The following is a 144,179-nucleotide window of genomic DNA, read 5'->3' as shown; positions in this document are numbered from 1 at the left end:
ACATAATTTACAGAGGTAGATTGGTAATAATACATTCAACGTACCTACTGATACGTACCAACAGTGCAAGACCAAGTCAAATCCTTGCAGAAAATTGTTTTAGGGATCAAACCCCAACTCCAGGGTAGCATAATACATATACATAATAATAGTAAATATTGCTTGTTTACCTAGTAGTGTGTACTTGTGACACTTTTACAAGGCAGACGCACTACCAACTAAGCTAACTAGGCTGGCACACCAAAATGAAAAATATTAATTTTCAATTGAAAAAAATAACAGAATCGGTTCTCCGTTGTTGCAGTTTTTACCGGTGATTGGCCAGTGTATTATTGTGGTGTATAACACTTCTAGATTTTGACCTCAAATCACTAAATCACTAGATTTGCCAAGAATTCACTAAATTTAGTGAAAAATCACTAAGAGTGGATACACTGAACACTAGCAAAACAAAAGTACCAAGCACACAGCTCAAGAAATAGATGTACACAGTACACACACAGGAAATGGAAAATGTATTGTAACTACATACATATGTAAAATTTGTACACAATAACCAGTATTTCCTATTTCCTGTAATCTATTAAAGAGACTAATGATTCCCTCTGAGGGAAAAGCTTTGACTGCTACAGGATAAAATAAAGTAGGTACAATATTTACACGGATGGACAACATAATTATCATGCAATACAGAGTTACAGAGCTTTGATGATTCCCTACCTCTTCAGAATGGATAGAAGTTCGTCCGATGACCTTAGGGCATGTCCTTGACAGTTGCTAGGAAGAACTCTACTCAATTATTGGAAAGAGGTAATTATCTAACCACCACCCATTCTGATCATTTTTCTGTCCTTGACAGTTGCTAGGAAGAACTCTACTCAATTATTGGAAAGAGGTAATTATCTAACCACCACCCATTCTGATCATTTTTCACTTCTGATAAAAAAAACTGAAATTTTCAAAAATTCCCGCCAATGTAAATTTGAATATTATCAAAGGGCTCGTTCACACGAAGCGATTTTCGTTGACTTGTAGTCCAGTCAAATAAGGATCAAAAATTTCTTGTGGTAGTGCAGTCAAACAGGGATCAAAAATTTATTTCATGTTTAGGCCTTCCTCTCTATTTTTTCCTAATACCTACCTACTTCTATCATGATTTTCTTGATAACTGTAGGATTTTTATACTAATGAGATTTTTATCCAACCTAAGAAAAAAAAAAAAAAAAAAAAAAAACCCGAAAATTTTTCTTTTTGTACCCTGGCAAATACCAACAGGAAGGTTTTAAAAAAAAAAAAAAAAAAAAAAAAAAAAAAAAAACAAAACAAACAATATAGGACACAAAGAGGTACCTACCTATTGCATCTAAATGAAATAGAGGTAATCTAAATGAAATTAAACAAAGCATATTTTATTGAAAAAATAATAATATAAAAAATATATAAGAATAGGTAGGTATCAAAAATTCATAACATCTATCTAGCTATATTAGAAATCTCGAACCTGTCTAAGTGGGAAACCTGGATAACTGGGAAAAAAATCGTGGCCCCTTCATGGCAACCTCTCTAAGTAGGACACTTTTTTACCTGGGAAACCTGGATAGGTGGGAAAAAATTGTTGGTCCCTTGGATTCCCACTTAGACAAAATAATAATAATGATAATAATAATAAATAATAAAAAAAATACATCTATTTTGGGGGAAATATTGTATATGTTGTTTTAAATGCTCAAGTCTTAGCTTATAAATGTCTGTCTAATTTTATTTTTAATAGCTATTTTTTATTATTATTATTATTATTATTTTGTCAAGTTTGTACATAAAGTATTTTTGAAGCATTTTATGACAATACCACCTGGTATGACGTGTTATTTATTGTTTTAATTTGTACAACAGATTTTTCTTCTCTTTTTCTTTCCCTGTACTTATAAAACAGATTTTCAAGTCAGGGTTGTGTTAAATCAACTCGAATAGAATAGGTAATTGTAAATATTTAAAATAATAGGTATTTTATTATGTCCCAATTAATATTTTTTATATTTTACTTCGCTTTTTCTATTTTTCTTCAGATCTCACATTACCGAAAAAAAATTCCAGTATTTCTAGTCAATTTTTGCAGTGATGCTAACATGTAAACATTGTTTCTACTTTTCATTATATTTTACTTTCTATTATTCCCATTTTATTTCATTTTATGTGTTACTTACTATTGTTTATTAATCAGGATTTGATGTATGTACAGTACCTACATAAATAATTATAAATGTTTGTATAAATTCAAATGTTTTTCTTTTCTTTCTTAACCCAAATCTGAAATTTAAAAACTACCTATTGTATGACAGCTAGAAGCTTGCTTTTAGGAATAGTAAAAATGCTGTGCCAGCCTAGTTAGCTTGGTTGGTAGGGCGTCTGCCTTGATAGCGCTAGGCCGCGATTCCCGCCCCGGGGAGGACTTTATCCTGAACGGACAAAGTTCGTTCTCGAAACGGCTGGCTTTCTCCTATCCTGTCTTCCTTCTCTCTTTGATTTCGGGACGATAAGACCTTAGCAGTGATAGTTTCCTCTATCAAAGCTCTAAAAAAAGTAAAAAAAAAAATGTTGTAAGAGAGAAAGATAGAAAGAGAGTATCAAAGAATGTGAGCAGGTCTTGACTTCTTGATGAATATGGCGGCATGGCGCCTCGCAAAATCAGAGCCTGGCAATTAAAATAATAAAACACCGGTATTTAAGCCGCACATAGGAACCGCCTGGGTAATTAAAAGCTTAACGCATTGCTGTGACGCCATACTGGGGCAATAGTGTGTAATTAGCGCAAATAGCGCTTATTGGGCTATAGTGACTATACCGTATGAGCGCTTACTGGTTGATAATTGACCATGTCTCGCATAAGTGGGGACTTGGGTTATTTTAGTTACTGGTAGGTATATCATTTGGATCACATCCCAAGTATTGAGGCTTCCGAAAATGAGTCGTAATCGTAGCACTACTGTGATCGGACAATTAATCAGTGGGGCTACCTATACGGAATAATTTATGCTAAAAGTTCCTACTGAAAAATAAATAAAGCAATGCTTATACCAATACGAGAAGAAGGGGGAGTTTTGAAGGTCAAGGAAAACAGGGAAAATCTTATCGTTCCGAAATCGAGGAGAAAACAGGACAGAAGAAAGCCAGTTGTTTAGAGAACGAACCTTAGGTATTGTTTGGGATGAAGTTCGTCCGGGCCGAGAATCGAACCCGTGGCCTAGCGGTTAGAAAGCAGGCGGGCTACACTCCAAGCTAACTTTTCAGTTTTTTTTTTTTACATTCTTATTCTTATAAGACTCGTGTGTGAAAACCTTTCAACGTCCTGTGTTCCATCATCCATCGTATTTCAAACACCTTGACACCTCCAGACAGTTTGTCTCATGTTCGCAGTGGGGAAAAAATGTCGTGTTTTTTTCGCCCCTCCAAATAATGTAGGTAAGGCATTTTGAAGTTCAGCATGACTATCCTCAGGACCCCAAGTATGTCGGATTTCCTCCCGTTACAAAGTAGCTCGTACAAAGTAGCAAGTCAAGTCTCCTTTTTCCCCAAATAGGTATTCAGAGATTCCAGAACAGGCGACACAATTATTTTTCACTCTAACTTCATGGAGACATCGAAAAACCACATCAAGTGACAATGTTCCAAGCGATGCAAGAAGTGTGAAATCAGAAAAATTCGGAATATATTCCAAACCATACCTCATACCTTACCTCTTATCCCACCTAAACTTTATACCTACATGTTATTATTCCAGGGGGTTCCCTTGGGGCCCTTTCTCTCTCAATATGCCTTTTGCTATCCATGACGGCATTTGTGAAGATCTTTTTCGAGAGAGAGAGATAGAGAGAGAGAGAGAGAGAGAGAGAGAGAGAGGGAGGGAGGGGGAGGGAGAGAAAAACTTTTTTTCCACCGTCACAAAAAAGTCGTCGAGCCGTGTAATTGGATAGCTTGGAAATTATATCGACAGTTCAGCGCTCTCTCTCTCTTCCTTCCTGCTCTCTCTCCTTCTCTCTCCTCTTTCTCTCTCTCCTTCAATTTCTCTATTTTTTAGCTCTTTTTATGTAGATTAGATGTGTTTTTATTTAAATTTGATCCTTTTGGTGTCTTCCTCTCACTCTGTGAAGTGACTGGCAGGAATTGTGTGACAAAATTGTTCCTGTCAAATCCTTACCTCTTTTCCTGGTAGGTATTTCTCTCCGCTTTCTCTATCATAACAACAAATATCTTCACAAATACCTGGATTATCTTATACCGTGATATTCATGCGGTCTTCCATACCTTTCAATCTTTCTAAATCACTTTATTTTCAGAGTATTTTGGATCTCCATTCCTTACATCAGCATACCTTACGAGCGTTTTAGATCTCTTACATCAGCAAATAATTACCCATTGGATTGCCATGTTTTAATTAAAATGATTGTCTTCAATAAGAAGGTATTGTACAATAAAAATTCTTTGAAAAATATATTGTACACAATAATCATTCTTTAAGAAATCCATCTGCAATATCTAGCTAGATCTGCTAGATTCAAGGAGATCTCGTGAACAATCAGCCACAATGGAGAAACAATCAATGGTGAAATCAGGTAATTTAATTTTAATTTTCACCTTTTTTTCAGTGTGAGGTTCTTGTTGGTTTTAAAATAGTTATTTCACCAATAAGCGTTTAAGAAAAATAAGAAGGAGAAAGAAGAAGTTTTAAATCTGGACATAGGTAATATCCGGAGAAAACCAGACAAATGGCAAACCTCCATACATACCTACCTATGTACAACCAAATTTCCATGGGTAAAGGCTGCAACTTTTACCTCCTGACAAAAATGAAAATTGAATCTAGCCGAAAAAGGAACCTCCTTTATATCCTTTTCCATTCTCGAATAAAGTAGGTACCTTCCAGTCCAGATCCTGTTTGAAGCCCATCATCAACCATGTACTTCTGTACCCTTTAAGATAAGGTATTTTAGACATCAAGCTATGCTGGGAATCTGTTGAAATAAATAGATTTGTGTCGGCACAGACCCGAAACTTCCAAAGAAGAAAAAACAAAAAACGAGAATTAAATTATTTGTGTAATAATTGATCAGTGAAGGATGGTAACCAACTTGTGAAGAAACGTTTGATGTAGGTCTACTGGTCTAGAAACTTATTTTGATTACTTATGTAGATTTAGAACCATAAAAACTTCATTTCAGGAATCAAACATGTTCAAGCTCCGGTCCACTGTTAGTTTTTCTTCAGTGGAAACCAGCCTAGTTCGCTTCGAAACTAGCTCGTCTCCTCGTCTGCCTCGTAAGAACCAGGTCGCGGGTTTAATTTCCGCCCGGGGTGAGCTTTCTCCTTATAACAGATAAGGTTTGTTCTCACAACATCTGGCTTTCTCTTATCCTGTCCACATCTCTTCAATTTGGAGACGATAAGACCTCCATTGTTACAGTTCCCTTTATCAAACCTTTTTCCTATCCCTTCCTCCTTCTCTCTTCGATGTCGGGACGATAAGACCACCGTTGTCACAGTTCGCAATTCCCTCTATTTAAGAAAGCGATGTTTTTTTTTTATAAGCTTTTCCTTTGTAAAATAACGTCAAAACTTTGCCCCGGTTTTCGAAGTGCGAAACAAACAGATCAAAATTTATGGGGCAAAACTTTCGATGGTCAGTTTTTAGTACCAGAACACGTTTTTTTCTTCTTTTTTTTTCAATGGACAATGGGCTTTTTTTTTTTTTTTTTTTTTTTCAGTTTTTACGGTGCCTTGGATAATTGTGCAGGAATAATGATCTTGGATTGTGACCTTAAGTGAATATCAGTGAAATTCTACTTAGGTATCTCCAGTAGAAGGTAGAAGACAATAGCTTGAGCAGTTCTTGAAATAAAATACCGAGATAACCGAGATTAACTATTCACTCAAACAAGTGTAATATCTGCGCAAATCTTTTAAGTTCATTACAATATTACTACCCACCCATAGGTAAACACCGCTATACCGGTAGTTATATTCTCCTCTGACATTTCCGTAACGTCCACTTCAGATTGAACGAACTAATAAACGACTTTTTTGTTTATGACCTATCTATCTCATCTAATATTCAACATCCCAATGTCACACCACTTGCATAATAAAGCACTAATAAAGACATAAATATTATTAACTCATTCAAAAACTGTTCACTACACACGGTCATAAATTTCCTTATTTCTGACACTCTTATTTTAATCGAGAGGGTTCTCCTTAGAGCCTTGGGGGATGTTAATGTTAAAATAATACATAAGGCACGAGATAGTTTAACAGGAGGAGGCAAGCGATGTTTTTCCATGTCGAGAATGAGTTTGACAAATGCACATAAAACTGGACATTTGTTTGTGTTTGGAGAACATCTGGTCAGTTGAGAATGGCAAACGCTCTTTCGTGGTCGATGCAGTTCATTACATTTTATCAAAGGATTTGCTACTTGCCTCATGGTATCCAGTAGTTCAATGTGGATCTTGTTTTTGTGTGGCTGTTCTCTTGTGGTGACTGCTAGCTGCGACCATTTTTATGTCATTTTAAAAACGTGAATATTCAAACGACTTGATATTCTGGTTTTTTGAATGCATAATTTTTGTGCAACGCTCTGTTAAGTTTATTGGCTGATGCGATAAGTAGATGCATTTTCGTGTACAATTCCATTCTTCATTATGGATTACCACCCATATTGTAAACCTATTCCTTGTTATAGTCCGATTTGATATGATTTGATTTGAAGAACTCAGAAATTCCTTTGATAAAAATAAAAGGAAGAATGCGAAAAATTGTCTAAATTTGTAGGTAAGTAGAAATCTCTTCGGGAATACATACTACCTATATGCGCTGACTTAATAGGTAAATATGTACAATGTATAGGTAGGATGCAAAAAATTTCAAAAGCTACGATATCAGTCCAGGCTCCAGTGTGACAATTATTCCCTGCAGGGTCTAAAACTAAAAACTTGGATTTCAATATGCCCGACATCGCGCCGGACTGCATTATGTTATAAGATGCTATCATAAATTACCATTACCTACCATAAAATTACTGATGTGATAGGCTGGTGTAATCCTAACATATCATTACGGACAACATGGCCATTTAAATTGACGTTCACTCGTGTTTCCTTGCAAGACAGGTGTCAAAAGCACTTTGTTTCTCCAAAAAGGTCCACCAGGCTGTGCCTTCTTGTCCGGGACACCTCCTCTACGCCATTTGAAAAATAATCATGTGCGACGGGTACCGTGTAATTTGAAGGGTTCCGAAAATGATCCACTTTTTCCACCGTCAACTATCAATTTGTTACACAAGTAATCACATGCTTTGCGCGTCCGTGTGATTAGGTAATGCCCAAATAATACAGGTACTGCTCAAATAATAGGGGGCACACACAGCGGTCTCCTAGGATGTTTTTCAATGGACAATGGGCTTGAGCACATAAAAAACCAACCTACGCCACTAGACGCTCACCTCTAATAGATTCATAGCGCGGGGTCCACACGAAAGATCTCTATGTTTAATATCCCCGAAAACAACATTAGTGGAAGTGGGGCGTGCGGCAATTAGGAGAAGCGGTAATTGAAACACACAGCGGCGGCTTGCGCCCTGTAATCAAGATTGGGCCGCCGGCAATATCCTTCTTGCAGATAAGGTGGCAAGGCTTTACAGAGTGCCCGCGTTTGTATCGTTTTTAGAGGAGGCAGTGCTTCTGAATGAAGGTACAGGCAAGTTTTTTCTTTCTTAATCTGCTCTGGGACACGATTTTTGGAAACTACCTACTAGGTCTCATAATCTACTATAATCTTGCCGCTCATCATAATCCATAATCTTGATGAAGTCTCTAGATATGTATATGTAGGTATTTTGTAAAGTTTTAAAGTTTAAACCATATTTGCGATGAAAGTTTTTTCGATTTGAGAGTTGCGTGAAATCTGTAATGGGGTGTAAAATTTGAAACAGATCAGTAGATTGGTTACTCACCTGTTTGTGATATGGAGAGATTTATTAATGTTCTTTGGCTAAACTTTTTCTTCTTTGGCTAACAGGTTCTAATTGTCGGGTTTCGGGATGTAAAAAAATTTTCCTAACTTCCTTGAATGCTCTGTCCGTAGTGTTAATTTGTTAGAGCGCCCTATTAAAGGAGAAAAAAAAAGCTTTTTGCATTAACTCTGTACTAAATGGAAGTTTTGGCACATTCGCCAGTTTATATGTACCTACATATGTACAACGATTAAGAATTTTGTCATGTTTACTAACTTTTAAATACAACAAAATAAATGGGATATTGTCACATCCACCAATTTTCAAATTGAACTAATACGAGTTATGACACATCCACCAATTTTGAAATACCTTCAACGAATGGGAGTTTTGACACATCCACCAATTTTCTCCACACATGAACCCTTGTGCTGAATATTTCCCAAATTCCAACATTTCTAACGTAAACGCATTTCGGCATAGCATGTGTGTTGTGGTCGCTTTGGAAGGTCAGCCTCCGTCTATTGCTTTGCGGTCAATTATTTAGGTACCTCGATTATTTCTTGAGTACTTCTGTTTTCTATGTTTATTTCTTGATATACCGGTAGTTATATTCTCCTCTGACATTTCCGTAACGTCCACTTCAGATTGAACGAACTAATAAACGACTTTTTTGTTTATGACCGATCTATCTCATCTAATATTCAACATCCATACACAAGTAATCACATGCTTTGCGCGTCCGTGTGATTAGGTAATGCCCAAATAATACAGGTACTGCTCAAATAATAGGGGGCACACAGCGGTCCACTAGGATAGTTAGATAGTTAGACGTCAAAGATCACACGGTATCATTATCCAAAGTACGACTGGTATTTTATTTGACCAATCCAATCGCTTGTGGAACGTGCTCAATTCCTTTGGCGGCAAATCTAAGCCAATCAAAATGCTATTATAGTTTTCTTTTCGGTTTCTTAAACTGGTAATTATTTTTGAGTATCTACCGGGATCAAAATGAACTCCGCGTGTTTTTTGATACTTCACGACAGGTGAATACAGGCGTATTTCTCCAATTGGATGTGGTTCCATGGCTTGTTGAAATCAATTAGTTTCAACTCGACATTCTCTGCTCGATAGATTAAATCCGTATCTTACCTACCTACAATCGCGGTAACTATACAACACACATCTACCATACTTACCAGGCCAAAAGTTCAATTGGTTCCTCGGTTTGTGGAATGGGCAAGATTTCTATTGTTCCTCAACTGTCCTTACATGGAATCCCATTAAAATACTTAGGTACTTGTTTTCCCTCAGGCCATAGCCCATCAAAAGCGACAAAAGGAGGCTGACTGCCGAAGTATTAGCAGTATCAGTTCACCAACAAGTTACAATTCAAATGTATCTAACTACTCATGATTTTAATAATTATGTTGCACTTAACTGCCAACTGCACAACCAAAAATTTCATCTCCCATAATTATAAAACTGAAGATTCTGAAGACATCTCGTGTGTTTTTGACAAACCTACCTACTTACATTGATAGAAGAACACCAGTTTCCAAGTTTATATTCTGTAGCTGTACAACAATGTAAGGTTAAGAAAAACGCAGACCCCCTCATGTAGATACACACTACATTATATCTATTTTAAAAACAGATCTAAAGTGTATCGCAGGATATTGCGTGGCCACACAGGATAACAATAGGAGTGTTATGACAGTCAGATTTGATGGATTGTGAAACGTTGCGAGCAATTCATTTAAGTTCGGGCCTGTCAGTTGTTTTGTCATCTCGTCTGACAATGAGACTATCATTGAGCTCAGTGACAACCGCAACGGATATACTGTCACTGATAATTCGTTTAGTGAGCTGATCAATTATCCCACATCCATGTGCTTTGAATTTTCGACTCTTTCTGACATTTGTGGTGGTTTTTGACGATGTAATGTGTTGTGGCAATGGGTCATGTTGGTTATGTAGTCAAACAATGGTAGGGTCATCTTAGTTATGTATTAAGGAAATAAAATGGGGTCATGGTACTTATAGTTATGAATTTTTAAATTTTATCAATTTTTTTCATCAATGGTAGGGTTGGTAAGGTCATTTTTAGGACGGTATCTCTCCACTCTGCTCCCGTTTACTGTCTGTGTTTTCTTCTTCCCTGTTCTAGATCCGTTGGCAAATTCTGGCAGTATAAAATTCGGAGCATTCTATTCTATTCTAAAAGAGGTGAATAGGCAGATTTATGTTGGTATCCATATCCAACCTATTTTGTAATTTTTCAGGCTTTGCTACAAAATTGAGTGTGAAATTTCTAAATTAAAGAAGGTTTTGCCATAAATTTCCATTTTGGAACCTCCTACTCTAATTTAAAAAAAAATATCAAAGATAGGTAATTCTGTTTTGGGTTTATTGTTGTTGAAAATTTGACAGTCATGTCAAGCATCAAATTGGAAATATTTTGACAACAATTCTTGTTTTGAGCTCTTGTCCTTATGATGTATAATTTTTCGTCCCAAATTTGATTTGTTTGTTCCTGCGTGTTGTAAAATGTCATTCATTTGTGTTTGACTAAATTTGTAAATTTCATCATTGAAATGACCGCCCTTAGATTTTTTCTTTAAATTTCAAAAGCAAGACGAGAGTAAAATATTTTTCAGCTTTGAAATACTTACCACATTTTCTTAAAAACCCCTTCAAAGATTTCATCAGGACGAGACGGTTCTAATTTTCATGGTGAAAACATTATGTTCACGAAATTGCTCTCAGATTACCTCTAATTACCCATTGATTGCTCTTTTATTTTCATAGTACCAATTTTAATTATATTTATAATATTTTCCTGTTCTTTTCACGTGAAAATAAAATCACCCAAAAAATCATAAAATGCAAAATCAAAAGCCAATTTTGAAAAAGATTGACATTGGAAAATTGGTAAAAAGAAGCTTAATCTAAAAAAAGTTCTTTCTTCATTCGGGAAATACAAAAGTTTCCAAGTTTTCTAATTTTATGCAAAAGGATTCGAAAATTTTCAAGAAGGACTACCTAAGTAAGTTAAAAGGATACTTTTCAAGCTGACCGAAATGTCACTAATTTGTATTGAAAAATAGTTAGAAGTTTTGTCATCTCCACTAAGCATGCCTCAAGATAAAACTTGGCCTGACGCACCACCCATGTTCGAAGGTATGCGAAGCTATTTTCTGGCGTGACCAGACAGACGGGCGAAAAAAATTGCATGTTGAAAATTTAAACGTTTTTCACTTCACTGCTGAAATTTTTTGAACTTTGGACAAATTCTTTAATGGGACGCCATTTATCAGAATATCGAGTCTCACCTTACCACCGCACCGCCACGACCACCGAAGTCTGCCGAGTATAATAATTTGCAGACGATTAAATTTTGATTAGGACGAAAATTACCATTATGCAGAGTTTTAATGATGGGTCAGATTACAGACGGATAAACATTATTCCTTGGTAGGTAGGTCCCGAGCCTTAGGTACCTACCTAAATTGTAATTTTATTATCAAGGATTAAGGATGTATTAGCTACATACATACATAGGTATTAGAGTAGGTAGCTGTCTGGAAGGAAAACAACGCAATAATAGCTCTAGTTTCCGACCGATCACTGAAAGACTGAAACCCTGTCACCGTTATCTGGGACATTACATTCTGCTCGATATTTTGGGGTGCTCTCACCCTCGTGAGGGCAATTGAAAAGCTGGTTTAAGGTTCAGCGAAAAAGCCGAGGTTGCTGATAGGGCCTACTGTTGCTGTTGAAGAGAATGCCAATAACATAAAACCCATCTACCTACGAATATTTACCTACTGAATGCTTTTTGCTCAGCCGAGATGCGGTTGTAAAAATACTATGCAAAATATAATTTGTAATCTACCCACATAACATTGATTGGTATCCCATTCCAATGTATGAACTTATGAATGAAGATTCTTTGCTGCTCTCTGTCCACCTATCTTGTTTAATCTTCTTTCTACCAAGAATTACGAATGAGAATTGACTCGAAATCATTCAAATTCAAAACGAATAATTTGTTACGGATTTCAAAATAAAAGTTAAATTCGAAAACTGTTATGACAAGACATCAAGAATTTGAATGGGAAGGAAATCTTACACTTCTCTACTTTTGTTCGGACTCCCTAATCCCATTCATAGTCCTTTGAGAATTGAATACCGGGAACTTGTTTGTGATTCTGGTTCGTGTCAGTTTTTACAGTGGTGTAGCACTTGATGCTGTTCTTCTTACAGTTACATTTGCATCAAATTTTGGTCCTCCGTCACTAAAAACTGAGCAGTAATACAATGAAGTTGAACCGCCATCAACAATCAATTTTTGGTCAGCTGACAGCGTTTGTTGGCTTTAGCACTTCCAAGTATGCTATAGCCGCTTGCTGCTGAGAAATTTAGAACCAACTTCTCAACTGCTCCCACGAGGATTGATTTAGACAGCACCCTCACAGCCTCACACATATCCAGAATCCAGACAATGCCAGACCATACACCAAAGTCTAAACACACCACGCGTCTATGGAGAAAATATTCATAAACTAATGTAAAAGTTATCGAGAGGTGTAATGGAGAGATGAGAAAGGTGGAAGAAGAAGCAAAACTATTCAGATTGAGAACATAACAAATATTCTGGAAACATACATTACCTTACCACCTTACCGAATGGCACTACAGCCCGGGGTGGGCATTGGCCCCCTCAACTATCCTCCTCCACTCAACTCTGGTGTTCACCGCATCTCTCCATCCTCTCGCTCTCATTCTGGAAACATAGAATATTATTCTAATTTTCCTATTTGAAAATCGAAATGCATCTACCTAGTTAAATGTTAGGTATCTGCCAACTCCTAAAGGAGAAGAAGAGACAGCAGTTAAAATTGTCTTAATGCATGTTCATCTTGTAAGGTCCATAAGGGCCTGTCAGCATGATGACAGTCTCAATATACTCTGAAATCGGCTACCCATCGGTAAAAAAGCATAAAATGAAGTGTAACCGTAACTTTGGTGGCACCAAAAGGATTAGGCAGTCTCAGAGATGGTGATTATTTTAATTATTATACCTATTGTTATGGGTATGCGTATGAGCCAATATGGGATTTCAAACAAATTCCAAGCCAGGATACCTATAATTTTATTGGTAATTGAAGATACCTGCGTAGGTACATGTGTTTAAGGTATATATGAAACCGTTAAATTACCATTAAACTTTGCCAGAAAAAAGATTTGACCTCTGTATTTGGCACTTATGTCTGAAAAATTACATGAGAGTTCATCTCCTCTAATTTGCACAGAAAATTACTTGGGAGTTTTGTCATCTCCTCTAATTTGTAAAGGAAAATACTTGGGAGTTTTGTCATCTCCACTAATTTGTACAGAAAAATACTTGGAAGGGTGAGTTAGATTCATAATTCTTATGGATTTCTCGTTTTTTTTTTTTTTTTTTTTTAGAAAATACCTCAGACTACGGGGTTGTGATTTTTAAATTTTTTTTGGTTTTTTTTTTTTTTTTTTTTTTTTTTTTTAGAAAAAAAAAACGTATAGCCTTATACCTCAGACTACAGGACGTTTTCTCCTTTCTGTCCTACTACATTGTACCTATGCAGTATATCAATTTGAAATAGGATTCCACGTTTCCCATGCCTTGTTTTCCCAGCAGAAACCATTCTGTTTATAACGAGAACGAAGAACAATCACCTCAACAATTCCAGTGCGAATAATTTCAATCTTGCTGTTGAAGAAAGAAAATTCCTTTTTCATCAATTACGTTGAGGTTATGACGTTAGCTGGCATTGTTCTCATTAGGTTCCTGACATGTGTTGATTGGACTTCCTGTCCTGAGGGCGTGACTTCTCAGATCCTCTTGGCTGAACTTCATAATGGAAATCAAATCAGCGAGTGTTGTTTTTGTCAGAATTGTAGCCCAAGATGCTTATCGGAATCCCAAGATGCTCATGTTTTACATAAAGCATAAAAGTACGAAGTTTCAACCTCTGTGTTTAACCATCAGAAGAAGAAGAAAGAGAAGGAGAAGAAGAAGAAGAAACTGAAGGAGAACAGGGTAATTTCTGAATTTAATTTCTCACATTAGTGTTAGATACTGACGTTTAGTTGCTCTTTGTTTATTTTTCTAAATTGACGAGAAAGAACAAATTTAATGGAAAGAAATGGGTTGAGAAATTCAGATTGGCAAGAACTATAATTTATAGCAATAGATTTTATACAACTGATAAATCAGACAGCTAGATTCAGTAGATTGGATGAGTTATGAGCTTATTGGCTCATCCTACTAGTGCTCATTTTGAAACAGGCTCATCTTCAAAGTTGGCTAATAAAAGTACAGTTCAGTTTCGTAATCCATGAAATTTCAAGTTTCTTTCTTCGCTTCCTATTCTTCATTCCCTATTCTTCAAATCAACAGTTTGTAAATAGAATTTCAAGCTATCGTTTCCCCCATTATTGATGGGATATTTTTAAATATATGTATTTGATAAAATAGTTTCCCCTTGGCTTCAAAGTAAGTCCAACTCTACAATAATGAAAACTTGCAAGCACATTCGTTCGTCAAAGTACGGCAAAACATTCTTCTGTAAGGAATGCAATTTAACCCTTTGCAAGAACTGTGTCCACGAGTATTTGTCACTGAAGCAGTGTGTTACGTGTGGCCTAACCTTTAACAAGGATGACCTGAATGCCACCAATTGTACGAGATGCAAGAGATGTCCTCTGTGTAAATTAGTGGTCACCATGCCAAACGAAGAAGGAGGTGATTCTGCCGAAGTTAAACCTAAAGTGCTCAGAAGATGCCACGGCTGTAAAGCGAAATTCGGAGGATATTGTAAGTATAATGTGACATACATAAAAATCCCAATCCGAGGCTTAGGTGTAGGGGCAAACAGCCCTAAAGGATAGGTTAAGCTTCTACGAAGTACGATGTGAGGTGTGGGGTGGGGTGCATTATCCTAAAATGCGAGCCATATAAATGCTCTTAGTCAATTCATTGCCACCTGAATACCTTGCCTTATGAGCTTTTGACTGTCGCACCCTGGAGATCTATTCTCTATTCCTAATGTGCTGAGATCATTGTGTTCTCTCTACCAACTTATTTTTGGTCTCAAATTTACTGTGATTTTTCCCCCAAACTATTTTAAACTTTGGCTACATAGGATATTTTACAACCAGTTCGTACAGTCACCAATACAAAGCCCCCCCATTTACAGTATTGTCCGAGACCGTCCATCGCAACATCCTCAAAGTTCGCAATCTCATTGAGCACTATAGCTCACACGAATTCCGCGGTTCTGGCGACCACAATCTGGTCAACTACTGGAGCTGCCAAGTGCCCTCACACCTGGCCGTTTCAGAAGCGCAGGAAGTAACTTCCCTGGACAACTGCGTCGAGTTTATCTGTCGCTCCGAGTTTGATATAAATTGTTCAGCGCCGCCGAAGCAACGAATGCAAATGCCTTGTCAGCAATATCAGCTGACGTGTCAGTTGGCTCCGGTGCCACTGTTGCTGCAACCTCGGTACACCTACTATTGCAAGCGGTGTCACAATATGGTACTCACGACTAGCTCGTGAATGGTTTTTGAAGAATTATGTACTGTTTTTGTTGGATGAGAATTTCATTTTTGTCTGTTGAATAAAGTTCTGACTGGTCTTCGGGTCTGTATTAGATTTGTACTAATATTACCTAATATAGTAGAGGGTCCAGGTGTCATGAAAAAGTTCTTTGGATGTTCTAGATAGGTAGCCTTAAACCTCAATAAATGTTTTAGCAGTCCGTGAATGTGTTGTTCTTGTATATTGGAAGAATTTTTCTTTAGGTAAGTACAAAAAAAGAATCTATCAAATTAAAAAGTCAATCGGACCATAAATAACAATTTGAAAGAACAAGAAAGTAGAAGAGTGATTTATCAAAAGAAGCTAAAGCGAAAAGAAAATAGAAAGATGAAAAATTTAGATCGGAGGAGAAAAGAATCCAATGGTGTAAATAATGGCAAATTAAGAAGCTAACGCCATTGCAACCAGAGGGAAAAGGGAAAAGATAACACATAGAAAGCAATACGTCAAACAGTTGAGTTCTAAATGAAATGTGAAGTATAGCCCGTGGCTCTGAGCTATCTGAAGAAGATAAACTGCCCAACAAGAACAACTTACACATGGACGTAATCAAATAAACAACGTTCAGGGTACTGCTTGAGGATTTTGGTACCGAAAAACTTTCAGTTTAGGTGCTCTTTCCTTTACATCCTCTATTAATGAAATCAATGAAATGTATGCTGGTGTTAATGCAGAAAATGAATGTACATATTTTTCCGAAGATACTTCTTTTGTGGTACTGTTGTTGCATTAATAAACTTTGAAACCCTAAAAGAAATACATGGTGTTTCGTTGTTGTGTGTTCGTCATAATGATTTCGTTGACTGATCAGTGGTTAGGTTACCTTTATCTCCTGGAGAAATGAAATAGATGAACTTTAGTCCCTATGTAGGTGTAACACAGGAGTATCAGAAGGTAACGTAGCAGTAGTATAATGTCGAACGACCAATTTCCTTTGAGAATTCCTCTGAACAACTTGGATCCCGAAAGTTCAGATTTCAAAGCAATTAGACTCTGATAATAATTTAATTATTCCAAACATCTGACTTTGGAAGACTATTTCGTGCATAACTTGTTCTGAAAATGATTCAGGGATGCAAAGCCACCTCAGCTGCACCCTAAACACAAAACAAACATGTAAATAAACAACTAAGGGGTAAGTAGGTACGGAAAACAAAACAGAGTATCAGCTAGTAATCTCCGAGATTGTCTGAAAAAGAAAAATTGGCGTGGTTTCAGAGGGCTGAAAATCAAGTTCAGGGGAGATTGCAGGAGATAAAACCAGGGAATACTGTTGGAACACACTCCATGTAGATCCAAATTATTCAATGTACAACAATAAATAGGTAAAACTTATTTTATTGTTCAACAGAAGTTTTGCCACATCCACCAATTTGTACAGACGAACAGGGAGTTCTGTCATCTCCGCTAATTTGTACAGAAGAATAGGAGTTTTGTCATCTCCACTAATATATGAAGAAAAACAGGAGTTTCATCATCTCCACTAATTTGTACAGAAGACAGTGGACTGGAGTTTTGACACATCCACTAAGTAGGTACCTACTAGTATACGAGTACAATGGAAGTTTCTGAAATAGGTATTTTTCTTCTTCTGCTTCAGGAATTTCACCTGCAGCCACACCAATTTATTTTTCACAACATTTTTCCCCGGCCCTGATGTCGAGGGGTAGTTATTTGTGGGTGGCCGATAGTCGACACTGATGGATGTATGTTTCTATCCAGATGGTTTACATTATTATAAATCAATTTGAGAGGCCCCCACAACCTAGTTGACCGCAATTTAATTATTGCATATTCATTTTTTATTTGCTCACTTCTTTTTGAAACCCCCTCTAGTTTTCTTTTTGTACATGGTGCTCTACCGTTTTTATCTCTGTTAAATCGATCATCTGTGGTTAAACATTTAACATCTTTTTCGATCTCGTTCGTCAGATTTTCAAACAATTCGAATCAGGATATCTCATTTTAATCCTCATGGAGATTTTTTAGTTGGAATTTTTTAACCTTATGTGGAGATCTACATTATTTAAGCCTGAACTTCAGGAATTCTATTTTTGCCACGCTCAATATCTTTACTATGGTTCTATCTATTCTATCTACAGTATATTTTTTAAGTTTAACCACTCCACTACAGTATTTTTTTCTCATCATTCCTTACATTGGGAGCGTATAAAAACTGTTTTGGTTTATTCATCAAAACAATTTGTGCTCTTCATGTTAAAGTTGAATCTTATTTCTATTATAAAGTCAATATTGCTTGCACTTGCAACTGTTACAGCAATTTGTGCTCTTCATGTTAAAGTTGAATCTTATTTCTATTATAAAGTCAATATTGCTTGCACTTGCAACTGTTACAGCTTTTTTTTTTAATGAGTCAATTTGAAACGAGATGGTTAGGGAGATTTTCACCCTTTCGTTACCCGAAATGTGTGACCCGAAATGTTCAATTTTCTTTCCAACTTCGTTTGTTTTCATGTTTTCCTCTTATTTATGTTTGCTGTTTTCAGGATTTTACTTGCATTATAGAGACTTTTTAAAACAATTTTTCTCCAATTTTTTGAAACGGCTGCGCTGGAAAGTGTTTAGGTTAGCTAGTAGAAAAAACGAATAAGAAACCTATTAGCCCTCTAAGTAAGCTTGAAACTTCTCAATTAGCCGACGTACCCATGTGCAGTGAAAGGCTCCCTACTTATACACACAAAAAAGTTAGGGTAGTGTTAGAGATTAACTTTTTATTAAGAGGGCGGCAGCTTCTATTTTCTCGCTTTCTCCCCCTGCTTCCCTTGTAATCCCTGTTTAATAGTCTAGCACCCCCATCTTTGTACTTCAACCCTATGTCTTCATTTGGAGAAGATGAATTATCTTGAACATTGGAGCATGTTTTCTTCCTCTGTGATTGCTCCAGCGTTGTTTTCCGAGGCTTTTCCTTTTGTGACTGAAACAACACCAAATTTAACACTACACTTGCGTTTTATTACCTCATCAATTTCGTTCGCCGTTCGCTAATCTGTTTGGAGAGTTTGATTAGAACAGAGCATTTCAAGACGTAATCACTTTCTGGTCTGGAATGAGCGGATTTCACACCCGTAAATGGTTTGTTAGCTTTCATTAAAAAATTTAACACTACACTTGCGTTTTATTACCTCATCAATTTCGTTCGCCGTTCGCTAATCTGTTTGGAGAGTTTGATTAGAACAGAGCGTTTCAAGACGTAATCACTTTCAGCACTCGTTGATCTGGAATGAGCGGATTTCACACCCGTCAATGGGTTGTTAGCTTTCATTAACGCAATCTTGACGTTCTTTGAAAATAATTCAACTTTTGATTTTATTTATTTGTATTGTTCATTGGCAAAGTATGGAATGCAGAGGCGTACATATGTATTGCAGACTTTTAATTTTTAAATGCTGTCGAATTCCTCGATTTAGGTATTTTGTACAAGTTTTCTTCTCTTTTGATAACTCAAGCTCTGTATTGTCCTGAAGGTCTTGACTGTTTAGAGCTGCCGACTTGAGTGTTCTACCAACAAACTATCACTGTAAGCAAATATTCCATGCACATTAGTCCTTAACCAAGAAAATGTCCTCTTCGGAGACAATAACAACTTCCCCGAAAAAAAACCAACAAACTATCACTGTAAGCAAATATTCCATGCACATTAGTCCTTAACCAAGAAAATGTCCTCTTCGGAGACAATAACAACTTCCTCGAAACAAACAAATCCTTGAAACTTGAAAGAAACAATCGGACTTCACGCACCATTGAAACCATCTCCAGGAAACCTTTAAGTTTCCCAAAACCAAATCAAACCAAAAACTGACCACGTGTCATTGTTTTCCTACGATGACATGAGGCGTTCAAATTGCCTCGCATCTCCACAGCGGGGAGCACCCTGGATCAATGGACCACCCTCATTTGACTAAAGGTTTCTTTTATTGTTTGAGCTATTATTGACCAGGTATTTTTACGAGAGTCAAGAGCTCTGACAGATGTGGAGATGTTTCTATAGAGTCTTCTCCTATCTGAGGGCATCATCTTAAGTGCGTACCTATTTAAAAGTGCATTCATCAGAGGAATTTCATTGTTTAGCCAAAACACACACTGTGAGGAAACAAAAGATTGAGGAGCCCACTTAAAACAGCATCCAGGACCTTATCCTATTTTATAACTGTATTTACCTAATACATATTTTGACATAACCATTTTCATCCCTATATCCTGACTCTTCATTTTGTCTATAATTTTCGAAGATGGATCATTGCCATGGTGAACATTGAGAGTAAAGTTGTTGTTGTTTATTTGTTGTTCAAGAAGGAAAAGAAGAAGAAAAAGAAAAACTAATGATAGGTACCCACCTACTATTGAAGGATCTCAAAAAATGTAAAGTAGCTTTCAATTTATTTTTAAAGGAAGTTGAAAATCTCACATAAGTCAACATACTAATTTACTAATCTGTGTTTTCACAGAGATAGCCGAGTGTTCCCAGGCGGAAACAGTCTGAAATTTGAGGTGTTTTCTTATCTCTAGAGAATTGCCTCCTATAGGTTCACATCTCATAATTCACAACTAGATTAGATATACTACATTGAAGATAGAAGAAAGTTAGAATTAGACAAATTCAAGAAATAAATACAACACTAACAATAATAAATTGTAGGTTCTATTAAATTCAGGATTAATTTAATTTCTGTACCATTATCTTTCGTCGTACATTTCAATTCCAGTTCGTCCGAACAATAGCGCACCTGAGATTCTTATTATTCATTACAATCATTACACAAAGTAAACACAACTTGTGTAAGAAATAATTTCTGTGGTAACAATAGGCAGGTAGCAAATTATATCTTGATTAAATAGTGCATGATTCCGACTAGCTTGTGTTCTACTGCTGGGAGGTTTGGGTGTTTGAATTAAGACTTTGATGCTTTGAATAAAGTATCCATATTTCACTCCTTTTTCAGTCAATAAGTTATACACTGCTTACTATCTAGTTCTAGTTCTAGTATATACCTGCACAGAAATTAAGAAAGGAGTTATCCATCCACTGTCACCAACAATAATAAATTGTAGGTTCTATTAAATTCAGGATTAATTTAATTTCTGTACCATTATCTTTCGTCGTACATTTCAATTCCATTTCGTCCGAACAATAGCGCACCTGAGATTCTTATTATTCATTACACAAAGTAAACACAACTTGTGTAAGAAACAATTTCAGTGGTAACAATAGGCAGGTAGCAAATTATATCTTGATTAAATAGTGCATGATTCCGACTAGCTTGTGTTCTACGGCTGGGAGAGGTTTGGGTGTTTGAATTAAGACTTTGATGCCTTGAATAAAGTATCCATATTTCACTCCTTTTTCAGTCAATAAGTTATACACTGCTTACTATCTAGTACCTACTAATATCTACCTGCACAGAAATTAAGAAAGGAGTTATGTCACATCCACTAATTTGCATCTACAGTTGAAGATTCGAACAGCTTTTTTTTTTCTTTTTTTTTAATCACTGACCATATATGTAAATGGAACCTTCCTACAAAATAAAACACCAATATTACAAGCAAAACTTCATTTTAAAAAAATCAAGAGGTTGTTCTTGATGGTTATAATATCTTTGATAGAAAAAGAAAAATTTCAATAAAATCTAAAGCTCAGACAAGTGCAAACCTCCTTACGGGGCTGAGGCAATTACCAGTTACATCTCTAATGTTATCCCCAGATAAGACTGTATCATATCTACAAGTAATTCACCTTTATCTAAATAACGTCGGCGTTTTAGTTCAAAGACTATTTCTGATCTCAAGTACCGTGGAATCGATTTCAAAGTGCTTTCTTCAATGTTCCGACGTAAAGTGTCCATATGCCCTTCTGTTTTCTTTATCTGCAACTTCTGGGTTCTGGTTACCGATAAAGGCGCCAATATAATTTGTTGAATTGATAGTTTGTTATCTTTCTTCTCTTCTCTAACTTGTAAGCCCATGTGTTTTTTTAAGTATGCGTGTAGAATGGTGTGTAATTTGTGTGTGTGTTGTGTTATAATGGGGCTTTCGTGTGATGTTCTTTTAAAACAATTAGTAGACTGAATGAACCCTTTTCCATAATGTTAATGCCTAATTTTTTAGTGTTTTGTGGCTCCAGTTGTACTTTTCTCTTGTGATTATCCTTTATCTGCACTATATTCAAAAAATCGTTTAGTCGGAACACATCTAATCATCAAATTTATGGGAACAAAAGGACCAAATTGTGTAGAAGTATACTCGGTATATCAATACCTATTTTGGATGGTTCATAGGGGTTTAAGTTCTGGGTTTATATATTTTTTTTAAGCATTTATAGTTATAGCTTCCGAATTTTTTAATCTCTAGGTGCCCATGATTTTATGAATTAAAAAAAAACTGAATGCTAAAACACATGGAAAAATTCTTCAGTCCAATGTAAAAGACCTTAAATTTCATTATGTAGATACCTACCTCTATAAAATTAAACCACTACATATCTATAAGTATTAAGAACTTACCTAAGGAGTGCAGAAGGAAATACGCTACAGCTACACTCCAGCGAATTCTGGATAAAACTAATCTGAATTACCTATATGTAATAGGTAGAAACTTGATAGTTATAATGTGTAACGTACCTATCTAATTTCTTTCACGAAGAAGCTATTTTCTGTAATAACCTAATAACTACATACAAGCGTGATTATAATATTAGGTTTATGTTTAATTTCATATTTTTCAAGCTGAGGAAAACTAGGATTTAAAGGAAGGGGAAAATTAGATATTATTAAATTTATCCTATTGTCTTAATTTTTAATAATTTACAATGAAATTAAAATAATTGAACACTCTTGAACCTCCACCAATCGGTACAGAAGAGTGAGAGTTTAACTATTTTATCTCTGTGTGTTAACATTAAATGTGGAAGCAAGATTTTTTTAAAAAAATAAACTGTTTTTTTTTTACGATTTCACATGTGAATAAATTTTGTGATTTTTTTATGATTTCTTTGAAATTGTTTTTTTAGCGTCACTGTCATATAGAAAATAAATAGTTCAAATAAACAGTGCTTATTTCTGTGTTAGATATTGTTTTCAAATTCCAATAATTATTTTTATTTTTCTCTAAAACTCTGTTGACTTTGTGATTTTCATACAGCTGATAAGGAACTTCTTATCAGTTCAACAGATTATTTTCAGTGATATTAATATAATTTATTATTTATTTATTTTTTAATTTCGTGTTCCTTTTTTAAAAAAGTATTTCCTTCATTTTGTGAAACATAATATACTTGAATAGATTTTAATGTAATTAAAAACCGGATATCTCATGCTCACCTAAGACAAAAAGGGGGAAGTAGACCACCCTGCTGTACCCAAAGTTTTACACCGAGTTCTCCTAATGCTATTTGAACTGATGATTGATTATGATGAAACTAAAACGGAACTAAACCCGAATATTTCAATTTGAAAAATGACATTTTTGTCTGAAATAATTTGTCACTAAGTTACTCGGAAAAAATTGATCACATGCTTTTTCTAGAACACGAAAGATAATTAGACAACTTCGCGCCCAAATTTTATATAAACAATTGATCAGTATTGTTTCGCTGCAAGCAATACTAACATTTGTAGCCTCAATGGTTGTGATGGAAGAAAATTGTAATCATTTGCAGCGACAATGCAGTGCAACTGATTTCTCGATAGCCGCTATAATGGCCAGACATGATAGAAAGCACCGGAGGAGCTCCATTTCCAACTGCAGCAGCAAAAAAGATGACACAGAGCTTTCCATAGCAACAGGTACGTTTCATGCATGTTTTAACCCCCTTCTATTAAAAACGTATTTGGAAAGCATCCCTCTCAATCTTTGATGTTATATTGGATCCCACAATTGTCCTCATGAGGCTAATCGCAACCCAAGAATACCATCACATGCTTCCCCTGTAAGTCACCCATCCAGATGTACAGAAGAATAGGAGTTTTATCATCTCCACTAATTTGTACAGAAGAATAGGAGTTTTGTCATCTCCACTAATTTGTACAGAAGAATAGGGGTTTTGTCATCTCCACCAATTTTCTTAACACGAATACTTTTTCCCCCTCAACATTTCAGCCTCGATTTGAAGATTTTTTCTTTGATATTCCCTTATTCTGTTGGTACGTAGGTTGGTATAATTATGACTACTTTTTTTATTCCAACCTGTGCTATCATCTCTGATGTTGGTCCATGTGGATTTTTATTCTCATTTAGGAATCCACGCGTTACTAATCTACGCTTTTTTTCATAATTAAATTGCTCGTAAACATTGTTTATTTCTTTCCATTTCCTTTCCCCTCTGATGTTTGCTTCTTTGTTTTTCTTTATTTCATTAGAGATTGTTATTTTATTACCCTTGTTATTGCTTTTATTTTCTCTCATTTAGTTATGATTTTTTTACATAGCATTTTGTTGACGTTGATGGTTGTTAGATGGTTTTTTTTATATAGATGTACTATAACAATTTTTATGGTACAATCTTCGCGTTATGAATGTACTTTTCATCTAGTGGTCCAAAGTGAAATTGAAATATTTTACTGTAAGTAGCTCCCACATCCAATGCCTACACAGAGTTGGAGAGATAAAATACACTCAAAATAGTCTCCAACAAACTAAGGAAACCTGCAAAACCAATATTGAAATCATCACCTGATGTGCAACATTATATTTACAGAGATGTCCAACACCCAACAAATTTTTAAATTCTAATGAAGTAATAATCAAACGCTTACAAAGAATACACAACATTAGTACCTGATTTAATTATATATTCTCGCCCCCGTTACATATTTTATCCATGAATCAATTTTCTAGTGCTGATTAATTCAATAAATCTAATTTTCGGAAGAAACTAATACTTAGATATTAAAAAGACTTAAGAGAGTCAAGATTAATTTGAATAGCGCCAAGATTAGATATCCATAGTCAATAAAATAATTATGTAAAATAGCAGTCAAGTTATTTACCTACATGGGCTGCCGATGTGGATTACTACTAAGGTCCGGAATTTACATTCGAACCTCGTCGTGGCCTGTGGCGGCGTAAATTTTACAGGCTGATAATTTTTTATGTTCCCAACTGAACGAAGCGATATATTTTGACAAATTATATAGCTGTGAGGAGAGAGATAATTAATTCATAATGAAGTTAGTGAAATACCAAGCCACTCGATGCAATTATCAACTGTCCAAACTATGCGGCGAGGGAAGGGGCGAACATGGGGACTGTACCTTTGGCGGCAAATCTAAGCCAATCAAAATGCTATTATAGTTTTCTTTTCGGTTTCTTAAACTGGTAATTATTTTTGAGTATCTACCAGGATCAAAATGAACTCCGCGTGCAAAAAGGGGGAAGTAGACCACCCTGCTGTACCCAAAGTTTTACACCGAGTTCTCCTAATGCTATTTGAACTGATGATTGATTATGATAAAACTAAAACGGAACTAAACCCGAATATTTCAATTTGACAAATGACATTTTTGTCTGAAATAATTTGTCACTAAGTTACTCGGAAAAAAGTGATCACATGCTTTTTCTAGAACACGAAAGATAATTAGACAACTTCGCGCCCAAATTTTATAAACAATTGGTCAGTATTGTTTCGCTGCAAGCAATACTAACATTTGTAGCCTCAATGGTTGTGATGGAAGAAAATTGTAATCATTTGCAGCGACAATGCAGTGCAACTGATTTCTCGATAGCCGCTATAATGGCCAGACATGATAGAAAGCACCGGAGGAGCTCCATTTCCAACTGCAGCAGCAAAAAAGATGACACAGAGCTTTCCATAGCAACAGGTACGTTTCATGCATGTTTTAACCCCCTTCTATTAAAAACGTATTTGGAAAGCATCCCTCTCAATCTTTGATGTTATATTGGATCCCACAATTGTCCTCATGAGGCTAATCGCAACCCAAGAATACCATCACATGCTTCCCCTGTAAGTCACCCATCCAGATACTCACCATGCTTATTATTGCTTAATTTCAATGTCTCGTGATTAGCAGATCTATGGGAAAGCCGCTTTCTTCAACTATAAAATTCTCATTATTGTAATAATTATAATTCCCAACTCTCATCAGATTATCTTTTGTTTTGAAATCCTTCTCTAAAGTTAAATAAAGCAAATAAAACGAAAAAAGAAAATATTTTGACCTCAATGTGGAAATTGTTTACTTTTTTATAACAAACAATCAAAACCAAACAATATAAATGGATAACAAAAGATATCTTCTCTTTATATTTATTTATATTATTGTATTATCCTTTCTTATTCAATTGTGCTTCCTCTGTATTTTCTTCAAGAGCACACTGCACCACTGTTACTAGTCATTACCTAGATATAAACCTGGTATGGTAAATAAGAATTATACTGTTACCTACTTTGTTTTAATACAATTAAGTCAATTCAGAGTAAATCAGCAAAAAAAAAAAACATACCTACGTACATGACCATTGTAGTTATTTGTAGACCATTTGTTGGATAGATGACGTTTGTCATAAAAGTCAGAACAGATAACTTTAACTGTGATCGATCCTAAATTTCACCTTTACAAGGCGGTGCCCATTTCCTATCTGCTATGGTCTCGTGGAGCTATGAATTTTCCACAAGATTTCTGGAGACCATTTGTTGGATAGATGACGTTTGTCATAAAAGTCAGAACAGATAACTTTAACTGTGATCGATCCTAAATTTCACCTTTACAAGGTGGTGCCCATTTCCTATCTCCTATGGTCTCGTGGAGCTATGAATTTTCCGCACAAGATTTCTGGAAATGTTGTGCTGTACCAACAGACGACACTCCAGTACCATTTGTCTCATGGTATATTTTTCTTGCTTTTTTATTATCATTTAAAATCACAACAATAGTTCTTCCATTGAAAACATCTCTATTTTTATCATGCGGTACCACCAACTCCGTGATAATCAAAAATCCATGGGACATCTTCGTCTGGTCTCGAATTGGGTGGCTGTCTATTGTTTCTTATAGTTTTTTTGATATCTCAACTTGGGTCTGTGGTGTGTCTATAAAAAAACAGAACCACTTTATCTGCCTCCTACTAATACGAAAATCACCTACTTAGATCGTTATAGCTTATTCCATACCAAGTTTATTTTATTAGCCATAGCTGGTATAGTTTGGTCATTCGAATTTTTTTAGTGTGATGATGTTATTTGAGTTTTGTCAGTTTTATGAACCTCAGGACCGTCTTCAGTTTTATCTTGTTCTTGCGTTTCGTGATTTATGAGATTGAAAATTTAGTTTGTACTGGAAAGAAGAATCTCTGTCCCCATGTGGATTAGACCTTTTAACACTATTTTTAAGTTTTGGACTAACTGTAGAAGAAGTTGATGGATAATATTATTAACGTTGATAAAACAATGTGGAAAGAAGAATCTCTGTCCCCATGTGGATTAGACCTTTTAACACTATTTTTAAGTTTTGGACTAACTGTAGAAGAAGTTGATGGATGATATTATTAACGTTGATAAAACAATTTCATGATTATGTACATAAGTAGATTATTATCCTTAATTTATGTCTACAAGAATCTACATACTATAATGTGTTAGATCCCCAAACATGTTCTCAATTAACTCTGCCAAAGTACCCTGTCTAAAACCTGGCCTGATTCCACCTATCTCTTTTAATATTGTTTATTACAAGCTTGAATCATTTATGATATCAAGATCCTGACTATCATTTGGTATCAGGTGATACTTTTATTGCATCTAATAATCTTCCTAGCTTAACCCTTACTAGTCTGAGTTCGGAGTTGTAAAATAAAAATCCTCATCAACATTAAAAAAAGCATTGGAAAGACACCCAGAAGTTATCTAGGTGGGTGTTTGAAGAAAGAATTTCAGGCACATATATGTTCGTCAGATAAAAGAGACTATAGATAATGCACCTTTAATTATTGTAGTACCTAATAAGAATTTTATAAAATCCATTAATTTGTACAGGAGATTAGGAGTTTTGTCATCTCCACTAATTTGTACAGAATACTAGGAGTTTTGTCATATCCACTAATTTGTACAGGAGAATAGGAGTTTTGTCATCTCCACCAATTTGTACAGAAGAATATGATTTTTGTCATCTCCACTAATTTGAACAAAAGAATAGGAATTTTGTCACATCGACCACTTTGTACAGAGGGGCTTTCTGGGTAAAAGTCAATTGTGTCAAAACCACTTGCTATACATATTTTCCTATACCTACGCCATTCATTTCTCCAAGCTCATTTGAAACAAACGAATGAAAATGGGAGTTTTTTTTTTCAATACCGGGGATAGAACTAAAAAGTTTCATACATTTTACAAGAACCAAATTAAGTTGGAGAATTACATTGCTTATCTAACTTTTTTCCACTTTCACAATTTAACTTATTTGAAACACGAAGAAAAATGTAAAAAAAAAAGTTTGGAATAAAAAATTTAGGAACCAAGGGGCAAGTTGTATTAGTGAAATACCAAGCCACTCGATGCAATTATCAACTGTCCAAACTATGCGGCGAGGGAAGGGGCGAACATGGGGACTGTAAAAAAAGTCCCGCCTTGAATCCCGCCTTCAAATAAAAATATTCTCTTGTGAGTCATTGAAAAAGAAGGGGACTTGTGGGCACTCTCCCCCCCACCATAGGTCCCCAGCACTGATCATTCATGATTATATTATTCGATTGAGAAAAAATAATATTTTGTTTTGTTATCTATTACCTACCTATTTCTTTTTGTGATAAGAATATTTTCGCGAATATTTGTACATTGTTCAACTAATTTTTGTTTCTTTTGCTGCTGTTGAATTTTTTCATTTTCTTTCACTTTTCATTGAAATTGTTTTTGAAAAAATCTTGCTTACACTCGCAAAGGACTTTTATTATTATTTATTTTAAAGTCATAGCTAGCTCTAGCTAGCTACTAATAGAAAGCATAAACCGAATATTGTTTACATTTTAATAATAATTTTTAAAGCTATCCAAAGGGCAATCCGCTTTCGTACAAAATAGGTACCTACCCAATATATGTATACCTACAATATACATGTCAGAGTAAAATAAGTAGATAGATATAGATACTAAAGAAAATTGAAAAGAAAGGAAGAGAAGAAATATTGGTTTTTCACGTCGGTTACGTTTTCTATTCTTGGGGGAAGTTTTTTTTAATATCGGAAAAATTTCCCCTTATTGTTTGGATTTTTTTTTGTCACCTCCTACTTTGTCATTTCTCCTTACCGTTCTGTTTAATATAAATCTAATACAAAGTACATTGTAATAAAAAAAAGTAAAAATATAATAAAGGAGAGAAAGAGGGAGAGGACCCTATGAATGCCCCTTTTAGGTACTTCCTCTTTACCCCTCTGTTGTCATCAAGATATAACACAAGCAGAACTGTGTGTATACAATTTGATATAGCACACCAAGTGTATACCCCTCCTACTTTTTGTAGATATATATTTTTTATTATTTTTTTCTACCTTTTTTTTTTTTTTTTTTTTTTTTTTTTTTTTTTTTTTTTTCTGACAAAAAAAATCAAAACAGAAGTATTTTTATGACATTAATTGGTGAATGAATCACATCATATGTATTTAACAATTCAACGTAGTTTAATTGCTTTTTTAGTTCAAAAATAAAATTCATAATCTCACCGTTAAATTGAAAATTCGATTGCATATCAAATCAATTCTCTGAAAAACACTGAAAATTTGGCATTACTGAGCACGGGCGTGCTCCACCCTGCCAAATCAAAATATGATTTTTTATACCTAGACATCTAATATTACTTCTGCATTAGTTGTAAAATATCTGCACTAGAAAACTGTGATTAGGTTGGTAGGTAAGATAAGTAGATACCTATGTCTGACGAATAGAGTACCTAACAGAAAATCTCACCTTAGCTTGGCCCCTTTTTCACCTTCTCAAAAGCTTCCAGTTTTCACTCAACAGACCCAATGTTATTAACAAGTAGCTACCTATATCTAAAGTAGGCAGTTAGGTAGTACTTGCCTATTTGGAAGCATTGTATAGTTAGGTGCTATTTGGAAAGTAATTTAATAAGCAGGTTTGGTAAACGGAAAAAAATGTGAATAATACATTTCAAATTATTAGTGTCCATTTTGTGACTACCTTTTTTACACTATAATCTGACATACTTGGCGTTTTGAGCTCAATAAAATAATGACTGGGTAGGCCCTGACCAAATCATAAAGAATATGAAAGTTTTTCTATGAGGAAAATTTGTGGGCTTAAAAAAAAAGTAGGCTCAATTCTCTCTCTTTTAAGTTCAATTCCTTTGACAATTCTATGCTTGGAAAAGCATGGCTAAGTGGTGAGCAACAAACTTTTTTTCAACTTAAATTACTTATTAGATACTTTTTTATTGAATCAAGCATGCAACAACTTACTTCAAGTTGTAAAAGGAGAAGAAACTCCTTACTAAAATGAGATAATGAAGGAGGCAGGATTTTCCCCATTTGATGATTATCCCTTCATAATTGTAAGGACTAAGTAGGTAGATATCTACTCAACTTGAATATTTTTCAAACTTTAAATGACCGCTTTTGTAATCATGTCCTATAACTTTGTAATTTTATTATCATGTCGTCATCACAAGAAGGTATAAAATTTTACAAATTTTCTTCAAAAGACTTGGGCCTTGGACAGCGCCATTTTGTTCAAAATGGAAACAATACCTATAATTTATAGGTATTATTTCGTCTCAAGTAGACAACTCAAAATTAGAAACAACAATCAATAGACTTAACAAGAGCAAGGATTCGTTCAAAATTGAATTTCTAACGTCCCGCCTCATCGCCTGCAATTGAACGCGTTAACTGAGCTGGAAACATCCAAAAATATACTCACAACTAAAGATTAACAACATTCCCATACCCTTCCTCATCTCTTCCCTGAACACCATGTATCACTAGTCACCATCTTGAAAAAAGCCAGTTAAAAAAAAAAAAAAAAGAAAAAAAACAGAAGAAACAGTTGACATACCTATCTTGGCTGCTGTTAATTATTATGAGTGCATGCAATGTGAGATGACAGACGAAAAAATCTTGGTGAAACACCGAAGTCAACATGGCTGTGTGGTGAAACTCGACAGAGTTGGTGAAATGTTTATGTTGAATGATTGCGATTGCTTTGGACTGGAATTTTGTACATTCATTAAATGTAGACTTATAGGTATGCACCTTGCAAGAGAGAGAGAGAGAAACTAACAGTAGGTACATTAAATTTAATAAAAGAATATGTAATTTTTCTACAATCTCCTCTGTCATGAAAAGATAACAAAATTAATATTTACCTACCTAAGTACATGTTTGTACTTATATATCTGGGCGTCAACTTTAGCTAAATAACTAGGTACCTAAACGAACCAATACTAAAGCATGAGGTACGTTCAACGAATTGGTAAGTCTCATCTGGTTTTAAAAGATTTACGAGAGAGAGAGAGAAACTAACAGTAGGTACATTAAATTTAATAAAAGAATATGTAATTTTTCTACAATCTCCTCTGTCATGAAAAGATCACAAAATTAATATTTACCTACCCACATGTTTGTACTTATATTTCTGGGCGTCAATTTTAGCTAAATACCTAGGTACCTAAGTCCTAAATGAACCAATACTAAAGCATGAGGTACGTACAACGAATTGGTAAGTCTCATCTGGTTTTAAAAGATTTACGGTAAATCATCCATAATAGGTCAAAGTGTGATTTAAAAAGTCTTTCAATTAACTAAAATCCAATGTTTACCTACCATGCTGGAACCGGTCGCTATGCGCATTTATATGTCATAGCTACTCATTTTCCTCACGAGGCTGAGTAAATCACCCATAGTAAGTAGGTAAAAGTGTGATTTAAAAAGTGTTTCAATTAATAGACCTATATCTAGGTAAACCAATATCACAATTTGAGTGTTTCTAAACACGGGTTCTCACGTTGATTACCTATAGCACAGAAAAACAGAACTCAAGATTGGAAGTATTAATAAATTTAATCTCAAAACCTCTCAGAACTCATGTTGGTTCGGATTCTGATATCAGATGAAATGTCTACATTAGAATTTAAATACGTGTTTTCAATAATGATTAATTGAATTCAGCTTTATTTAAATCCCATAATATTGCATTGGAGTTTATCCTTACTCTTTTGAGAGTTTTAGACCAATACAGGATGATCATATTTGATAAAATTTGTAGATTACTGTTGATGGTTTATTACAACCTAGTGATTTCGAGGCATCCGGTATAATATGCATTGCAGAAATATTCTACACCCATATGAATGCATATGAAGTCAATTTTTTAATTTATTTTGATTTATTAAAACATTCATCGAAATAGTTTTGGGAAACAAATTTAAGAAATCTAACTTTAGGACCAAATTACATTTATGTTAGTTAGCCAAGAAAAAGTTCCCAATTTTTAGGGCTTTCTTTGTAATGTCAGAGATATGCAATGACTTCTATGTATCACAATAAGCATATCAACTTCGCGGAAATGAACAGCAAACTGTCACAGACAATCGTTTGTACATTAGACATGTGAACAGAATGGAACTAGAGAGAAAGTTGAAGCAATTCAATCCAGAACTCACCTGAACTTTACAGGTACAATGGCTGGGGATAGCAGAAACAGCTTTATATCTTACAATAGAAACAACTAGATGAAACTGTAATGCCAAATTGGTATTGCATGCAAACAAATTAGCGGATATAAATATTACGAAGAAGTAGAAAAAATAATAACAACAATGAAAAAATAAATGAATAAAACAAAAATAATAAAAATATATATCGGAAGTACCCAGCTGCAAATAACGAAGAAGATGGATGGAACAATTGCAGCATGAAAACAAGGTCACCCAATGTTGTGAAAACATGGACCCAAAAGTAAAGCAAAACCTGGACAACTAGGAGGTATATCACCATGTGTGGTTCAACTGATAAAGAACGGAAGGGAGAGTGCACTGTCATTTGGACAGGATAGAACTAAATGCAATTCTGGTCACTTGGAATCACCGCCCAGTGAATGTCAGGAGAATGAAGATGCATTTTCCGACAGACAAATTGTTGCAATTAGACTCAATGAATGAACCTGCTGAAACTGTAGATGATACTGCAGTTGTTTTCTTGAAGAATAGGGTCATCTTGTTAACTGTAGGACATCTTCGTGAGATTTGCCTATAGCAAAGATCCTCAGTAGTTATTGATCCTCACAAAGCAGGTGAGGAATTCGAAGGCAGGTTAATAATTTATAATTGTAAATACGAGTGTGTTGCAGTTCAAATTTACTAACATTTCTCCTTTCTTTTCCTGAAGGCTGAGGTTACATTTAATCAGATTTCTCGTTCACTATTACACGACTAATAAATACAGCCTACATTGCTTGCGAATTTTTGTTTGAATTCGACCACACGATGCCATCTATCCTTTTTTCCTTCCTCTCCTGTGATGGACGTGTCTATGCTCCTACATTTAGTACACCAGTCTTAGAGAAGATCATCACTTGATTCAGTAGAGCAATAGGCACGGATAACTGACAACTTAACGGTGTTACGCGATGCATCTCTGATATAAGTACTACAAATTGTGCTCTAACAATGATGCCCAACCTGATTGCAGACATATTACTCATATTAGAAAAGACGTTGCCAATTCAATACCAAGTGATGGCTGGAGTAGCTAATACAAGAAAAGAGTTCGTGATAGAGGAAAAACAGAAGGATCTCCCCTAGGAGCTTAATTTGAAATGCGGGATTTCCAATTCAAAGGACTAGAGTTCGAGTCTTGAAGAAGTCCTGTTATGTGAAGATAATCAAATAATATGTAATTACTTGTAACCAGATTTGTATTAAACTTTTTGATTTTAAATTTCCTATTTCTTTTCCTTTTTTTCAAAACTTCCCAACAAAATAGGTACTAGTTCAGTAATATAATTGAAGAAAAGTTTTCTCCTCTTCAGAAGTACCCTCCTGTCTGGCACACTTTGCCAATTTGGCACATATGTTTGCCGTTTAGGAACTCCTAACGTACAACATGAATTCTAGGTGCTTATAGCTGAAAACATGAGTGTTATCTTAATTAAATGAATCACTGGATGGTATAAACAATTTTTTAAATTTCCTATTTCTTTTCCTTTTTTTCAAAACTTCCCAACAAAATAGGTACTAGTTCAGTAATAAAATTGAAGAAAAGCTTTCTCCTCTTCAGAAGTACCCTCCTGCCTGGCACACTTTGCCAATTTGGCACATATGTTTGCCGTTTAGGAACTCCTAACGTACAACATGAATTCTTCAGACCTAGGTGCTTATAGCTGGAAACATGAGTGTTATCTTAATTAAATGAATCACTGGATGGGATAAACAGTCCCGAGTCACTGTGCTGAATGAGAATTGTGTAATCTGGCAAAACTAAACGGTTCCATAGAGCTCTTACTTGAGCATGATCATAGGTTCCCGAGTCACTGTGCTGAATGAGAATTGTGTAATCTGGCAAAACTAAACGGTTCCATAGAGCTCTTACTTGAGCATGATCATAGGTTTGTGAATCTGTTCTTCAAGTTATGCTAAAGACGCGTGTCATACCTACCTAATACTTTAATTCTTAAGAAGATATGTTTTACTTATGCTTGTATCAACACAAGCGTCACCATCTAAGTACGTAATTATAACTTTATACAAACGAGAAACGAGGAAAAAACCGGGATTAGATGTAAAAGAACTTTCTCGCCAGATCTAGAAGAGGCTTTTAAATGTCAGAAAATCAGAGACGCAAGTCTTCTTTGTCTGCAATTCTGCATTGTTATATTTATTTATTTTCAAGTGAACAGAAGATAAAGCTGCAGTTACATTTAGTAACCTGTACAAAGAAATAATAGGAGATTTGTCACATCCACTAACTTGTTTAGTTAGGTACCTAAATAGAAGAAATGTTGGTAATTTGGCCATCTCCACTAATTTGCACAAAAAAAGTTGAGAAAAATGATTTGTATACTTTGTATACTTAAGTTACTGCCTCGATTTGCAATATTTACATACTAAAATTTTACCCTTATTCTTCATTGGCTTCCAAAAAAGATTTCCACACTAAAGTTACATCCTTATTTTTTTTTTCTTTTTGCTTTCAGAAACCACTCCGATTTCCTCCTACCACAATCACAAGCGACGTCGCGGGAGTCCGATCCGAAAATCTCAGCGCGACCGCGACGATCGGTCTCGGTCGCCACCTGAGATCTCTTCCTCCACTTCTGGTGGAGACGATGCTAGTCTGGATGTGTGTCAGACACCTCCACTAAATCCTCTGCTACAGGAGCGATTCAATAGTGAGGAGCTGAGACACGTCACTTGTCATTTAGAAACCAAAGAATTGTGGGACAAATTCAACGAGCTCGGCACCGAGATGATCATCACGAAAACCGGAAGGTGAGTGTCACACTTTGATTTTGAAAATTTTCAACCTATATCAGCCTGATAAAACGTAAATATTTACATATTTCAGTAAATAATCTTCAAAATCAAACTTAAGATACAGATATTCCCACAAATGAATAGGCAGGTAGAACAGAGCATTTTATTTCCTTACTTTTGCCTAGAATACATTGAGCATCCTACATTTGATTTAAAATTTTAAAACAAAAATTTGGAAGTACCTACCTTCTATTTTCTGTTTAGAAAACATACTTTCTGTTTTTAAATAATGCCTAATGAATAAATCAATATTAGGTATAATCTATGCGTTTACCATTGTGTACTTTCATGTAAAAACTTTCAATATAAACCCATTTTTCGCTGTTTTTCGAAATCCCTTATATCCTCCATTGTTGAAAAATTGAATAGTAATTAAATAACAAAAAACTTTGAAAGTTAAACATATACCACATTACAAATGCAGCATGTTGGTATTAAAATACATTTACAGATAGCCTTTAATGCTAACAAAAACAAATTTAATAAAATCATAAACCCCAAATATGACGAGAGTGTAATTAAATAATATTTGATGCGTTCTGCCCAATCCTTTGAGTATTTAAATTATTCAAATTTAGTTTTTATTTGTTTAAATGTAAACATGGCTGAGTAAAAATAAATGCAAGCCTTTTCTACATTCTAAATAAATGGCGTCAAAATGTTTATGTAAACAGATAATTTCCTATGTCTACCTTGCTATTCTGTGCTTTGTTTCATGTTTTGATGTATTTGCATAAATATATTATTTGAGCAATGGAGGATTTGATGTTCTGAAAGGGTGAAATGGTTGATGTACACGCTGGAAGGGTTATTTTGTGAATATTTTACATGTGTCAATCAAATTTAATTTGTTTGACTGCTGGATGGGCCTGGTTTTGCATAATTTTGTTTGTTTATATAAAAAATTACGAAAATATAAATGTGTTTGTGGTGGTGTTTTTCGCTGATTTGTTTGTTTTAAAGAGAATTCCTAAATTCTTTTCAAACCTACTGCAACTTATATAGAAACTTCTGCACGGAGGAATTATGAAAGGTTAGGCGACGACCTTTCTCAGCCTCTTCAAAGTTTTAGCTAAAGATAAAAAAAACGAGATCTTTCAGACAGCTTCAATAAAATAATTTTATTAATTTTTCATCAGGAAATTGTTTCAGTAGAAACTCGAGAGGTTCATGGGGTAGCTCTGAAATATTTCAAAAGATTAAGATCTTGCTGGTAATTTGTTTCCTTCAGGTTTTTATTTTGAATTTGGAATGATAAAAACGTTCTTTCCATATTTATTCAATATTAATATCTATCATAAAATAATGTTAACCCCTTCAAGTTACAAATGACAAAGACCATCTCAGGTGTAATCAGAAGATCACACATTTCATTTTTCGATCCATTTCTTTCTGGTTTGAATTTCTGAATTTGGAATGATAAAAACGTTCTTTCCATATTTATTCAATATTAATATCTATCATAAAATAATGTTAACCCCTTCAAGTTACAAAGGACAAAGACCATCTCAGGTGTAATCAGAAGATTACACATTTCATTTTTCGATCCATTTCTTTCTGGTTTGAATTTGAAACCAGAAAGAAATGGATCGAAAAATGAAATGTGTGATCTGACCTATATGCATACGAGATTGCTAAGATAGGTAGACGAGTGTTGAAATAAATACTCGTACTCACTTCTGAAGCTCTGAGTGTCTTTGAAAATCAATGTTCAGCCAACTTGAACTCTGATTTCAAACAATTAAGCAAAAGGGTTAATTTCAAGAAAGACGATCAAAATACCGTGGACACATAAGATAGGTAGACGAGTGTTGAAATAAATACTCGTACTCACCTTTGAAGCTCTGAGTGTCTTTGAAAATCAATGTTCAGCCAACTTGGACTCTGATTTCAATCAATTTAGCAAAAGGGTTAATTTCAAGGAAGACGATCAAAATACCGTGGACAATTTTTTCCAATGTAAATAGATGTTTTGAAACAGTGGCACGCCTGACAGCAGGTCTTTCTGCCCGTGACATTCACCAAGTGTTACCAAACTGAGAAACGAAGACAAATATCAACAGAAGATCAAATCGATGATACCCGTGTGATTAATTTCTGTGTTTGGGACTTTAAATAAATTTTATTTATTTTTTTCATATTTTTAAATCAAGAAGGTATGACGTGTTTGTGTCTGTTTAGCAGGTCTTTCTGCCCGTGACATTCACCAAGTGTTACCAAACTGAGAAACGAAGACAAATATCAACAGAAGATCAAATCGATGATACACGTGTGATTAATTTCTGTGTTTGGGACTTTAAATAAATTTTATTTATTTTTTTTCATATTTTTAAATCAAGAAGGTATGACGTGTTTGTGTTTGGATCTCTTCAGTGCTTAGTAGTACGAACAAATTAAACACTGAGGAAGCTACCTACACAGAGTAGAAACTTGAAACTAGGTAAGTAGGTATTGAGGAACAAAATGTGTCTAGATATTCTTTTCACTCGAGAAAACTGCGGATTGTTGTGACTACCTTTCGGACTTTAAGAGACTTCTTTGAAAAAAAAAAAAAAAAATCTTTATCTTTAGTGATATTAAATATCTATCTTGATAAATTAACAATTCCGAAGTACTATAATTGAAGCACAATTAAGTATTATCTCTTTTAACCTGTGGGTATCTATTGATATCTTGTAATATATTCAATCTCGTATAATAAAACAAAAACCATTCGTTCATAATCCTGCCTACTCACTCCCAAGCTAATAATAATCCTAAGCACTGTTCATGGCCATACGTTCAATAATACTTCAGATTAATTATTCTGTCATTAGCGAAATATTAATATTGCCCGGTAATTATTTAACTGGAATAGTTTTAAGGTTCACCTAGGCATAAATACTTGGATTAAGATGAGGTTTTAAACAACAATAAAATTGGCATTTTCGTTTTGATAGCCTCGAATCTCGAATATGAAAATATCTGTACACCTATGCATGGTTATTTGTTCAGTAATTTTACGATTATGGCAAAATAATTACTCGTCGAGGAAGACCTAAAGTTGTGTGTGTGTATCAATAAAGATTAACAGGAAAATATTAGTAATGGAACTTTTCAGTTGTAACTTACAAAATATGAACGAAAAAATCAGCACATATGTATTTAAGATAGACATTTAGACAAACAAAACATAGTTCCTAAAAAAGGCATCAGTAAAACGATACTAATCTGTCAACACCAATGTGTGAAACTGGAACACAAAAACTGACTGAAATGGTGGGATTAGCAAAAAGCTAAAAAACGAAAATTTGCCAACGGAAAAGATGGCGAGGGTTCGTCACACCAGCATTTGACAATTGAAAACAAATGGGTTTTTGCAAAATGAAAATTGTGCGGAAGAGGCGTGAAGTCTGAAATGCTGTCACAGGATTAGTCCAGGTTTCACAGGAGCAATATTTCACGATATTTTCGAATTAGCGAAAATTTCCGGCCATTAATTTATCACAATGCTGACAATGACACGTTCATACTTTGGCTTACTGGTTTCCCAATGAAGTGATGAGCTCATGTATTAGTGGAGATATCTGTTTTCCTAGCGAACCTACATGAGTACGAGTTGTACATTTGCTTCATAGTACCTTTATTTTAATAATGGAAATGGGTATTTGTACCAAAGCTTTTGTGAATCAGTGCATAAGATGTCAATAATTCGTGTTTATCCGCGAAAAACTTTTAACAAAATAACGCAGAGTGCCTTCAGCGGTGATAATCATAATTATTAACAAAATAAATAATATAAATATGTATAATATGGCCTCTAACAAAAGCAAACAATAGAATTTAACCTTTTGCTATTTTACTTTTTACATCGTATAATGTTTTATTTATTGCTTATTAATGATTTTGGTGTTTGTTGTGTGTGCGACTTTACAATAATTTTTGATTAGTCTCGGCATTTAGCCAAAAAAATTCATCTCAGGTACAATTTTACACATTTCATAGGTAATTTATTCGAAATATCTTGGCTCTTTTTAATGATGTATTTAGTGCTTCGTTCAGCTCTTTAACCCTCCTTTCTATATCTTTGGTTATCTGTTTTCTACGATTTTTGAAAGTAATGATTAAGCCAAAAGTTCTGAACTTAAAAACGACAGTTCCTTCTTTCATCATCATTTCATTGTCAACGTCATTAATAGATTAATAGATCATAAATATAGCTATTAATTTATTAATGAAATTTCAAAAACACCTTTCCGTTCAGTGTTGAGCAAATTTCATTTTATTTATACGCCTGTTAATTGTCTAATTTTTGTCACTTTTCTTTCTCTCACAGCGTATCTCGCTTTCTTTCTATTGAGTTTAAACATCATTAACTCTTCTTTAGTCTTTTGATACTTTGTAATCAAATTAATTAAAAAATAAACATGTAAAACGAAGGTGTATAATGTTTGTTCGTTTTGGTAAGCTGTGGCTCGTGAATTTTTTGACAGAAATATGAAATTTACCAAAAAACCTACTAATAATAAAAACTCTATTACTTTCCAAACTAAAATGATCAATGTTAGAAATATGTAGGTATAGGCCATATTTAGGTGCTGCTCCATTCAATTACATACAATGTAAACTCACTCTCCAAAAACACTAAAATACGAAAAGGAAAGGGATGAAAAATTGAAAATTGAGATGTATTCCACAAGGATTGTGATTAGGACCCTTATGTCAAAGGTCTCCTAAAGGTCTATAAATATTATTTAAACATCATCTGAGAATTGCCATATCATGATGACATTGGCAATATTTACGTTTACTGATTTGATACGTCTGTCTGAATTTTGATCGAATACTTTATTGGGTAACCTTTTAAGCTTGATCAGAAAATATTTTGTCGTGTTCATATGTAATATGTATCTATGTTTCTATTTGAAGAAGAGTTCTTACAAAGGATTGAAAATACTCGTAGTTTTGATGCACAGAAGCATGGATATATGTATCTATGTTTCTATTTGAAGAAGAGTTCTTACAAAGGATTGAAAATACTCGTAGTTTTGATGCACAGAAGCATGGATAATTCGGATTTTGCGATTATGTTCGCGGATTTGGCAATTATGTTCGCGGATTCGTGTCCCGAATCGACATTTTGGATATTTGGCAAGCCTAGTTATGAGAACTGTGCAAATGGTGGGTACTCATTTATGAGCCGTTGTGTAAGAATATTTTGAAGTTCGTAGATATACGTATGTAGAGTTTGCTTAAATCATCGAAAAAATGTCGTCTTACTGGAATTCGTATTCCAGCCTTGACGAGTTTGTATACAATTCATTTCCACCAGCTCGGCAGCTTTATTTAGCAGACGACTTTTCAAAGCGATGATCTCACTTCACCTTACACAGTTAGGAGAAATCTGACCATCATTCTACCTCATAAAAAGAGGAAGCTATGTGTGACTTCCGAAGCAGGGAGCAAAGAGAGGGGTGTTAAAGTTAACTAATTTGACATTTGTGATCAATTTTTATGAGCCTTCTTCCCTGCACAAAGTTGTTTCCCCACTCCACAGCTTGTTCACTTCCGAACATAACTTTCATTCTCTCCAAGGAAGAGAGGATAGGGGAATTTGTTAAATATAATTTTATTAACCCCCACACACCCCGGCGTGCTTTCAGTCAAATGTTACTCAACCCCCATTGCCGCACTTACGGATAATTATATTTGTTTAACCTGTGATGATCTCATGAACGGCATGCTTGATAACTTGATAAGCAGACAGCCTCATGTCACCGTTATTAGAATGAGTTGCTTTTTTTACTCTTATTTTCCTTGTTTCATTATTTCTCATTTTTCTGCCAACTTTTCAGACTGTTGACTTCTTCAAGTAGGAGATGCGATGGTTTGTCAAGAGCTTTAAGTATGTATCTTAATATCTTGCAATAATTTATGATTTTCATTATCACCTTCATTAAATTACAACCCTAATTTTGTCTTTCTGCACGTCTCCGATTGAAACAACAAAGTATGGGGCGATTTCACTGCCCTCTCTCCCAGATCATATTGTTCACATTATCGGTCTCAATCATCTCGCGGTAATTATCAGAATAATTAGTATCACTTAATAGAGAAACTCAATGCTAAACCTGTTCATAAACATCGTATGGACCTGGGAGAACAATATGATATATATCACGGACCTATCAATATAGGACCGAACGTGAATATTGGGGGGAAACTCCACGGACGTACGCCCAGAGAGCAAAATCACAACAATGGGAGTTATATCATTGATTCTAATCAATTTGACTTCGACCATGTCCCGGGATATGTCATTCGGCTTGGCTTATACGGACAGAGTCAAACGAGAGGTGAAGGAATTCAACTCAAAGCGATTTTTTATGCGAAATTGATTTATTCACCAGCCTGTGTGTACCTACGTTGTAATGTTTTTGGTTTTTTTTTTTTTTTTTTTTTTTTTTTTTTAATTTGTGTATAGGTCTTGTAAAATGTACTTACATATATCATGTATTATTATAATGGCGTTTCCAGTTCTTTACGGACTGTTTGTCTTCTATTGTGATGTAAATGAATGATAGAAGGATAGGCATTTATTTTAGGGAAAACTCTGGAAACCCAATTTTCTTTTAGTTTTCCCTAAATCAGTTTTGAATTTCTACCCAATCATCAGTCCAAAAGGCACTATTTTCACTTTTAAATAATGCGAACATTGTATTTTTATACACCTAATTCCAATACTGATTGGTCGCAAATAAATATGAAAAACACTCCACAAGACCTGTTGCCTAGCAACCTCTCACCTTTTCAGTCTCCATATTTATCTTCCCTGGGCGAAAATTTCCGGCCATTAATTTATCACAATGCTGACAATGACACGTTCATACTTTGGCTTACTGGTTTCCCAATGAAGTGATGAGCCCATGTATTAGTGGAGAATTGGAGATATCTGTTTTCCTAGCGAACCTACATGAGTACGAGTTGTCTATTTGCTTCATAGTGCCTTTATTTTAATAATGGACACGGGTATTTGTACCAAAGCTTTTGTGAATCAGTGCATAAGATGTCAATAATTCGTGTTTATGCGCGAAAAACTTTTAACAAAATAACGCAGAGTGCCTTCAGCGGTGATAATCATAATTATTAACAAAATAAATAATATAAATATGTATAATATGGCCTCTAACAAAAGCAAACAATAGAATTTAACCTTTTGCTATTTTACTTTTTACATCGTATAATGTTTTATTTATTGCTTATTAATGATTTTGGTGTTTGTTGTGTGTGCGACTTTACAATAATTTTTGATTAGTCTCGGCATTTAGCCAAAAAAATTCATCTCAGGTACAATTTTACACATTTCATAGGTAATTTATTCGAAATATCTTGGCTCTTTTTAATGATGTATTTAGTGCTTCGTTCAGCTCTTTAACCCTCCTTTCTATATCTTTGGTTATCTGTTTTCTACGATTTTTGAAAGTAATGATTAAGCCAAAAGTTCTGAACTTAAAAACGACAGTTCCTTCTTTCATCATCATTTCATTGTCAACGTCATTAATAGATTAATAGACAACAACAACAACAACAACAACAACAACAACAACAACAACAACAACAACAACAACAACAACAACAACAACATCATCATGTTAATGTTATATTCATAAACATATTTAAGGAGACTGTATTTTCCAAATTTGATGTCCATCCAATATTACTATCATTAAAACGTCGAACTGAATGCAGTTCTATTCCATGAAGCCAACAGAACTGTATAATAAGAAATGATGATGCTAATCATAAGTCTGACAAAATACTACAAAACAAATAGAAAATTACAATGGAAGCAATTGCATGCAATCCGAAGTAGAAACGAAAATACCATACTCTCAGCACGGGGAGTTAGCAAAGGTGCTTATTAAATTAGGGTTAGTCGAGTCAATATTCAATGTACGTCTTATGTTCCTACTCTTGCCATTGTGCAGACTAAGTACAAAATGAATACATAATGACCAAGTGAAATAGCTGTGCCTTTAACATCTATGGATTTTTTGCATTCATTCAATGCATTGAACGATGAAGTACCTATTTGACTGTTAGATTATAGGTTACATTCATTGCTGAAATTGGTAATTTTTGTCCGTATGCTAATTTGCTGGTAATTGTTACTCTCTTCTGCAATTGAAAATGCACGCTTGTACAGCAGGTGACCTGAAACTAGAGCATACCATCACGGCAATTCCTTCATACCAATTATTATACATACTCGGTGCGGAATTGACGATGGAAGTTTTGGCACATCCACCAATTTGTACACTGTACAGAATGTTTTGGGAGTTTTGTCATCTCCACTAATTTGTACAGAACAATCGGGAGTTTTGTCATCTCCACTGATTCTCGCGGAAGAAAATGAGGATTGAAGCACATCCACCATTCCACCACTTTATTTTTGTTTTCGTCATTCTCTCACTATAAACATTGGGAAGATTGGAATCTCAATTCTTTATTACATTATTGTGTGGTTCAAGTCAAATTTGGATAGATTGTGATATCTTTCCAATTGTGATTGTGATTTCTTTCCAATATTGAATAGTTGATCACCAAATCGGACGACCAAATTGATCCCATTGTGTCCCATGTCCCACATTCGAACAAAACCAGTAGGCAGTGTTGTCTGTTTTCTAGTTCCAAATTTTCGGTTGTGTGTGTGGTGTGGCTAACACTATCTATTGTTACGTCCTACGACCTGGTGCTAAGGTGCAAGACACCACCATCCAATCATATCAGATCCAACCCACCTCAGCCCAACGTATTCAGTACCAGAAGTAAGCAGGCTCGTATCTTGGATGTCAGCGATTCAGACTTATGTGGCGTATGGTACAGGTGGGCCAATAAATGGTACGTTTTTTAGGTGGGCGAATAAATGGTACACTTACCCTATAACGATTTGAAGAAGAAAGAAATAAGGTAGCCCATCAAATCAAAAAAGAAACAAAATTGTTATTGATATATTTTACGGTCAAGTGAATTGATTAACTACTTGTTCAGTAAATCAGTAGTTTGTACAAGACACATTTTACAAGTATGATTAATAGATCCAAGTCAAAACCAAAAATATCAACATGCTGGAGACAATAGTACACAATTCTCAGAAAGGAGTCATGTTCAGAAATAGGTAAGGAGGTACCTACGATGATTGTTAGTAAATGCTTGGATTAAACCTCTGAAATCAATCGGACCTAGCTGGTTATGGGATCTTCATTTTTACTTCGGTTAGATTTGACATGTTAGCATCTACTCTTTCTTTTTTACTTACTGTCTTTTATTGTCAGATTTTTTTGTTTCTCCTCATGTTAGTAGTTTTCAATTGTAAACATGAACTAAAACGACCATCCTGGAAAGCATAGATAGAGATTGTAATACAGAAAAGCAACGGTAGCAGAGAACTCGAAATGTTTGTAATGAAAAAAACAAAATAATGAACTTTCATAAATAACAAATGTGTCAAAATTTTATTTTTACTGTCGAAAAAAAGTTTTATCTCCAAATTTTAACAACATATCCGTGCTTCTCGCACCATTTTTTTTATTTCCCCCACTTCTGGCAGTTTTCCATCAGATCCTCTGCTTCATCCCTTCCCCTAGCCGACATTTTATATATTGGGGTAATATAAATTTGAATATTACACCGCGTATTTTTATTAGTATATTCCTCTACAAGCTAGGTATATGTTGAATAGGTATATACACATTGGTGTGTATGTGGGCTTGAATATTTTGTACAAATTTACACAATTCTCATCGACAGTTCAATTTTATGCTTTTATTCTACGAGGAAGAAAAATCCACTCTCCGACAGTTTCATTGAAGGGTGGCTTTCGATTAAAGTCATTGGTGTTTGTTTGCAAGTTTGTATGATCTCTTCCATGATGACGAGTATTGTCCTCTTGATTAACTTGAGCCAATGTTTTGAAGACTTCGTCCAGAATCTTCCGAAGAAACCCCCAGTAAATGTAGAAAATTTCAACACGTAGGTACATGAAAACTCGTCTTCCACGTATTTCTCCCCACACTGAAAATGGAGAAGCATAAAGCTTCACAAAAGAAAACGAGCTAACAAAATCACCTATTAGACGCATATCAAATAACTACTTTAAAAGGAGATGAGCATTTCAAGATGGTTTTCACGGAAAGGGAGATTAAGGTAGTTTTGATAATAAGAGAGACGTTAAATAAATATGAAAAACACTCCACAAGACCTGTTGCCTAGCAACCTCTCACCTTTTCAGTCTCCATATTTATCTTCCCTGGAAAAAAAAGAGGGAAGGAGAGAAAATTTTGAACTCAAGAGAGGTGGTGTGTGTGAAAAAAAAAGTGTATGTAAATTTTCCAAAGGTATTTCTAGAGCATTTGTTTAAAACAAATGTGTTACTTTGGTATAAGGGTTGTGAAAGAAGGAGAAGAGGAGAAAAATGGCTTCGACATGAGAGCTGTGAGAAGAACCATTTGTCTGAGTGTCGAGAGCACATTTGAGCACTTACCTACAGTGTTTTCACTTACGTCTACCCAGGATAAATGGGATTATAAAAACCTCACCATTAATACATTAACATGAGAACTGCCACCTTATTGTTTTGGAAAACCACTACTATTTTTAAAACTCTGTTATAAATGGGTATTCATTTTTCTCGAGTGCAATTTTTTCTTCTTCATTGACTGGGCCTTTAATTACTCCATCGAAGTCCAGAGTATCTTTTCTCCTAGTAATTTTGGGTTTATAATATCATTTATTAAAATTAAACTATTGAACTACATTCATAGGTATAGCTCTAATCGACTCAAATTCACAATGTTTCCTGTTTCCAGTCTACTGAAACCTACTCCACAATCATGTACTCGAACCTATTCTACTAATATGCTACATGTTCAGTATTTAGCGCTGCACTTTGCATTCTGCTCGAATGTTTTCTGCAAGTTTTCAGTCTTTGTAGGTGAACCAGAACAATAGCACTATACATACGAAGCTTAATATGCAACTACAGGGTCAGTCGAATGAAAATTACCAGTTACAAATCAGCGGAGATGTGACAAAACTCCCTATTCTTCTGTACAAATTAGTGGAGATGACAAAACTCCAACCAAACAAACATTTGTATGTACTTGTAAGTTTTTAGCTCAAAAGTGGTAAGAGGAGAAAAAAATCAGGTATTTCGATTTACAGCAAAGGATTTTGCTGACAAAAACTAACCCTGATAAATACAAAACATGACATTTATAACATTTATTGTCTGGCTATCCTAGCTTATATTTTTTTACCCTGTAGGAACATTCAGTAACTCAGTAAGCTAGTAATTATTCGAAAAAAAAAAGTTCAAAGAAAATTACATGCGTGTAATATAATAGCCTGTAATTATTTTAATTCATGCATGTGAAAGACGAAAAAAAAAAGTTCAAAGAAAATTACATGCGTGTAATATAATAGCCTGTAATTATTTTAATTCATGCATGTGAAAGAAAAAAAAAATAGTTAAGAAAATTTCGAACTTTTGCCGTGAGTTACGTTGTTTTTCTGTGAAGCTCTCTTGGTAATCGCCACACTTTGAACTATGGCAAGGATGCATGTTCCGATTATGTGCATAAGAAGTCATGTAGAAATTACATATTAATCTAGTGGAGATGATAAAACTCCTATTCTTCTGTGAAAATGAGTAAAAATGATAAAACTTCTGTTCTTTTGTACAAATTGGTGTAGATGACAAAAACTCCTACCTATTCTTCTGTACAAATTAGTTGAGATGACAAAACTCCTATTTTTATGTTAGTGGAACTTCTTGGTGCGTCCATAATGGAAATATCAAGAAAATTATGCATGTATTTTGCTTCCGTTGCATTACACCTCTGTAGACCTGTGGAATAACCCTATAAAAGTGGCTGAGTTCTTGAATCTACCAACGAGTCTAGAATTTGGAGATGACTGCTGAATTGTTGTCACTGCTACAACAACAACAACAACAACAACAACAACAACAACAACAACAACATCATCATGTTAATGTTATATTCATAAACATATTTAAGGAGACTGTATTTTCCAAATTTGATGTCCATCCAATATTACTATCATTAAAACGTCGAACTGAATGCAGTTCTATTCCATGAAGCCAACAGAACTGTATAATAAGAAATGATGATGCTAATCATAAGTCTGACAAAATACTACAAAACAAATAGAAAATTACAATGGAAGCAATTGCATGCAATCCGAAGTAGAAACGAAAATACCATACTCTCAGCACGGGGAGTTAGCAAAGGTGCTTATTAAATTAGGGTTAGTCGAGTCAATATTCAATGTACGTCTTATGTTCCTACTCTTGCCATTGTGCAGACTAAGTACAAAATGAATACATAATGACCAAGTGAAATAGCTGTGCCTTTAACATCTATGGATTTTTTGCATTCATTCAATGCATTGAACGATGAAGTACCTATTTGACTGTTAGATTATAGGTTACATTCATTGCTGAAATTGGTAATTTTTGTCCGTATGCTAATTTGCTGGTAATTGTTACTCTCTTCTGCAATTGAAAATGCACGCTTGTACAGCAGGTGACCTGAAACTAGAGCATACCATCACGGCAATTCCTTCATACCAATTATTATACATACTCGGTGCGGAATTGACGATGGAAGTTTTGGCACATCCACCAATTTGTACACTGTACAGAATGTTTTGGGAGTTTTGTCATCTCCACTAATTTGTACAGAACAATCGGGAGTTTTGTCATCTCCACTGATTCTCGCGGAAGAAAATGAGGATTGAAGCACATCCACCATTCCACCACTTTATTTTTGTTTTCGTCATTCTCTCACTATAAACATTGGGAAGATTGGAATCTCAATTCTTTATTACATTATTGTGTGGTTCAAGTCAAATTTGGATAGATTGTGATATCTTTCCAATTGTGATTGTGATTTCTTTCCAATATTGAATAGTTGATCACCAAATCGGACGACCAAATTGATCCCATTGTGTCCCATGTCCCACATTCGAACAAAACCAGTAGGCAGTGTTGTCTGTTTTCTAGTTCCAAATTTTCGGTTGTGTGTGTGGTGTGGCTAACACTATCTATTGTTACGTCCTACGACCTGGTGCTAAGGTGCAAGACACCACCATCCAATCATATCAGATCCAACCCACCTCAGCCCAACGTATTCAGTACCAGAAGTAAGCAGGCTCGTATCTTGGATGTCAGCGAGGGGGGGGGCAAGAATCCGAACAGTGGCTTACAGGGGAGAGTGTGGATGATCCAAATTATTAGGATAGGCCAATAATTTTGGTTTTTGGCACATTACCACATTTAGGACGGGGAAAACAGAAGTAAACTAAAACCGAGGGAGGGGGTGTCAGCCCAATGGGTCCCTCTAAGTACGGCCCTGCAAGTGAGGCCATTGCTTTCTCATAATAAACATAACAATGAATGAGCAGAACACGACTGTGATAAATGTATCTCCTATGCACATCATGACTATTGACTACCAAGGACATTAGAAACTTATTCAAGAAGGCCTAACGTCATAAAGAAAGCGTCACTACACCCACAGTTTTGGAATGACGTTATTAGAGGTTTATACAGCTCAAGACAAATTACCATCAAAAGCCGCTCCCAAGCTTAATAAAGCTATAACTCGCTGAATGTAATGAGAAGAAGGAAGTGTCTACTGATAATGGAATCGAATAGTCAGAATCAGGATATCCCTTATTACTTTTATTATTATCCTAATGCATTTGTTTTTGGAAACAATGTGTGATTATAATTTAGAACAAACCCTAAATTTGCCTTTGCATAAATGATTTGGAAAAATCCTTCCTTTTCGTGTCCGTGAGACAGCAAAAATGAGAAGTTGTTTCAGAGGTAGACTTATACAAGACCTTTCTCTGCTTCTACGTTTCTATATAAGTATATATGATCTTTGGTCAGTTTACCACCCATGTTCAACTGCACTTGGTCTAATAGGTTCTCTCCTTACTCTCACATACTGGCTCCACCTTACCATCTTCTTTCTACAACTCAACTGACACGAAATTAGTTCAAATGCAGGTGAATCAATATTCCCTTCACTAATCAATGGATCATGCTATGGTACACTTACCTGAGCAGATACCATATCCATTTATGTTGAATGGATATACCTATGCAAAGTGTGTAAATTACCTATACACTGATGTATGTTTGCAAAAAAAAAAATTGACCACTTGACCAGTCCTGAAGAACAGCTGACCCTCTGAAAGTCTGCAATAATAGTAGACCACCGACCCATCGGGTCCAGGAGAGTATCTATCATTATGAGAGGCCGTAAATCATCGAGAAAGCCATGATGAAGCAATTGCGACCGGAGCCCGAACACCTGAGAACATCACCTCTATTATCGAATATTTCACCTCCCATGTTGATTCAAATAGAATTATAATTTAAATTAATATCCGAGGAGAAAAGAACCACGACACGACGCATAGGTACTCAGTAGCTTGGAGCGAATTAAAAAAGAAAAAGAAACTTCACTTCTACACTTCTCCGGGTATATTCTTCGGAGGCAAATTAAGGCAAATTGTTTTGATCCTCAGAGTACGTCGATGGCGAGCCGGCTTATACATTATTATGTGGGGTAATAAAACACCGATTCGAGATTATTAGCTGATAGATAGACGTCGTTTTTTTTTTCGGTGCCTCTCGCCAATTATGGTACGGTGTCTCCTGACATGCTGAAGATCTTGAGACTGATAAGATCTAGTTTTTTTCTTCTTTTTATTTCTGGTACTATCATTGATAGTGACCGAGAATCGGACACGCCCACTTTCGATGCACAATTACGCTGGAAGCAAATCTGAACTGGCGTAGAGGTAAAAAACATCGATGATCAAAAATATTCGCAACCAGTGACTCGTTTAACTTGTGCAGCTTGTACTTGAACATGTGTAGTGTTTTGTAGAGCTCTTGTGTGGTTGCAGTGGTTGGTTTGCGACGTTATTTTCTTTTTTATGTCTCCACGAAGACGGTAAGCAGAGAAAACAACCCTTCAGAGGCAGAGGAAAAAGTAACATAAAAAAAGTTGAGGAAGAAGGAAATTGACAACTTGGCACAGAAGGTTGGAAAAATGAAATTTGACATTTGAGTAAATTATATGAGTGTGAAGAAATGGCGAAATGCGAGGAAAAAACACATTTCACTATTTTCCACGTCAGGGAAAATGGGAAGAAGGGAAAGTGGGGGGGGAGAATGAATAGAGAAGGAAAAGTGAAAAACTGGGGAAAATTGCACCTCTTTCTCGTCTCGTGTGCTGGTGTGTTTGAAATGATTACGAAAATGTTCTCACCAGTGGCGGACATTCTCACCATGAGGGGGTACAATTTGTTTGTTTGTTTGTTTGTTTGTTTGTTTGTTTGGGGGTACAATTTGTATAGGTTGAAGGAAATAAGAAAGGTGGAAGCCTTAGAAAAAGCTCTGTCGAATGTGGATGCAAAGCCTTACCGAACTGAATCTCTTTCTCTTTGCGCCGCGTCGTCTCAATAAATAATTAATAGACAACGGTCAATGTGGGTAATGGAAGTTCAAATTAATGAAAGCTGCTAATGAACTAAACCTGCAGTGGATTACAGACTGTGTAGGAACAAACGACAATTCCTACCAGTAGACACCAAAATAACTTGTCTATGACTGTGGTAAATCAAGGTATGACTAGAGAAGTCAGTCCACACATCCGCGACTGATTGCGAGAAAAAATTCAGGCAAATGTTGACGAGAAAACACTTTACCACCACCGGTGTAGAGATGCAGAGGGAGCACACACATAACATTATGACGGTGATGCTCGTTTTTTTCCCCTACACATTTGTGTAAATTTCCCTGTAGACTTCTCATTTGCGAGAGAGAAAAAGGGAAATAAACATGAGGGAAAAGTGTGAGCTTGTTGACTGGCAGGCGTCGGCGTTCAGGCGCACACTTTTCCCCGTTTTCCTCTCCCTCGCGTTTTTCTTCCCTTGAATTTTATTCTCCCCCTTCGTTTCCTTGTCTTCTCTCCCCCCTCTCGTTTGTTAATGGTCTTGTGTATATCTGACATCTTTCGCCTCTCCTTCACCAAGGTGCTTCCTTGAAGAGTTTGAGAACGAGATGATGAGCACTGATGAGACTTCAGGGAGTGTCCTGGTGTAATTATGTAGAAGTTTGGTTATGAGTAGGCTTGCCAAACGTCCCGAATTGGCCGGGACAGTCCCGAATTTCAGGGGGTGTCCCGGCGTCCCGTTCAGTTTTTCATTTTGGGGCGTTTTGTCCCGAATTTCTATTTTTGTCCCAAAAAAAAAATTCGGGGCACGTTTTTTAACTTTAAAATTAGGTACCTCTATAAATCAGAATTTGTTCTTAACTTGTTTAAATTTGTCATGCTTTCATCAGTTATCTCTTCCACTTTGCTAAACCTTTATAAACGAGAAAATGTTGTATTAAACCGCCTTAAACGAAAAAATGAGCTGGTCCCTTGGATACTCGTTTATCCAGGTTCGACTGTATTATATCCAGACTCTCCGTTCACCGGAGATCAACTCAGGAAACAGGTCGTGTCCTTCGAGAAGGTCAAACTCACCAACAACGAAATGGACAAGCATGGCCATGTAAGTTATGACAACTATGAAATATGATAATATTGATAACTAAATATGTATTTAGATGCCCTGGAGCAAGGAGTGTCGATGGGCTATTACTATATTTACGAGTAGATAGGGCATTGGGAATCCTTTTTTTTTAAATTTGTGGGCGAGGTGCAGTGTTTTCCGGATAGCAATTTTATTGAGACAATTAATTTGGTTCTTCGCCCATAAAGCTGTAAGCTAGGAAGAGATCGTATTCCGATTTCTTCTCCAGTTTCAATGACTCCAGCTGCTTCTCCTGTTTACCTACTACCTACCTGTTTCGTTGAAAAATAATGTCTCCGCCTATTGTTTATGTTCTTCCATTAAAAAAATTCCAGTACACTTCTCTGTGGAGCAATTTCAGAAGTAGAATAAAGGAGAGAGAAAAAAGTCCCCATTTTCTCTTTCTCTCCCGTGCTCGTTCTGAGTTTCTCCGTTTTATACCTCCAGGGTTTCATTCATCATGCCCTAAATTGTCATTTTAATTGTGGCGGATCGTGAACTATACACAGGCAAATTTTCAAGGGCCAATTTTTTTTTCACCTTTGTTTCAACGACATTTGCCTGAGAAATCACATATTATTTCATTGTATATTTTGAAAACGATTTGTCATTTTAATCTCCTCCATCACCTTTACGTCCATTACCATCCAATTCCCTTGTAAGAAAATCTTCTTTCTACTTATTTGTTTTCGGCATGTGGTGCTCAGTTGCCATTGGAATTGTCTTCAATCATGCTTTCATTTTCTATTTTCATTCATTCTTTCATCTTTTCTTCCACGGCCACATGCCGCCCCCCGTGTATTTTTTTAATGTTGGCAATATATTTTTTATAAATTCCTACTTCCTTACCATTGGAGGGGATTTTCATTAAAGTTATTGCAATGCTTTCCTACCTGACAATTTAATACCGAGTGCTTGCTGGCTTTTATGAGCTTTCTGTTGACAAATTTATTTCAACCTGCTGTTCGCATTGTCTGTACTGTTCCTTCTGTAGAATCTTTAGATATTAGATAATCAGTTTGGGAAATAGAAATACAAACATAGATGACAATATTGAAGAATTAGATCGAAATTGCAAAAATAGAACTAGAATGACTAGATCATCTTTCAGTTGAACTTCAATCGATGTACGAGAAATCAGAAAAAGGAAAATCTCTTTTTACAATTTATTACACTGTTTTCTATTTTCCCTACAAATATACGTTGTCATTGTCTGCTAACTACTGAACCAACACAGGATTCAAATGTAAATTTGCGGCACGAACGTTCTACTAAAAGGTTAAAGCGCCTAATTAGACAAAAAAAAAGTGTAAATTTAAATCCTGTGTTGAAAACTGTTCCCTAAACCGTGCAATAACTGAATGTAGAGAAACACTCCATACAGACCATAAGAAGAATAATATTGGAACTCGTTTTGTGTGATTTCACAGCTCGTACTGAACTCAATGCATAAGTACCAGCCGAGGATACATTTAGTCAAAAGGCACGAATCAACTATAAACCATCCTATTACTGATCTTGAGGCAGAGGAGTATAAAACATTTATTTATCCGGAGTCTATCTTCACTGCAGTTACCGCCTACCAGAACCAACTGGTAAGTTCATTTGTTAATCTTTTAGTTTCATCTTTATAAGAACTTTTGACTAGTGTCGTACGGTCGACTTTTTCTTCTTTTTGAAAGTGCCCGTTTAACACAATTTTATGTGTAATCTCTTTTAACAATTGTATTGAATATTCAAAAGCAATGTCAATAGTCCTCTGTACTTCCAATGCTATTATACATATCTCTTACACAACCTTTGAAATCTCTCCCAATCTCATTCAACTCTTCAGGATTCGGTCCAACTCCCTTCGCCAACCAAGTTTTCGGAAATCCTGCACTGTTGGCGCGGGGAATACTCTTTTTTTTTTCAGATATTTCTAATTTATTATTTATTGTCATTTAAACACTCAATAATTCCGTGTACGCTTTCATGTTTCTCTCCATCGGGATTTGTTGTGATCGGCGGTTCTTCACGATCCTTTCTGAACTGAGTTGCGGCAAAGAGATATTATAATAACTGTTAAAACATTGATACTAATTAACCTCTTTGCGTTTCTTTTTGATTTCTTCGTATTGCATCCAATACAGGGTCCGTGAGAATCGGACTGTGGGTCTTTTGCTATCTCCATATCTTTGTGGATCTTTTGGATCATTTGCCTATCTTGTCATTATCTTGGAGGGTTTCAGCAGCCATTATGTATCTTGTTATTTAGGTACTGTTTTGTGATTGGGGTGGTGGATTAGTTAGCTCATGTACGAGTATGGAGTGATGACTTGATGAGAACCCTATGAAAAGCTAGCTCCGTTCTTTTTATAGGGAAGATGAGTATTCATTTGGACTTCACTTGTCTAAAATTAGTGAAGTCCTCTGGATAAATTTTCTCTTTGTAAAAGACGTTGTTGGATTTTTATCACGAGAATCGCGAGACTCTGACTCTGCCTAAGATAGCGATTTCTGATGCATGTTTTGATTTTTGGCATCAATATCTCTACAACATTTTGTAGCCTGTGCTGGTTCTGGAGCATCATTGATGTCTCTGCTGTTTAGAATACTCGGTATATTTTCAATGACGAGATGTTCGTGGTGTCTTACAGTACAGAGAAGTACTTATCTTGTTTTGGTCTCTGTTTTCTATTCCTTCACCAGTGACGAATAGCGTTTGGAAATCCCCAAAGATTTGATAATCAAAAGGTTTTGATTAAATTGTTTCAAAAACACTCAATTGTGATATCAAAATATCAATACTCCTTGTTCTGGTCATGACCCTCAGCTGAATTCAGAGATCATCTCTTTAAATCCTTATTTTCCTGTCAGAATTTGTGTATTCCATGTACTTCTTTAGAATTACCTACTTTGTTTTTATCTTCTCTATGCTTTCCATGCTCTTGGTCGCCACTGTTTCTACTTATCTCGTTTGGACTCTCTTCTGATGCTGCGGTATAATTACAAAGACTACAACTTAACTATAATGTGTAGGTCAAATAGGATAACTAATTGAAAATGTACCCTATGTACATTGATGGGAATTAAGTTCGCTATGTACATTGATAGAAATTAGGAATTGAGATTTTAAAACTATTAAGTAAACCTTAACGAAACCGAATAAAAACCTTGTAAATAAGTAGGTAAACGGAGTACTTGGGATGGAAGACATTGAGATTTGAGTTTAACCATCATTGAAGTTAGAACTGATATTATCTAAATCCCATAGAAAATAATGCACATTTCACAATCAAAAGATAACCCTCAAAAATTAATCCCCACCTAATTTTTGGGGCTTGGGTTAGCTTTGGTGATGTTTAACCTAGATGAGACTAAAAGTCTCCCTCCAAGAGTTACAATTCTGTGCAATGCCCAAGATGACCAACTAAACCTACGTCAAATTTAATAATCTATTGAACCTGATAATCTAGAATATACACAACAGAACAAACTACTGCCCTGCTGTGATACACTGAGTTCTTCTGACATTTTGTTTTAGCAAAATAAAAAACGGACTAAAAAAACTTACATTGTCTATAAAAGACAACTAGATCTTCCACTATGACAACAATATGAACAATATGGTCAACCCGTGAAACGTTTAAATAAATTATTCAAATTATTCCAAATTGTAGCAGCATTCTGTTTCGAATGGGATGAATATAATCGGTCTGAGCAATATCTCAACTGCATAAATCATAATATTAGATTTCTATAAGAAATATTACGAAGAGGTTCAACAATATTTGTGTGTTTAAGTTTGGTGAGCAAGTGAGCGTGAAGATTATTTGGAAGATGGACCGCACAAGTTGCCCAATTAACAAGCACGTCTCTCGTCACACGCTCTCTGCTTGTAATCAACTGCTTCCTCTGAGATACGGGGACAGAAATTAATAGAGTTGCTAGATGAAACTAAAGATAAAACTGATGAAACTACATTGTGAATTGTTATTGTGATTTGTATTATGGTTGAGGATATCCAAATCGCCCAATTTTTTTGGACAATAGGAAATTTTGTAATTATTTTAAATATGTGTCCAATATGGAATTGGTGTGAAGTCGGAGTTATGAATTTTTGGCATCCATTTTTGCACTCAAAATTCTAGGATTCTTCTTGGGACACATTGAGCTTCTTAAGAGCAGGTTTGAGGAAGCGCTTCTGAATCCCAGAGTTATGTATGTTTGGATTTATTTTTCATAAACCATGTTTCTTTTTCACATTTCTTGACATCTTCTTTTTATCCAAGTGTTGTTAATTTTTTTATTAGATATTATTTCGAGGTATTAAAATTATATTTATTGCTTTATTATTAATGTGCTGCGAGTTATCTGTGTGCTCTCAGCAGACACTATTATTTCAGTAAAGCGTTTGCTTGTAAACTTGAGCAAACACAACACATCAAGTAAAATGATGTTGTCTAGATTTCACCATTTACAAGATTTGCATTAAAATGATTCTGTTTGATTCACTCTGCTTAGTAAATCACTTTTCTTGACATCTGCTTTCTCTAATTAATTACGAATTGTTTGGATAGTTGACCAAGAGTTTTCAGTAGACTTTATGTACCTACATGTATAGGTATTAGCTACTCTTTCAGAGATAATAGATTATAATATTAGTACTCTGAGATATCACAGGAAATGTCTTTTTTTTTGTACTCATAAGTTATAACCACAAGCTTTCACAAGACCATTCAATTTCCCTTTTTCTCATCTCGTATTATTTTCTGTCTCAAAATAATATTGCTCAAAATGAAATAAACAATTTATTGATATTTTTATTAGATCTTTGCAATGGTAATTAATAGAATAGCATTACCTACCCACATGATCAGTAATGCAATTTGCATAATCAAGTAGAGGTACTTCAGATTAATCCGTGCCATATTGAAGCCTTTACTTAGAAACACTTTAACCTAAGCCATTACTTTTAAATACATGTAATACGTCCGCGCCTCTCCTAGGTATAATGTTGGATCATAAAGAACTATTAGAAGTAAGTGTACTTATAGGTGATTTACATAAAGTATAACAAATTAGCACCGAACTGTGTAAAGTTTCGCAGTAAGACCCCGATATTTAAACGTAATTGCCAAGAACTATCATTACCTAAATACCTACTGTCTTACCATGAACCGATACCTTAATATTTAGCTATTAGACACACAAGAAACGGCCTCAATATTTAGACATTACCTACCTAGTAGATAGGGTAGACTTCTACATTAGAAAATTATACCAATATACCAAGTCAAAGCTCACGAATGTCGAAATGTAGGTAGAACACTATTGCAAATGATTAGACATGAAATTGTCAGCATTGCAAGTAACTTCCATTTCATCATTTGAAGTTAGCACATCTGTTAAAAGCTGTAACATAAATATGGAATTATGAGCCGTAATGGACTAGAAATCCAATATACCAAGTCAAAGCTCACGAATGTCGAAATGTAGGTAGAACACTATTGCAAATGATTAGACATGAAATTGTCAGCATTGCAAGTAACTTCCATTTCATCATTTGAAGTTAGCACATCTGTTAAAAGCTGTAACATAAATATGGAATTATGAACCGTAATGGACTAGAAATATCTAAATTTATCAACAAACATTGATGTTATGTAGGCACGACAATGTATAAACAGAACTTCGAAGACATCCTTCAAAATTTTCCAAAATACACACTTGATGAACACTATGAACATAAACACACTGACCATAACTTTTAACTTTGTTGAAGAATAGATCATAGAGGACATACGAGAGAATATGAGCGAACTTGCGTTCAACGTTAACGTATTTGAAGACGAATACACCTCACATTTTTACTCACTACATTTCTAAACCCGCCCGGGGGCCACGCGAAGATATTAAGCATCAATTAGGAACAACTTTTTCTTTGATGTTATGGATTATCTATAACACAGCATATCGGAACCGCGCATACAGGGTGTTCACACAGGTTAGGGAACCTTGATAGATTGATGACCAGCTTGTCACTCATTTTGACATATGACATCTGAGTGACCGAGTCCTTTGTGTGGACTGGATAATTACTTGCCTCAATATTGGTACATTTACGTTCGTGACAAGATCTTTTTCATATTGTTTGTCTAGAACTTTAGGTGAGCAAATTGATTCTGTACTCCAACATGTCCTCATTCTCCTCAACGAAATGATACCTAATGTGAGTCCTGCGTAATCCTATTGTAGTGCTGATCTGGTCGTGTACAAGGCGATACATTGGACTCTACGTATGACTCCAGATCTTAAACGCTTCCCGAGGGACGGTTTACCCAACCCATCCATCAATATCGTGAACATATTTCTGATGAGAATACATGCAACTGATCTCAAGCATGTCAGAATATTAGCTATCATTAGACCTAATTCTCCTGCTACAACCTGCTAGTTCTCCAGGTATAACAGCAGTATCGCTTACACGTACAACACATCTAATATGGGTTTCTCGTATACAACGCCAGTAGTTTAATTTACAAATCAATAACTTATAATTTTCATAAATATTGATTACATGTTTCGGAAGAGGATCAAAAGGAATACATGTCTGTAAGTTTTTTAGGGGCGGTCTTCGTCTACTAGTGATCCTACAAGAGCGCGGTGTAGACCTGTAATTTACTCTCCGCAGTGTTAGAACCGACACCTATCAATTACCCGACGGCCTGATTTCTTCATTATTCTCAACACCTCTCGAACGCTTTAGTCTTTAGCGTCCGGGTGATTTTCATTTTAATTTTAAACTGTTATCTTGCTAGGTTGTGAACTTGTTTCTATTTGACAATATTAGGCGCCGACAAAGAGATTTTTGTTTCAGAAGATTTTTCTCTTTCCTTGGGTTAATATCTCACTTTTTGTACGGTACGTATCATTAGGTTGAGAGTTGTGTGTTTGTGTGCAAATTATAGGAATTTAATATTTCTGAGTTTTTTATTGATAAATAATTACTGTTCTCACTTGTAATGTTCTCACATTCCTTCTCTGTTCCTATAATGGGCATCTGGCCTTACTGTTTTCTCGTGTTCGTCTGGCATAATTACCCATGACTTCTTCTTCAACAGCAACAGTGCTAAAATATGTATCTTGTTCTCTAATGGGCATCTGGCCTTACTGTTTTCTCGTGTTCGTCTGGCATAATTACCCATGACTTCTTCTTCAACAGCAACAGTGCTAAAATATATTGTTCTTGATGCTTTTGCTGTTTTGACATAAATACATAGTGCTACTAATAGCAACTGAACTCTTATTGATGCATGAGGGAGTTTTCTTTTGAAGTCTCATGTCTTTGAATTTGAAAAAAAAGGCCATTAGACCTCAGAGAAGTGTTTCCCCTTTTGAGACTTAAAAATAGTTGAAAACTTATATTACCCTCAAAAAACTACTGAAACCAACAGATACGATTTGACTCTAGTAATCATCTTACTATCGGAAATTATTCATTTTCAAACGCCGCTCCCTGATGGATTACAAATGACCAGAGACTTAACATACCAATGAATACATAGTGCTACTAATAGCAACTGAACTCTTATTGATGCATGAGGGAGTTTTCTTTTGAAGTCTCATGTCTTTGAATTTGAAAAAAAGGCCATTAGACCTCAGAGAAGTGTTTCCCCTTTTGAGACTTAAAAATAGTTGAAAAACTTATATTACCCTCAAAAAACTACTGAAACCACAAAGGAAACAAATACGATTTGACTCTAGTAATCATCTTACTATCGGAAATCATTCATTTTCAAACGCCGCTCCCTGATGGATTACAAATGACCAGAGACTTAACATACCAATGAACCGGCACCCTAATCCTCAAAACCGATCCGCCAAAATGGACACTATTTTAATCGCCCTATCCATAAGAAACGTCAATCAAAACGAAAATTGAATGCGATATTTTGAGAAATTATAAGAGGAAATGAGCAATTCTTTGATGATTTCAAAAGAAATCTTGAAGATGATTACCCAGGTTGATTGGAAGAATATTAGGGGACCGCCCCAAGGTGTTTTTCTCGCACCTCGACTGTTCTTACAATGGGATGTTCAACTTCTATTGTGTGATTATGATTCTTGATGTTCGTTATGATGAAGGTTGAGGTATCCATGTACAATGTAGGTAGAACACTATTGCAAATGATTAGACATGAAATTGTCAGCATTGCAAGTAACTTCCATTTCATCATTTGAAGTTAGCACATCTTTCTGTTAAAAGCTGTAACATAAATATGGAATTATGAACCGTAATGGACTAGAAATATCTAAATTTATCAACAAACATTGATGTTATGTAGGCACGACAATGTATAAACAGAACTTCGAAGACATCCTTCAAAATGTTCCAAAATACACACTTGATGTACACTAGGTATGAACATAAACACACTGACCATAACTTTACTAGAAATATCTAAATTTATCAACAAACACTGATGTTATGTAGGCACGACAATGTATAAACAGAACTTCGAAGACATCCTTCAAAATTTTCCAAAATACACACTTGATGAACACTATGAACATAAACACACTGACCATAACTTTTAACTTTGTTGAAGAATAGATCATAGAGGACATACGAGAGAATATGAGCGAACTTGCGTTCAACGTTAACGTATTTGAAGACGAATACACCTCACATTTTTACTCACTACATTTCTAAACCCGCCCGGGGGCCACGCGAAGATATTAAGCATCAATTAGGAACAACTTTTTCTTTGATGTTATGGATTATCTATAACACAGCATATCGGAACCGCGCATACAGGGTGTTCACACAGGTTAGGGAACCTTGATAGATTGATGACCAGCTTGTCACTCATTTTGACATCTGAGTGACCGAGTGTGTGGACTGGATAATTACTTGACGTCAATATTGGTACATTTACGTTCGTGACAAGATCTTTTTCATATTGTTTGTCTAGAACTTTAGGTGAGCAAATTGATTCTGTACTCCAACATGTCCTCATTCTCCTCAACGTAATGATACCTAATGTGAGTCCTGCGTAATCCTATTGTAGTGCTGATCTGGTCGTGTACAAGGCGATACATTGGACTCTACATAATATGACATAATATGCAGCATATCGGAACCGCGCATACAGGGTGTTCACACAGGTTAGGGAACCTTGATAGATTGATGACCAGCTTGTCACTCATTTTGACATATGACATCTGAGTGACCGAGTCCTTTGTGTGGACTGGATAATTACTTGCCTCAATATTGGTACATTTACGTTCGTGACAAGATCTTTTTCATATTGTTTGTCTAGAACTTTAGGTGAGCAAATTGATTCTGTACTCCAACATGTCCTCATTCTCCTCAACGAAATGATACCTAATGTGAGTCCTGTGTAATCCTATTGTAGTGCTGATCTGGTCGTGTACAAGGCGATACATTGGACTTTACGTATGACTCCAGATCTTAAACGCTTCCCGAGGGACGGTTTACCCAACCCATCCATCAATATCGTGAACATATTTCTGATGAGAATACATGCAACTGATCTCAAGCATGTCAGAATATTAGCTATCATTAGACCTAATTCTCCTGCTACAACCTGCTAGTTCTCCAGGTATAACAGCAGTATCGCTTACACGTACAACACATCTAATATGGGTTTCTCGTATACAACGCCAGTAGTTTAATTTACAAATCAATAACTTATAATTTTCATAAATATTGATTACATGTTTCGGAAGAGGATCAAAAGGAATACATGTCTGTAAGTTTTTTAGGGGCGGTCTTCGTCTACTAGTGATCCTACAAGAGCGCGGTGTAGACCTGTAATTTACTCTCCGCAGTGTTAGAACCGACACCTATCAATTAAAAAGGAATACATGTCTGTAAGTTTTTTAGGGGCGGTCTTCGTCTACTAGTGATCCTACAAGAGCGCGGTGTAGACCTGTAATTTACTTTCCGCAGTGTTAGAACCGACACCTATCAATTACCCCGACGGCCTGATTTCTTCATTATTCTCAACACCTCTCGAACGCTTTAGTCTTTAGCGTCCGGGTGATTTTCATTTTAATTTTAAACTGTTATCTTGCTAGGTTGTGAACTTGTTTCTATTTGACAATATTAGGCGCCGACAAAGAGATTTTTGTTTCAGAAGATTTTTCTCTTTCCTTGGGTTAATATCTCACTTTTTGTACGTTACGTATCATTAGGTTGAGAGTTGTGTGTTTGTGTGCAAATTATAGGAATTTAATATTTCTGAGTTCTCTTGAAGACAGTTAGGGAGGAATTGATTACACAAAAAGAACGAACCCAATAAATTTTGAAAAGAAAAAGCTGAAACTACAAAATATTAAAATAATTTGGAAAATACTTTATCACTAGATTTACTGGCAGCAGACTACTAGAAGTACTTTTAGCCCTTGGGGCAAAGGTAAGTCTCATAAAGTAATTTCAAGAATGTTATAGCTAAATACACATTTCACAAAAGTAAGTAAACGTAAAGAATGTCCGAATGTGATAAAATAGCAACTGAGATTGTTTTAAAAATATAGTGAGCAATTAGCATTATGATTAACTATGGAAATCTCGTGCCACATTCTGTTCTGGGGCCAAGTTTCACTGCCAACTTCTACGAACAAGTAGCCACAACATGCTTTATATTTATGGTTTTGGTGACCCACCCAAAAACCAGTGATATAGTTCTGTGATTCTAAATTAACTAGATTTACATACCTACATGCAACTCAGAGACAGAGATCCTTGATAACCGGAGAAATGTGTTCTTTGGAAGGAGTAACTAGATTTACATACCTACATGCAACTCAGAGACAGAGATCCTTGATAACCGGAGAAATGTGTTCTTTGGAAGGATAAACAGGGACATAAAGTTCCAACAGAATTCCTTGAAATACGTCATGTTCAAGTTTAATTTACTCATGTACATATCTATGACCACATTCATTTTCAAACGCCGCTCCCTGATGGATTACAAATGACCAGAGACTTAACATACCAATGAACCGGCACCCTAATCCTCAAAACCGATCCGCCAAAATGGACACTATTTTAATCGCCCTATCCATAAGAAACGTCAATCAAAACGAAAATTGAATGCGATATTTTGAGAAATTATAAGAGGAAATGAGCAATTCTTTGATGATTTCAAAAGAAATCTTGAAGATGATTACCCAGGTTGATTGGAAGAATATTAGGGGACCGCCCCAAAGTGTTTTTCTCGCACCTCAACTGTTCTTACAATGGGATGTTCAACTTCTATTGTGTGATTATGATTCTTGATGTTCGTTATGATGAAGGATGAGGTATCCATGTACAATTTTGACAGGGATAAACAGCACAACAATACAAGAGGGGTTTAAATAACGCCAACAAAGATGATCCTGATCTTATTACAAAGGATTCTTTTGTATGCCGGGTAATAGATATTGGATATTCAATCACTATTCTTGACTCCTCAAGTACCTACCTACCGTCATCATATATGATGTTCTGTGATTGGTTCAGAGTTGTGTCACTTGTATGCAGGAGGGTTGTATGGAGATTGTTTCAGAAGAAAGTTTGTATCTCATTGATGTCCAAATGCCCAGACGCAGTTCTTTCAACAAAACGATCAATTTACTTCGTGGTAAGGGAAACCTTGAACTACATACTCACATTATTTGAAAATAATATCAACACCTTTATTGTGTCTAAAGAAATCCGAGAAATAATTATTACGTTGAAACATAATAGCAAAGAAACAACTTTCAGCAATCAAAATTCTTCTAAACATGTGGAAAAAACCATCATTATAATGGATTTAAAATTGATTTTCCCCCACGTAATTTCAATAGAGCCAAGCAAGGTATTATTTTTTTATTCAGTTTTTTGGTCGCGTTTATTATACGAAAATTATAATTTTAGTAATATCAAATTTTTAACACAGTAATTTGGAAGCTATTTTGATTACTACACCGTGCTAACCTAATTACTGTTTGTGGTGGGCCCGTATGTAAATGTTGTAAACATGTTTCTAAGAACTACCATGAAGTTTGTGTTTCGTACCTTCAATCTTACACTAGAGAAACTGTGGTTGTTAATGTTTACTAATGAACATTGGCTAGATTTGAAGTCAATGAGCAAATTAGTCTGCCAAATATTTATTGTGATTTAACTCGTTTTTCTTGTACCTTTTAGCTTTTAGGAAAAAAAATTCAAAAATTTCTTTTTACTTCTCTCGATCTATGATCTATTGGAGATAAAAAAAAGTAAACAAAACACGAATGATAATACAGTGTTGCCAGATTGCACATTGGAAAGGTTGGCCGTATTTTTTACTGCTAAATGTAAGGGTGGGGGATTTTGTACGATAATGCACATTTTCTTGTACGGATTTTTGTAAGAACCTCCCATTCACAAAATACCTACCTAGAATTTTCGTTACCCCAAGGAGCAAGGCATGATTTCAAAAGAAATCTTGAAGATGATTACCCAGGTTGATTGGAAGAATATTAGGGGACCGCCCCAAAGTGTTTTTCTCGCACCTCAACTGTTCTTACAATGGGATGTTCAACTTCTATTGTGTGATTATGATTCTTGATGTTCGTTATGAAGAAGGATGAGGTATCCATGTACAAGCCAAAGTGTTTTTCTCGCACCTCAACTGTTCTTACAATGGGATGTTCAACTTCTATTGTGTGATTATGATTCTTGATGTTCGTTATGATGAAGGATGAGGTATCCATGTACAATTTTGACAGGGATAAACAGCACAACAATACAAGAGGGGTTTAAATAACGCCAACAAAGATGATCCTGATCTTATTACAAAGGATTCTTTTGTATGCCGGGTAATAGATATTGGATATTCAATCACTATTCTTGACTCCTCAAGTACCTACCTACCGTCATCATATATGATGTTCTGTGATTGGTTCAGAGTTGTGTCACTTGTATGCAGGAGGGTTGTATGGAGATTGTTTCAGAAGAAAGTTTGTATCTCATTGATGTCCAAATGCCCAGACGCAGTTCTTTCAACAAAACGATCAATTTACTTCGTGGTAAGGGAAACCTTGAACTACATACTCACATTATTTGAAAATAATATCAACACCTTTATTGTGTCTAAAGAAATCCGAGAAATAATTATTACGTTGAAACATAATAGCAAAGAAACAACTTTCAGCAATCAAAATTCTTCTAAACATGTGGAAAAAACCATCATTATAATGGATTTAAAATTGATTTTCCCCCACGTAATTTCAATAGAGCCAAGCAAGGTATTATTTTTTTATTCAGTTTTTTGGTCGCGTTTATTATACGAAAATTATAATTTTAGTAATATCAAATTTTTAACACAGTAATTTGGAAGCTATTTTGATTACTACACCGTGCTAACCTAATTACTGTTTGTGGTGGGCCCGTATGTAAATGTTGTAAACATGTTTCTAAGAACTACCATGAAGTTTGTGTTTCGTACCTTCAATCTTACACTAGAGAAACTGTGGTTGTTAATGTTTACTAATGAACATTGGCTAGATTTGAAGTCAATGAGCAAATTAGTCTGCCAAATGTTATTTAAATCTACATCTTAGCTATTTTTAAATCGTTAATAAGAGCAATCAGGTATGCTGTATTTAAATATAAATACCAGTGCACCATTTTGCATTTCACACTAGATTTAACAATTATTATGCTGAGAAGAATTCTCCATTTCACATTAGATAGGTACTTCATAAGCAGTCCATCATTTGGACCTACCTCTATGATTCTATTTAGATCAGAAAACACTTTTCTCTCTTTAATAAAAGCCATCTTCAAATATGAACATTTTAACACACCTCTAATGGAACTATTGATAAACTGGTATATACATAACTGGATTACTTCAAAATGTAGCAAATAGCAAAGATATTCATCTCAAAACAGTTTGATGAAATTTCAGCGAACAGTTTCAGCAAGAAGCAATCTACCGACAGTACCATACTCGCTTGTGTGACGTCTGCCAAATGTTATTTAAATCTACATCTTAGCTATTTTTAAATCGTTAATAAGAGCAATCAGGTATGCTGTATTTAAATATAAATACCAGTGCACCATTTTGCATTTCACACTAGATTTAACAATTATTATGCTGAGAAGAATTCTCCATTTCACATTAGATAGGTACTTCATAAGCAGTCCATCATTTGGACCTACCTCTATGATTCTATTTAGATCAGAAAACACTTTTCTCTCTTTAATAAAAGCCATCTTCAAATATGAACATTTTAACACACCTCTGATGGAACTATTGATAAACTGGTATATAACTGGATTACTTCAAAATGTAGTAAATAGCAAAGATACTCATCTCAAAACAGTTTGATGAAATTTCAGCAAGAAGCAATCTACCGACAGTACCTACCATACTCGCTTGTGTGACTTGTGATGCCGTGAAAATATTCGGACAACATACAAGTTGATATCAAATAAATGTTTCGCCACATTTAAGCTCATTAGGAAGAGATTTTCTCGTAATTATTTACATTAGTAAGTCACAAGATTTGCTTAATGAAATTTCAATGGCCCTTGAAAATAATTATTCGTGTATAAAACAACGTCTGTGCTATAACACTTGTGTTTCGAACGTAATTATGAAGTGTTATTTTTCAAAAGAGAGGTGCGCAATTAATAAAGTATGTTGTATATTTTTGTGTGATGTTGTGATGGATGTTGGTGAATTGCTGTATGGTGAACATACGTTGTAATCAGTCTACTTATACCTCGTTGTACGATTGTCATTTGAACAACTGTGAAGATATACTCCTATCTAACAACCTATTTACATCTAATTCTAATTATGACATCTAGGAATCCAAAGTGAACACTTTGCCCACGATTTATCAAACCAACTTTTCTAGCTAAGTATGATATTTCCTTTTATTACAAAACAAAAAGTACACAGCTTATACGTAAGTCATGGAACTTACTGATTATTGTCTTTTGGTGTTATTCTTAAATTATCAAGCTATAACTTGCCCAGTGATGAAATGGAAAGCAACAACATTTCTACCTAATTCAATTATTGAGTATTTCATTTCTCATCTTCAAACATAATTAGCATAGTCTTGGGTAAAAGATCTAAAGAAGAAACGATAATATTCTTTTTCAGTCTTGCGTCAATTTCATTAACGATGTTCCTTCTCGCTTTAACGTTGTTCTTGCTGTTAGAGCTCAAAATTACGACCTGTTGACAAACATATTGACTCTTCTTTTAAATGTTTCTTCGCTCTCTGAACGTTTTTTGATAGATTTTTTTTTTTCCTAATAGGATTTCTAATAACGCATTTATTAGACGTTATGGTATTGCCTAATGTTTTTGTTCATAATTATATTGTGGCAAATATAATGGTCTGTGGTGATGCCACCTAAGTTGCGAGAAGTTTTGTTGTTTCTTCGCACATGTTTATTGAGATAGGATGTGATGAATTGGGAGCGTTTCAATGAAATTCTTTTAATGTGTTCAGAACGGGATCTTGATTGCAATTGTGTCTCGATCGTTTTATAGGTTTTTATGTAATTTTCTGTCATTTCGTCTTGGGGATATTGAGTTTGAAGGTTTTAATTCTTCAATAGGAAACTTGTGGTTACGCTCATCAAATTAACCTACGTAATTATGTGCAGGCCACCTCAGTTTTATCATGCATAATTATGGGCGTACTTACATGGATAATATCATGAGTTCCTTTTCCTACCCAAGCTCAGTAGACTTGGTGTTTAGATTCGCAATAATTGGCGTCATCACACCAAACTTAACATATCCCAGAACAGAGTTCTGTCTCTTTTTGAACAATGCTGTTGCCGTGAAAATGTTGCCACCAACATTAACAATACCTCTATTTTCACAATTAAAAATATGCTGGTTTCACTTACAACAATACGTCAAGAAAATACATCATACTTACTTCAAATTATTTATGTAATAGGTACAAAGCAGAAGAAAAAAGTGTCCCCCAAAACCGTCATAACTCATTTTTGAGAAAATTAATGTTGGCAGATGTGAGATTTGTTTAATTTATATGCGAGCAAATTTTCGAGCGGATCCCTTTCAGTGTTGAACGACCCAAATTACCACTTATCCATAAACATGGTTTTGCATTATTCATGTCATAATTTTAAGATGTTTGTATTGTCATAACAACATCTTTTAATACTTTCCACATATCCACTTCAAACACTGTTACAGTATTAGCTAACAATTTTGTCAGTTGAACCTAGGTATTTAAACATTTTAAACAACCAAATGATACTGATACTGTAGTAAAAAAAATGTCTCTCAAAAAATTAATTTAAAATTCATCTTCAGCCCAATTTTAGGACCTTTTCCAAACTGCGGCATCGAACTTGTTAGTATTGAAAGTGTCGTCCCGAAATTTCTCATTCATTTGATTATGAACGAGGAACCTCTTGTTTATCTTTCATGTAGACGACTATGTGTGTTACAGTATGAACATAAACACACTGACCATAACTTTTAACTTTGTTGAAGAATAGATCATAGAGGACATACGAGAGAATATGAGCGAACTTGCGTTCAACGTTAACGTATTTGAAGACGAATACACCTCACATTTTTACTCACTACATTTCTAAACCCGCCCGGGGGCCACGCGAAGATATTAAGCATCAATTAGGAACAACTTTTTCTTTGATGTTATGGATTATCTATAACACAGCATATCGGAACCGCGCATACAGGGTGTTCACACAGGTTAGGGAACCTTGATAGATTGATGACCAGCTTGTCACTCATTTTGACATCTGAGTGACCGAGTGTGTGGACTGGATAATTACTTGACGTCAATATTGGTACATTTACGTTCGTGACAAGATCTTTTTCATATTGTTTGTCTAGAACTTTAGGTGAGCAAATTGATTCTGTACTCCAACATGTCCTCATTCTCCTCAACGAAATGATACCTAATGTGAGTCCTGTGTAATCCTATTGTAGTGCTGATCTGGTCGTGTACAAGGCGATACATTGGACTTATGGGTAGGAAAATAAACTCAATATCTCTCAAACCCTTTTACTAATAAGTAGTGGATAAGGTGTTACAACCAGAACATCAGATGTATATAATAGATACAACACTTACGTAGGCATCTCACAATTCATCAAACTCCAACCTTAAGAGAACTCAGAAGTCACGACAACTTCTTATTTAAAAGTGATAAAAACTTTTTTCTTCAAACTACCGCTGAAAAAATATAAAATCTGTGTAAGAAATTCTTTACGGTATATATTTTATAATATATCTGTACGAGAGGACTATAATTAAATTTTTATGTCCCAAGTAATTATGGATGGATTATGGTTTTTGTCTGTAATTGCCATATGTATGTATTCAAAAGCTATTAATAATTACACTCTTAGTAACAGAGTCCTTTTTGTTCTGAGCGGTCAGTTTAGTGCTCATGGAATTTGTTAAAAATACGAGAAAATTGGAAACCGAAGAACGTAGAATTTATTACAATAAATTATTAGCAACAATTTTTTTTCTGAAAAGGGAAATTTTAGGAGACAGCCTAAAAGAACTTTATTACTCTTTGATTCTCCTTCAGAATTTGGAATTGGGGTACTAATGGCAAAAATACTTCAAAATTTTTATGTAGGTAAAGCTACATGATAAAATTGCCTAATCTGAAACCATCTTCAATCTGTTGTAGAGCAAAAGGTTTGAGAGTGTTGAGGTAAATAATGAAACCATAGACTCTCAAGGTAACCGATTTGTTGATTGGTATCAATCTGTTGTAGAGCAAAAGGTTTGAGAGTGTTGAGGTAAATAATGAAACCATAGACTCTCAAGGTAACCGATTTGTTGATTGGTATTTTATGTGGCGACTATCACGGCCTCTTATGTTACGAGTAGTTACCATTTGGGTTCGTGAAGGTACCTTCTCAAATGCTAAGCCATTATGTTTGGTAAAGCTTAAGAATCATCTGGGAATAAATACTTACCTATTGTGAAACACGTACAATTTGCACGAGTACGCAACCTTAATGGAAATCTAAAACAAACCAATTTGTCTGTTGCAGAGAGACCATGGAATCGATGTTAAACGAGCAGCATTTCTTGCGTGCGCCTTTACTGGAGAATTCAAACCTAACACTGGAGGAGCGGGCATTATACATGGCTCGTAGCCAACTTTATCTACAGGCCGCCGCCGCTGCTGCTGCCGGGCCATACGGTCTCAACCCCATGGCTCTCTACGGCTCAACTAGTAGCAGTGTCATGCCAGCTGCGCTATGGAACCGTTGGGCCTGTCTAGGTATCGCAGCTCAGCAGCAACAGCAACAGTTAGCCGTCGCTACGGCTAGTTGCTCCTCTTCAACGTCCCCATCCTCTCCACCCGCCCTACCCCGACCCATGTACCCGGGGATGCAACAGCGGTACTCCCCATACTTTGTACCCATGAGCTCAACCCCCACCAGTCCTGACTGACAAACGCATATCTCGTCTAAGTGTAAATTGTTTCACTGGATGAACTGCGGGTTCATTAAAATCTTTGAAAACGGAATACCATGTCCAGTACTAGTCCTGAGGATGGCATCATGAGATGCTGAAACCTGTTGACCCCTTTCTACCAATAAAGTGGTTTATTTAGTCAAGACTGATTTTCTCATTAAATTCGTCAAAAGCCGCATTCCCGATCTCAAGTAACGTGTTAATACACGAAGCACTCCCCAAAGGAAATTTCCTTATAAGTTTTTAAAAAAAAAAAAAAAAAAAAAACTTGACGATTTCGTCTTTAAATGATTTTCACAATTCTATTGCTACATCAAGTTTGACTTTGATTTTCGTAAATTGACACTTTGTTGAGGTCAAGCTTGTTTAGTTTCTGGAAGTAAATACTGGAGGAATTGATAACACAAAAAGGGCCATTAAAATTGAAAAGAAAAGCTGAAACTACAAAAAATATTAAAACATAATTTGGCAAATACTTCTTCGATATCATAGATTCACTAGTAGCAGTACTTTTAGTCCTTGGGACAAAGGTGAGATTCTTAAAAGTAATGTCAAGAATGTCAAATACATATTTCACACACCTACATAAGTAAACGTAAAAAATGTCCGAATGTGATAAAATATCAGCTGAGATTGTTTTAAAACACAGCGAGCAATTAGCATATGATTAACTATGGAAATCTGCTACATCTACTGTTCTGGGGCCAAGTTTCACTGCCAACTTCTACGAACAAGTAGCCACAACATGCTTTATATTTATGATTTTAGTGACCCACCCAAAAACCAGTGATATAGCTCTGTAATTCTAAATTAACTAGATTTACATACCTACATGCAACTCAGAGACAGAGATCCTTGATAACCGGAGAAATGTGTTCTTTGGAAGGATAAACAGGGACTTAAAGTTCCAACAGACTTCCTTGAAATACGTCATGTTCAAGTTTAATTTACTTATGTACATATCTATAACCACATTTAGGCTGGTTCATTCTACAAAATTTGCCATCCAAAGTCCAGGGAGTATAAATTGACAAACGCATATCTCGTCTAAGTGTAAATTGTTTCACTGGATGAACTGCGGGTTCATTAAAATCTTTGAAAACGGAATACCATGTCAAGAACTACTAGTCCTGAGGATGGCATCATGAGATGCTGAAACCTGTTGACCCCTTTCTACCAATAAAGTGGTTTATTTAGTCAAGACTTACCTTCTCATTAAATTCATCAAAAGCCGCATTCCCGATCTCAAGTAACGTGTTAATACACGAAGCACTCCTCACACACCATTAGACGGGGAATCTTATAAATCATTATCACAAAACGAAAAAAGATTCTTCCCTCCTTAGTAATTGGGCCACCCTGAGAGGCATCCCGATACTTGACACCTTGTGAGGTGATACATTGGTTGGGATCGGATGGGTGTATCATGGGGAGATTGATGAGCCTTGGTTGGGACCTGGGGCAACCACCAAGGATTTTTTTCGGAATGACATATTTATCTTAATTTAATTATCTCCGAATTTTTTTCCTCTCTCTTTTCGCCCCCATCTTCAGAAAATCTCTTCAAATATGAAGAAACTGAATAAATGCTACATGAATGCTTCAAATATGAAAAAAAAAGTACAAACATTGATACCTATTCCATTGATAACTTCCCGCTTAACAATGACACCAGTAAAACCATGTTATTTTACCCAATGACCGTCGATTATTTGAAATTTTTAAAGAACTTTTGGCTGTCTGCCGGGATTTAGTCCGCAATCTCCTAATCCATCAACCATCCAGTCACACACAGTAGATCACAGACACACAGACGTATTTAAATAGAAGGATGCATCAGTCCTGACAAACGATCTCCCCTCTCGTCCCCTGAAAGCGTTCCTATTACACCTCCTCCAGCGAACAGCCCCACCTAAAATAGAAATCGGGATATTAAAAAAATAGAATCCTGATTGATGAGAAACGTATGTACCTACGTACATATTTACTTACTATTCTGTATTCACAATCTATGATATTGTAACTAGCACTGTTGTGGTCATAGCTAGAAGTTGACTCACTCCTGAAGAGTTTATCACTCCAAGAATCTAATGTCTATTAGGTTAGGTAGTTCCAGTTTGGATAATTTGGAGTGAAGATGCGGAAAGTTTTGTTTAAGATTTCAAAAGAACCTAATTTTTAGGACACGTTTTGAAGTTCTTTATTATAGGTATCTTTTTATTTAGTTCCTTTTTGTAATTTTAATTATTGTACAGAAAATATGAGTATATCTGTATTTGATAAATCACTTTGTATTATTTGAACATTTACTCTTTTGCCCATTATTTGCTGTAAATAAGTTACTTTTTTGTTTATAAAACATTAGAGAGTAAGTAGAATAAAATAAATTTACATTTCATCATAGGAAATACCCTAGAGTTTATGATCATTATTATAAATAATTATACTTAATTTGTCAATACTTACATATATTGCTGAAAAAATAAAGTCAAATAATCTATTTATTACTACTATTTATTTAATTGCGTATTAATTTGCTTTCCTCAAAACCTAGTTACTTCTACAGCTTAATTCTGGATTTCTAATTCACCAAAAAAATATACCTAAGAAAATCAATGTACCTACCTAGGTAAAAAGCCAAAAAGGGAATAGTGTCCCCCTTTCCTAACAAAAACAAGGTTTTCTTCCGAGTGACAAAAGAAAAAGTAAAAATTGGAAGGAGCAAACCCTTTTGGGCTTTTCAAATTTAGTCCCTTTAATTTTTGCACCGTATTTTCAGTTTTATAGCTTTTTTCTTGCTCCTACTTCTGGATTGGCAATTGCAACTACAAGACCGATGGTAATAATTTGACCTCCTGGCCTGAGATCGCCTTCTTCTTTGGTGTGACTTTTTCTCATTATTATTTGACATACAAAATGGGGGGTACTTCTCCTTTATCGGGGTAGACAAGGTTTCTTCGAAGGAAACTCTCTTCGGGCTTTTGTTTACATTACGTTGTTCCTTGAGCTTCATTGGTTCAGGTGTTTTTACAATTTTTCCATCACCCCGATTACTTACTGTCGATTGCGACGGTGTATGAACAGAATAACATGTTGTATCCTTTCTACCAACGAAACAATTTTCTGATACTGTCTGACTATCTTTCAAATTATTACAAGAAATTGTGTGTTTCGATCTGGTTCCTTGCCGACTTTCTGTTTTTTGTTTGTGTATATTTGGATTAGTAATAATTCCAACTTCATTCTCAGAACATTCCAATTGTTTTTGACAGTGGCTAGAGCTCTCAGTAAATCCCGAGTCATACATTGTTGTTCTCTTCCTGGTATGACGGACGAGTCCCTTGCTAACAGGTTTGGTTACATCATAGCATGATCCGTCTGTACTGAAATACGGAGAATTATAACAGCTCATATAGGAAGGCTGTCTTTTTCTTGGACCATTTTCAAACGCTCTTTTACGTCTACTACTATGCTTTGAATGCTTTGAATCAGAGTAGTAAAACCCTGACCCAATCACATGTTTTCGACGAGAATGATAGTACAGTCTAAAAGGAGAATTTTCACCCGGCCAAATCTTTTTCCTACACGATTTACTTAGCCTTCTTCTGTTTGTTTTATTTTTTCTTTCATTGGACCTCAATTGTTTTTGGTATCGTACAGAAGGACGATGATACCTATGACCGCATTGCATTAACTGATTTCCTTTCCATATGGAATTTTCAGCCGTAGTGAAACACGCATACGAATAATTTGTTTGTTTTGAGTCATTCCTAGAGTCACAATAGTCTTGTTCTTTCTCTTGAATTCTGACATCAGGTGTATCTGAGTGTTTTCTCTTGTTGTCTCTTATCTCTTCTTCTTTTCAGCCGTAGTGAAACACGCATACGAATAATTTGTTTGTTTTGAGTCATTCCTAGAGTCACAATAGTCTTGTTCTTTCTCTTGAATCCTGACATCAGGTGTATCTGAGTGTTTTCTCTTGTTGTCTCTTATCTATAGGTACATATGTAAACAAAGTAGGTTTTTAGGGTCAGGTTCTCTTCCTCCATTAGGTTAAGCCTGAGTCGGAGGAGGAGAGTTCTTACCTCCATGCGTGGGTAGGTTCAATGTAAATAAGTACCTGTACATAAGTAAATAAGTTTCTATACATAAGGATATCAGGAAAGCAAAGGAAAATGGTAAAATAATAAAACAGATCCCATTAATAATACCTAATGGAAATGAAATTAGGGATGTACTACTTGGAAGGAAACTAGGGATGTACCAATGTATTACTTACCTTCTTACCTACTTATTACAAGTTTGAAAAAGCGCACCGTGACTGACTTCCACGTTTATTTGAATACCCCCCTGTATATAAATTCAATATAGTATGTAAATTAGGTGCATATAATGTTCAAACTACACTTAAATATAGGCAGAGAACGTGCAGTCTAAAATACAATACATTTTCCTATGAATACAGAAACAGATGTAGTAGTTTTTTGTACCAAAGTATGTAATTTTTATTTATATAGAAAACTATACCTAAGTATTATACTTAGATGTATTTGTATCAAAATGGCGGACAAAAAACACATAATTAATACCTACGTATAGGCAGCAAGTTTTGAAAAACATAGGCCTACTACAAGTCGGTGCTCAGGGATATGTTATTATAGTGGATGTATTTCATGTATTTTCTGGCATTAATATTAATATGAGCAAGTACAAGTTCATGAAATCTAATGATAACAACAATCAGGCCTATTACAAAGAGGTAAAATGAAGCATGGCGGTTTCCAAGTTGTTGCAACTAATGGCTCCTGTTGTACCCGGAGCGGAGATTGGAAAGGCTATGGCTGCCGTTTTCGGCGATTCCATTCATATTTTACAAATTTCGTTTATAATACTCACTATAGAATTAGTTAATGAAATATTTGTTTTCTGTTGGTCAATAGGTTTTCCTGGTTCTTTCGTAAATCACATCCATATTTTGGACATGTTTGACTCTGATCTTTTCCAGAGACATGTTATTGGTTTTTGGATGTTTATCAGCAAATGTTTAACGATGATAACAACAATCAGGCCTATTACAAAGAGGTAAAATGAAGCATGGTGGTTTCCAAGTTGTTGCAACTAATGGCTCCTGTTGTACCCGGAGTGGAGATTGGAAAGGCTATGGCTGCCCTTTTCGGCGATTTCATTCATATTTTACAAATTTCGTTTATAATACTCACTAAAGAATTAGTTAATGAAATATTTGTTTTCTGTTGGTCTATAGGTTTTCCTGGTTCTTTCGTAAATCACATGCATATTTTGGACATGTTTGACTCTGATCTTTTCGAGATACATGTTATTGGTTTTTGGATGTTTTTCAGCAAATGTTTAACATGACTAATGTCCTTATTGTTTCAGATTACCAAATTGAAAATCGATAGCAATCCATTCGCCAAAGGATTCAGAGATTCAAGCAGGCTCACCGAATTCGAGAGGTAAGTGCTGATGTCTGATGTCCCTAAGTTTAAAATAGTGAATTTGGTTTAGGCAAAATGTGCTTTTTGATAGACATTTTATGGGTAGGATCTTACGAGATGAATATCCTCCAGATACAGGAAAAGTAGTAAATACGTTATACTCGTGCTGAGTATTTTTGTCTTCTGGCATGACATTCTTCTGCCTGACTGATTCCTTACTGGCGTAATGGTTGTTCACATAACTATTTCCTTGGTGACATCGGTGAACTGTATTGACTGATGGACATACGCAGCAATAGCATCTACTCCTCATTACCTGCTGGGAAGGATTCCATAATTGATGCTGACAAATGCTTGGACAGCAGGAAGAAAAGCATGGATTATTCAAATAGACACATTGACGACAGCAACACCTGAGATCACTTTTGTTCTGACACAATGTACAGCTCTTGATTGTGACACAGTTTTCTAGTTTCCTAGCCAGGTATTTCTTGAGAACGACTAGCTTATTTGATAGTTCTGAATGAATTGCTTTGGCTACGACAGTTAGCGGTGTTTCATTACCTTTTTCTGTGTAATTCCCTGCCACAGGATCTACTTGATGTGAAACAATTGTCGTTGTACTCTCTCCAAAGCTATCTGTAGTTGGTTTTATACACGTCATAGATTTCTTACCTTCAAGTGGTAATGTCTTTTCACACATTGCATCAAATAAGTCTTCATTTTGAATATTTGGTTGTGCATCTTCATAATCAGATGTTTGCGATATTTCTCTCGTGTTTGCATCTCTGTGATTAGAATTCCTGGATCTTGGCAATTGATCTAGGCTATCCTGTCCTCTACTACTGCTATTTGGTCGTTGGCTGCATGTTTCGTCATACCTGTATTGTTTCCTTGGAGTAGTTCTGCCCCAGTTGAAATGCATTCTAATCAATTAGAATACTTGGATAAATTACTTCACAATTTAGAAAATACCTTTTGTTATTTCTAAAGTTGCCATGATTCACTAATACCCATAACATTGGCCATACATTGTGAATATTTCTGTTTATTGATGTTTTGTTTATTAGAGTGCCAGTTTGTGTTTGAAATTTGTGTTGGGGTCTGTGTGTGTAACTGAAAAATCCTCATGTTATTCTGGTACCTGTTAATTTGGCTGTGAGAAATATAAAATAAATTATTATTATTACTACTATCATTATTATTATTTGCATGTTAAGGTAAGTACGAGTATATAGTTGTGAATGAATGCTGTGTGTCAGTATGTAACCTATCGGTATGAATGGGAAGATTCGTAATGTTAGGTTGTAGGTATGATGTACATAGTAATGATATACATAGGTACAAGACGACGAAATTCTCGTCTCTTCTCATCTCTAAATTTACGTGGCGAGACGTTTTTTAGGCAGTCCAAGTAGGTACAGGACAAGTAGTCCCCTTATTTTCCCAATCCCTTCAAGAGAATTTTCTTTTATTGCCCAAATATTTTCATATTTTATGCTCCCTTTTTAATATAAAAATAATAAATAGATAAATAAAATAAAAACTCTTACAGGGTGTTTGGTAATAGATATAGAAACTCTTCCAGGCTTGACGTGATTTAGGATAGGGTGAGCATTCAACCCCACCCTGTACATCATTCATAAACCCTTGATCATTATTATTCACATTTTATGATCCACACCGTTTGACTCAAGCATCTTGTGTACCTATCTTGACTTTAAAATCTACCTAATATACCTCAGTTTTTTGATGGATTAGTAGTTTAACCTGTCAAAGTCCTAGTCGTCCTGAAAACTCAAATTAAATTGGATCTCAACCAGGTCAACCAAGGCCAGGCTCAAAATGCTCAAATTAATTTTGGTCTGAAGTTCAGATCAGAAAAGCAGACCGAAATTTATTAGAGCATTTTGAGCTCCTCTATAAAAACAGAATGGAGGAAATATCCTGCTTTGGCCATGGATTATATTCATATTTATTTTCTGTTCAAGTGGGTACCTACAGGACTACAGGACAAATAGTTCCTGTCTTTCTGCCTGTGATGATCTACTTTGAAATATTTCCCAATTTACTTGAACTTAGCAATACTATAGCAAATAGCAATATTTCGTTATGTGAACATGGTCTCTGGCTTCATCCAAATAAAACTCTTGAGGCAATTCAAGAATAGGGATACTAAAGACCTTAGCAGTTATACAGAGACGTTAAACCTCTATCAAGAATAGAGGCGATAAATAGTTCCTTGCTTCATTTTTTTTTTTTTTTTTTTTTTGCTCGAGGTTGGGAGGATTTCATCCGATGTATTATTCAGATAAGAAACGAATCTGGCGGCTTTTGATGGAACCCTTAAGAGGAAATGTGAACTGAAAATGTTGAACGCTTGTAGTCAAAGCTAGAAGTAGAAACCTATTTAGAAAATTGTATGTATGTGGGTGAAGAAGACAAAAGTGCCGTTATTTGTGTGTATAATGTACAAAATTACAAATCAGTGGGTTTGTCAAACCTTCTGACATAATCAGATTAGTGGAGATGACAAAACTCCCTATAATCATTTTTCTGTACAAATTAGTGGAGATGACAAAACTCCCTACCATCATTTTTCTGTAAAAATTAGTGGAGATGCCAAAACTACTCTACTTCTGCAAAAATTAGTGGAGATGACAAAACTCCCTACATTCATTTTTCTGTACAAATTATTGGAGATGACCAAACTTTCACTCATTTCCTACACCGGTATTGTCTCAAGCTCTGTCCAAATTCAAACCAATCCATCATCAGTATTCAGAAGCCAACTGTAAGCGGTAGGTCGCGGGTTCGATTCGTCTCCGGGGTGAACTTTCTCCTACAGTGCAATAGTCCTAAACAAAGATGGACCCGGCCTTAACTTTCTCCTAAACATCACTTCATCCGCCGCCCTATCACACTCCTTGGTCGGAAAATATGGCAGCAATTTGAAGCGAGGAGGAGCAGGCTCTGTTCCCTAATGCCGTCTATGGCGATAAGCAGTCTGAAATGGTTTCAACTTTACACTCCATCGCTGCCAATTTGATCAGCGCCAACATTTGTGAGAGAAGCATACATAACACTCGATTCAAAATGGGTTTGGCAGCGTGGAAAAGGGTTAGAGACAAAGGAGAAATGTTAGGCGAAAAGAAGAAGTGAGAAAGAGGAGAAAAGGGCTGAGAATAAACAGTGAGGAAAGACAAATAGTGGGGGAAAGGGAGGTGACGAAATTGAGAGGAAATGGGAAGGACGAGGAGGGAACAAAAGGTTTAACATAGAGGAAAAATCAGACTGTTTTAAATACATGGAGAGTACGAATTTCAATGGGAAGGACGAGGAGGGAACAAAAGGTTTAACATAGAGGAAAAATCAGACTGTTTTAAATACATGGAGAGTACGAATTTCATTTATTTACATTTCATGATGAAACAAATGTTATACCTAACTACATAAATATTTTACCTACTAGGCGAAATCCGTCGCTTCGCTCCGGATTTCTGCTAGTAAGTCCTTAAAGGCATGGCCGTTCATGTCACTCATCCATTTAGTGGTCTTGCTCGGCGTAGCTTAACAAAAACGAACCGGAAAATAGCCTATAACCTTTACAGGAGTGCAAAAAGTAAGTTGACAAAGTTTCATAGCAATCGGATGAGCGGTTTGGCCAGGCATAAAGTTCGAACAAACACACATTCATTTTTATATATTAGACTAGGGCGAACCCGTCGCGTTGCTTCCCCACACACACACCACACCACACTCCACACATCCATCACACACACACACCCATCACACCACACAGCCATCCCATCACACCACACACACCACACATCCATCACACACACCCATCACACCACACACACCTATCACACCACACACATTCATTTTTAGTCCGTCCTTCCTTTATTATTACTAATAATAAAAGGTATAGTGGACGGACTATTGTATTCGCTTCGGTGTCGTCTGTCTGTCTGTCGGTCTGTCGGTCGGACCTACTGATACCTATAAGTAATTTGGGAGGAGAGGAGAGAAGGACAGGACAAATTTTGGAGGAGGGAAAAACACTTTTCAATCTACATTATTATTATTATCCTATACCTATAGGATCAATGTGTCTTAATTTGTCTGAGAAAGTTGTGGTTTTAATAAAAAGTGACGGATCATTGATTAATCATAAATCACACTCAGATACCTAGACCAGCTAATAGTAATCTATTTAGACCATAATCAAATCGAATATCCCATATAATCAATAATAAATACTCCAATATTGATACCTTGGAATGCTGATTAAGTATTAAATCCAAATCACCCAAAGCAGATTAGGTGATTCAGTTCAATATCGACTTTGATAAGGTCTGTGATAGTGTGATCCATATGGGAAGATCTCAGATTGGTAAAATCAAGTGAGCTTAATCCATTTAAATCTGTTTGAATCGGATTGAATGAGGGGATAGCTTGAATTCCAGCAAAGATTTGGATCCATTGATATGTGGTCAATCTGAGTGAGAGTTCCCATGACTTGCCGTATGTAGATCAGGGGATATTTTTCGTAAGTACATCGATAGATAAGTTTTTCCTAAGATGTAGACTAATTTTTTTTTTTCTTCTTCGAACAAGTGATCTTTTCTGTACGTAAAGATCAAATTAATTTTTCCATTTAGAATACATTTTCGACCACGTATTAAGCTGTAGGTACTTTTTTTTGGCAATTCCGAATTTATAAACAGTTCCAAGTACCCAAAAACCACATGGAAATAGCAAGAGATATTAACTTGAGTAATAGAGATTGTAATAGAATTATAAATAAAATAAAAAATAATAGAGATAGCAAGGTGTTTTGTGCTTGTAACCAGACAAAAAGCAGAAGGAAAAAAAAAAACTCTCAAAAAGAGTTCCCATCCACTTCAAGACCCCCAACTAGTCTCTGGTCCTGAGCAGAAGAATACTATTGGTCTAAATTCTAAAATCTAAATACTATTAAGTAGGATACTTACAATGTATCTTCTAGTGTTGGGCTTTCAATCAAACCTTGTTTAGATCTTCAAATCTGATTACTATTATTGGTCTACAAAACATGTGTTCGAAATATGGTTCTCACAGCTACTGTTTGATGGATCTCCTTATTCTCCTTTAGGTGCATGATTCTATCTCTTGGTCCAGCACACAGAAGGTCCGGGATCGATTCCCGGAGGGAGAGAAATATCAGGGTATACTAACCTCATGAAGACCAGAGAACACTCCCTTTAAGGAATTGATCTAGAAACATACGGGCAAAAATTTACGTAGAGAGTTTTTATCTCCACTAATCTGTACAGACAAATGTTGAGAGTTTTGTCATCTCCACTAATTTGTACAGAAGACTAGGAGTTTTGTCATCTCCGCTAATACGAGCAATTCAAATGTCCTTGTAGACAATATAATTTAAATGCGAGTGTTTTCACTATACACGACACGATTTTTTCCGAATGACAAGGGGTAACGAGCTCTAAGTTAACACAATCAACATGGTTGAAACACCAGAACTCCACTCAAAACAAAAACAACACACAATATTAAACTGTACTAAGTTTACAATATGTAAGAGTTGTACTAAGTTTGTTCTGTGGAGAAATCTCATAGCCCACCAGCTATATATCAAACACACCGCCCTGTGGGCAGTGGGCAGTTCGGTAGGGCCCACATCCGAACATTTTTCACACAACTGACCCATTAATCACGACACCCCGAGTGTCACATTATTTCCGAATAGATTTCGCTGAGAGACATGCACACATGAAGGCCGAATGGCTGCTGCGTTTGATATTGTCATGATTTCATATGTAAGTTACCCTTGCTATTCGTTTTTTTACTTTCCTTATCCTATAGGGGTACTTTTTTGCTCCCCCCCCCCACACACACACACCACACATCCATCACACACACACCCATCACACCACACATCCATCACACACACACACACACCCATCACACCACACACACCTATCACACCACACACACATTCATTTTTATATATTAGATTGAGTGAGATTCTTTAGAGTTAACAGGCTGAATCTTATTTCTTATACCTACTGATACCTATAAGTAATTTGGGAGGAGAGGAGAGAAGGACAGGACAAATTTTGGAGGAGGGAAAAACACTTTTCAATCTACATTATTATTATTATCCTATACCTATAGGATCAATGTGTCTTAATTTGTCTGAGAAAGTTGTGGTTTTAATAAAAAGTGACGGATCATTGATTAATCATAAATCACACTCAGATACCTAGACCAGCTAATAGTAATCTATTTAGACCATAATCAAATCGAATATCCCATATAATCAATAATAAATACTCCAATATTGATACCTTGGAATGCTGATTAAGTATTAAATCCAAATCACCCAAAGCAGATTAGGTGATTCAGTTCAATATCGACTTTGATAAGGTCTGTGATAGTGTGATCCATATGGGAAGATCTCAGATTGGTAAAATCAAGTGAGCTTAATCCATTTAAATCTGTTTGAATCGGATTGAATGAGGGGATAGCTTGAATTCCAGCAAAGATTTGGATCCATTGATATGTGGTCAATCTGAGTGAGAGTTCCCATGACTTGCCGTATGTAGATCAGGGGATATTTTTCGTAAGTACATCGATAGATAAGTTTTTCCTAAGATGTAGACTAATTTTTTTTTTTCTTCTTCGAACAAGTGATCTTTTCTGTACGTAAAGATCAAATTAATTTTTCCATTTAGAATACATTTTCGACCACGTATTAAGCTGTAGGTACTTTTTTTTGGCAATTCCGAATTTATAAACAGTTCCAAGTACCCAAAAACCACATGGAAATAGCAAGAGATATTAACTTGAGTAATAGAGATTGTAATAGAATTATAAATAAAATAAAAAATAATAGAGATAGCAAGGTGTTTTGTGCTTGTAACCAGACAAAAAGCAGAAGGAAAAAAAAAAACTCTCAAAAAGAGTTCCCATCCACTTCAAGACCCCCAACTAGTCTCTGGTCCTGAGCAGAAGAATACTATTGGTCTAAATTCTAAAATCTAAATACTATTAAGTAGGATACTTACAATGTATCTTCTAGTGTTGGGCTTTCAATCAAACCTTGTTTAGATCTTCAAATCTGATTACTATTATTGGTCTACAAAACATGTGTTCGAAATATGGTTCTCACAGCTACTGTTTGATGGATCTCCTTATTCTCCTTTAGGTGCATGATTCTATCTCTTGGTCCAGCACACAGACTTCTAGTGTTGGGCTTTCAATCAAACCTTGTTTAGATCTTCAAATCTGATTACTATTATTGGTCTACAAAACATGTGTTCGAAATATTGGTTCTCATAGCTACTGTTTGATGGATCTCCTTATTCTCCTTTAGGTGCATGATTCTATCTCTTGGTCCAGCACACAGGAGGTCCGGGATCGATTCCCGGAGGGAGAGAAATATCAGGGTATACTAACCTCATGAAGACCAGAGAACACTCCCTTTAAGGAATTGATCTAGAAACATACGGGCAAAAATTTACGTAGAGAGTTTTTATCTCCACTAATCTGTACAGACAAATGTTGAGAGTTTTGTCATCTCCTCTAATTTGTACAGAAGACTTAGGAGTTTTGTCATCTCCACTAATTTGTACAGAAGACTTAGGAGTTTTGTCATCTCCACTAATTTGTACAGAAGACTTAGGAGTTTTGTCATCTTCGCTAATACGAGCAATTCAAATGTCCTTGTAGACAATATAATTTAAATGCGAGTGTTTTTACTACACACGACACGATTTTTTCCGAACGACAAGGGGTAACGAGCTCTAAGTTAACACAATCAACATGGTTGAAACACCATCAAAGTCCTAGTCGTCCTGAAAACTCAAATTAATTTGGATCTCAACCAGGTCAACCAAGGCCAGGCTCAAAATGCTCAAATTAATTTTGGTCTGAAGTTTAGACCAGACCTAAAGACCTTAGCACAGAGACGTTAAACCTTTCAAGAATAGAGGCGATAAATAGTACCTACTTTTCAGCAAGATTTTAACACAGTGACGATCTCTCACACAGTGACGATCTCTCGTACAGATGTGAACGGGCTAACGATCAACCTAACCGATTTGATGGATTAGCCACTTAACATGGCTATTATGTTAATCAATAGGAAGCTGACAAAACAAGCCTCTCGCCCGGTGTGGTCTAGGGGTCCCTGGGTTCTACCTCTCGCTGAGTTATGCATTTTTCTCTCCACAATTTTAAAGAGGTAATACCTCTCTCTATTATAAAAGAGTATAGTGATAATAATTCGATATTTTTTCAATTCAATGATCTAATAGCTTCTTCGGACTGGGCTTGGGTAATAGGATTAGAGGAGTCTTGACTGTCATTTTTAAGTGTTTTTGTTATAGCTACCTATTTCGGAAAGAGGTTATCGAGTAGCTTGAGAGAAAGTTTTCCGACAGTAGGAATTAGGAAACACCGTAAAGCGCCGATGGAAATAACGCGGAAGTGAAAGTGGAAAATTAGAAGAAAGGAGCCTCGGATTACGTATTTCCCTTGTAAGAAGGGTGAAACTTCGCTTCACAGAAGACCCAATGTGCAGACCACCACCAGGGGCAAAGACCTAAGATGGTCTTTGCCCTCTTAAAATAAATGTTGAAAAAAAGATCATCACCAGGTTCCAGAACTCATTCACAAAAACCAACCTCTCATCTCGAGTACCTCAGATCAAATCGATTGACACTCATCCTTCTCCCATTAGATCATCCTAAATGTTCAACCTCTTGACATTTTGGCGTTTACCCTAAGGGACCCCAGAGTCCCAGACAATCAATGAATATACTCCAAGTTTAGGACGATCATTAAGAACCGTCAGTGGCGTGTGAGATAAGTGAGATTTTCAAAAAGGGAAGCTATTAACCCAGATTTGTAGAAGCTTAAGCTTATCCTTTAGGGCTATTTGCCCCTACACCTAAGCCTCTGATTGGCTACAAAACCCATAGTACACCAAGCCAATCTGAAGTGTATTTTCCTTTCGGGGAAACTGATCACCACATCACCAAGACAGGTTGGCCAAACCACGTACTAGCTTGTCGTCGGTACCATAAAATAAAGGAAACCTTGTTTAGACTGGTTCGGTAAAGGGACTTTTTAATCTCATTTGAGCAGGATAAACAAGGTATTTTCTATCTTTTCTACTATACCATTTCCCTAGTTTCCATGGTGGAGACCGCGCCACTGAGAACCATAATTTAAGGACAATCTTCCCACCAGGACCACGGGACGTGTCAATAGTTTTCTCCAGCCTGATACGTCAACGTCAGACGAATCAATCATTTCATTGTTCCTGATTGGAGGGCAGGTGATTTGAGAACTGACAGGCTGCTCCTGTTGTTTTTAAACCTGAAGGCTCCCTGGTGCTAGAACGCGATGTTAATAACTTCTGCTGCTGTGGGTTTTGGAATAGAATGTTTATAATAATTAGGACACTGAGGGACAAGGTATTGGTATTAGTAGGGCCATCGGCTTTAATAAACACCCTAATGTCACTGCGACCTGGTTAGATCTTTTTGTGACTTACGATAACTCTGATTGTTATAGTTTCTCTCTGTAAATAGCTTTCAATAAAAAAGGACACTTATTTGAGGTAATCATGAATCCACGTCCCAAATGAATGTTTGTTCATAATTATCAATTAATCACAGTTTTGGAAAATTTATCCTAGAAAATTGGAAATTGTTTACTTGACGATTTAGCAACAATTGACTTTTTTGGGAGACAACCTATGCCAAATTGTTAACGCCAAAATGCTCAATCAATGTGCATTCATCCAAGGCACCCTTTATAATGAAGAAATAAACTTGACTATCAAAATCCGACACCCCAGTGTATTGACATCAAATGGGAAATCAATTAATGGTTTTGGAGTGTATATTAGAATTGAAATGCAGACTATTTCATTTGGGTGGTCGTGAGTGACTCAATGATTTCATTCATTGCGGCAAAACCGATTAGACATGGACGTTAATGTATGCAAACTTGGGATCTGAGAGGTGCACACTTCACCTTTGAGTGGCAGGAAGTGCGGTTTTTGAGATCTTTTGAATTTGAAGATTAGCAAAACTAGGTAGACGATGTATGTTCCTCAATTTGTTTAGGTAAATAGAAATTTTTCATTAAGTAGGTTTGTTTCTTAAGATCTCATCTCAAAAGGAATAACCGACCAATATTTTCAATGATTGGTTAAACAATCATTAGGGTTATTCATTAAGGAATGCTGTAGCCTGTTGGAGTCTATAGAATTGAAATGCAGACTATTTCATTTGGGTGGTCGTGAGTGACTCAATGATTTCATTCATTGCGGCAAAACCGATTATACATGGACGTTAATGTATGCAAACTTGGGACCTGAGAGGTGCACACTTCACCTTTGAGTGGCAGGAAGTGCGATTTTTGAGATCTTCTGAATTTGAAGATCAGCAAAACTAGGTAGGCGATGTATGTTCCTCAATTTGTTTAGGTAAATTGAAATTTTTCATTGAATAGGTTTGTTTCTTTAGATTTCATTTTAACAAGGAATAACCGACCAATATTTTCAATGATTGGTTAAACAATCATTAGGGTTATTCATTGAGGAATGCTGTAGCCTGATGTCTGGTATTTAAATCCTCAGTTTTTAATCCATCATCACTTAGGGCATTCGGAGGTGGTCTGGTTAACTTTGAATTCTTCGGGTGGGTTTTAAGGACTAAAGTCCCAGGTGTGGTAAGAATGTATATACACCGCTAAATACTCGTAGTCATAAAGGTGGATTTCCACCAACGCGATTTTTGCCGCGCGACGTGTCACTGCGACCTGGTTAGATCTTTTTGTGACTTACGATAACTCTGATTGTTATAGTTTCTCTCTGTAAATAGCTTTCAATAAAAAAAGGACACTTATTTGAGGTAATCATGAATCCACGTCCCAAATGAATGTTTGTTCATAATTATCAATTAATCACAGTTTTGGAAAATTTATCCTAGAAAATTTGAAATTGTTTACTTGACGATTTAGCAACAATTGACTTTTTTGGGAGACAACCTATGCCAAATTGTTAACGCCAAAATGCTCAATCAATGTGCATTCATCCAAGGCACCCTTTATAATGAAGAAATAAACTTGACTATCAAAATCTGACACCCCAGTGTATTGACATCAAATGGGAAATCAATTAATGGTTTTGGAGTCTATAAATTGACAAGCTTCTGTCTTTAGACTGACAGTAGCTTTTGTTTTGATTCGTGAGCTGATTTGTTTCGTCTGTTTCCTGAGGATATTTCCAGATGAAGCTAGTCTGGTTGTTCAAACAACCCAATAAATTGATATCTAGTCCATTTTCCGTTAATTTTACGAGGGATACACCCAGCTTATCTCCATTTGAATTTGAACCACATCAATGGCAGTTTCCCTCTCAACTAGTAAATGAGTAGGTACCTATGTACATATATAAAGGTGGATTTCCACCAACGCGACTTTTGCCGCGCGACCCTGTCGCGCGGCAAAAATCGCTTAGTGGAAACGTGTCGCGCGACACGAAAAAAAGTCGTGCGACCATGCGACTTCTATCCGATGAAAGTCGGTCCGGATCAAAGGAATGTCGCGTAGCAATGCCAGTGGAAACGTGTCGCGCGACTCTTCATTTTAGTTTGTTCCTTATTATGAGTGGGAGTGCTTTAATTTTAATAAAATTTTAATTTTTTTTATAATTTTCATCACCCTATATCACGTTGAATACACAGCTTAAAAAAAAAAAATAAATTAAAATATTTTTTAATTGCAAGTGAAAACAGGTGACGTCGCGCGACATTGTCGCGCGATTTTGTCGCACGACAGAGGTCGCGTTGGTGGAAATCCACCTTAAGAATTCAACATAATGTTAGTAAGTAGTCCCTAACTAGCATCAGCAAAACCGTGTGGTCCAGTGTGTAGCAGAAACTTTCCAATGACATTGTTTACGACTCAGAAGAAAACCAATAACTCTTTTTCATGTCCGTAAATAATTCATTTAAAAGTTTGAATTGTAAATTGTTTTTTATGCAAGTAGTAAAACATTTGTCTTGAGCTATGGTGAGAATGGGCCTCTGTACATAGTTTCTGGTTTCTGTTCAGACGTTGTGTCTCCGAGTATCTTGAGCTGTTGGTCGAGTTTTACCCCGTGGATTGTCTCAAGATTGAGTTCAATCCGAGGTTGACCTGGCTATTATGTATAGGGAAATCCTCGTTTCATCTCAATCCCGAATTTGTGAACCCCAGCATAAGAATGCTAAGGTGATTTTCAGAGATGAAAGCCAGTCAGCCCATTTTATTTACTTGGAGGGTAGCGCGCATGCCTTCGTTCTCGTAACGGTAAGCTTTGTCCTATCCTGTCTTCATTCTGATTTCAGGACAATAAGACCTCCGTTGGTACAGTTCCCTCTATGAAACCTCTTCAAAAAGAAGATATAAATGTGGATAATGCCGATTTGAGATCTACTTCTACAGAGTGGTTATTACTTCAAACACACTTGCAGTATCCCTACTCACTGTGAAATCATCTAACATCTTGCCAGATTATGTGTCTGACACACAAAGCTACCATTTCTGGACGAGGTATTTGAAAAATCTTCGAGCAAGCAGCGATAAATCCCTCGCACACCTTGCGAGATGACAGCAGCAAAAAGCGAGGCTGGAATTCTTGGTGTAGAAGTCAATAGTACTTACGGGTTTATCAATATTGGTTATTGCCAATATGAAAAATCCGTTCCAATAATCCCCGTGCTTGGGCCGGTGCATACAACTGCATGTTGTGCACTAGGAACATTATCAGAATGACGTACTTACTCATTTTTTATTGATCAATGTGTCGGTTTTACTGTAGTTGATTCGGTATAGCTCTGTGTTTACTCGTGTCAGGGTAAATTCCTTGCTAATGTGGTAGGATTTTGAGGGATTCATCAAAGATCGAGGCCAAAAATTGATATAATCAGAAATCCACTGTGTTTAAAACTGCAAGACAAAATAGGCTTTTAAAAAGAATTACCAAATGAAATTTTAGACTCTAAATCAGATTAATAAAACAAGTGGACTAAGAACCAAAGTAGTCTTCGAAAGTGGGAGTTTGGCGTCTCCACTAAACCAAGTGCATAACTTCCCATGCTGGCGTCTACTGTTCACAGTTGCTTTTGAGAAAACAAATTGCCATTTCAAATAAAGAACTTTTTCTCCCAATAGCGCCTACATTGGAGGAATGGAGGGGGAAAATCAATTATCATATTTGAGATTAACTTTGTACGTCATTCACAGGTAACAAGCACTATTAAATTTTATCCCCTTCTGTAGAGACTAGAGAGAAAAGTTCAAAGATCAGAAATAAATCCAGAAGTCAGTAAACTATTCACAAAATCTTCATCAGGCGTTGGTATTTCTGTTTTAAAGTGTAGATCTTCAATGAGGTGAGAGTTTGGTATAACAACTGTTAGAAGCAACAATATGTCTTCAAGTCTTCATCTATCTATTATAAAGAAAATCAGATCAACCAAGTTTAATGTTGCACGTCACGTCGCATCGCATCGAATTGAATTTCAGTTTTTCAATAGGTAGGTAACTATTTTGCCAAAACATCCACCAATAACAGCGTCCATTTATTCAATAGTTGTGGGTGACTAAGATCAGTGAAAAAAAGATCATCACCAGGTTCCAGAACTCATTCACAAAAACCAACCTCTCATCTCGAGTACCTCAGATCAAATCGATTGACACTCATCCTTCTCCCATTAGATCATCCTAAATGTTCAACCTCTTGACATTTTGGCGTTTACCCTAAGGGACCCCAGAGTCCCAGACAATCAATGAATATACTCCAAGTTTAGGACGATCATTAAGAACCGTCAGTGGCGTGTGAGATAAGTGAGATTTTCAAAAAGGGAAGCTATTAACCCAGATTTGTAGAAGCTTAAGCTTATCCTTTAGGGCTATTTGCCCCTACACCTAAGCCTCTGATTGGCTACAAAACCCATAGTACACCAAGCCAATCTGAAGTGTATTTTCCTTTCGGGGAAACTGATCACCACATCACCAAGACAGGTTGGCCAAACCACGTACTAGCTTGTCGTCGGTACCATAAAATAAACAAAACCTTGTTTAGACTGGTTTGGTAAAGGGACTTTTTAATCTCATTTGAGCAGGATAAACAAGGTATATTCTATCTTTTCTACTATACCATTTCCCTAGTTTCCATGGTGGAGACCGCGCCACTGAGAACCATAATTTAAGGACAATCTTCCCACCAGGACCACGGGACGTGTCAATAGTTTTCTCCAGCCTGATACGTCAACGTCAGACGAATCAATCATTTCATTGTTCCTGATTGGAGGGCAGGTGATTTGAGAACTGACAGGCTGCTCCTGTTGTTTTTAAACCTGAAGGCTCCCTGGTGCTAGAACGCGATGTTAATAACTTCTGCTGCTGTGGGTTTTAGAATAGAATGTTTATAATAATTAGGATACTGAGGGACAAGGACTCTGATTGGTATTGGTATAAACTGACAGGCTGCTCCTGTTGTTTTTAAACCTGAAGGCTCCCTGGTGCTAGAACGCGATGTTAATAACTTCTGCTGCTGTGGGTTTTGGAATAGAATGTTTATAATAATTAGGACACTGAGGGACAAGGTATTGGTATTAGTAGGGCCATCGGCTTTAATAAACACCCTAATGTCACTGCGACCTGGTTAGATCTTTTTGTGACTTACGATAACTCTGATTGTTATAGTTTCTCTCTGTAAATAGCTTTCAATAAAAAAGGACACTTATTTGAGGTAATCATGAATCCACGTCCCAAATGAATGTTTGTTCATAATTATCAATTAATCACAGTTTTGGAAAATTTATCCTAGAAAATTGGAAATTGTTTACTTGACGATTTAGCAACAATTGACTTTTTTGGGAGACAACCTATGCCAAATTGTTAACGCTTATATTGCCCAAAAAAAAAAAAAAAAAAAAAAAAAGATGTTGCTGAGAAAATCTCGATCGATATTACTTCTACCTACAATAAAAGAGTGCCTTTTATTAGCCGAATGTTCTCTGCCTCCTGATAACATTTCAAGTTTTCAAAAAATCCTGAACGAAGAAAGCTATCATCCGAAAGTGCCACTTTTGCCCCCATCCTTTCCGACCCCCAGTCCCCTATCACTCCTGACCCCCAGACCCCACCGTTCCAAGCGGGTCTGCCTTTATGTCTCTCAACGTCCGAGACTAACGAGGCTCTCATCCGAGGTCCGTTCAGCTTCGGACTCCATTCATCACAACCTCCTACTCTCTCGGGATCCCAACACGATAATGGTCCGCTGATCTTCACAGGTGCAACTTGTAAGGTCCAGAAGTTCCCCTGCTAGTAGGTGGTCACACTCTGAGTCCGGCGAGAAATACCCATTTCCATAACGAGAGAGAATAATAATGAACAGAAATTAATTGTTAAACATAATATTACACGTATGAAAAATAACACAGATATTGATATTATTATTCCTGGTTATGTCTTGCTTCTTGAACGGCGGGCGGCGCGGGGTTGAACTTTCACATTTTCACAACATCATTGTCACTATGCACTTCTAGATAAAATCATGAACGGCCTGTACAGGTAGTTGACTTCCGAGTAATTTCGGAGACTGTGCCCGAATGGTCTCCGAGTGTGTCCACTCGGAGACCAAAGGTCAACAGTCATTTCAATATGATCCTGAATCATGAGTCCAGAAGTCAGCTCTTGCAGACTCTATTTGATAAAGCACAACTACTGCAGCAATGTCCTGATTAAATATGGATAAAGTACTATAATTATAAAAGTACACCCACAAAATCAAAACATCCACAAAGGATATCCACAGGAAAGTTCTATTGTATATTAGAGACAAGGTCGGTGGAGAGCCGCCTGAAATTCCACTTAGACATCGACGGGGGGCTTCCACAAGGATCATTCATCTCACCTTGTTTTCTTTATAAAATGGCTTCTACATGTGGTTCCCTATCTTTACTATCAACTTTTATAAATCTCGCCAGCACCTACGTTCGTGTCAAGGAATGTGTGACATAGGAGTGGTATAAGGCCCCCCCAACCATTCTAGTCAAAGAGCTGCTGGAATTAGTCTTCTCGATTCTCGATCGTTGTTTGCCATCACGACGTGTCAGACTGTCAAATGGTTCGAATTTTTCTTTCCCTTTTATCTTGATAAGTTTGAATGAGTGTTATAAGAGTACCAGCAGCCTAATCAGTGTGTCTGATCCGAAACGAGTGTGTGGTATCCTCTCTAATCTCCTCCTTGGTATCTGGAGATCAAATTAATCTCTCAGCTCGCCTTGAATGGGCCGAATTTTATGAATGAAGTCTGTTTGAATGAAGTGGCATCTCTGTGGATAACGAGCTGGTCCACACCATCACAATGTTGAGTCTAATGAATGAAGTCTGAAGTATAATAGTCCGTGATAACAAATTGTGAAAATAGGAAGACATTTATTTTTCATACATATCTACATCCTGTTCAAACTTTGAAAGGCAAAAAAATGTTTGAGAAAACAGGACCAATATCTCCATTAGCTAACAACAGGATCTACAATTTCATGCTAAAGTGTTTGACGTGTCGCGCGACTCTTCATTTTAGTTTGTTCCTTATTATGAGTGGGAGTGCTTTAATTTTAATAAAATTTTAATTTTTTTTATAATTTTCATCACCCTATATCACGTTGAATACACAGCTTAAAAAAAAAAAATAAATTAAAATATTTTTTAATTGCAAGTGAAACAGGTGACGTCGCGCGACATTGTCGCGCGATTTTGTCGCACGACAGAGGTCGCGTTGGTGGAAATCCACCTTAAGAATTCAACATAATGTTAGTAAGTAGTCCCTAACTAGCATCAGCAAAACCGTGTGGTCCAGTGTGTAGCAGAAACTTTCCAATGACATTGTTTACGACTCAGAAGAAAACCAATAACTCTTTTTCATGTCCGTAAATAATTCATTTAAAAGTTTGAATTGTAAATTGTTTTTTATGCAAGTAGTAAAACATTTGTCTTGAGCTATGGTGAGAATGGGCCTCTGTACATAGTTTCTGGTTTCTGTTCAGACGTTGTGTCTCCGAGTATCTTGAGCTGTTGGTCGAGTTTTACCCCGTGGATTGTCTCAAGATTGAGTTCAATCCGAGGTTGACCTGGCTATTATGTATAGGGAAATCCTCGTTTCATCTCAATCCCGAATTTGTGAACCCCAGCATAAGAATGCTAAGGTGATTTTCAGAGATGAAAGCCAGTCAGCCCATTTTATTTACTTGGAGGGTAGCGCGCATGCCTTCGTTCTCGTAACGGTAAGCTTTGTCCTATCCTGTCTTCATTCTGATTTCAGGACAATAAGACCTCCGTTGGTACAGTTCCCTCTATGAAACCTCTTCAAAAAGAAGATATAAATGTGGATAATGCCGATTTGAGATCTACTTCTACACTCTACAGAGTGGTTATTACTTCAAACACACTTGCAGTATCCCTACTCACTGTGAAATCATCTAACATCTTGCCAGATTATGTGTCTGACACACAAAGCTACCATTTCTGGACGAGGTATTTGAAAAATCTTCGAGCAAGCAGCGATAAATCCCTCGCACACCTTGCGAGATGACAGCAGCAAAAAGCGAGGCTGGAATTCTTGGTGTAGAGCGAAATTCACGGAAAATAAATACTACAGTCTCTTTATAAAACACTACATACAGGCATTCGTAAATGAGAAAACAACAAGGTAGAAAATGAAAAAGAACCCAGTAAAGAGGAAAAATTTGAACGGAGGAGACTCAGGAGAAATTCAAAGGAAGAATCAGCAAAAAAGATATGAAGGGGGTAAGAACGAACAAGAAGGGTAAGGGGGGAATAAAAGGGTAAGGAAAGCATTGGATTATCACAACAAAATATTGTTCCAAAGCAAGATGGTTTCCAAGAGCGTATTCTCTAATCTTACTAGGAACGTGTTCGGAATAAATTCCAAAGAAGCTTTCTATATCTCGTCTTCTATTGTAAATGTTACAACAGAACACCCAAATAAGCACCATTCAATAGGATAAGGAAAGTCGTGTGATGTTCACACCAGATTTTTTATATTAAAGGTTACCTTTTTTCCCCCTGTTTCTCCCTGTGTACATACTTACTTTGTCTTTTGCCACAAAAACCCTCGCCATCAACGGAAAGATTTCAACATTTACAAAGCGAGGATGCACAGAGACGAGAGGTTGAGATTGAATTAGTTGAGGAGATGATGAAAGGTCGAGCTTTGAGGGAAGTTGAATAATTTGAGATTGAATTGGACTAGTAGAAACTTGGAGAAATATACATATTTGTATATTTTATACTCGCCTTTACGTTCAATGTGTACTAAGATGGAAAGTATCGAGTCATGCATTTGCTCAGAAGAATACATGTGGAAGGTTTGTCATTTATGAAAGTGTTTTTTTTTTTTTTTTCGTCAACGAACTCATTTCGAAACATGAACTCTTCTTTTGCTTATCTCGTTTTCTAACCAGCCTTTTCCTCTTCTGCTTGCAGGGATCCTATGGAGATGATGTTGATGGAGCAGCACTTCCTACGGACGCCTCTCCGAATGTACTCAGAGATGGACTCCGAAAACAACAACGCCAGCAACTTCTTCACCGCCGCCATGATGGAGAAGGCCCGGGTCCAACTCCAGCTGTGGAACAGTCGCAATCAACCGTATGACATTCACAGTATGTTGATGCAGAACGGACAGTTTGCCGGGCAGCGGGTCGTTCCTCCACATCTGTGGGGCAATAGCCCACCCGGGCCGTGGTCGGGGAATGTCCCGCCTGGTCTCCTAGGGCCTCCGGTACCCCTCAGACACAACGTCACCCCGCCACCACCTACCAGCACACCCTCTAGTTCTGGATCTCCCTCACCCTCCTCGGAGGGCCGGTTAGCGAGGCCCCCTCCTGTTTTTCCCACCAATTCCAATCAGAGTAGGTTTAGTCCTTATCATGTGATTCCCAAAGGAAATCCGGACAGGCAGTCTGTGTCTCCTTCTGCGCCTTGTCCTGGGATGCAGAGGACTTAGACGCGTTTGTTTCATGAAGCCCGAGGACTATGGTCACTGGTATGCATAAAGACAAAGCTTTTACTTCAGGAGGGGATGCTTTGTTCAGAAAATTTGGAATAAATCCTACCAGAGCTATAATATCTTCTACCCGTACTCTAACCTCTACTCTTTAGAATACTAGTTCCACTAAAATCCACTAAAAGCTTCGTTCTTGTGCATACCAACCAATCTTTTGCTTGTTTAACGATCTCGTATTTGATTGGTCAAATGAAAACTATTCAATGAGCATATTTTCAATGTTGCACCAGCAAAAAAGTGACTACGGTCATGGGCTTTCAACTATTTAGATTTTTCTAATTGATAAGTTATGTTGTGGTTGTTCAGTTTTAGTTCCTTATTTTCAGTTCGAGAAATCGTTTGGAATCTGCCCAAGTTTGTGTGCTTCCTAAATGTGAAAGATGGTCCATCTTTTCGCCAATGCACCACAAACTGTTCGGATGGATTTACTAACGATAATCTCGGGCCGAGTTTTTAGTCATTTTCCTTTAGTTTTTTTTTTATTTGAGCCTGTACATAATGTGTTTCAATTGTAAGTAGATTATGTTTCAATAGTTTTGTTATGTAATTAATTCCATTTAGAAGCAAATAAGCAAACCCATTTGGACAGGGTTGGGAGTTTGGTATAGGGTTTTTTGAGTAGAGGGACACTATAAAGTCTTATTAGGTCAGTATAAACATGGGTAAAGGTGGGTTTGTATGTGATGCCTGCTTTTTATACATGGGCATTTGTGGTAGTTGTAGAAGTGAATATTGCTGATGGGTTTTGAAGATTCTGTTATACCAACTAAGGAACCAACTCAGAGTGACAATAATGAAATTGCTCCTAACCTTTTCATTGCGATTTAGGCAACAAAAAGTTCCATCTGCCAAACTCAAAAGCTACGCCTTCAATACATTTTGTCATTTCCACAATGTTGGTTTGTATTCTGCAAAACTGTTGAAAAAGAAAAAAAAAAAACCTGAATATTTTTCATTATTAAAATATCAGCATTCGCGCCATTGACGGTTCGCAGGAAGAGTTGCAAAAAAATGATTGAAGTCAGACAAGTTGATAATGATTGGCCTGGAAAGTTTATTTATTATACATAATGTAGAGTATTGTAGAGAACTCCACACAACACATGGAGATACTCGTGGTACTATTAGGTGCCGGCTAATAACAGTGTTATACAATGTTAGAGGTGTTGGCGGCGGCATCACAGAAGATATGTTGCCCTCAGGGCCTCGAGCTGAGGCGAGTACTGGGCTACCCGTGAAAACAACCGGAGAAGTAGTATAGAAGAAGAAGAAGAAGAAGAAGAAGAAGAGGAGGAGGAGGAGGAGGAGGAGGAGGAAGAAATAATTGAAGGAGAAGTGTAAAAGAAATATTGAAAATGATGTAGTAGAGGACTTTGCTGTTTTCAAATAAATTGAAATAATTTTTTACATAACATTCAAATAATTTTCCAGCCATCTAATATGAGAATTTCAAATGGTGCTAGGTATTGGTATCCCTTGATGTTTGTCCAATGTCACAGCTCAAAAATTTATAACGCTTTGGAGTCGTACAGTGATATGGTCCTACAGAAATACATTATATCAAAGTGAAAAACTGGTTACAATGTGTACAAATTAATTGCCTTGTTGGATTAATTTGTTCAAAATTTCACGGCACGCGTCTGGTTTTAGAACATCCTGAATTCCTGATGGTTTACAAATTTATTATCATTCTCAAACATTTATGGAGCTATTTATTTTTTAATACGACTTGTTTCTCTGTGTCTTTCAAATAAATTTGTTTTATTTCTCAAAAATTATGTTCCAACTAATTACTGGTGGTTACAGCTACTATATTTTTTTATTGAACCGTTTAGTTCAATTATCACCTGTAGAGCCTTCTATGTTCCAACTAATTACTGGTGGTTACAGCTACTATATTTTTTTATTGAACCGTTTAGTTCAATTATCACCTGTAGAGCCTTCAATAATAGTCTTTCATGTCACCTGTCTATATGATATTATCTTTGAGTTTAATGTACTTATTTTTTAAAACGTTTCAATCATAAGTAATTACGTGCACATGGTCCGCAGTCAAATAAATATACCCTGACCACTCTTAATGAATATACCTCTAGTTATTACTCATTTGATGTGTCTTTCAAGAATGATTATAGGATTATTGACTAAAATACTAAATGGGTACTCTGCCCGAAAAATGAAATCAAGGTGATCTTTTTTGTGAGGTTTTAAAATTACTTGTCTTTTGATTTGTTCCGAATTTCCGACTGATAAATCAGGAACCGGAATGGATGAGATCAATCCTATAATAATTATGGTGTATTGAAAAAAAAAGTCACTTACATATAAGGAGGTGAGAAAAAAACAATACAGTTTTACATCTGAGTCGATAACTTAATAACAATAATAACCTAATAGTTTTGTTATGTAATTAATTCCATTTAGAAGCAAATAAGCAAACCCATTTGGACAGGGTTGGGAGTTTGGTATAGGGTTTTTTGAATAGAGGGACACTATTAAGTCTTATTAGGTCAGTATAAACATGGGTAAAGGTGGGTTTGTATATGATGCCTCCTTTTTATACATGGGCATTTGTGGTAGTTGATGTAGAAGTGAATATTGCTGATGGGTTTTGAAAATTCTGTTATACCAACTAAGGAACCAACTGGGAGTGACAATAATGAAATTGCTTCTAACCTTTTCATTGCGATTTAGGCAACAAAAAGTTCCATAGGTTACGTCTGCCAAACTCAAAAGCTACGCCTTCAATACAGTTTTGTCATTTCCACAATATGGGTTTGTATTCTGCAAAACTCATGCTGACAGCACTGCAATCCATGGCAACTTGGCAACCCTGTAAACACTGACGTGTTGCAAGTTTTCTATCAACACGTTTAACATTTTATGTGCGAATGTTGTTTTTCTTGCATGCAAGTCTTCAACTTATTGTAACGTTCTGTCTGAAGAGAATTACAGGGTGACTTGCAAGTTGTGTAGTGTGGGAAAAAACTTTAGCTGCCATATTTTCTAAAAACTAGAAATATCTTTCAAGACAGAATTACTTATAACCCTTGGATCCACAGTCTCATTTTTGTCAAAGGACTTTTTTTAAGCCTCAGGTTGGTTGTGCAAATGCTATCAATGATTACTTGATTACGAATGATCAATTTGAACTTTGAGTTTTAAGTAGACCCAGGGTCAAGTAGTCTATGTTTCCTACATACTCGTACCGACTCTTTTTCCAACGTTTTACCTCCCACTGCCCACTGATCGGAAAGCCATTGTCACCCCGAGCCTGTAGACTTGCTGGAGTTTAGATTTATAACCCTTTCGTTGAAGAAGATTGGCGTCATTTGTCTCGGGGGAGATTGTTTCATCACCCATTGTTGTGCCATTGAATGCACTGGATCATCATTTTTCCGTTTCCACATTCATCAGCAAATAATAATGACCTGCGAATGTTTCTGATGCCAAATTTTTTGGTAGTTACGAGTACAAGAGTTGAATATTACAACATACCTGATTCCAGCATTCTGATGTATGTGTGTTCTTCAGAATAGTTTTAGGGTAATATCACCAAGAATACTTTCCCTTTTAACAGTTTATTTTATGTTGTGCTATTTTTTACGCAATGGTCAAGCTATTGTACAGTAGGTTCAAAGTAGCTCTATGTAGCGGACGACATACGGCCATATTAATGGCTTATCTTATTCAATTAGAAAGGAAACCTATAAAATCCTTATCACTAACACAATGGCGGCCAGGCTCCCTGATTGGTGATAGCGTGACTAATCCAGTTAGTTCCTTATCACTCTTATCAGCCTCCATAATATGGTCACAGTCACAGGTAAACTTAGTTCGATTCAGCGGAAATTGATGGGTTCTCTAGTCATTGGACACGCTAATCTAGGCGAGATTGATTGAATGAAAGAAATTATGAGGACTATGTTCACGTCTTGAAATGCTTTGTATGATTTACTTTATGACCATTTTGTTAGGGCACTCAATATAGAGTATACCTATGCTCCGAAATTGTTGCAACGTTTCGACCATCTTTTGACGACAAAAGGAATTGTTGAAGGATAAAGAAAATAAAGAAATTATTCTAGTGTGTAAAAAAATTTCGGTCGCATATTGCATAAGATCAATTTATTGGCATCCATCAATATCTGTCCTCAAAGACTATATAAAAGAATCAATTGCTCCATACCATAAATGACCCTTTCTATAGAGCTCTTCTACGATGATTAAAATAACAAAAACTAAAACAGAAAACAATTCTCCAGAAACTTTTTTATTCATTACTCATTTTTTCCCCCGATTAAACGCTTTGTATAAGTCCACAATATTTATATTAGAACAATTAGTCACATTAGAGGATTATGGGGACGAGTTAATCTCCGGCCTTTATCAACACAGAGGCGCAAGGGTTACGGGTGGCTTTGATTTCGGAATACCTCGGGCCCAATATTTTCATAATTAGATACAGGAAATGTGTCGCCAGGGAATAATAATCGTTTTGGACACACGATTGTCTGTTTTACCCCGTGGATTGTCTCAAGATTGAGTTCAATCCGAGGTTGACCTGGCTATTATGTATAGGGAAATCCTCGTTTCATCTCAATCCAGAGTTGGTAAACCCCAGCATAAGAATGCTAAGGTGATTTTCAGAGATGAAAGCCAGTCAGCCCATTTTATTTACTTGGAGGGTAGCGGCCTTCGTTCTCGTAACAGTAAGCTTTGTCCTATATAATCCTGTCTTCATTCTGATTTCGGGACAATAAGACCTCCGATGATACAGTTCCCTCTATATGAAACCTCTTCAAAAAGAAGATATAAATGTGGATAATGCCGATTTGAGATCTACTTCTACACTCTACAGAGTGGTTATTACTTCAAACACACTTGCAGTATCCCTACTCACTGTGAAATCATCTAACATCTTGCCAGATTATGTGTCTGACACACAAAGCTACCATTTCTGGACGAGGTATTTGAAAAATCTTCGAGCAAGCAGCGATAAATCCCTCGCACACCTTGCGAGATGACAGCAGCAAAAAGCGAGGCTGGAATTCTTGGTGTAGAAGTCAATAGTACTTACGGGTTTATCAATATTGGTTATTGCCAATATGAAAAATCCGTTCCAATAATCCCCGTGCTTGGGCCGGTGCATACAACTGCATGTTGTGCACTAGGAACATTATCAGAATGACGTACTTACTCATTTTTTATTGATCAATGTGTCGGTTTTACTGTAGTTGATTCGGCATAGCTCTGTGTTTACTCTGTGAAATTGCTACCATTTCTGGACGAGGTATTTGAAAAATCTTCGAGCAAGCAGCGATAAATCCCTCGCACACCTTGCGAGATGACAGCAGCAAAATGCGAAGCTGGAATTCTCGGTGTAGAAGTCAAATAGTCAATAGTACTTACGGGTTTATCAATATTGGTTATTGCCAATATGAAAAATCCGTTCCAATAATCCCCGTGCTTGGGCCGGTGCATACAACTGCATGTTGTGATGAATGAAGTCTGTTTGAATGAAGTGGCATCTCTGTGGATAACGAGCTGGTCCACACCATCACAATGTTGAGTCTAATGAATGAAGTCTGAAGTATAATAGTCCGTGATAACAAATTGTGAAAATAGGAAGACATTTATTTTTCATACATATCTACATCCTGTTCAAACTTTGAAAGGCAAAAAAATGTTTGAGAAAACAGGACCAATATCTCCATTAGCTAACAACAGGATCTACAATTTCATGCTAAAGTGTTTGGTTTTGCTTTCGTTAAAATTTGAGCATTCTCAAAGACTATGTTTGTCTGACCAGTCTCGGAGCATACTCAAAGGTTGCCAAACACTTCAACACGTAGACTCACAACTCAGCTGTACGTACTAAGGACTTATTTCCAAATAGTATTGTAGACCTCAGATACTAAACTTATCTGATTTTGTAACTTTGTACATTATTATTTAGGCATTATTTTAAGAGCTTTGTCAATATTCTACCGTACAAATAAAGGCCATTATTATTGTCACCAAATGTGTGGAGCAAATCGTAGAGCCCAGCCGTCTAATGACTCCGAAATATTAACAGTGTAATTTAATACTTAATAACTCAGGAGGCACATTTCCAATTGGACACGCACGGTGACAAATCATCGAGAGGTTAATTAGACACGCTGCAAACCGTTCCGCAGAAGCCTGTATGTCCCAACTTTTAATACGAATAATACGAGTGCCATATTTAGTGTGAATCAGGGGAAACTGGAGCTACATCTACCTATATTACAAAATTTGACTCAGGATTTACAAATTTTTATCCCAGGTGTTATTGTCAAGAGAATTCTCAACCTACAATAACCCTCGATCTGTTGGACGACGAAACACATGGGAAGGCGGTGTCAGGGAATCTCTTGAATCCATTGGAATTTGACAAGATTGGCAGAACATCGCCCGGGACAGACTAGAATGGTAGAGGCTGGTGCGGGAAGTCAAGGATCCTCGTGGTCTGTGAAGACTGCGGTGAATACAGGATTATACATTTTCCGGAATCGAGGCATTTACAATCATACCTAAATTTCAAATTGAATGAGGTCTTTATGGTTTTTCATTTCCAGAATGTCCCGTTTCTCACCTTCCAAAAGAAATTGTACATATACTTTTACTCAAAGTCACACAATACTTTCGTCTTTAAAAGTTATTGTTTTTGAAACTTTTTTTTTGATTTTGAAACTTGTTGAGAAGTTTGGTTCAAATGTCCCATATAGTCCAACGTTCCCCTAATATCTGCATACCAGTTATGTGTTTAGCTTATTAGAGTATTATAGCGTGAAATAAGGCTCTAATATGTGTTATAGAGTTATTATAAACTCCATAAAACTCGTCTATGGAGTACTGACACGGGTATTTCTATTCTCCATACTGACCTTACAGTATAACTTTTTTATGCGACCTATTGGTTTTCCTTTGAAATCAATGCTAGACCATGAGTTTCTTATTTTAGATTAATTTCGTCTACCACTTGAGATTTTTCCCATGAAATTACCTATCCCAACTTTTTCATTTGATGTAAGACATCAAGCTTTCCCATCCGTGGCACAAGTTCTGCTTATACGGATGGGTATACCATTTATTGCAATTCAGTATGTTCTGAGAGTTAAGTGAAAAAATAATAAATGGAAATCTAGCTATGGTACCACTGTGGATAAAACATCCCTACAAGGACTTTCCTGACGATCATTTTGATCATATTAGAATAGACCCACCTTACATACTATATTACTAAGCAGTTTGATAATTTGATTTGTCCCCCTAAATCCCATTGGGTCACACAGCCAATTAGCATCGCTGTTTCCAATTCTGGGAAACATATCGATCAATTGATAACAAAACCAACAATATTCTCCAATAAAAGCTAATTTTATTTTGAAAATATAATCTTTCACGCTGATGTGTATAAAAACGATAAAAAATTACGCCTAGGTAATACTCTTGGGGAATATTAGATGAGTGTGCTTAAAACTAGACAAAATCAATAGAAACTTATAGATATCTGATTGACACGACAAGCGTGAGAACAACCACAGAGACCCAAACCAGGGGGATGATTGGATTCCTAGGGGATTTCCTCAAATAAAATCATGTGGATTCCACATTCTTGTGATTCTTCAAAGTTTTGGAGAAGAGCTTAAATTTCTTTTCAGAGATTTGAATATGACCGTGGTTTCTGAAATTTTCAGGAAAAAAAATCAAGAAGGACAATTGCGATTTTAGCAACTGGTTTGTTGGTTTGAATAACTTGAAGAGACCTAGGTACAAAGAAGGCTTTCTATTCAAATTTAATTGACGTTTTTTAGAGTTTTCCCCACTGTCCAAACTCTAAAATGTGAGTTCTAAATTTTTCAAATACCTGGCTACCTATGTACCTTTGCAGGTACGTAAATTGGAGATTTCTGAAGCGCAAGAATAGTAATAAAGGCGTTACCAATAATGTATTTATTATTATTATTATTATTTTTTTTTTTCTAAAAGTACCTACATCTAGAAGCTTAAAAAGAACAAGATGACGAGAATTTTCATCGGACAAAACAAATTTTGGAGCTAATTCAATACACATAAGAGAATGATAATTATATTGTAACCATAAAGGTAAAGCACATTATCTATGTGTCGAAAATGTCTATTTTATGGAACCAACAAATTTGCTAGGGTAATTCAATTTCGCTGATTGAATTAACCAAGGAAAACCCCTCAAAACTGTGAAAAAAACTAATGATCATCTATTGATAACTCTGTGGTGAGAAGCTGGAGGGTGGATTTATTGTCTATTTTGTGAGGAACATAATAGATTTTGATAATTTTGGAAATGACTCCGCTGAGAGTTAAAGATCTTCCCTCAAGTTCTCCCTTTCAGCTTTTTTTCTCACAAAATCGAGTTTTCCCTCACACGAGGCAAATAATTTGCTATTGAGAATTGATGCCTTCTTTTCTCGTCAGGTGTTTTAGGGCAAAATTACAAAGTAGAATAATAAATAATTAGGTAGATTTCTTTTGACATCAGCCTCACTGGAGGACGAGAAACTTGTGTATCCGAAAGTGACAATTTTGCTTGGAAATAGACAGATAATTCTGTACCTAATTTTCACAGAATTCTTCGCCTCCTTTTCTTCCTCCTTCTCTAACATCTTCCGCTTCCGAATCCTCTTTTCCTCCTTCATCTTCCTCAGCTTTTGTGTTAAACTTCATTGGATCAGCACTCTCTTGTTTTATTCTTAGTAGTTTTCATTCACTACAAGTACCTATCGTATTATTTTTGACTTGGCAAGACGAACTACCACGGAAGACCCTGTTTCCATTTTCCATCGCAACACTTTTCACCCGAAAAACACGTTTTTCCCTCAATTATACTCCACTCCAGGTTATTGGAGAGATTTTCTCCGGCACACACGAAGTTTGTATGCAAATGAGGGCCGAAATGAACGCGGTAAACACAAAGTTGCCGCCTCAGTGTGGCGGCATATTGGCGGAGAATTTTCACGGCGTCTGCTGCTCCTGATGATTCTACGTGATGAGGGTTGATAATTGTGTCGATGAAAAGTTTCTGCTAGAGTGCTAGAACTCATCTTATACTCTTGCTAGATGTTAAATACCTCATAGTCCCGACATGTACTAGAGTTACTAGACGAAGCACAAGGAGGACAGATTTTTCCAAGAGTTAGCAGTTAGAATGGTTGAATTTCCATTTTTATGTGAATGTCTCCCCAAACCTAGTCTGAAGTATGCTGTGTGGTTTTGCTAACCCAAACTTTGGCATTCCGTCAGTAAATTTTATTGATTGTTTCTTTCTATTGAAAATTTGCTGTCGACTCTTTTGTTTTCTCTCTATTTTAAATTTGTTGACAAATAAATGTGGAATTCTATTCAGTCTATTCACCCACTATTTTATTTCATTATTTAATAATTTTATCAATTTATTTATCGCCCTTATCAGTTATATTTGTTGATAAGCACAACCCAAGCGTGTAAGCAACACCTCGATCATACTCAGTTTAGAAATGACGAAAAAACACTGCACCAATTCAAATTCGATGAACTGATTCTGTATAGGTACTGAGAACTGGTTTGTAACCATGGTTACCGCGTATTCTCAGGTGAGAAATATAGGCGGTCATGTTACTCCTACTTCGGCTATGCTCGCTACGCAGGTGTCGAGATTGTTGCATACCTGATCTAAACACCGGGGGCTGACTTCGCTATTCAACTTTGAAGACCTCCACTTTGAACGTTGATCTCTGATATCTAATCTTGAAAATCTTAAAGTTAAAGTGAATGTTAATTAAAGTGAGTCTCTGATATCTAATCTAGAAAATCTTGAAATTAAAGTGAGTGCAGTCTTGTTTCGATGTGTTTAGGGGACCAGGGATTGCCAAGCGCAAGGATCTATTTTGTGCCCTTTATTCCGGAAGATTGGTCGCTCAACGGCCTAACACGACTTTGATTAGGAAACACCAATCTTCCGAATAACAAGCTCAGTCACTGCTTTTGGCTCAAATGTTTTTGTTCACAGTACAAATGAATTTTGGCCTTCCACTTTTGCCTTCATCCAGCACAGCATGCATCTTTCGACGGGGCTGTTTAAAGGAAGAAGGGCTATATTTGAAATTCGCTTCGCAGATTTTTACGAGTATGTGTGGTTGAAACAATGAAACATAGTCAATTTAGGAATATTAAGGTTAAGGTTAGCCCCACCGACACCTATACAGGCAAGGGCCTCTTTCAAGAGCCAAACATATTGTTTTTAATACAAATGTTTACTTTTACTTATTTAAAGAAATTAAATAAGTGCTGATCAACTAATTTGTTTGTCGTTTAGACATTGTATCTTCATTCAGCTCTTGAAAGGCATAACAGGGAATTTTGCTTAATACTAATACATATGGATCCTTTTTTTTTAGGAATACCAAATGTGTAAAACCATTGTTCAACCAGTGCCTACATAACAGACCCATATTCTCAGCTATACAATAGGTAGGTATATACCTACATATCATCTAGAACCATTAGAGATGGAGCTTCCTACTTCAAATAGAATGGGGTTGTTAACTGTTACTCATCATGAGAGGCTATTAAACGAAAGAATAATTTAAAATGTAATATTCATATTTAATTTCATTAATAACAAAAACCAAATTTAACTTTTTAATTAGAGCCCATGTCGACTGACATACACGGGGGCTCGTAAATTGTTATAATTTATTGTTCTTCTCAATTCATATAAACTGAAGGCCCGTAGAACGGTACAAGATCCCCTTTTGGCCTTTCGAGAGCACCCTTCGTTAATTGCGTGATTTGTAATTGACAACCGCGGTGATGAAGTGACAATGAATAGTGATAAGTTGACAGATTCTTCAGACGGCTTTGAAATGGTTTAGATTTTTAGATACCTAATAGTAGAGCAATTTTAACCAATAAGAAGGAAATCTACGACTTTTTAGTCTCTTGGTTCGATAAATACGCCAGTTTTGATTGCTGTACCTTGGTGTCGCTGTGTACCCTTGGTAGGTTGTAGATTGTACGAGATTAACTTCAACAGTCATTACTACTGGAGTTTCCTTTCGTTCGGTCAATTTTCTTTTGCAATAACCTGAACACATCAAAGGCAAGATACATGGTTCATAACCCAGCCTTAAAGGGGTAAAGGTTTGAAATGGCTATAGCTCTTTCTGTAGATCTGGAGCAATTTAGATCTTCCTTCAACGACACATTTTGCACTCGTTGTGAACTCCAGGGTCGTCAAAAGTCAAGCGGGCTTACTCGCCATCAACAAGTTTAATATCATCAAAAGCATCCGTGTTTGGGTATGTTTCATACGTTATAATCTAATATGCGCGAGTGTTACCCATGCTGAAGAAATAATAAGCAACATAGTAAAAAAAAATATAATGCCTAATAAAACATACAATATTTAATCGTGAAGGTAACATTGGCTAAATAGTAACAAAAATATTAACTAGGTACCTACTTTAGTCACTTGTGGTACAACATTGTGATTATGTCAGCAGTGGCGAAGGAGAATCTTTCGTTACCTATATGATGATCTGGCCCTCAGTCCATAAAAATCTGCACAAACTGTATTTCTCACATCGGAAAGTTATTTCATGCACAAGAAGAACTTTCAAAAACACTTGCAGAACTATTATAAAGTTGTGTCCATACATAGTCGATCGACATCGATTCACATCGATCTATGGTCAATCGACGGCCGTCGACAATGTGTAGACAAACCTTAATAAGTACTGTGACGTCAAAAATTTGTGAAATCTTGAAATTCAGTGAATGGTGAATTAGATCCACTGTGGTCATACCTCAACGCCTACGGTACGAAGTTCGGCCAACTCCCTTGTATGAAAAGGTGTGTCCACACATAGTCGACCGGCCATCGATAGACGTCGACTGACACGTCCACACTGCCTCAACAACGTAAATTTTCCTCGTCGATCGATGGTTGAACACACTTTACATTAATATTGAAATGTAAATTTCGCTTGTTTATTTGATAGCAAAGCTCCGGCACTGGGCGAGGTTAGGGATAATGTGAAGAGCCACTGAAGATGTCATAAGTTCCTTGAGTTATATTTCCTCAACTCGGCGAGGTACCTACTCAGCAAAACTCTCTTCAGCTTCCCATAATCATTTTTTATTTACTACCATACCTAGGCTAGGTAGCCGTCTAGTATTGATCGATACCAAGACCAAAGAGGAACACAAACATGTCAATCAGTCTCTCAAAAGAAGAAAGTTTTACTCTGAAGGGAAATTAAATACCGAACTTGATGAAGCACCTAAACCCCAACTGACAAACAGTCACCCAAAACCGGAACATCATGTTTCGCTTAGAATTCGGCACAGATGTTCCCCAAAAGAATTTGAAATTTAATTCAAAATAGTAATATTGGAACTAAATTTAGTACTACAATCGAAAGAATTGAACGCATAACACATGTCATTAAAAGATATGACACATTATGACAAACTATGATGGTTTTGATGAATGGGAAGATGATGGGGAACAGGAAGTGCAAGCCACAATAGTGGAGGTCTCTTTGAAACCAATACATTCGCCATTGTGAATCGGCATATTGGAAAAGATGATGCCGCTAATGTAACCAATGCTTGTAACATTTGTAACAATATTAATAGCAATATGTTTGTTGTTGTTGTTGTTATTATTGGATGAATGATCAAAGACTGTGTCAGTCTTTAGGGAGATATGATCCTGTCCAAATGTATAGGGTTTTGATCTTGATATAACTTGAAATGATTATTTACGGACAATTATACAAAAGTTCAATTACAAAGTAAGACCACCCAAAATACAATAACCAGGATGGGGATGATGAATATAGAACAATAATCAGTGATTGGAAAACAATATGAACTCACTACTCTGAGAATTCTTAGATAAATTTGTAATATTTATATCAACAGGACTCTAGAAGATACCAGCAGAACCATTAAAACATTTTTTGAAGTATGAAAACGCAAATTTTCAACTTCAAATGCTCTCGCCAACTCAACATTATTTGGTGTTTACTTCAAAGATGTTTCAAGATGTACCCACATTTAGAAAATCATAATAAAAGTTACGAGTTTGTAATGATTTTTGCTCGAACATTTTTTTCTTCTTCCTCTTTGTTTCATTATTCAATCTGTGTTCAGAGAACTTCAAAGATGTTTCAAGATGTACCCACATTTAGAAAATCATAATAAAAGTTACGAGTTTGTAATGATTTTTGCTCGAACATTTTTTCTTCTTCCTCTTTGTTTCATTATTCAATCTGTGTTCAGAGGACTTCAAAGAGATTTCCGGTTTGTTAATGTTTACAGAAAAAAATATGGTGTTTTCTATCATGCATAAATAAAAATCATTACTCGTTTGTTTGTTTATTATAATTACCATCAAACAGGCATTACTCCCTCATTGCATGGACAGCAAAATGAATATTTCAGTGTTCCATGTACAAACCATTGTTGGAGAGCTTTGAAGACATCAGAAAAGCTGTACGTAAGGATGAAGAATTCTTCAAACCTTTGCTTTAATCATGGATAAGTATTGCTGCTGTTCGTTCCCACGAAACGTTACCAGTTTTACACAAAAAAAACCGACTATCTTTTCTAAATGTATGATGTAATAATTTGTTCATTTTTTATAGCATACCAAACATCTTACAGCTTAATTCTGACTTCCTTTCATTAGAAAAATGTTATTTTAATGCTTTCGGTGTAAAATCGTTTTTTGTTCCTTTACAATTTTGGTTTTGTTGATGTTTAGAGTGTGCTCAATTGAGGAATTTTAATTTTACTCCAAACAAAGTCGACAGAAACGACTTCTGTTGAAAGTTGAGGAATGTGTAAGTTGCATTCAAAAGTGAGTTGCTGGTGCTAAAAAAGTTTGTGCAAAGAATTTCGTCATTGAATTTTGCTGAATTGAAAGAAATTGTTGAGTTCCTCCGAGAATGTCGAAATGACATGACAGAATGATAGAAAAAGTTACGACTTATACAGACAGATCTACTAGTCACTGAGCTCGATAGAATTCGCAATCATCAATGAAATTCCAAAATGTCCAATTGAGGAATTTTAATTTTACTCCAAACAAAGTCGACAGAAACGACTTCTGTTGAAAGTTGAGGAATGTGTAAGTTGCATTCAAAACTGAGTTGCTGTTGCTAAAAAAGTTTGTGCAAAGAATTTCGTCATTGAATTTTGCTGAATTGAAAGAAATAAAATTGTTGAGTTCCTCCGAGAATGTCGAAATGACATGACAGAACGATAGAAAAAGTTACGACTTATACAGACAGATCTACTGGTCACTGAGCTCGATAGAATTCGCAATCATCAATGAAATTCCAAAATGTGTGAAGGTATAAATGATCAAAATATTGATCGATACCAAGACCAAAGAGGAACACAAACATGTCAATCAGTCTCTCAAAAGAAGAAAGTTTTACTCTGAAGGGAAATTAAATGCCGAACTTGATGAAGCACCTAAACCCCAACTGACCAACAGTCACCCAAAACCGGAACATCATGTTTCGCTTAGAATTCGGCACAGATGTTCCCCAAAAGAACTTGAAATTTAATTCAAAATAGTTATATTGGAACTAAATTTAGTACCAGATGTTCCCCAAAAGAATTTGAAATTTAATTCAAAATAGTAATATTGGAACTAAATTTAGTACTACAATCGAAAGAATTGAACGCATAACACATGTCATTAAAAGATATGACACATTATGACAAACTATGATGGTTTTGATGAATGGGAAGATGATGGGGAACAGGAAGTGCAAGCCTAGTGGAGGTCTCTTTGAAACCAATACATTCGCCATTGTGAATCGGCATATTGGAAAAGATGATGCCACTAATGTAACCAATGCTTGTAACAATAGTAATAGCAATATATTTGTTGTTATTATTGGATGAATGATCAAAGACTGTGTGTCAGTCTTTAGGGAGATATGATCCTGTCCAAATGTATAGGGTTTTGATCTTGATATAACTAGAAATGATTATTTACGGACAATTATACAAAAGTTCAATTACAAAGTAAGACCACCCAAAATACAATAACCAGGATGGGGATGATGAATATAGAACAATAATCAGTGATTGGAAAACAATATGAACTCACTACTCTGAGAATTCTTAGATAAATTTGTAATATTTATATCAACAGGACTCTAGAAGATACCAGCAGAACCATTAAAACATTTTTTGAAGTATGAAAACGCAAATTTTCAACTTCAAATGCTCTCGCCAACTCAACATTATTTGGTGTTTACTTCAAAGATGTTTCAAGATGTACCCACATTTAGAAAATCATAATAAAAGTTACGAGTTTGTAATGATTTTTGCTCGAACATTTTTTCTTCTTCCTCTTTGTTTCATTATTCAATCTGTGTTCAGAGGACTTCAAAGAGATTTCCGGTTTGTTAATGTTTACAGAAAAAAATATGGTGTTTTCTATCATGCATAAATAAAAATCATTACTCGTTTGTTTGTTTATTATAATTACCATCAAACAGGCATTACTCCCTCATTGCATGGACAGCAAAATGAATATTTCAGTGTTCCATGTACAAACCATTGTTGGAGAGCTTTGAAGACATCAGAAAAGCTGTACGTAAGGATGAAGAATTCTTCAAACCTTTGCTTTAATCATGGATAAGTATTGCTGCTGTTCGTTCCCATGAAACGTTACCAGTTTTACACAAAAAAAACCGACTATCTTTTCTAAATCTATGATGTATCTCTTCGTATTTCAGAATACTGGTCCACTTTTTGTAGCATATCCATGAACAATTAGATAAACAACCCATGAATATCATCGCGCAAGCATTGTGCAATTGAAGCACATTTCTATTTTCAGTTTAGCTCTGTCATAATTCTAATTTGACGAGTTTGGCAAATTATCTGAAATCACATTCTTGCGCAGAACCGTATGATGTTCTATTGACACTTAAAACCATCGGCAGCCGGATGCCTTTGAATTGGAATTCTGTGAAATCCTTGTAAAAAATAGCACAACATAAAATAAACTGTTAAAAGGGAAAGTACCTATTCTTGGTGATATTACGCTAAAACTATTCTGAAGAACACACATACATCAGAAATGGAATCAGGTATGTTGTAATATTCAACTCTTGTACTCGTAACTACCAAAAAATTTTGGCATCAGAAACATTCGCAGGTCATTATTGTTTGCTGAATGTGGAAACGGAAAAATGATGATCCAGTGCATTCAATGGCACAACAATGGGTGATGAAACAATATCCCGAGAGACAAATGACGCCAATCTTCTTCAACGAAAGGGTTATAAATCTAAACTCCAGCAAGTCTACAGGCTCGGGGTGACAATGGCTTTCCACATCGCCACTTCCTGACTTTTCCTTTCCCGGAATGTCCTCTCAACCCATCTGTTGTAGCTCACCGTAACTCCTTCATCCCTCCAACCCGTCCTCACATTCCCTCGTATAATATGCCAGTTACCACTTTCCTTCAAATATATCAAAGCGCCCTCGCCTGGCGACAATTTATTAGACGGAAAATTAATACTTTCGGAAAATTAAGCTCGCTCGAGCGTTAAATAAAGTCATTTTCGTTTGGATGTGATGTTTCTATGGCTCTAAGCTGAGAGGGGTGTGTGGAGTATACTGTGTAAGAGAAAATATAAATGTGGAGCAAAGAGCTTTGAAGACAGGTCGATTGTGCAAGTTGTAAAAGACGGCTTGTGTTTTGCACATCATGTTCTAAGGAAGAACAACATAATCAGGAGAAAAATGCGTTTTGAAAAATATTGTAAACCAATATTGTCACAAAAGTGTAGATCCGCGTTTTAGACAGGCAACTAAACACCATCTACCTATACCTTCTACAAATTACACTGAGGCGGCAACTTTGTGTTTACCGCGTTCATTTCGGCCCTCATTTGCATACAAACTTCGTGTGTGCCGGAGAAAATCTCTCCAATAACCTGGAGTGGAGTATAATTGAGGGAAAAACGTGTTTTTCGGGTGAAAAGTGTTGCGATGGAAAATGGAAACAGGGTCTTCCTAATATGAGGAGTCGTAGATGTACTTTCAACTTTGACCGATAAGAAATAGAAATAGAAAGTAATACCAAAGTCCAAATTTTTCTCCGACTTGTTTGTAGTTCGCCCGTCGTCCTACCAACTCTACCTACACTTATTACAAACATTGTATACCTCTTCCTAATCAAAATCTTCATGGGTTTATAGTCTTCGATGTTTGTTCCGATGCTTCATTTGCTCACACATATCTGACTTATCGGGGACCGACTAGAACTTCTACTCTTCCCAGTATGTAGAAGCCAAACAGCAAAATATTGCTGTCGTTTCACCCCCCTATCCAATCTCGCAGTATCATAAAAGTTGCATGTGGAAATGTCGACAGAGTATAGGAGCCCCGACCATGTTAATAAGACAAAACCAGGATGTCAGGCAGGAGGCAGGGGACTTCACATCCTTTGCTCTATTATCTCATAAACGGCGCCCTCGCCAAATGAGAACGTGAGTTTCATACGAAACAATATTGGGTTGTCGTTCCTTGAAAATAGTTTTCCTCTTTTTCGTTTCCGTGTGAAGAAGGCTGTGTTTTTCTGTTGGGAAAAATTGGGTCCCTCGCACAGTGGAAATGGAGTAGCGCAACTTTCTATAGCGCACCACTCCGCGCAACTAGACCTGATGAAACAATCGGTAAAGAGTAAGTCAAACGTTCTACTTTGAATAAATAGCAAACATTTTGGAAGCTGCTATATTGTCAAATAAATCATCATTCCGAATCATCCAATATTCCAAGGTGTGACGGATAAGGTGCACGCTGCTCATTGTGAGGCTGGATGCAGGGTGCTGAAATCTCTTTAGTTCCGGAGATAATTCCAAGGTGTGACGGATAAGGTGCACGCTGCTCATTGTGAGGCTGGATGCAGGGTGCTGAAATCTCTTTAGTTCCGGAGATAAAAACTAAGCTTAATAAAACAGGACAAATAAAAAACACAAAAGGGTTTTAATTAGGTTTTCCGATCGTCCCTATGTTATGACAGATCAAAGATAAACGGTTCCGAGATTAGGTAATTAATTGTCAAGAGGCGAACTCACTCGATAGAGGGAAAATGCTAGTTTATATTCGATAGCAATCTGGAAACAATTATAAAACTGTTCTGCACATTGCACTCTCCACATCACCCTTTGATTTTCCTTTTGCTGCTTTCTCAAAATTTGAATTGATTCGGTTTAAAATTTTAAAGTTCAAAGTGTTTAAATATTTTGAATTTAATTGCGAATTTGATCTGTGCAATTCGCTCTGACAATTTTCATTTTGATATTACGGATTCTGATAGTGATTGAGATCATTGTAACAAGAAGAGAGGAGGATTCCCCTACTCACGGACGTGTAGGTACGCAGCTAGGGGGTTTTCAGAAACCCCCTTTCTGAAAAGGCAAAGTCATTTATAAGATGTTCAGCTAATAAAACTGTTCTGCACATTGCACTCTCCACATCACCCTTTGATTTTCCTTTTGTTGCTTTCTCAAAATTTGAATTGATTGGTTTTAAAATTTTAAAGTTCAAAGTGTTCAAATATTTTAAATTTAGTTGCGAATTTGATTTGTGCAATTTGCTCTGACAATTTTCATTTTGATATTACGGATTCTGATAGTGATTGAGATCATTGTGACAAGAAGAGAGGAGGATTCCCCTACTCACGGACGTGTAGGTACGCAGCTAGGGGGTTTCTGAAAAGGCAAAGTCATTTATAAGATGTTCAGCTAAATCACAAATAGTCAAACTTAAAAAAAAAAATGTTAGAAATTCACAAAAAAAAAAGGTTTACCTTTACCACAAACAGCATGATTTTCTGGATTTCTGGAGTAAATATTGTGCTAAAACCTGTCTCTCCTAATAAACTTTTACACACATTACAACATTATAACTCGCCCTCTCTTTTGTTACAAATTTTCGTTGACGGTTATCTATTTTCATGCTCCCCCTCCCCTTCCATTTTCCCAAAGGTCTTCTCCCTCTACCCATTCTGACTTCCTCCCTCTCCTTCACCCTTTGAATAATAATTTGTCACAATAAAACTTATTTTTTTACAAACCTATAAATTCTGATCCAGTTAGGATGATAAAAAATATTGTCTAAACTTTATATCTCTCTTTTGTTACAAATTTTCGTTGACGGTTATCTATTTTCATGCTCCCCCTCCCCTTCCATTTTCCCAAAGGTCTTCTCCCTCTACACGTTCTGACTTCCTCCCTCTCTTTCACCCTTTGAATAATAATTTGTCACAATAAAACTTATTTTTTTTTTATTTTTTTTTTTTTTACAAACCTATAAATTCTGATCCAGTTAGGATGATAAAAAATATTGTCTAAACTTTATAATTTAAGCTCCACGGTGGAACGAATTTCGATTTTGTATTTTTTGAAAAGTTATATCTCTGCTGAAGATATTTTGCGGGCGATATTGTTCGACCATGGGAAATTGTTCGACCATGGGAAAAAGTGTGATATGTAGGTATTATGAGTGTTTTTCAAAGTTGAAAATAAGGAGGCGCTTTTTATAGAGAAGACATTTTTTAAAATAAAATAAATGAAAATACATATTTGGAAGAAAATGTTTGAACAATAAAGTTGAATTGCACAATGTGAATTTTTGCTAAATCTCTACACTAGTATCCCTCTTGGGTTCTTGTTCCTGAGCAGTTAATTCGTCTTAAAGTGTATTCGTATATTCTCCGAAAAATCTAGAATTCAATATCTGATCTATTACTGTGGATCTATTATTTTTGGATCATCTTCTTATGAACTTTCTGCAAAAGATTTTCTCCACAGGCTGAAGGCAGGATTTAGCATCATTGTGTGATTCATATTGGTAACGAATGTACTTACCTAATGATCATTCAAATCATCTGCGGTTGTGTGTTCAGATGGTGTCCCTCTTTTATTGTTAGCATGGGTAACACTCGCGCATATTAGATTATAACGTATGAAACATACCCAAACACGGATGCTTTTGATGATATTAAACTTGTTGATGACGAGAAAGCCCGCTTGACTTTTGGTTTTATTGTTCACCAATCTCAACAATATCAAACACGATTACGTTTTAATATTCCGCAAGCAAAAAGGGGTTCGCGCCGTTCGGACCCTGGAGTTCACAACGAGTGCAAAATGTGTCGTTGAAGGAAGATCTAAATTGCTCCAGATCTACAGAAAGAGCTATAGCCATTTCAAACCTTTACCCCTTTAAGGCTGAGTTATGAACCATGTATCTTGCCTTTGATGTGTTCCAGGTTATTGCAAAAGGAAATTGATCGAACGAACTGCTGTAGTAATGACTGTTGAAATTAATCTCTATTTTACACCGAAAGCATTAAAATAACATTTTTCTAATGAAAGGAAGTCAGAATTAAGCTGTAAGATGTTTGGTATGCTATAAAAAATGATTTTACACCGAAAGCATTAAAATAACATTTTTCTAATGAAAGGAAGTCAGAATTAAGCTGTAAGATGTTTGGTATGCTATAAAAAATTAACAAATTACATTTGACATTGCAGTTATGACTCTGGCGATGATGTATAAAAAAGAACTTACAAATATTCAAACAAGAAGACCTAAACAGGTGACAGGAAACTACTTGTGCTGAAGCTTAAACTTGTTTAGTACTAATTTAACTTGAATATGTACACTGTCCTCAATGTCGGACGTCTGATCCAATATTCACCACATGTTTAACATACTGCATTTTTTGTATTGAAGTATGCATTGTGAATTGTGAATTATTAGTCCCATTAGGTAGTCGGTAATCTCTGGTTAATATGTTGAAATTTGGGGTTGTGATGTGGTTGTTCTTATACTGAGTTTATTCCTCATGAAGTACCTACATACAAAACTTAAGGCTGCCTTCAGAGAAACTTAACTGTACTTTATCTAAAACTCAACACTTTCTTTTGTTACAATTAAATTTCTGTTGTCAAAAGTTTATCAATGAATCTGATTTTCCGATTCTCCCATTAGAAAACAATATGGGCCTGAGTATCCACCTAATATCCTCTCCAGTACTCTCCACCACCAAGTGTCTGAGTCCATCACTGAGTACCTCGACCCTATCTACACAAACCACCAGAGAGACGGAGACCACTGAATGATTTCTTGTTTCAGCTCTTATTTATGGTAAGTATTTCTTGAAAAGAATTTACCATTATGGGACTTCATGATAAGCTTGATTTACGCCAAGATCCGAAGTAAATTGGAACTCACCTCGCCTGCAATGGATTTTCAGTGGTGTGCCAGTGGTAGTCAGCAGAGTCTTGCTGGGTATCAAGTGGATAGGGATAATGAGATAGGATAGGTTTGGTCGTCCAAGATACATCAGTAGGTACCTAGTTTAAAGTCAATCATTTAAAGTCAATCGGCCCAGTAAAAGTGGCTTTAAAGATAGACACAAGATTTGATCCATACAAACTAACAGAGATCTCAAGTAGGTATGTTAAAACCCTGATCATTATTTGATATTTGACCATTCAAAATTATCTGAACATACAAGATCATACATTCATACCTGATCAGTTCACACTTTGACTGTCAAAATCTTGCACTGTTTTCCCAATCGTGTCATCGTCTGATGGGTGTTCAAATATGTAGGTGTAATGTGGCCATCACTTCCTCTGAGAATTTTTACACATCCATTAATAACCGACCAAAATTTTAGCTTATATTCTACTCGACTTTGTAGCTCATGTAAGCATGTAGGTACAATCAACAATCCTTTATTAAAAACCCCAAATTATTCGTAAGTTTTATGATCCAATAAAAACTTACCTATTTTTCTTCAGCACTAGTGTAGGAAAAACATTGGGGGATCCTGCCAGAATCGTTACCTGTCACTTTCAGGTTCCTTATATGAAAGTTTTACAAATGTACATATGAAATATTGTTTATTATTTTATGACCTTCATTTCCTTGTTGAATTATTTAATACAACAGTTTCATTAGTTTTATTGTTAAAATAATTTATTTATTATGCTTAATTATTATCTGGGCATGGTGATCTACAATGTTCTTGGTTTAATTTTTAGGCCATACCTACTCTTGTAAGTTTTTATGGTACCTTTATTCGAGTGAGTATCCTATTTTTCATTTTGACAGCCTAGTCATAATTTGGAAGTGGGTATGTTGGTCCGTGTCAATGAATCTCGTGTTGGCTAGATGCTCGTTAACCACGAAGACGGGACTGGGTTCAGTGTCCAAAAATGACCAAATTTTATTTCTTTGTACATAGTTTAACAGCAAGTCTTGAAAAATAAGATCCATAAAATTTAGGTATTTATAATGACTAACAAATTAAATGGCTATTCTTCGAAAACCCATCTTGGTATGGCTCAGATGTTGGGCCATTTGTCTCATAAGCGGGAGGGTGTAGCTTCAAATGTTCAAATCTTAGCTATCACCAAATTTGTACAGAAGACTAGGAGTTTTGTCATCTCCACTAATTTGTACAGAAGACCGGAGTTTTGTCATCTCCACTAATTTGTACAGAAGAATAGGAATTTCCAGGGGAATGTTAAACGAATATAACACTCCTATCTCTATCTCCCATCGATATTTGATTTTCAACCATCCCGAATCCCTCTTATCCCTCTTTTAATGGGGTTTCCTGACGAACTTCGAGAGTCCAGAACGAAAAACATTAACTGAATAAATAATGTCCCGTCCTCCAACAACATTTGGCCATTCGAGGAGTCTTTTTTATGTTTTCAATTTTCTGTTTGGAAAAACTTCGAGGAGAATAAGACGATGGAGAAAGGAGACGCAAATGAAGAGGACAAAGAAGAGAGAATGTGAAAAAGCTGAACTTTTCTTTTCCCTGTCTAAGACGATGGAGAAAGGAGACGCAAATGAAGAGGACAAAGAAGAGAGAATGTGAAAAAGCTGAACTTTTCTTTTCCCTGTCTTTTTTTACGACTTTCCCTCCCTCCAATTTCCTCCTGTTATAATTTGGAACCTAATCCCTTTCAAATCAATAGAAGAGGAAAAGACGATTTCGTATATTTCAGAGCTTATCAGCGGGCGGAAGAGGGGAAAAGTGAGGAAGAAAGGGAAAAGGGGAGAGGAGAAGTTTGGGGTTTTCTTTTATTAAAAAAACCGAGAACGAGAAGAGAGAAAAGTGGATTTTGATCCCGACGATGCTGCACACGAGACGGGATTCTCTACGTTTTGCGGTGGAAGAACACAATGGGTTGAATGATTACGGCGAATCAGATGATCAGATATCAAATCAACATTGGGCATGATATTCGGCTATTTAGACGGACAACCGTCTCGTCAGCGTAGCTCAGGTTTCGGCTACCTTTTTTTGAAATATTCCTAAATTCCTATGCATCCTCTTCTTACTGACGAGCTCCATTTTTTCTGAAATTTTCTTCTCTCCCTCTTCAATAAAAAAAGAAGGTAAAGAAGAAGAAGAATAAAGGAAAAAAATACCTCAAGAAAGTCAACTCTGGTAAGGGATATTGTACGTTATCCTTCCCGGATTCCCGGTAGTTACGGAAATCTTCCCCAGCTTTTTGCGGGGGAAAATCGGTTCTCTGTGGGGTTGGGTAACCGCTGGGAGGGATTTCCGGATTAAGGGGATATATTCGCGATTGGAAGGGAGAAACGGGACGGACAAAATGAGTAATGACTGATTTCGTGAAATATTTCTGTTCACTTTTCCATCGTAATCTGATTGGTTATTTCCGGATCATTGGGTACAGAGTACGAGCAGATTTTATTTATTTATTTTTCAGAAGTAAAAGTTGTATAGTAGGGACATGGGACAATGTAGGTGGCTACGAAGCTAATCCCAAAGAATCAAGAATCTGGAATGTAGGTACCTACCGTTTATGGAAAAATGACAGATTTTGAACTGGTGCGGCGAACGATTTTTTTCCCCCAAGAATAGATATAATAGAGTAATTTTACCATCAATTACCTACCCATAATTTGATATAATTACAGGTATCATTCAATCGTCTCCCCTGGATTTTCCTCATTTGCTGAACACAATAACATAATTTGATGTTCACCATACATTCGGTCTAATTAGGCCACGTGGGTAGAAAATTTTAATAGGCACCTGAAATATTAATTGCATTAATTAAACTAGACGGCTACCTAGCCTAGGTATGGTAGTAAATAAAAAATGATTATGGGAAGCTGAAGAGAGTTTTGCTGAGTAGGTACCTCGCCGAGTTGAGGAAATATAACTCAAGGAACTTATGACATCTTCAGTGGCTCTTCACATTATCCCTAACCTCGCCCAGTGCCGGAGCTTTGCTATCAAATAAACAAGCGAAATTTACATTTCAATATTAATGTAAAGTGTGTTCAACCATCGATCGACGAGGAAAATTTACGTTGTTGAGGCAGTGTGGACGTGTCAGTCGACGTCTATCGATGGCCGGTCGACTATGTGTGGACACACCTTTTCATACAAGGGAGTTGGCCGAACTTCGTACCGTAGGCGTTGAGGTATGACCACAGTGGATCTAATTCACCATTCACTGAATTTCAAGATTTCACAAATTTTTGACGTCACAGTACTTATTAAGGTTTGTCTACACATTGTCGACGGCCGTCGATTGACCATAGATCGATGTGAATCGATGTCGATCGACTATGTATGGACACAACTTTATAATAGTTCTGCAAGTGTTTTTGAAAGTTCTTCTTGTGCATGAAATAACTTTCCGATGTGAGAAATACAGTTTGTGCAGATTTTTATGGACTGAGGGCCAGATCATCATATAGGTAACGAAAGATTCTCCTTCGCCACTGCTGACATAATCACAATGTTGTACCACAAGTGACTAAAGTAGGTACCTAGTTAATATTTTTGTTACTATTTAGCCAATGTTACCTTCACGATTAAATATTGTATGTTTTATTAGGCATTATATTTTTTTTTACTATGTTGCTTATTATTTCTTCAGCATGGGTAACACTCGCGCATATTAGATTATAACGTATGAAACATACCCAAACACGGATGCTTTTGATGATATTAAACTTGTTGATGGCGAGTAAGCCCGCTTGACTTTTGACGACCCTGGAGTTCACAACGAGTGCAAAATGTGTCGTTGAAGGAAGATCTAAATTGCTCCAGATCTACAGAAAGAGCTATAGCCATTTCAAACCTTTACCCCTTTAAGGCTGGGTTATGAACCATGTATCTTGCCTTTGATGTGTTCAGGTTATTGCAAAAGAAAATTGACCGAACGAAAGGAAACTCCAGTAGTAATGACTGTTGAAGTTAATCTCGTACAATCTACAACCTACCAAGGGTACACAGCGACACCAAGGTACAGCAATCAAAACTGGCGTATTTATCGAACCAAGAGACTAAAAAGTCGTAGATTTCCTTCTTATTGGTTAAAATTGCTCTACTATTAGGTATCTAAAAATCTAAACCATTTCAAAGCCGTCTGAAGAATCTGTCAACTTATCACTATTCATTGTCACTTCATCACCGCGGTTGTCAATTACAAATCACGCAATTAACGAAGGGTGCTCTCGAAAGGCCAAAAGGGGATCTTGTACCGTTCTACGGGCCTTCAGTTTATATGAATTGAGAAGAACAATAAATTATAACAATTTACGAGCCCCCGTGTATGTCAGTCGACATGGGCTCTAATTAAAAAGTTAAATTTGGTTTTTGTTATTAATGAAATTAAATATGAATATTACATTTTAAATTATTCTTTCGTTTAATAGCCTCTCATGATGAGTAACAGTTAACAACCCCATTCTATTTGAAGTAGGAAGCTCCATCTCTAATGGTTCTAGATGATATGTAGGTATATACCTACCTATTGTATAGCTGAGAATATGGGTCTGTTATGTAGGCACTGGTTGAACAATGGTTTTACACATTTGGTATTCCTAAAAAAAAAGGATCCATATGTATTAGTATTAAGCAAAATTCCCTGTTATGCCTTTCAAGAGCTGAATGAAGATACAATGTCTAAACGACAAACAAATTAGTTGATCAGCACTTATTTAATTTCTTTAAATAAGTAAAAGTAAACATTTGTATTAAAAACAATATGTTTGGCTCTTGAAAGAGGCCCTTGCCTGTATAGGTGTCGGTGGGGCTAACCTTAACCTTAATATTCCTAAATTGACTATGTTTCATTGTTTCAACCACACATACTCGTAAAAATCTGCGAAGCAATTTCAAATATAGCCCTTCTTCCTTTAAACAGCCATATGTATTAGTATTAAGCAAAATTCCCTGTTATGCCTTTCAAGAGCTGAATGAAGATACAATGTCTAAACGACAAACAAATTAGTTGATCAGCACTTATTTAATTTCTTTAAATAAGTAAAAGTAAACATTTGTATTAAAAACAATATGTTTGGCTCTTGAAAGAGGCCCTTGCCTGTATAGGTGTCGGTGGGGCTAACCTTAACCTTAATGATAAGGAACTAACTGGATTAGTCACGCTATCACCAATCAGGGAGCCTGGCCGCCATTGTGTTAGTGATAAGGATTTTATAGGTTTCTTTTCTAATTGAATAAGATAAGCCATTAATATGGCCGTATGTCGTCCGCTACATAGAGCTACTTTGAACCTACTGTACAATAGCTTGACGGAATAGTGGGTACCAAATACCCATAGTTATTTTATGCAGTAAAACTAGATGAACTAGCCTAGGTGTTCTTCTGTACAAATTGGTGGGGATGACAAAATTCCGTATTCTTCTGTACAGATTAGTGGAGATGACAAAACTCCCTATTCTTCTGTACAAATCAGTGGAGATGACAAAACTCCCTATTCTTTTGTACAAATCAGTAGAGTTGACAAAATTCCTGTTCTTCTGTACAAATTAGTGGAGATGACAAAGTTCCCATTCCCCTATTCAAATTGGTGGATGTGACAAAAACTCCTAATCTGGTGAACGGATACTCCCGGATATTGAGTGGAGTGTCTAAAAACGACATAATTAACGTTGGTGGTCCTCAAGCATTCTGCTAAATAGGTATTAATTGAATCGGATACCCTCGACACCCTAATACCCATACAGGGTGAATCATTATGGGAGAAAATAGAAATGAAAGTAGGTAAAACTACTGAAATCTTTTTCGCAAAACGTGGGCAGTATTCAACGACCAACTTTGCACTTTATAATTACAAAGGGAAACTGTTTATGTGCAGCAGCCAGCAGCACATTGGGCACCCTAAGTTGAGCACCTTTGAGGCTGTTCTGTGTCTGCACTATTGGCTTAGGTCTGATCTGGAGTGTATAATTTTGGCTAATAATTAGTGCTAAAAACTCACGTATTACTGTATTACCATGGAATTCCCTACTATCAACCAAAAGAATAATAGATGATATTGATTGTTTTATTTTATTCTCTATCGATTCCAAAGCTGTTAAACTATGTACAAAGAAATAAAATTTGGTCATTTTTGGACACTGAACCCAGTCCCGTCTTCGTGGTTAACGAGCATCTAGCCAACACGAGATTCATTGACACGGACCAACATACCCACTGTTAAACTATGTACAAAGAAATAAAATTTGGTCATTTTTGGACACTGAACCCAGTCCCGTCTTCGTGGTTAACGAGCATCTAGCCACACGAGATTCATTGACACGGACCAACATACCCACTTCCAAATTATGACTAGGCTGTCAAAATGAAAAATAGGATACTCACTCGAATAAAGGTACCATAAAAACTTACAAGAGTAGGTATGGCCTAAAAATTAAACCAAGAACATTGTAGATCACCATGCCCAGATAATAATTAAGCATAATAAATAAATTATTTTAACAATAAAACTAATGAAACTGTTGTATTAAATAATTCAACAAGGAAATGAAGGTCATAAAATAATAAACAATATTTCATATGTACATTTTGTAAAACTTTCATATGAGGAACCTGAAAGTGACAGGTAACGATTCTGGCAGGATCCCCCAATGTTTTTCCTAAACTAGTGCTGAGGAAAAATAGGTAAGTTTTTATTGGATCATAAAACTTACGAATAATTTTGGGGTTTTAAATAAAAGATTGTTGATTGTACTTACTTACATGAGCTACAAAAATACAAAGTTGAGTTGAATATTAGGTAGGTACTTACTTAAGTACTAAAATTTTGGTCGGTATCAGTGGATGTGGTAAAAATCGCAAAGGAAATGTGAGCATATTACACGAGAGTGTTGGAAAAGCAGTGGAATATGAAGAACAGTCAAGGTATGAATCTATTTTTGAATGGCTGAAAACTGATCAGGGTTTTTACAAATGCTTGAGATCTTTGTTTGATCGTTTGTAAGAGTCAAATCTTGTACCTAGGTATCTTTAAGCTATACTTTCACCGAACTGATTAACTTGAAACTACATTGGTACCTACACTGATGTATCTTGGATGACCAAACTATCTCAAGTATCCACTCGCCTGGCGACAATTTATTAGACGGAAAATTAATACTTTCGGAAAATTAAGCTCGCTCGAGCGTTAAATAAAGTCATTTTCGTTTGAATGTGATGTCTCTATGGCTCTAAGCTGAGAGGGGTGTGTGGAGTATACTGTGTGAGAGTGTAAGGAAAAATATAAATGTGGAGCAAAGAGCTTTGAAGACAGGTCGATTGTGCAAGTTGTAAAAGACGGCTTGTGTTATGTGATGTTTCTATGGCTCTAAGCTGAGAGGGGTGTGTGGAGTATACAGAGTATACTGTGTAAGAGTGTAAGGGAAAATATAAATGTGGAGCAAAGAGCTTTGAAGACAGGTCGATTGTACAAGTTGTAAAAGACGGCTTGTGTTTTGCACATCATGTTCTAAGGAAGAACAACATTATCAGGAGAAAAATGCGTTTTGAAAAATATTGTAAACCAATATTGTCACAAAAGTGTAGATCCGCGTTTTAGACAGGCAACTAAACACCATCTCTAAAAAGAAATACATTGCGATGATGGATCAGGCATAAACTTCAGTCAATTTCAGCAAAATTCCAGAGTAGAAGCTTAGCATGATAATGAGACCGTTGATCTTCCTGCAGAAATGACAAATGAGTGAAAAATGAGATGTTATGAGCATCGAATGTCAACAATTAGAACACAAACACGATCTGGGAGACCGTTGATCTTCCTGCAGAAATGACAAATGAGTGAAAAATGAGATGTTATGAGCATCGAATGTCAACAATTAGAACACAAACACAAATATGACACATCTGCATCAGATGATGCTATCAATGTCAACTTGAAGCCTTCAAGGTGGTCTGGTCCTCGGAAAAGGTAACAAAACCCACAGAAATAAAGAAAGTGTTATCAACAAAATCCTGCACGAAGACACTCCAAAAACTACTAAAGCTTCATAATCAGTTTTATATGGTCCAAATGAAGGTCCATGCCAAATTTGGTGCTTTCCTGACGAAATGCAGCTTTTTTGACGTTAGGCCACCGACTATCGTCCTCGGAAAAGGTAACAAAACCCACAGAAATAAAGAAAGTGTTATCAACAAAATCCTGCACGAAGACACTCCAAAAACTACTAAAGCTCCATAATCCTTCAAATGGAAAAGAACTTGATTGTGCTGGGGCAAAAGACCTTTCGGGGTGGCTTGTGAGGACAATCATAATAAAATGTTAACACAGGCATCTGATAACATTCAAAACCATGATGTGAGGCAAGGAATAGAAATAAAACATGCTAACACGAGTCATAAAGTCACAACGACAGAGCTTTGATTGTGCTGGGGCAAAAGACCTTTCGGGGTGGCTTGTGAGGACAATCATAATAAAATGTTAACACAGGCATCTGATAACATTCAAAGCCATGATGTGAGGCAAGGAATAGAAATAAAACATGCTAACACGAGTCATAAAGTCACAACGACAGAGCTAGAGGTCTTTGCTCAGGGACGGATTGAAGAGTTCCCGGAGACGGATTGATGAGAGGATTTTTCACAAGGGACAACCAACCCTTTGGGCTGCTAGTCAAAGTGAGAAGTACCACAATCAATTCCACTTTGCCAATAAATTATTATTTAAGCACGGATAACAACAATGAAAATCAATAAATATGCACTTGCATAAAAAATGAAGGAAAATACCTAATTTTACCATGCTCCAGAAGAATTCTAGCTTCAGGCCTGGGAATAACATTCATAATCAAATGAAGGCACACAACACACAACGACACAATCAATTCCACTTTGCCAATAAATTATTATTTAAGCACGGATAACAACAATGAAAATCAATAAATATGCACTTGCATAAAAAATTAAGGAAATTACCTAATTTTAACCTGCTCCAGAAGAATTCTAGCTTCAGGCCTGGGAATAACATTCATAATCAAATGAAGGCACACAACGAAAGTGTAATGTTAAAAATTAAAGACGGAAGTTAAGAAGAAGAAAAAAATGTTGCGTTTTTTTTTTAATTTCTTCAAATGTATGCTTACAAAAATAGTGGCTACATGGAAAAATATTAATTAATCACTATGCAAATGAAATGGAAAAATAATTCAAGCTCTAAGCTTGAATTAAATATTGTAAAAGTAATAATAAAAGTTATACACATCAGGGGCACTGGAATTTTGTCAGTGAGGACAAACGAAGGACAAGTCCGTTTTATAGACAGCAGATAATGCCGACTGATCGAAGGAGTTACTGAAAGATATCATACCTAGTTCTTAAACTAATTTGAAGTAGATTGCAAACCTCTCTGAAATATTAGTCTTATCCCATCCAGTCAACACATTTCACGCTTTTAAACACACTTCATCAATTTATAGTCAGTCTGTATCTGTAGCTATGCCAAAATTACCAATGTAATGCTTGGACTGACTGACTGGTATTGGGAATGTTAGAATGCGGTAAAATTCCTTCAAAAATTTTGCTGATGTCAAAGGTGATCTCGAGGCCATTCCGATTTATTAGGTGTAAAAAGAATCGACCAAATTTATTTTAAGAAAAAGCTGTTGGTAGTTAAATTTGATGCGCTTATCAAAACATAATTATTGCTCATGTGTTAACGGTCACTTTGTCCGCTCATCATTTTATGCTTCTGCGCCTAATTTATGAGCAACTTTGTTGAACTGGGCTCGTTGGGAAGTGTCTTTTCAATTTTAGCCAAGGATCTCCAGCTGTGACGTCATCATTAATTTTATTAATTTCGTCTTTTTTGGAATATTTAATAACTTTCGCACCTACCTTCTTATTTTACGGTATTTCTTGGGCAAATTGACTATTTATCAAATTTTCGATTAGATATTTTTAAATTTTGTGACAGGAAAATGAGGAACTGGATTCCACACATAGGAATTATGTAAGAAAAAGAACTCCAATTTTAATGTACCTACTATTATAGCTTTCTCAGTACATGTTTTTTCTAACAAAATTTAGTCCAGACATAGGTACAACACACAAATAGGTACCTACCAACTTTAGACAACGTTGTTTCCCTGTAGTATTCTAGGTACCTATAATACCGACATCGACAGCTATGTGTATCTACATAACAACGTATAGCTACTCTATAGTTTAGCTACTATAGGTGTTATCAATTGTTTCAAAGTCCAGATGAAAACGAATAACCTCTCTGTGGTGGCAGTGATATTTATTACCCCATATTGGTTTGCTGTGGTGATGAAAGCGATCTTCAATATCTTGGGTGGCCTCAGAGTGTGGCTTCTAAGTTTCAAGTTGCCCCTCGGGGCGGTTTTGTTAATAATTAGATTTTTCTTATACCTCTTCACACCAGCTATGAATGCAAGTGTGTTTTTCAACACAATGGTGTATATTGTTTTTTCTAACAAAATTTAGTCCAGGTCCAGACATAGGTACAACACACAAATAGGTACCAACTTTAGACAACGTTGTTTCCCTGTAGTATTCTAGGTACCTATAACGACATCGACAGCTATGTATATATCTACATAACAACGTATAGCTACTCTATAGTTCAGCTACTATAGGTGTTATCTATCAATTATTGTTTCAAAGTCCAGATGAAAACGAATAGCCTCTCTGTGTTGGCAGTGATATTTATTACCCCATATTGGTTTGCTGTGGTGATGAAAGCGATCTTCAATATCTTGGGTGGCCTCAGAGTGTGGCTTCTAAGTTCCAAGTTGCCCCTTGGGGCGGTTTTGTTAATAATTAGATTTTTCTTATACCTCTTCACACCAGCTATGAATGCAAGTGTGTTTTTTCAACACAATGATGTAATGAGAAACTAACATTTCATAATTCGTATCAAATGGAATCTCACAAGAAATGCATATCCAGAGTTGCAACAAAGGAAGAATACCCTAACTTTCTTGATCATGCAATACTATAACGACTGAATTGGTGTATATTAACTTTTAGATTGGTTTGTCAAAACTCACACCAAGTTTACAAATGTTTATGTATATTTGTGGTAAGACTGTGAGAGTAAGAAAGGTTTCTATGAGTTTCTTGGACTTCCTTTCGGGCTATAAAAGCCCCACCTTTTAGCCTTTTTCTTTGGGAAGAGTTGTGCCCTTTAAACATTAGATAATTTAGATCTCTTTAGAACATGTACAAGTTCTCCTGAAAAGAAAGGTTGTCTTTAAAAAAGAAGTCATTTTTTGAATTGTTTCACATAAATAATATTTTCGTTCATTTATTTCGAAGTTTGTTTCTAGATTTAAAATTGAAAATAGAATACCCACAGACAAATAATAATAAAAGTACCTACTTAGGTAGAGAATAACACAAACTGTAAACAATCACATCATTAATCAATGATCCTGGATGAAAATCTAAAAAAGTACCTAGGTAAAAATAGAGAGGGATAACTTTTAATTTAGTAAGATATAAAATCAAAAGTCTGTGTTAATTATTTCTTCTCAAAAAGTTCTGAAGTTGGCATTTCGGACAAAACACATGAGATGCTTGCAGATAAACAAGAAACAGACTTTGAAAATATCGTAAATTTATTTGAAAAGATCTCAATTGAAAAGAACATGATTGAATAAAGCTAGGTTTCATAACATAACAAAATAATAAAAAGGAAGCAAAATAATTTATTTATTTTTTTTGGACTATCAATTAGTTTTGAATACACTTTACAATAAACGTTATTTACAAATTGATCTAAAAAAATTCCATTTATGACACCATTGACGGTAGAAATCAAAGCTGATTGAATCTTTCTCAATTCATGTTTGAGTAATCCCTTCCGTTTAAGAACAGGTTATTAAGTTATCGACTCAGATGTAAAACTGTACTGTTTTTTTCTCACCTCCTTATATGTAAGTGACTTTTTTTTCAATACACCATAATTATTATAGGATTGATCTCATCGATTCCGGTTCCTGATTCATCAGTCGGAAATTCGGAACAAATCAAAAGACAACTAATTTTAAAACCTCACAAAAAAAGATCACCTTGATTTCATTTTTCGGGCAGAGTACCCATTTAGTATTTTAGTCAATAATCCTATAATCATTGAAGAGGAAAAGGCTGGTTAGAAAACGAGATAAGCAAAAGAAGAGTTCATGTTTCGAAATGAGTTCGTTGACGGAAGAGGAAAAGGCTGGTTAGAAAACGAGATAAGCAAAAGAAGAGTTCATGTTTCGAAATGAGTTCGTTGACGAAAAAAAAAAAAAAAACACTTTCATAAAACACGTCCTAAAAACAAAAGTCTAACCTAAAGAGAACAAACGGTTCTATCGAATGAAAAAGCTTCCTCTTCTTAACACAAGTTCAGATGAGGAAGAACATGATAAGGATGAACGAGAGAATAAGGTGGAGAAAAACATCAGGCAAAAGGTTTGAAAATAAATTATCCGCAAGAGAAGAGACTGAAAAAAACACGTTAGGGTTGACAGAGCTGAAAACTGAAGGGACAAGAAGAAATACCTTCCACGCTCTAGTTGACAAAATTAGCAGTTCGCCACTCACACGTTAGGGTTGACAGAGCTGAAAACTGAAGGGACAAGAAGAAATACCTTCCACGCTCTAGTTGACAAAATTAGCAGTTCGCCACTCACGAAACTGAACCCAACTTATTAATTAAACCCAACACTTGTCCTTCTTTCTCTATCTTTTTCTTTCAGAAGGGCAGGGTAATTAGTTTTATTTAATTGTGTTTCAAATGTGTTGGAAAATTCGTTTTCAACTAGAACCTTTTTTTAATGCTTCTCCCTTGCTTCTTTGCTAAACTTTCAAGCTAATAAATTTTGTACTCGGAGTTCTAAAGTGGTGGAGCGGAGAGCTGTTTAATAGCTGTAAAAATGGTTTATTGTGCTATCCATGTAGACTATGACTTTAGTGCGGGAACAAACAGTCTAACGATATTACACTCCCTTGCCAACTGAATATGTTGTCACTACGAGTTATTAATGCTACCTTCATTAAAAAGCTATACAGGACGCAATCAAGGCCTTGTGTCGTCCCTGGTTCGTACAATAGACCAAATTCTAAGCTTGAATTAAATATTGTAAAAGTAATAATAAAAGTTATACACATCAGGGGCACTGGGATTTTGTCAGTGAGGGCAAACGAAGGACGAGTCCGTTTTATAGACAGCAGATAATGCCGACTGATCGAAGGAATTACTGAAAAATATCATACCTAGTTCTTAAACTAATTTGAAGTAGATTGCAAACCTCTCTGAAATATTAGTCTTATCCCATCCAATCAACACATTTCACGCTTTTAAACACACTTCATCAATTTATAGTCAGTCTGTATCTGTAGCTATGCCAAAATTACCAATGTAATGCCTGGACTGACTGACTGGTATTGGGAATGTTAGAATGCGGTAAAATTCCTTCAAAAATTGTGCTGATGTCAAAGGTGATCTCGAGGCCATTCCAGTCTGGTTTATTAGGTGTAAAAAGAATCGACCAATTTTATTTTGAAGAAAAAGCTGTTGGTAGTTAAATTTGATGCGCTCCCCAACCCTGTCCAAATGGGTTTGCTTATTTGCTTCTAAATGGAATTAATTACATAACAAAACTATTGAAACATAATCTACTTACAATAGAAACACATTATGTACAGGCTCAAATAAAAAAACTAAAGGAAAATGACTAAAAACTCGGACCGAGATTATCGTTAGTAAATCCATCCGAACAGTTTGTGGTGCATTGGCCTTATTTGGGTGTTCTGTTGTAACATTTACAATATCTCTAACCGTTTAGTCGATATAGCTGAAAACCGCCAAAAAGCGGTCGAAATCCGCCAAAAAGCGGTCAAAATACCGCCAACCGCAGCACCTATTTTAACCTAATCATTTTTTTGCAACTCTTCCTGCGAACCGTCAATGGCGCGAATGCTGATATTTTAATAATGAAAAATATTCAGGTTTTTTTTTTTTCTTTTTCAATTTGGAGTAGATATTGAAGTATTTTTGAATTTGCTGTTACCTTTTGCTAATTATTAGTGGCTTCGATTGAATTCAGTTATGTCGACAACCTCCTTCATCTGAACAAACTGAAACATTCTAAAAGAGAATCTCATCTGCTTGCTGCTTGTACGATTACCTACATAATTATGTATGTAGCTTCAGAGGGAGTAAAAAATTTGCAATTTTCTTCACGTTCCCATTTTCATTTACATTTTCTAATCCCATTTTTTTCTCTGTTTTGTTTAGTAAGTGGCATAAAAAATATTTAAGATAAATTTCATTAAGAGATAAAGGGAAAGAAAAAAAAGGTAATAAAGCTGTGTACCTTTTTTCTATTTAAATTAAAACGGTCATAAAATAAGAGAGAAAATGGAGATTAAAAAAATGTTAATTCTTGAAAGACAGATAGGAAGGAGAAAAATTAAATTTCAAAACACGTTCCTGTTCCTAAAAAAAGGACTGAAAAAATCTTATTTTATAATCTGGAACTTTGAAAATGGTATCTTGATAACATTTTTTTCCACCCTACTCGTAGTAATAATCTTGCCCTTTCACGTATGCAAATAGCAAAATTTTAGAAGGATGCATACTGAAAGACAATGATTGAGAATACAGTTACAAGTGAACATTAGTGGAGATGTCAGATTTCCCAAGTACCTATTCTACTGTACAAATTAGTGGAGATGACGAAACTCCTAGTCTTCTGTACAAATTAGTGGAGATGACAAAACTCCCAAGTATTCTAATGCACAAATTAGTGGAAATGACAAACCTTCCACATGTACCTATTCTTCTGAGCAAATGCATGACTCGATACTTTCCACCTTAGTACACATTGAACGTAAAGGCGAGTATAAAATATACCAAAAAAAAGGTTTTTTTTTTTTTTTTTTTTTTTTTTTTTTTTTTTTTTCAAGCGCACCTTTACTCAAACCGGTTCAAAAACTGCACAGGCGCTGTTGCCGCGTCTAATGACAGGGAAGGAACCGACCCAGAAGGTTGAACATGTTTTGCGCTAAACGTTTTACGCCCAGGGCAGCGCAGGAGAGACTTTGTGAATTGCGGAACCGTCCCAGTGATGTATTTTTGCGCCTCGCAAATTCTATCAGGGCTGAAGATTAGAGGAGTGAGTTACCTATTCACAAGAGTTACCGTTTAGGGGAGTGAGTACGAGTCATATTCATATACGTATCTGATGAGGGAGACAGCATAGAATGAGGAGCTGTTTCATTGATTAAAACATTTAGCAGCGAAACAGTTCTTGTTCCTATCAGATGAAACACTGGTATTTTTAAAGTGAGCAATGACTAAATGTCGTGCCAATTCTTGCTATTCTTGCTTTGCTTTTGGACCGATCCATGAAACCGCAAGGGACCCGTGTTTATCTATATCGTTGAATTAGTGCGGGAACAAACAGTCTAACGATATTACACTCCCTTGCCAACTGAATATGTTGTCACTACGAGTTATTAATGCTACCTTCATTGGAAAGCTACAGGACACAATCAAGGCCTTGTGTCGTCCGTGGTTCGTACAATAGACCAAACAAAATAAAAGATCCCGTTCCAAAAGGAGTAATTGAGAAATATTGTTTCAAGCTCTTTCAAGTCGGTTTTAACAGCAATTATTCAGAGTATTTTCGTGACCCAACTTTTGAAATAAATTAAAAGGAAACGCGCTAGGTACATCTCACACTCGACTTTCTGTAACTTTTTCTCATAAAAAACCTTGAAATTTTCAAATTAATTCATAGGTAACAAAAAGTTGTGCTCTTTTTAACAGTAGGTACTTGTTTCGGTTTATTTTCTCTCGCTGTGAAGCCGTTGCGTTGGTCAATTTGAATTATAATTTAATTATGATTTTTGTTGATAAAGAATGGAAACAAATACCTAAAGACTTATGGCTGTTCTACATGTAATTTTTGAATTTAAAATATTTTAACTATTATTTGATAAAATTTATAGTAATTGTAAATTTACGATCTGATCACGTGATTCGGGCCTTTTTTCTTCGGGTCTCGGAAAGTAAATGCCTAGATATAATTTGGAAGGAAATGAAATTAAACTAAGGTGTTAGGAGAAGGCTTCACCTTATCAGGACGCGTGTCCAACATTTGAAACTGTAATAAAAACACTGAATATTTATTTCAGGTAACACAAAAGGTAATAGGAACAAATCTACTCATAGCCAGATTTTTCTGTATTCAATGGCCGCGTGCCTTTACAAAAGATAGATTTAGTTATGTGGGGCCAAAATTCACGAAATTATTCCTGAATCTGGACTAGCGTTGTCAAAATAATATCAAAGAAAGTAAACAAATGAGAAACTAACATTTCATAATTCGTATCAAATGGAATCTCACAAGAAATGCATATCCAGAGTTGCAACAAAGGAAGAATACCCTAAATTTCTTGATCATGCAATACTATAACGACTGAACAGTAATCTATTCAATAAATTCTATTGAATCAAAAAGAATAATTTAATGACTTGATGACTATTCAATGAACTTTTGAAAGGAGAAAATGAAACATTTGGGACCAAGCTAAAACGCACTCAAGGAGTCAATAATGAATTTAGCAAAAGGATACACAGGCATCTATTTGAACTCAATTATCATGATGATAGTGCTGATAAAATTTCAAACACGATACCGAAATTATACCACGACATGAACCTTAGACATGTAACGCCAACTATTGAAAAAGAACATGCCTGAGGCCAACCCAAAGAAAAAAATGCACTCTCTTAATTTAGAAGAAGCAACCACAAAACTTGTATTGGTGTATGGTGCAAGTATGCCAATCAAAAGTATGTTGGTAACGTCCATTCTGCTTTACATAGGTAAATATTAGCAATAACAAATATCTACCTATTAATAAAAAGAAATCCTACTTATTCTTCTGTACAAATATTAGTGGAGATGACAAAACTCCTATTCTTCTGTATAAATTAGTGGAGATGACAAAACGCCTATTCTTCTGTATAACAAAACTTGTGGTACAGTCTTTGGAAATTCAGATGTTTTGTGCATCTAGTCTAAAAGTTTGAATTTTAAATCTAGATAATATCCATCTTCTCTAATATCATTTTTCCTGTTACAGAAAGTTCCAAATAATATACAACTTGAATTTCCTGATGATCATGAGAACACAAAACTTGTGGTACAGTCTTTGGAAATTCAGATGTTTTGTGCATCTAGTCTAAAAGTTTGAATTTTAAATCTAGATAATATCCATCTACTCTAATATCATTTTTCCTGTTACAGAAAGTTCCAAATAATATACAACTTGAATTTCCTGATGATCATGAGAACCCGTGTTTTGGCACTAAAATCTGACCATCGAAAATTTGACCCGATTACATTACTTTCCTTCCTATAGGATAAGGAAAGTAAAAAGAAGAGATATAGAAAGCTCCTTTGGAATTTATTCCGAACACGTTCCTAGTAAGATTAGAGAATACGCTCTTGGAAACCATCTTGCTTTGGAACAATATTTTGTTGTGATAATCCAATGCTTTCTTTACCCTTTTATTCCCCCCTTACCCTTCTTGTTCGTTCTTACCCCCTTCATATCTTTTTTGCTGATTCTTCCTTTGACTTTCTCCTGAGTCTCCTCTGTTCAAATTTTTCCTCTTTACTGAGTTCTTTTTCATTTTCTACCTTGTTGTTTTCTCATTTACGAATGCCTGTGTGTAGTGTTTAGTAAAGAGACTGTAGTATTTATTTTCCCTGGATTTCGCAGAGAATTCAATCAGTATTTGGTATAATCCGTCAGCTTTTGTGCAAATTTTAGTTGAGAACATCGAACAAGCCCATATAGACAGACGACACCAAACACAAGAGCACCGTTTTCTTCTTCCAAACTGGTTGCACAACGTGACTAGGATCATATTGAGTTTCAGTTTTTAAATCTCTCTGTTAATAGCAACGTACTCACAATACTTCTGATCGTTCCAATGATACCTGGACTTGTTGGTATGATTAATTAAGCAAGTCTGTTATTTAATACTTTATCATATTCTCCGAGGTGGTTTCTGAGATGTGTAGTGTCTTTGAAACCCAAGCTTTAGCTCGAAGTGTGTATTTACCACAGGGCCAGTTTTGTGTCTACACCAGAAAAGGGTTGCAAGTTGCAAGCTTTTTCCCAGGGAAATGCAGTTCATTTTAAAACCAATACTCCTGTGTTAAAAACAAAATTGTCTAAAATCATAGAATGTATTTGATATGAAATTTTTTTCTCTCCTTCAGGACACTTTGATAAGTTTGGTTTGTATTCTAAAGTTCACTAGATTCTCTATCCTTAAATCTGAGCCTGATTTGTGTCTGTTATTTAATACTTTATCATATTCTCCGAGGTGGTTTCTGAGATGTGTAGTGTCTTTGAAACCCAAGCTTTAGCTCGAAGTGTGTGTTTACCACAGGGCCAGTTTTGTGTCTACACCAGAAAAGGGTTGCAAGTTGCAAGCTTTTTCCCAGGAAAATGGTATTTTTCTTTTCCTGTTTTGGAGTTAAAATTTTAAACATTTTTATTTTTAAGGATGTTTGATTTTGCACTGACCTCTTCTGAAATGTCTCCCTGTAGATATTTAGGAGTGTCAATTCAATGTCCACATAGAACATAGGTAATGTCCTCATAGGTAATAATCCAGTTCATTTTAAAACCAATACTCCTGTGTTAAAAACAAAATTGTCTAAAATCATAGAATGTATTTGATATGAAATTTTTTTCTCTCCTTCAGGACACTTTGATAAGTTTGGTTTGTATTCTAAAGTTCACTAGATTCTCTATCCTTAAATCTGAGCCTGATTTGTGTGTGTGTGTCTTATTATATTCATTTATCTATGTTCAGAATTACCTACTGTTTATAAATCATAATCCTTAATACTGAGATGCTGCTCAACATTGCAGTTGGTGTGCTGAGAACCAGTGGCGGAATAATGGAAGGGTTTTGAACTTCAGATAATACTAGAGACTATCAAACAAAAACTATTAAAAATCAACAAGTAAAAGCTTAGAGCTCACCTATTTGGCTAATTCTACGAGCACATAATATTAGGAAGGCCCAGATTAGACTGATGAGAGAAGGAAAGGCAGAAGAAAATGGGGGAAAATAACAGTACTTGAATGTGTTTCTGGTGATGGATTTAGAAACATATTAATTTTAAAATATTAGTAATAAGTACCTTAAAGACTCTAGGAGAAGGGAGAGAATGAGAATTAACAATGGTAAACATGGTACGCGACTGATATAGCTCTTTACCAATTAATATTAACAATTAATAATTTTATATCTGCATAGCTACTCAAATAATCCTTATTTATCTATTTATTATGTGTGCGATAAAAGTATAGATACGTGAGATAATATCTGAATAATTCACGTTCTTTGTATTTCCTGATAGTATCATGATTGTGAGAATGATAACGTGTTATCAAGAGATTATAATTAGTATTAGGCAGTATGCGGTTTTATTTATGTTCTTTTACAAGAACGATGAAACTTGATCTATGTTTCTATGTAATTGATAAGTTGTTTACAAATTGGTGTATGGTGCAAGTATGCCAATCAAAAGTATGTTGGTAACGTCCATTCTGCTTTACATAGGTAAATATTAGCAATAACAAATACCTATTAATAAAAAGAAATCCTACTTATTCTTCTGTACAAATATTAGTGGAGAAGACAAAACGCCTGTACCTAAAAATTAGTAGTTGTGACAAAATTTTCATTTAATATCTATCTTCAACTAGCAATTAGAAACTGAGCATTTTCATGAATTTAGGAAGGTAGAGCATCCAATACTATTTTTCTTTCTCCACCCGTTAATAAAAACTGACGCCTCCAAAGACCCCACAGACAATCATTACCGGTATATCCCAGATGTTAAATTAGGATAATTATTATTTTCTTTCAGGTTATGATTAGAAACTATTTGGAAGATAAATAGGTGAAAAGGTTCGCACATCTCGGATTAAAAGGGGCGTGGTAGGACTGCAACCTTTAATTTGTAGATAAGGATGTTAAATTAGGATAATTATTATTTTCTTTCAGGTTATGATTAGAAACTATTTGGAAGATAAATAGGTGAAAAGGTTCGCACATCTTGGATTAAAAGGGGCGTGGTAGGACTGCAACCTTTAATTTGTAGATAAATTGGTAAAATTTGTTGCTATACGTGTTGCATGTTCCTATAACTGTTCAGACTTCAGACCTGACGTTCTGTGTCGAAAATTTGATCAACCTGATGTTCACATTCAACGTATATTCGTTGAATGTAAAAAACGAACAATATCTTCAACCTATCTTCCCATTTTATAATGTCACACAATGTTGCATGTTCCTATAACTGTTCAGACTTCAGACCTGACGTTCTGTGTCGAAAATTTGATCAACCTGATGTTCACATTCAACGTATACCTATTCGTTGAATGTAAAAAACGAAAAATATCTTCAACCTATCTTCCCATTTTATAATGTCACACACGTACTTCCCCAGAAAATATTTCCAAAAGAAGAATCACATTACACCTTAAAGCTTAAACCAAAAGTAAGAATTTGTGGAGATTTTTCAACAAAGTGGTGGAACAGAAAATCAAAACTAAGTGTACCAGAGTGCACCACAAAAGATCACCCTCAATCACAGGAACGAAAAATTGACGGAAACAACAAGCGTTTTGATGGACTCACATTACACCTTAAAGCTTAAACCAAAAGTAAGAATTTGTGGAGATTTTTCAACAAAGTGGTGGAACAGAAAATCAAAACTAAGTGCACCAGAGTGCACCACAAAAGATCACCCTCAATCACAAGAACGAAAAATTGACGGAAACAACAAGCGTTTTGATAGGTTCAGAACCGAATACAAAAGTGCACTAACATTACTAACACTTTTAAACATTATAGTTCATATACACTTACAGAAGGGAACAGAAAGCTTGGACACGCATGAGGAAACATTATTAGGGACTCTCTCGGAAGGAGGATACTTGCCGATAAATTACTTGAAGAAATAAAATATCAAATTAATATTACATCTCCAGACAAGCTATCAAAAAAATGGTGTGAAAACAATAAGAAACATATTGTTTTCCAGTGGAAGAATGGCGGCTCTTGGAATAAGTATTGATGTTTCATTTGGCTATAGATATATCTTCGACAAAGTTGCAGAATAAATGATCAATTGGAATTTAAAATGAATAATGGAGCCAAATATTACATCTCCAGACAAGCTATCAAAAAAATGGTGTGAAAACAATAAGAAACATATTGTTTTCCAGTGGAAGAATGGCGGCTCTTCGAATAAGCATTGATTTTTGATTTGGCTATATATGTAGATGTATCTTCAACAAAGTCGCAGAATAAATGATCAATTGGAATTTAAAATGAATAATGGAGCCAAGATCTTACAGGATTAGTAAATAAAGAAGCAGAACTACTCAAAGCTTACAAGTTCCGAAGAACTAATATGACAACTTATTAGGAACGTAAACAGATATACAACAGGACTTCGACAATTCAATTTATCATTTATTTTGGCATAACACGCTACCTAGCAAGTATTGTCGACTATGGATATTTCTACATCCAAATACCATTTTGATATCAATCTTATAATAATGTCTACGTCTACGTGCATAGATATATTGATAGATTTTTTTATGTCTGTACAACTTGGAAACACATTCGCAATCGATCAGTTATCATTAAATAATCAATCACACATCAATACTATCAGCTACTCTCAGGCACTCACGGGGCTATTATAAAGTACAATTTAATTTGCTACAAATAACGTGTTTTTTTTTTTTTTTTTTTTTTTTTTTTTTTTTTTCAAGCGCACCTTTACTCAAACCGGTTCAAAAACTGCACAGGCGCTGTTGCCGCGTCTAATGACAGGGAAGGAACCGACCCAGAAGGTTGAACATGTTTTGCGCTAAACGTTTTACGCCCAGGGCAGCGCAGGAGAGACTTTGTGAATTGCGGAACCGTCCCAGTGATGTATTTTTGCGCCTCGCAAATTCTATCAGGGCTGAAGATTAGAGGAGTGAGTTACCTATTCACAAGAGTTACCGTTTAGGGGAGTGAGTACGAGTCATATTCATATACGTATCTGATGAGGGAGACAGCGTAGAATGAGGAGCTGTTTCATTGATTTAAACATTTAGCAGCGAAACAGTTCTTGTTCCTATCAGATGAAACACTGATGGTATTTTTAAAGTGAGCAATGACTAAATGTCGTGCCAACTTGGTCTTTTAGTTATAGGTAGGTAGGGTAAGTGTACCATTTATTCGCCCACCTAAAAAACGTACCATTTATTGGCCCACCTGTGAGTCTACGCTTTTATGGGGTTTCTACCTTACTAACCTAATAGAGTGGGCACCTAGGTAGATTGGTAGTCTTCAACAGTAGAAAACTCTCATTTGTTCATTCCCTCTTCTGGATATAAGTCTACTTCTCTGGCCAAGTTTATAAACAGTTTCATAGAACTCGTATTATCTTCCAGTTTCAGATATGATCCAGAGCAAGCTTTGTGCTATTTTGTCAAATCAGACTCTTCTGCTGTGGTGTGTGCGAGAGTTCCTCATTTTCTGGATTTAATTAGAAACATAATAGTTTACTTGTCTAATTTATTTAAATTTAAAATTTGTCTTATCTTGAAACGAAATGATAAATGAACTTGTTGGACTTCCAGATACCTGGGACGCAGGACATGGGCAGATACCGTCAAGTTGCAGAAGTTCTTGGGCGACCGTGTCAAAAAATACGTCTGAAATGTTCATTCTGGCAGAAATTCATGCCCAGGTGACACAAAATATTGTCTCGGGATGATCATGAAGCAGTTGGAGATGGATTTATGGAAAGCACGATGAAAATTTGCAAGAAAACACAGAGCTTGTTAAAACAACTGCACTTTATGCTGAAAATGTTCAATGATTTTGATTTCTATCAATTAACACCTTGATTTGATGAAGAATAGACTGCCTTGGGCGACTCTATTTTTCTTGCCTCACCTACATTTACATGATTTACATGAAACAGTGAAAATTTACAGTTAGGTTTTTGGGAGCCTAAGGAATAGGGTAAGTGTACCATTTATTCGCCCACCTAAGGGTTTTTCCAGACAAAAACACTTATATCTCTGGTCCTAATTATTTTGGAATAGTGATCTTAGGTTCATTTGAAGCGGAATTTAGTCCTTAATAGAATGTATTTATAGCGAATTAATAATAGTCTACCGATTTTCCGAAAATTGCCATCAAGTGAAAAAAGGCGAGTGTTCCTATTATTCGCCCACCTTTCAGAATGATGTTCCTATTATTCGCCCATTTGGTTCCAATTATTGGCCCACCTCAGGTTTTTGCCATATTTCTTCAATAAAAATTAACAATGGCTCAAAATTAATTATATGTGAGGTTGGAGGAATAAAATAGCTATTGATTGAGTCCATCACGGATATATTCACTTTAATAAAAAAAAAAAATAGAAAAATATTAAAAGAAATACCTATTTGAAAGGTCTACACCTTCAATTACAAATGCATCCACTGGAGATCTTGAATTCAGTCCCTTTACTTGAGAAAAACTGAAATTCAGCTCAAATCTCAAATTGAATTTGATTTGCCTTGAAGCGTTCAAGCGTTGTTATTGAAAAGAAAGTAGATACTAGATACCTACTATGAGCGAATTAGTGGAGATGTCTGATTTACTGCATGGTACAGTGGAACCTCGATAAGAGATAACTCGATAAGAAATAAAACTCGATAGTAAATAGAAATTGCCTGTTCCCTTCCGATGAGAATAGGAAACCTTGATAGTAAATAAGAAAAAACTATAGATAAGAAATAACTTTTTTTCTCGAGGCTCAGGAATTTCACCTCTATAAGAAATAAGTTTTGTCGCCTCGCCCTCTGTAAGAAATAACTTTTTGAAAAAAGAAAATGATTTTGTTCTAATCGTGCAACTTAGATCTTCCATTGATACCATTCGTGCATTTGTTGAACAAACTCCCAATATGAATGAGATAGCTTTTTCAGCTTTGGCTTCTCTTGAAAATATCATCGATAAGAATCAACAGAACTCTATGAAACAAAAATAAACGATTATTTTGCTATGATGGAGTAGTGTGTATGCCAAAACCTAACCACACTACAATACATACGAGTACCTATGTATGTATCTCGCTGTTTTATTACATATGACATAATATGTACATAATATCTTTTTTTTTTTTAGACAGCTTTTTCAGCTTTGGCTTCTCTTGAAAATATCATCGATAAGAATCAACAGAACTCTATGAAACAAACAAAAATAAACGATTACTTTGCTATGATGGAGTAGTGTGTATGCCAAAACCTAACCACATTACAATACATACGAGTACCTATGTATCTCGCTGTTTTATTACATATGACATAATATGTACATAATATCTTTTTTTTTATAAAAAAGAAAATGATCTCCATTTTAATTTAGTAATGTATCTCTTTAGAAGTCTTCTGTTCCTTATTTGTGTTTCTAGAAAACCTCGATAGTAAATATTTTTTTAGGCGTCAACTTTGAAAACGAGGCTGAAACGCTCAGCTAGAAAACTAAATAATTTCCATTGTTCCATTTCGTTTTCTTTTGTTTCCATATATGTATTTATGTGAATGCGTTCAAGCGTTGTTATTGAAAAGAAAGTAGATACTAGATACCTACTATGAGCGAATTAGTGGAGATGTCTGATTTACTGCATGAGAAATAAAACTCGATATTAAATAAACCTCGATAAGAAATAACTTTGGTCTTTTCCCTTGAATTATTTCTTATCGAGGTTCCACTGTATATTGTTGACATCTGAGACATTTACGAGTGTGTTTATTTAAGAGTAGAATTCATTGATAGAGGACTAGAGGCATTCCTGAGTATTTTTTGGAAGTTTTGATCTACCTAGTTTAGTAATTTAGTGCGAGTTCTTGTCTGTAACCATACTTGAGTTTACTGCCATATTGAAAAGTTTTTTTTTACTGAAAGTTCTGCCTCTCTATTTATCATAATATATTTATTGGATCAATCATATGACTATTATTTATGGGCAGTAAATTTCGAGGAAGTTTCCAAAGCCCCCAAGCGTAACACACAGCTTATTATCCAATCAGTGCCGTCATTTTTCAAATTTACTTCAAAGACAGTTTCTTAGCATCCTTCAGTTTTCAATTGGAAAGATGTCCGAGGAGTCAATAGCTCAAGATAAACCGGACAATTATCTTCGCGTTCTTATGCACAGGTAGTGAAGGGAACTGCACAAAACTCTCACCACATTAGTTGTCCCATTTCGTACAGAATTACAGATGTTCTAGCACTTTTAGTGTAAATAATTGTCACTTTTAGTGTTAATAATTGAGATTTTGATATCCGAGAAGTAGTTTTGAAATTGGAAAGGCTACTGTATTTTATCATCACAGATTTCACTATGATTTCTTTTTTTCTATGAATTTTGATTCTACTAATGGTAACGGCTAATGGCCATGTCTCCGAAGCTATTAAATTATGTTGTACGATTATAGTTGGTGTACTTGGAGAGTGCCTAAAGTTGTTATTTTTTTATTTTCATTACATATTAGCAATTAGTCGCAATTAGTCAAGTGGTTTGTAATTAATTAAAAACTGTAGACATTAAGTATCTAGTATCTACAGAGATAAATAATGAACAATATCTTCCTATTTCAAGCCGTGTTGGCATTCGGGAGAGCACAGTTTACCTCCAAGAGTCTCTGCATTATTGAAAACTTAAACAAATACCTCTAGCAAGAAGAATGGCTAGGGGAGATACTATATAATTATCTATTAATTTAGATTCGGACTATGGTCGATAAGTCGATGGTTCGAATAGTCGAGATACAAGAAGAGTTAACAAGTTGTAATCGTCTTCGTTAACCCTGAGGTTGAAGAATTTTGAACTTTGAATGCTAAAATAATATTGTACAAACCATTACGGAGATAAAAAGCCGCGATAATAAAATCTAAAATAGATAATCACGAGTATACGAGTGTACAAGACCTATATTTTAAAACTACTAATTAAGTAGTTATCCTTTTGCAACGATATGTGAGGATAAATAATTGCTGAAAATACAATTTATGATGCACTAAGCTCATTTTCCATACTGTATTTATAGTGTCATGTGTGGTAACTTGAAGTTTAAAACTTGTATAATTATACTATAGTTATACTAAATTCAGAGTTTCAGACGGAATTGTTTTGCCGGATTGTCCCTAAGTTTTACCATGGTTTCCCCATGATCCTTGACGGTTTTGCCTAATATTTTCACCTCTGCCAAAATCAAATTCTTTCTGTTTGAAAGTCAATGCTCTTACCAATCTCACAATAATAGTTTATAAATGTGTGTTGATTATAATTTAATGTATTTTGTCTTTAAAGGTAGATTGATATAAATAAGTAGATGAATAGCGTTGACGTTAGAAGTCAAAGAGAACTAAATTTGTCTGTCATGTGGTTTTACTTTGACATCAATGAAGGTGGGATATGCTGGAAGATCGTGCACCTAAACACGGTGTATAATTATGATCATGTGATGCATTGAACTCAGGTGCCCTCATATAAAATCAATTTAATCGCGTTGAGTGAATGAAAGTACACTTGCTCTTCAGTCCTGGACATTTTTATTAGCAAGTGTATTCAGCAGTTTTTGTGCAAATTGCATGAAAGGAGGCCATTTATTATGGTTTTTCCCTCGAAAATAATTTGCATAAGCAGAGAGAGAAAAAAATAGCTGAGTATAAGATTTATGTCTAAATTAGAGGATTAAGGTGGGAAGGGTTTGAGCGAAAAGTGTGAATATTTTGCAGAAATTTCCATACACCACGTTTGTATTAAGGGGTAATTAATAAAATTATAGGGCAATAATTATTAATTTGAAATTTATGAGGACAGGTGTGCGGTTCCGAATTTATGACTGCAGGAAGCTTAAAATATCCTAATTGATGCTCGTGCTTTGGATTACGCTTTTTTGTCCGTTTGTTCACCCGTGAGCATTAACCGTAAGGGAGCAGTGCAAGTGGATGTCTTTGATGAATTACACAAGAATTCTGCAAAGAAATCTGGAAGGCCAGATGATCCAGATCAAACTAAATCAAAGATGTATGTATAAAAAATACTAAGTAATTTCAATACTGTAAATTGCTTTATCCAACCATGTCTTGGAGTTAAACCCGTCACTTGAATTTGAAAGAAGAGAAAATCGAAAAATACTTAACGAGGCCATACTAATTTCGTACAGATACATACTTGTCATCAAAATCCTTCAGATACTTAAAAAAGACACGGTTTCAAAAACGAAAGTGGCTCAATCCACTCATCTCTAGCAGCGAGCTACCTTATCCTTCATCTCATCACAGTCATCATGTCCATCTGAATTACAAATTAAAACCTTTAAATTTCATAAATAGCATCAACACTTGGGACGAATATTTTTAATTTATGTTCGCTGTGCCGACATAAATATTAAAATCACCTAGACCGCAGTCCACCAGGGGCTATTGCTCAGGCAAGTTGGCGGGTCATATTAGTATTTTCGGCACTTTGGCTATAACAATACACCGCGGTGCACCGTCTAGAATTGTATATTTTTATTTATTTTATTTTTACGCAATTCAACAATCATAATAAATTGATCCCAAGGCCAAGGTAAACTTAGAACCTTGACAAATGGAGTGTGCCTGAAGTCATGTGATGTATTCCAATCCTTAGTAAATACCTACCTAATACAA

General features: G+C 35.8%; 2 protein-coding genes and 1 long non-coding RNA gene across 3 annotated transcripts in view; 2 read left to right on the top strand and 1 right to left on the bottom strand.

Annotated features, from left to right (window-relative positions):
- Window positions 1-847, bottom strand: part of LOC103524395 — a 3,255-nt gene extending 2,408 nt beyond the window's left edge. Inside the window, exon 1 of the long non-coding RNA XR_542109.3 lies at window positions 721-847. This is a non-coding gene — a long non-coding RNA (uncharacterized LOC103524395). The remainder of the gene's footprint in view (window positions 1-720) is intronic.
- Window positions 848-14,350: 13,503 nt separating this feature from the next.
- Window positions 14,351-15,693, top strand: LOC103524394. Its single transcript, XM_008489407.2, has 2 exons — window positions 14,351-14,870; window positions 15,253-15,693. The coding sequence occupies exons 1-2, from the start codon at window positions 14,570-14,572 to the stop codon at window positions 15,612-15,614; spliced, it is 663 nt and encodes a 220-aa protein (XP_008487629.1). The 5' UTR covers window positions 14,351-14,569; the 3' UTR covers window positions 15,615-15,693.
- Window positions 15,694-25,062: 9,369 nt separating this feature from the next.
- LOC103524402 (T-box transcription factor TBX20-like) lies at window positions 25,063-95,793 on the top strand. Its single transcript, XM_026833506.1, has 8 exons — window positions 25,063-25,492; window positions 34,830-35,125; window positions 43,745-43,984; window positions 48,144-48,375; window positions 51,701-51,813; window positions 53,265-53,429; window positions 75,733-75,809; window positions 94,374-95,793. The coding sequence occupies exons 1-8, from the start codon at window positions 25,330-25,332 to the stop codon at window positions 94,894-94,896; spliced, it is 1,809 nt and encodes a 602-aa protein (XP_026689307.1). The 5' UTR covers window positions 25,063-25,329; the 3' UTR covers window positions 94,897-95,793.
- The last annotated feature ends 48,386 nt before the right edge of the window (window positions 95,794-144,179 follow it).

The sequence above is a fragment of the Diaphorina citri genome, unplaced genomic scaffold (assembly GCF_000475195.1).
Source record: "Diaphorina citri unplaced genomic scaffold, Diaci psyllid genome assembly version 1.1 scaffold97, whole genome shotgun sequence".
NCBI classification, from domain to species: domain Eukaryota; kingdom Metazoa; phylum Arthropoda; class Insecta; order Hemiptera; family Psyllidae; genus Diaphorina; species Diaphorina citri.
This window is presented reverse-complemented; position numbering and strand designations above follow the sequence as displayed.

Excerpts from the sequence above, each read along its gene's own strand:
- LOC103524402 (XM_026833506.1), top strand. The coding sequence starts at position 25,330 with ATGGTTGTGATGGAAGAAAATTGTAATCATTTGCAGCGACAATGCAGT. Across the intron at positions 35,126-43,744 it reads TCATCACGAAAACCGGAAGG|TTGATCACCAAATCGGACGA; the intron begins TGAGTGTCACAC and ends AATATTGAATAG. Across the intron at positions 75,810-94,373 it reads AGGCTCACCGAATTCGAGAG|GGATCCTATGGAGATGATGT; the intron begins GTAAGTGCTGAT and ends TTCTGCTTGCAG.
- LOC103524394 (XM_008489407.2), top strand. The coding sequence starts at position 14,570 with ATGAAAACTTGCAAGCACATTCGTTCGTCAAAGTACGGCAAAACATTC. Across the intron at positions 14,871-15,252 it reads AGCGAAATTCGGAGGATATT|TATTGTCCGAGACCGTCCAT; the intron begins GTAAGTATAATG and ends CCCCATTTACAG.